At 45.6% G+C, this 144,179-nt stretch overlaps 1 long non-coding RNA gene across 1 annotated transcript; it reads left to right on the top strand.

Annotated features, from left to right (window-relative positions):
• Positions 1 to 69,498: 69,498 nt before the first annotated feature.
• On the top strand, positions 69,499 to 72,797 carry LOC311227874. Its single transcript, XR_014619641.1, has 3 exons — positions 69,499 to 69,663; positions 72,236 to 72,302; positions 72,702 to 72,797. It is a non-coding gene; the product is annotated as an uncharacterized lncRNA (long non-coding RNA).
• Positions 72,798 to 144,179: the final 71,382 nt, after the last annotated feature.

Here is a 144,179-nt window from a genome sequence, read left to right as displayed (position 1 = left end):
CCTCTGCAGTGAGCCTCATCAACAAGAACAGCTTCCTCTGCAGTGAGCCTCGTCAACAAGAACAGCTTCCTCTGCAGTGAGCCTCGTCAACAAGAACAGCTTCCTCTGCAGTGAGCCTCATCAACAAGAACAGCTTCCTCTGCAGTGAGCCTCGTCAACAAGAACAGCTTCCTCTGCAGTGAACCTCATCAACAAGAACAGCTTCCTCTGCAGTGAGCCTCATCAACAAGAACAGCTTCTACCCCTCTGCAGTGAGCTTCATCAACAAGAACAGCTTCCTCTGCAGTGAGCCTCATCAACAAGAACAGCTTCCTCTGCAGTGAGCCTCATCAACAAGAACAGCTTCTACTCGTCTGCAGTGAGCCTCATCAACAAGAACTGCCAAGAGCTGCCATTTTGGTCTTGGGGGATTTCAACAGCGCGCGTCTTAAAAAGGTGCTGCCGAATTTCTATCAGCATGTGACCTGTCCCACCAGAGGCGAGAACATATTAGACCATGTATACTCGCAATTTAAGAATGGGTACAAGTCACAGGCTCTTAGTCCATTCGGTAAAAGCGATCACGCCGCCATCTTTCTTTTGCCAAAGTATAAACAGAGTCTCAAGCGAACGCCGGTGGTCTCGCGAGAGGTTAAGCGTTGGGCCGTGACGTCAGTGGAGTCACTCCAAGCAGTGCTGGGAAGCACAGAATGGAGTGTATTCCGTGATAACACAGCCAATATTAACGAATACACCGAAACGGTGATTGACTATGTCTGTACTCAGGTAGAAGTAATAATCCCCTCCACCAAAATTAATATCTACCCAAATCAAAAGCCCTGGGTAGACAAATCCGTCCGTGAGGCTCTGAAAGTGCGCACATCAGCATACAACACCGGGCTGGTGACAGGCAACATGGAAGAACACAAGATGGCAAGATACAACGTCAGGAGAGCAGTAATAGAGGCAAAACGGCGTTACAGGGATAAAGTTGAACTTCAGTTTGAACAGGCTGACTCTAGAGGCATGTGGCAGGGCCTCAGAACAATGACAGACTACAAAGGAACCCCCCTCAAACTGAACAGTGACATCTCCTTAGCAAATGATCTCAACTCCTTCTATGCGAGGTTTGAGGCTGTGAATAACAACACCAGCCTACAAACCACGGCAATGGGGGGGGGGGGGTCTGCTGATGGAGACTCAGTGTTCAGGGTAACAGAGCATGAGGTGAGACGGATCTTTAAAAAAGTGGATATCAGGAAGGCAGCAGGACCGGACGGCATCCCCGGCCGCGTCCTAAAAGTCTGTGCCGACCAACTGGCCCCGGTATTCACTGACATCTTCAACCTGTCCTTGGAACAGGCCGTCATCCCCACCTGTCTGAAGAAGTCCACCATCATCCCTGTACCCAAAAAATCTACGCCCGCTTGCCTCAACGACTACCGCCCTGTAGCCCTCACCTCCATAGCCATGAAGTGCTTTGAGAAGCTAGTGAAGGGCTACATCTGTTCCTCCCTCCCCATCAACCTGGACCCTCTGCAATTTGCATATCGCCCCAACAGGTCCACGGAGGACGCCATAGCCCATGTGCTGCACACAGCAGCATCACATCTGGACAAGAGGCAGGGGAACTATGTGAGAATGCTGTTCATCGACTACAGCTCAGCATTCAATACCATAGTCCCCTCCAAACTCATAGCCAAGCTCAGGGACCTGGGCTTGAACTATGACCTGTGCCAGTGGGTCCTGGACTTCCTGACGGGCAGACCCCAGGTGGTAAGAGCCGGCAACTGCACCTCCTCATCCATCACGCTCAACATAGGGGCCCCCCAGGGCTGTGTTCTGAGCCCCCTCCTCTACTCCCTGTACACACATGACTGCGTAGCACAGCGGAACAACAACACCATCATCAAATTTGCTGATGACACAGTAGTGGTGGGCCTGATCTCTGCCAACGACGAAAGGGCCTACCTGGAAGAGGTAGAGAACCTGTCACAGTGGTGTCAGGAGAACTGCCTCTCCCTGAACGTCAGCAAAACAAAAGAGATGATTGTGGACTTCAGGAGGTCGGGGGTCAAGGACTACAGCCCCCTCAGCATCGACGGGGCACCAGTTGAGAGAGTGAACAGTTTCAAGTACCTCGGAGCCCACATATCCGAGGACTTGACATGGACCACACACATTGACAGTGTTGTGAAGAAGGCACGACAACGCCTCTACTTCCTCAGGCGCCTAAGGAAGTTCCAAGTCAGTCAGAAGATCCTTAGGAACTTCTACTCATGTACAATAGAGAGCATCCTGACCGGCAACATCACCTCCTGGTTTGGGAATAGCACTGCACAAGACCGTAGCAGACTACAAAGAGTGACACGTTCAGCCGAACGCACAATTAGAGGGGGGCTTCCCACCCTCCAGAACATTTACAACAAGCGGTGCAAGGGGAAGGCTAAGAGAATTATTAAGGACTCGAGCCACCCGAACAACTGCCTCTTTGAACTGCTGCCGTCAGGCAAGCGATACCGGAGTCTTATGGCGAGCACAGAAAGACTCGGAAGGAGCTTCTATCCCCAGGCCATCAGGCTGCTAAACGAACAATAATCGCTAAACGAACAATAATCACTATGCAACAACCATCAAATGCACACAGCACACACACCCACACGCACACACTCACTCAAACAAACAACACACTGCAGCACCCACTCTCCACACTTTAGATCACACAAACACACTTACACTTTATATTTATTGATAAAGGATTTGCACTACAACTCGTACACCTACTGTGAATTGTACCTAAACTGCACCTCGTCCATTTATGCCTTGCACTATATAGCATTGTATATTAGTACACTGCACAGTATTGTATATTGTATGGTAACTACGTCTACGAACATTGTACATATGTCTAAACTGAACACTGTGACCTCTTTTTTTACTTCTAATTTTTACTATGTTTTTATTTCATACTTATCTTGTCATGCACAGTCTCTGGAGCGCAACAGTAAGAAGCATTTTGTACAAAAGTATTCTGTACTTCTGTATGACAACTATTAAAGAAACTGAAACTGAAACTGAACAGCTTCCTCTGCAGTGAGCCTCATCAACAAGAACAGCTTCCTCTGCAGTGAGCCTCGTCAACAAGAACAGCTTCCTCTGCAGTGAGCCTCATCAACAAGAACAGCTTCCTCTGCAGTGAGCCTCGTCAACAAGAACAGCTTCCTCTGCAGTGAGCCTCATCAACAAGAACAGCTTCTACTCCTCTGCAGTGAGCCTCATTAACAAGAACAGCTTCCTCTGCAGTGAGCTTCATCAACAAGAACAGCTTCCTCTGCAGTGAGCCTCATCAACAAGAACAGCTTCCTCTGCAGTGAGCCTCATCAATAAGAACAGCTTCCTCTGCAGTGAGCCTCATCAACAAGAACAGCTTCCTCTGCAGTGAGCCTCATCAACAAGAACAGCTTCCTCTGCAGTGAGCCTCATCAACAAGAACAGCTTCCTCTGCAGTGAACCTCATCAACAAGAACAGCTTCCTCTGCAGTGAGCCTCATCAACAAGAACAGCTTCCTCTGCAGTGAGCCTCATCAACAAGAACAGCTTCTACCCCTCTGCAGTGAGCCTCATCAACAAGAACAGCTTCCTCTGCAGTGAGCCTCATCAACAAGAACAGCTTCTACCCCTCTGCAGTGAGCCTCATCAACAAGAACAGCTTCCTCTGCAGTGAGCCTCATCAACAAGAACAGCTTCTACCCCTCTGCAGTGAGCCTCATCAACAAGAACAGCTTCCTCTGCAGTGAGCGTGAGCCTCATCAACAAGAACAGCTTCCTCTGCAGTGAGCCTCATCAACAAGAACAGCTTCCTCTGCAGTGAGCCTCATCAACAAGAACAGCTTCCTCTGCAGTGAGCCTCATCAACAAGAACAGCTTCTACCCCTCTGCAGTGAGCCTCATCAACAAGAACAGCTTCCTCTGCAGTGAGCCTCATCAACAAGAACAGCTTCTACCCCTCTGCAGTGTGCCTCATCAACAAGAACAGCTTCTACCCCTCTGCAGTGAGCCTCATCAACAAGAACAGCTTCTACCCCTCTGCAGTGAGCCTCATCAACAAGAACAGCTTCCTCTGCAGTGAGCCTCGTCAACAAGAACAGCTTCCTCTGCAGTGAACCTCATCAACAAGAACAGCTTCCTCTGCAGTGAGCCTCATCAACAAGAACAGCTTCCTCTGCAGTGAGCCTCATCAACAAGAACAGCTTCTACCCCTCTGCAGTGAGCCTCATCAACAAGAACAGCTTCCTCTGCAGTGAGCCTCATCAACAAGAACAGCTTCTACCCCTCTGCAGTGAGCCTCATCAACAAGAACAGCTTCCTCTGCAGTGAGCCTCATCAACAAGAACAGCTTCTAACCCTCTGCAGTGAGCCTCATCAACAAGAACAGCTTCCTCTGCAGTGAGCGTGAGCCTCATCAACAAGAACAGCTTCCTCTGCAGTGAGCCTCATCAACAAGAACAGCTTCCTCTGCAGTGAGCCTCATCAACAAGAACAGCTTCTACCCCTCTGCAGTGAGCCTCATCAACAAGAACAGCTTCCTCTGCAGTGAGCCTCATCAACAAGAACAGCTTCCTCTGCAGTGAGCCTCATCAACAAGAACAGCTTCTACCCCTCTGCAGTGAGCCTCATCAACAAGAACAGCTTCCTCTGCAGTGAGCCTCATCAACAAGAACAGCTTCTACCCCTCTGCAGTGAGCCTCATCAACAAGAACAGCTTCTACCCCTCTGCAGTGAGCCTCATCAACAAGAACAGCTTCTACCCCTCTGCAGTGAGCCTCATCAACAAGAACAGCTTCCTCTGCAGTGAGCCTCGTCAACAAGAACAGCTTCTACCCCTCTGCAGTGAGCCTCATCAACAAGAACAGCTTCCTCTGCAGTGAGCCTCATCAACAAGAACAGCTTCCTCTGCAGTGAGCCTCATCAACAAGAACAGCTTCTACCCCTCTGCAGTGAGCCTCATCAACAAGAACAGCTTCTACCCCTCTGCAGTGAGCCTCATCAACAAGAACAGCTTCCTCTGCAGTGAGCCTCATCAACAAGAACAGCTTCTACCCCTCTGCAGTGAGCCTCATCAACAAGAACAGCTTCCTCTGCAGTGAGCGTGAGCCTCATCAACAAGAACAGCTTCCTCTGCAGTGAGCCTCATCAACAAGAACAGCTTCCTCTGCAGTGAGCCTCATCAACAAGAACAGCTTCCTCTGCAATGAGCCTCATCAACAAGAACAGCTTCTACCCCTCTGCAGTGAGCCTCATCAACAAGAACAGCTTCCTCTGCACTGAGCCTCATCAACAAGAACAGCTTCTACCCCTCTGCAGTGAGCCTCATCAACAAGAACAGCTTCTACCCCTCTGCAGTGAGCCTCATCAACAAGAACAGCTTCTACCCCTCTGCAGTGAGCCTCATCAACAAGAACAGCTTCCTCTGCAGTGAGCCTCGTCAACAAGAACAGCTTCCTCTGCAGTGAACCTCATCAACAAGAACAGCTTCCTCTGCAGTGAGCCTCATCAACAAGAACAGCTTCCTCTGCAGTGAGCCTCATCAACAAGAACAGCTTCTACCCCTCTGCAGTGAGCCTCATCAACAAGAACAGCTTCCTCTGCAGTGAGCCTCGTCAACAAGAACAGCTTCTACCCCTCTGCAGTGAGCCTCATCAACAAGAACAGCTTCCTCTGCAGTGAGCCTCATCAACAAGAACAGCTTCTACCCCTCTGCAGTGAGCCTCATCAACAAGAACAGCTTCCTCTGCAGTGAGCATGAGCCTCATCAACAAGAACAGCTTCCTCTGCAGTGAGCCTCATCAACAAGAACAGCTTCCTCTGCAGTGAGCCTCATCAACAAGAACAGCTTCCTCTGCAGTGAGCCTCATCAACAAGAACAGCTTCTACCCCTCTGCAGTGAGCCTCATCAACAAGAACAGCTTCTACCCCTCTGTAGTGAGCCTCATCAACACGAACAGCTTCTACCCCTCTGCAGTGAGCCTCATCAACAAGAACAGCTTCCTCTGCAGTGAGCCTCGTCAACAAGAACAGCTTCTACCCCTCTGCAGTGAGCCTCATCAACAAGAACAGCTTCCTCTGCAGTGAGCCTCATCAACAAGAACAGCTTCCTCTGCAGTGAGCCTCATCAACAAGAACAGCTTCTACCCCTCTGCAGTGAGCCTCATCAACAAGAACAGCTTCTACCCCTCTGCAGTGAGCCTCATCAACAAGAACAGCTTCTACCCCTCTGCAGTGAGCCTCATCAACAAGATAACTCTTTACATTACCCATGCCTGTACTGATATCAGTAAGTAACTCCTCCACTCTCCCTCTCCTCCTCTCCTTGGACCTCACCTCTCCTCTGTCTCTCCTCCTCCTCCTCCTCCTCTCCATGGACCTCACCTCTCCTCCCTCCTCCTCCTCTCCATGGACCTCACCTCTTCTCTGTCTCTTCTCCTCCTCCTCTCCATGGACATCACCTCTCCTCTGTCTCTCCTCCCTCCTCCTCCTCCTCCTCTCCATGGACCTCACCTCTTCTCTGTCTCTTCTCCTCCTCCTCTCCTTGGACCTCACCCCTCCTCCACTCTCCCTCTCCTTGGACCTCACCTCTCCTCCACTCTCCTCCTCCTCCTCTCCTTGGACCTCACCTCTCCTCCCAGGGGCAGACCTAGCACATTTGGCGCCCTAGGCGAGATTCACCACTTCAAATTTTTGTAATTTTATTTTTGTTTTGTATTTTTTTTCTATGGCTTTTGCCTCTTCATAGTTCTCTAACATTAGTCTTTCTTTCCTCAACGATCAATTCTATAAACACTTGACCGATACCCATCAATGCACAGCGCTCTAGCATGTTCTGACTGTGAACACCTAAAGCTGAGGCTCAGACCGACCGACCGTTTTAGATTTTTGGCTCATTTTCCCTTGTTAGAATTTTTTTTATGTAAAAATAATGGTTGCAGATATAGAGGGGGGCGCCAAAACTGCACAGAGAAAAAAAAAAAAAAAAAAAAAAGAGATAAAAAAAAAATTAAAACAAGTTTTTTTTTTTTTTTTTTTTGGCGCCCCCCTCTGGGTGGCGCTCTAGGCGACCGCCTATATCGCCTGTAGGAAGGTCCGCCCCTGAGTGACACTCCAGGTTAATCAGCAGAGATTTTGGGGTAATTCATCTTTCGTGCGACGAGCTACTGAAAGTCAAGTTCACTGGACAGGCCCTCGAAAAGTTCTGGATGTCAGTCCGGAACGAGTACCCAGTGTTGTGTAATGCTGCGCTGAGAAAGCTTGTCATCAACATACCTCTGTGAGGGCGGATTTTCACAGTAGAAGCGGATCTCCGCCAAAGCACACGAACGCATTTTCTTTTCATATTCTGGCAACATATTTTGGCTAAATAGGCCTAGTTTTATAAATGTTTATACAGAAACAATTCCGTTGCTTTTGTTGATAATATTCATTAATTTCATTGATAACATAGTGCTGCGATTGAATTTTCTAATAAATATGCATGATCAAGTTAAACAACGTGTGCTTTTATTTTGATATTCCTTATTTCCATGTTGAAATGACGCGATACATTAAAAAAAAAATCCTAAATCAAATGGGGTCGTGGTATAAAAAAGTTTGAGAACCCCTGCAATATACAATTTACAATGTTAACTCTTAATGTATAACACAGTACCTCCTTCTTTTAAAGGGGTTATGCACTGCTATTCCTAGCACAATTGGGCAACTTTACACACTTCCTGTGAGTCTATGTAACACATCTGTAATTTTTATTCCAAAAATAATCATTGTTTTATATTTCTAATCTTGTACTCAAAACCAGCATTTTTCAGCCTCATGAAAGCAGGCTATTATTGGCTTGGCTCCACCCAGACTTTGAGTGACAGCCACCCACCAAATAGCTCCGCCCATCTCCCCGTCAGAGATTAGGTTTCAGGTTACATACAAATATGGTATGTCATAAATATAGAGATGTAGCAGTACTGTCTATCTATATATATATAATATGTTACCATGAATTGAAATTGGGGGACCCTGATGTAAACAAGACGAAAGTCTTTCTCTGGTCTCCATCATAGCAGTACTGAGCAGTACTGTAGCAATACAAATATGGTATGTCATAAATATAGAGATGTAGCAGTACTGTCTATCTATATATATGTTACCACTATTTGTAAAAGCCACAACCACGTTACCATATTTGTAATAATGTAAATCATTGTGTCGTTGTACATATTGTGTATACACCGTTAGAAGCTAACATAGCTTAGCTTGGTAGCTATTGTGCTAACAACATATCCCGACGTCCGGCTCGCTGGCCGGCATGCACGCCCGACACAAAATGGTTCTCTCCTCTCTGTACACCCCCGTCCCCACGGGTACCCTGCCGGGGAGCCCATGGACGCGACAACGGCGGCAGCCGTAGGGTGCTCGAGCCCGCCGTAACGCTAGTGGTACACAATAGCTATGAGCTAACTAACGCTACGGCCGCCGCTGTTGTCGCGTCCACAAGCTCCCCGGCAGGACACCCGCGAGAACGGGGGCACACAAGGAGGAGAGAACCACCCCAAATCGAGCACTCATGCCGGCCGACAAGCCGGACACCGCGGTTGTTGTTAGCACAATAGTAGCCCACTGTGATGCACCGAGTGGGCCACCATTGATCAACATGCAGCGATGTGTAGCTTGCATGATGCGTGTGCAGTGCTTTGCCACACAGGTCTGAGAAGAGGACCTGCACATGATAGCAACCGGGAGCGTCGCGGAGCATTCAGCCTGCTGGCTACCTAGATCCACTTCAACCAGCCGAGCGTCGGGAGCTCCAGCAGCTTGTCGATGTGCTAATAGCCTGGAGCCAGCTACCGTTAGCTTGCAGAGGCTCCAGCACACCGACAAGCTGTGTAGCCAGCTAACGTTAGCTTGCAGAGGCTCCAGCACACCGACAAGCTGTGTAGCCAGCTACCGTTAGCTTGCAGAGGCTATTAGCACACCGACAAGCTGTGTAGCCAGCAGGCTGAATGCTCCGCGACGCTGGTTGAAGTGGATCTAGGTAGCCAGCAGGCTGAATGCTCAACGACGCTCCCGGTTGCTAACGCCGGCCCCGGCTGGTGCTAAGTAGCTAGCGATCGCTCCCGAGTCCCGAGAGCTAACGCCGGTCTGTCTGTCGAAGACCGAGGGAACCGCATCAGGCTTCTGCTGATTAGTGATCTTCTGGACAAACCTTCCACCCTGCAGGTAGCAAGAATGGAGGCGGGCATTACTAAAACCACAGAGCCAATCACATCACTGTGCGCTATAAACAGCGCCCTGTGACGTGCACCAGGTCGTCAAATCAACATGACCTGATTTACTAGAGGCAAAGAGGGGATGGGCTGTAGCTGAGGAATTCGCCAATATAGTATTTAGGCCCAAAAACACATTGATACGAACTCCTATTACTATAATACAATGCTAGAGACTGAAAAATGACATTTATAATGCATAGCACCTTTAAAGTGTTTCTAAAGATAATATTTTTAAAAGTGGCATTTTGTTTAAAGTGATTGTTTTAGCAGTTTAGCGGAGTTGTGTGTGTGTGTGTGTGTGTGTGTGTGTGTGTGTGTGACTGTGTGTGTGTGACTGTGTGTGTGTGCGTGCGTGCGTGCGTGCGTGCGTGTGTGTGTGTGTGTGTGTGTGTGTGCGCGTGGAGTTCAGTGTTCTGATGGCCTGGGGGAAGAACCTGAGTCGGAGTCTCTCTGTTCTTGCAGCGTGTGACCGTAGGCGCTTGCCTGACCGCAGCAGCTTAAACAGGCTGTTGTTGGGGTGGGGAGGGTCTTTCATAATTCTGCAGGCTCTGGATTTGCACCTCCTGTTATATAAGTCCTGCAGGGGTGGTAGCAGGGGAGGAAATTAGGCCATTTTACTCTCCAAATGCGAGTATTCGTTTGGCGAGTGAATCATGAAGAGCACTCGCCACACTGGCAAGTAGTAAACAAAACAAAAAAATCATTCTGCAATCTGCTGATTCGCTCACTGGCACAAGCCAAACTCTGACTCCCCTCATTTGAGCCCCATAATAATCCATAACCAGCATCTTTCATTGCCCAGTTCAGCCCAACCCAGTCCAGAATAGTTCCCTCTTTCATGTTAATATGTGATATCCTAATATTTTGAAGAGTAGAGACTGTGTGATTAATATATGTTTTATGCTAATATTGTGAAGAGTAGAGACACCAATGTTTTATGGTAATAAATATTTTAAAGAGTAGAGACACGGTGTGATTATTACTATGATTGAAAATCAATTTAGACAAAGACATACAAAGAAGTAATTATCACAATTAGCGACAATTAGTTTGGCTGGTAAAAAAAAATCATATACTCGCCAGTTGGCTGGTAAGCCAAAAAGTTAGTTTCCTTCCCTGGGTGGTAGTGCAATACCCGTAGTATGCTCAGCTGAGCGCACCACTCTCTGGAGTGCCTTCCTGTCCTGTGCCGTGCTGTTTCCAAATCAGGCAGTGATGTTTCCAGTCAGAATGCTCTCTACAGCCCCGGAGTAGAAGGAGTGGAGTACCCCCCCCCCCCCCCCGATACTCTGAACTTCCTTAGCTGTCTCAGGTGATAGAGGCACTGTTTCGCCTTCTTCACCACAGAATCTATGTGTGTAGACCATGTCAGGTCCTCTGTGATGTGGACTCCCAGGTACTTAACCCCGTTTATCCACAACGGCGTGTGTGTCCCCTGCTGTATTCTCCTAAAATCCACGATCAGCTCTTTGGTTTTACCAATGTTCAGGAGTAGGCTGTTATCCCGGCACCAGCGTGCCAGTTCATCAACCTCCTCCTGATAGGCCTTCTCATCATTGTTAGAGATCAGCCCCACCACCACTGTGTCGTCCGCAAACTTCACTATGGAGTTGGAGCTGAACCTGGCCACACAGTCGTGTGTACAGTGAGTACAGCAGGGGGCTCAGAACCAGTGTTAATTTTGGCAGCTATTTTCATTTTAGTCTTAGTCATGTGTCAAGTGCTCCTTTTTCGTTTTCATCATATTTAGTCATCTGCATTTATTTTTCGTTTAGTCAGTTTTAGTCAACTAAATGTCTGAGCATTTTAGTCTTAGTCAGTGTTAGTCTCGATTTTGTCTTTTTTGTTTTTGTCTAGATTTAGTCGCAGAAAACTGATGATTTTTGTCTAGTTTTCGCTAATGAAAAAAAGGCATTTTATATTTTTATATTGTAAATAATGCAATTCTATTTATTAAGTATAGTCTAGCCCAAACCCTATCAGCTGATTCACAATAAGTTCAGTAGACGGCTAGAAGCCCAATACAATAGTAACCAAACATTCCTTGAAATGGTCAATAGATTCAGAAATAGTCAGACATGGAATGGAACATATTGTGAGGTTTTGTCTGCTCCCCACCCACTCGCTCTGTTCCTTTAAGGTATTTTGTTAATTAATTGCATTCCGCGCCTCACGCTTCTTTCCTGTAAGATGCCGTGTTGATTGGTGCTCTCCCCACCACACGCTTCTGGAGCAATGATCAATTTCATCCCGCAGCTGTCACAGCTTGTCATTTAGCGCCCCGTGGCTTTAAATACCCTGATCTCCCTAATATCGATGTTGGATCGTTTTGAATATTCCCTGCATCTGCCTTTCTTTCCCGTCGCTGTCTGTTGCTCCCCAGGACTCTCGTGAAGTATCCCTGTTGGAGAACCTGATTCCCCGTACGAAGCTACGCCTCGTTTATCTGCCCGCTTTACGCGTTGCGCTCTGGTGAGTTTTTGGAAACAGTTCCTTTGGATCACTCGTTTTTTGTGTGTTTGTGAAACACCGAAGAGATCCCGTTTTTGTTATACTGTTCTCACCTATTTTTTGTTGTTGGATTTACACCTTGGATTACCGTATTGTTTTTTCTCTGGACTCTGCTAACTGTGTGTATCACACCGAAGATCAAGTCACTTGGATATTTGTTTGGATCAGTCACCTCTCTGTTATCTGTTGTGCGCTGAGCTAACTGGGATTTCTCTCTCTCCCTCCGTGTTCCATCTGGAGTGTATGCTGGGGGGATCTGCAGAGCGGCTCAGACGTCACAAGCAAATTCCTCACCATCACCGTCTGGGAGAATCTGCAGAGCCGCAAACATTCTTCACATGCCAGATTCCCCGTTTGTTCTGTTTTCCACCTAATTCAATCTTGTGACTCTGAGAATAAACACGCCCTTGTGTTTGGCTAACTCTGAAACAACTCTCTCTGTGCCGTTGCGCTTGGGGTCGGTTACAAACCCTAACACATATTCTGATTTAAATTGCTTATTTTTTTTTTAACCAACAAAGCAACATTAGGATAGTTTAAATACACACTACACACTGATTGCAATTCTCACTGGGACCTACTGTACAAATTTCACACACGTCACACACACATTCCCTTTTGTCCCTCGAGTCGTACCGTAGATCGCTGACGTCACTTAAAATGGTGGCCCCCATTATTAGCATTCGGCTAATAACATTCGCTTAGTGACCCTGCCACCGCACTTCTATGTGCATAAAGTGTGGTAACAAAGTATCACAGCCCCTAAGACTGGGAGCGTTCTAACTCTACTGAGCATGTACCCAACATTATATGAAAAATTAAAAATCATTACGACGTTTTAGTGCACTTCAAGCGCTAAAGGGATTCATAACATATAGCAGGGTCAATCTCAGTGTTAGTACTCGTCTGTTTCTTTTCTTTTCATACCTTTTTAAGTGAACGTGGTCTTGTCCTTGTTGTATCCATGTGTAATGTTGATAGTAGTGGGTGTACACAGATGAAAGAGAGCAAGTCTGTGTCTGGGATATAGGTCCCGACTCCCAGGCTATTAGCTCTTCTGGCAGCCTAGCCATCCTCTCAGCCTCCGTCGTCTTAAATGCTATGTTCTTTTGGTAGAACTGTTCGGCTGCCGCAGGAGTGTTGAGAGAGTAGCAGATTCCGTTCATGGTTATTGGTATAAGCTGTAGTCACGAGAGACCTGGGACACGGTTTTTAGCCTCACGTATGTTATGTAGCTTGGCTTTTAGCCATAAACGCTGCTGAGCTTAACCCGGAAACGGAAATGGGAAATGCTGAAATAATAACGTGACTTATTCTAAAAGTTATAATTATTTTGTCTCATCTTGTTTTAGTCAACATAAATTAAGAGAGAATTCGTCATGGTTTTTGTAAACTACATTTTTGTGTGCTCAGTTGTGGTCAACGATATGTAATTAACTATTTAGTCGCGTTGGCGTCACATGGTCTTCAATAACGTGACGTCACGTCTCGTTGTCGTCATGAAAAAAACCTTCGTTGACGAACATCTTTCGTCATCAATTTAGTCAACAAAATTAACACTGCTCAGAACGCAGCCCTGGGCTGGGGGCACCCGATACTCAGGGTGAATTTGCTCGAGGTATGACCCCCCACCCTAACCGCCTGGGGCCTGTCACTTAGAAAGTCCAGGATCTAGGCGCTCAGGGTGGAGTTCAGACCCAGATCGATCAACTTGTCAGCCAGTCTGGTGGGGACTATGGTATTGAAAGCTGAACTATAGTCAATGAACAGCAATCTCACATAGCCCCTCTTCTGACTGTCAAGGTGAGAAGGGGGGTTGTACAGTACCTGGGAGGCCGCGTCGTCAATGGACCTGTTTGTGTCCTGTAAGCAAACTGCAAAGGGTCCATGGTACTAGGGAGGGAGGCACAGATCCTTTACCAGCCTCTCAAAGCATTTCATGACCACAGAGGTGAGTGCCACCGTTCTGTAGGGCTGAGCCCAAACGTTTGAACGTTCGGACTTTCGTTCGTTACATTGGCATTCGAATTTTACAAATCGACATTCGAATTTAAAATGTTTAATAAAAAAGAAAAAATATATATTGTGTCTATTCAAGAAGAAAAGACTAATTTAATCAGATTAATCACTTTATTCAAATTGAGGATTTAGTTTGAGGATATTTATATATATATTTATTTAATTTTTGAATATTTTTTTTATTATTATTACGAACGTCCGTTCGAAAAACCCTGACGAAGTTCGAATCCCAAAAACGGGCTTCGGTGACAGCCCTACCGGTCTGTAGCCATTTACGCCTGCTGGGGAGGTGTTCTTTGGTACAGGGATTATAGTGGACACCTTGAAGCAGGCAGGGACCACGGTAGGGATGGGTACCGAATTAGGTACTTTTAAAGGTACCTACCGAATCACGTCGGTACTACCGAGTACCGATTCACGTGAGATCCATCGGTGCCAGATTTCGATACTGTAAAAAAAAAATTATATATATATATTTTTTTTTCCACGTCAACGTTCACACTAGTGATGTGACGATTCATCGATTTGCATCGGTGCGCCGGCATACACATTCACGATGCGAGTGCACCGGTGGAATAAGTGCGCATCGGCAAAATGTCAGGCTGAACTCGCGATGCATCTTGTTGTAGCGTCTTTGCATCGGTCAAAAACCGATGCATTCATATAATTTCCTCTCATCCACTTGTCAGCAGTGCACTGTGACTGCACACACACACAGCAGATACTATTGCTTCGCTACTACATAAGGCGAGAGCCGCGTCACAGTTATCAACAAACAGTGGAAGTCGAGGAGACATGAATAGAATTGATCAACATGCTAACGCTAGTAGCCTCTGGCTAACGCCAGTTAGCCGTTCAGCTAACGCTAAACTAGTGTCTAACTAACTAACTAACGTGACTCTGCAACACCAGTACCATTAGTGAGGAGGGGGGGGGGGGGTATATTGAAGACGCTTGACAACAGGGGTTCAAAGATAACTTCACATTTATTGGTTATTCGTTTCTTAATTATATCCTTCATGCATCCATCCAGCCTGGCTCCGTGTTGTTGACATAATGCGGCTACGGTCGGAAAGTATAGACACATCCTAGTGACCTAGTCTAGTGTGTGACATCATCAACTGTCGACGGCAACTCAGACGGGGAGGGTCTCTCTCTCTCTCTCTCTCTCTCTCTCTCTCTCTCTCTCTCTCTCTCTCTCTCTCTCTCTCTCTCTCTCTCTCGTGTTTTTAGCTAAAGTGGATAGAAAAGACAGTTTATGCAAAAGTCTTCTTAGGCACCCAAGAGTTTTTATATAAATTGTCTTACAGTAGATTATTTTATTTTTAATAATAATATAAGCTGCATATAAGGAATACAACCAAATCCTCTGTCATACCATAAAATTGTATCATTATTTTGCATCGTGTTGAATCGCATCGTATCGCCCCGAAGCGCATTATGTTGAATCAAATCGTATCGAATCGTATCGTATCTCAACAGGGGGTGAATCGTATCGCATCGCATCGCCCGGTGCTTCAAATGTATCATTAATGTATCGTATCGTTGGCACCGTATCGAGATGCGCATCGCATCGGCCTCAGTGAGGAGATGCACATCCCTAGTTCACACGCACAATATACGCTTACCTAGGATTTGACTTGATTCAACAACAAAGCAGTCGGGGCAATGGCAAGTCGAAAACTGTAAGTGTGGTTATTTGAAGTTTGGATTTATTTTTTCACAACTGAGGTAGGTAGATTACATTTTTAGAGACTAAAGTACCGAAAAAAGGTACCGGTATCGATTCACAGGTACCAGTACCGGTACCGTATCGGTTCAAATGTGAACGGTACCCATCCATAGACCACGGACTTGGCCAGGGATAGGTTAAATATAGTGGTGAACACTGGGGCTAGCTGGTTCAAGATTCAAGATTCAAGATTCAAGAGTTTTAATTGTTGGTTAGCACATTGGTTAGCACATGACTTAAGTATTTTCCCCGTTACTACTAAATGGACCCATGTCCCATTAAAATATGAGAAAGAAAAATACATGTTACAAAAGATATATGTCCCATGATGCTGAAATTCTATATATACTGTATATACAGTAATGTAAACAACTATGCAAAATCCTGATTAACTCATTGGACGCCAGACCCGAGATAAGTCGGGTTAACTCGCCAACACTTGGGCTCCAAACCCGAGAAAAGTCGGGTTTTCTATCGTTATTTCTTTTATTCTCTATTTCCATTCATAATCCATCGAGGGAGCCTGTGCTATCATTGGGAATGGGTCTGAGATCGCAAACGTCCAATACCAGGATGAATTATGAATGGAAATAGCGAATAAAATAAATAACGATCATAATAACGAGTATACTCTTTGTTGGCGGCCAACGATTGGCGGGCTATAACGAGTTAACACGTTCTTGGTGGCCATTGTGTTAAGAACTAATTCAAGATTAACAAGGGCCTTCTAAAGAGCATCAAAAGAAAGCTGCAATTTCTCAATGGCCAACTGAACATTGTGTACACTGTACACTAGGGCTGCAACGATTAGTCGACATAATCGACGATGTCGATTATAAAAAATCGTCGATGAGGAATTGTTGCGTCGATTAGTCATTAAAAAAAATTAAAATAAAATTATATATATATATATATATATATATATACATATATATTTTTTTTTTTTTGCACTACCTATCTTTGTGAAAGTGGCTTCTCAGCTCTGGTCCAGCCAGCTGAAGACTTCTTAGCTTAACATAACAGACCGACAGTAAGTTTGGGGGAACTAATGGGATAACTGGGGATGTTGTTTGGTCTCAAAGCAACTCTGAGGTCATGCTCAATGTCCAATCTGTTCCTCTGCTCTGTCTTCAGCTGGACCAGAGCTGAGAAGCCACTTTCACAAAGATAGGTAGTGCAAAAAAAAAAGAAAAAAAAATTATAATAATATATATATTTTCTTTTAATATAATTGTTTTTCGATTAGTCGACTAATCGAAAAAATAATCGACAGATTAGTCGACTACCAAAATAGTCATTAGTTGCAGCCCTACTGTACACAATGTATCATCAGAATACAAATGGAAATTACATCCGTAGAAAGAATAAACAATATGATGTAAATATATATATTTATTTATGGATATATATTGAATAGTATTTGTATATCGTTTGATATCCCTTGTATATTCCTTGTACATATACACGGAATATCCCTTTAGCCTACTATAGCCCATAATAGTTCATTCTCTTATTGGACAAAAGGACCAGGCGCCAGGGGACCAGCCCCTGGCGTCAAGTTCAAAGGTACCGACGAGACATGTCCGTACTAGCCCCGGCTCCGCTCAGGGATACGGCTACCGAAATGAGAGTGGCACTATTTGTTCACCGTGCATATAAATATGGCGCAAGTAAATGTAGAAATCCCTTAGTCCTTTACCCTTCTACCCAACTAAGTAACAGAACGTGAAGCCTCACCCACGATACCGCGTGCGGTGTAGTATGGCCTGTTTGGCCTTAGAATAGCATCGAGACTTCGTGCGAATTAATAGCTGAATTGTCAGAGTTTGGCACTGTACCGTCGAGTGCGACGTATTTCTATTAAGTAATAATAGTCTATCGTGTATGGTGCATCGTGCGGTTAGAGTTCTAAAGTGACCAGCATCTCCAACGCTTCCTCGTGTTATCTAGAGTCTTAACCAGGCTGGGCCGACCACATGGCGCCTTCATCCGAGGAGATCTAGACGAGGACCGAGGGACATGTACACTGGATTACCTACCCGACGACTGCTGAGCCCTATGCGGCTGGAATATATTTGCTTTGGTACTGTGATTTGTGGAGCGGATAATCGCCGACGCCTGTGAGTGTTGGATTTACCCCCGAGAGGAGTCAAGTTGAGTCGGCGCTCAGAGAGACTGAGGTCGCCTAGCTTCTTCTTCATTGTGGAGCTACAGCCTACAAGAGAACCAAGGTGTATTCATCTGCGGATCAAGAGTCTACTGCACTGTCTTCTGTACTTGAAGTCTCCCTAGATATCGTTGACCAGACGGTCTACTACCGACGGCTCTCCTACCCCCCCTACCGGCTTACAACCGGGAGGACCCCTTCCAGGATTATCCCGCTATATCACTAAGTGTACCATAGATCTAATTCCCTAAGAGCCAGGTGGTATACTTGCTTCCTGCGTAACCAGAGATTGGACATTCAGTGTTGATTTGCCTACGAGTACTCATTTGCCTTACAAGTGCATTCAAATCATAAATGTAATAGTAAATATCATATGTACCCTTTGCTATATTAAATATTTGATTATTACCTTTGTCTGGACCCGATTTCATTGTGGGAAAGTGTTCATCATATTTAGATATCGTGTACTGTATGGCCAGTAGTTAAAGTACATAAAGCGGTAGTGGTTTAATGATACCATACTTATCAATACAGTCAGGGAATTGTACCCCTCAGTTACAATTGGTCCTTCGAGCCGGATGGTAATTAGTGTAATATTAATATAGTGGTATTAATATTGAAATGGCCTATGATGAACACTCCACGAAACGGTCCACCTAAAGTAGAACGCCCGCAGCGTAGACGGCAGCCACCTCAGTACTTAGAGGATTACGCTGCCAGTATACTACCTAGCCTTCTACAAACGGTAAACGCGGTAAAAGTAGAAAGTAAAATTATGTCCGACCCTATCAACCAGGATACCCCGACCACAGAGGCCCTAGTGGGTTCTAATGTAACTGACCAAGCTCACGGTGGGGACCAGGAGGGAACTGACACGACTTTACCCCCCGCCAAGACTGAAGAAGTAGTCCCCGAAGAGCTCCGGGAGGAAGACAACCCTCCAGAGATGGAACTCTGCACGGAACAAGATGAGGAGAGCGCCGAGGAGATAGAGCTCCAGGACTCCCCGCAGGGGAACGCATCCCCAATGAGTACTGCCAGGAGCGGATCACCTCAACTAGCGTCTTCCCCCAGCGAGGCGGACAGGATGCTGGCACAGGCGTTCCTCGCCAGCCTAGCAGCCTCTACGGAGCGTGATCGACTCCAAGCACAGACGCTTAGCGAGCGCGAACAACTCCAAGCACAGATGCTTAGCGAGCGCGAACATTCTACCATTGAAAGAGAACGCCTCCAAGCGCAGCAACGGAGCGACGAAGAGCGCATACGTCTGGAGCTGAGACGCCTTCAGACGGAAGAGAATATGGCAAGAGACCGGGCCGACACCCAGCGTGCCGCTGCCGGTGCCCAAAGAGAAGCAGATCTCACCAAGCGCGAAGCCGAGCGCGACAGACTACAAGCGCAGCTAATGGAGCAGCTGATCACCAGGGCAACACCCCCTCCCTCCACAAGGGGTTCCAGGGCCTCGTCAAGACACGGGTCAAGGGCACCCTCCCCTAACCAATTAAGCGACCCTGAGCCCGACCACCAGAGAGAGCCTATACCCCCCTCCGAACCCCTTCCCCGACTGGTCCCAGTGAGACCCAGCTACAAGGAAGGAACGGCGTACACCGCGGAGAGGCTAAATAGACGACTACAGGATCTAGATGACCTGGCAGAGGAAGAAGAGGGAGAAGAGGAGAGTCAAGCCCGACAACAGCACCGTACTCCACAGGACCAGGAGGTCCAGTACAGCCCAGGCTATACCCCCGCGGCTCTGCGCTACAGACCCCCGACTCTATTCACGGGTGAGCATGACGCACGACCAGTCCCGAGGAATAGTACCTGGACCAGCGGGCCATGGTACCCTGCCGGTACCAGCCCACCGAGAGGCGTAAGAGGAGACTCGCCCAGGAGGCCTCTCTTCCAACGCTCACCGATGTGCCAGCCATCCACGGCGTCATACATTGGCACACCGACGTTTCCAGACTTCACCCATGAGAACCGAGCACAGTACACGGAGCTACGGATGTGCTTAGAGACAATGATGGTGGATGTAGCTGATGAACGCCACAAGTATGCTATCCTATTGAAGCACCTAAAAGTGCCCAGAGCGCACAACATAGCGCTGGCCTATGCCACCTCTACTACCCCATACACAGCGGCTCTAGCAGCACTAGACCAAAGATATGGACGTATATGGGATTACGTAATACAAGAGATAAGGCATATTGACCGCCTACCCCCAGCAACAGACAATCGCTCACTAGACGACCTGTCTATCAAAGTACAATCCCTGGTAGGGATGCTGGGGGCGCAACGAGAAAAGGGTATGCACGAACTATACGCAAACTCGAACGTCGAGAGGATTTTAGAGAAGCTGCCGCCCGCCCGACAGGAGCGCTTCAGGCGGCAAAGAGACCACCGTGATCCTAACGGCCCCGAGCCATCCCTCCTAGACCTAGCCGACTTCCTGGCGAGAGAAGTCAGCAGCCTACGGTTGGATACGTTCGTGCGGAGCACACCAAGCTCCAGAGAGGGACCTAGGAGAGCAAACGATGGCCGAAGATCGGTGACTGTCATGCACCAATCAGAATCAGTACCGAGCAGCAAGAACCACAGTACCCCCTCGACGAAAGAGAAGTGGAAGATGGTGTGCCCGTACTGCGAAAAGGAACACTGGTTGTCACAATGTGACCTGTTCAAGAAGATGACCGCTGAAGAAGTGAGTCAATGGATAAAGTCCAACAGGCGCTGTTACCGATGTGCGCGCAGTCACATGGCAGCCGAGTGCCGCCTCAAGAAGAGGTGTAGTCGGTGTGACGGAGCCCACCTAGATGTCCTACACGACAGTAACAGAAGAAAGCCTGCACCATCCAGCAGCACAAAGGCAAGTGTTATGTACATTGACCCCGCTAGCAGCAGCGGCGCCCAGGTGCTCTTAAAGGTGGTCCGCATAACACTGAGTTACCAAGATAAGGTCATGGACACTTACGCCGTCCTTGATGACGGGTCAGAGAAGACCCTTCTCCTCGCGTCCGCTGCGGCCCAGCTGGGGCTGCGGGGGAGCGAGAACCAGATGACGATTCGGACAATAAGAAGAGATCTAAAGACGATAAAGGGCGAGAATGTCTCCTTCACTATCGCAGCAAGCGGGCAGCCAGAGAGACGGTATAGGATTACTAATGCTTTCACCAGCCAAGAAATAGGACTATCGCAGTACACCTACCCCATCGCCAAGCTGATGGATAAATATGTGCACCTGCGTCAACTACCTATCCCGCTCATAGACGGTGCCACCCCGACCCTGCTGATAGGCTCCGACCATGCAGACCTCATAGTCCCGATAGACCGGGTCCATACAGGACCCAGAGGTTGTCCTGCAGCAGTCGAGACCCGCCTAGGATGGACATTACAAGGCCCCCTCGCCAAGTCTCTTAACCGAACAGCAGCCACTAGCTGCCTCCACTCCAGAGCGACAGAAGAAGACACCACACTCCTGCAGCATGTCGAGAGGCTATGGACACTAGAGACAATGCCCTTTAAGAACGAAAAGAAAGACATTCGTTCCAAGGACGACATTTACGCTATAGCCCTCCTCGAGCAAGGGACAAAGAGAGTCAATGTCAACGGAGTGATGAGATACGCAACTCCACTCCTGAGGCGAGAGGGAATGCCCACCTTTCACGCCACAAAAGAGGCGACGGAGCGGTATCTATTGAACACAGAGCGGCGCCTAGCCAAAGACCCCGCTCAAGAGGCTGTGTACCGCGCTGAGATTAACAAGCTAATCACAGCGGGACACATAAAGAAAATTGACATTAAAGAGGCCGATCAGACGACCGAATCATGGTACGTGCCGCACCACAAGGTCCACCACAACGGCAAGGATCGTATTGTGTTTAACTGCAGCTACCAGATCGGATCACAAAATCTGAATAAAGAGCTCTTGGCCGGCCCAACACTCGGCCCCTCTCTACTAGGCGTGCTACTACGCTTCCGCCAGGACAAGGTGGCTATCAGCGGCGACATCAAAGGGATGTTCCTGCAGGTGAGACTAGTGGAGGAGGACAAGCCCCTGCTGCGGTTCCTATGGAGAGAGAGGATCGGAGATGAGTACCCAACCATCTATCAATGGGAAGTCCTCCCTTTCGGAACCACATGCAGCCCATGCTGTGCTACGTTTGCACTACAAAAACACGTCGCAGAGGACCCAGCAGCAGATGAAGAGGTCCGACAAAGTGTGACAAATAGTTTCTACGTGGACAACTGTTTACAAAGCGTCTCGACGCCAGAAGAAGCCGAGGCTCTCCTACTCAAGCTCCGCGCCTCCCTGATCAAAGGCGGCTTTGATCTCAGGCAGTGGGCCAGCAGCGACCCGCAAGTACTACGCAGCCTCTCCCCCGAGGACAAGGCAGCGAGCAGCGACACCTGGATGGCGACCATCCCAGGAGAAGCCCAAGAAATGACACTAGGACTAGTCTGGCGCTTCAAAACAGACTCGCTCCATTATAGACACAAACCCCTGACCAAGGAGCAGGGAAGGTCGACGGCAATACCGACCACCAGACGGAGTGTATACAGAACACTCGCCAGACAATATGACCCGTTGGGATGTATTCTACCTTACACCACCAGGGCAAAGATGATTGTAAGAGCGCTATGGGACAAGGACCAGGGCTGGGACGATCCCATACCCGAACACCTTGCATCCACATGGAGAGAGTGGGAGACGGAACTCCGCTCACTCCCAGGTGTTAATATACGCCGCAGCTACTTCCCACCCACAGTGAGGCCAGAGACATGCAAGATCGACCTGCACGTATTCAGCTACGCCTCCGAAGTAGCCTACGGTTCGGTTGCCTACTTGCGTGCCCGAGAGGAAGGAGGAGAAATACACACTGCTTTCATCCTGGCTCGCTCAAGAATAGCCCCACAAAAGCAACAATCTATCCCACGTCTAGAGCTCTGCGCAGCCCTAGCAGGAGCGCAGCTCGCCACGTTAATCCAACGCGAACTCACCATCCCGGTGCAAAGAACAATCTTGTGGTCAGACTCCACGACCGTACTCACATGGATCCGGTCTGATTCGTGCAGATACAAGGTCTTCGTGGGAGTCAGAGTCACCGAGATTCAAGAGTTAACAGAAGTAGCGAGCTGGAGGTATGTGGACACCAAACACAACCCAGCTGACGTCATCACCCGGGGAATGTCCCTGGATGACCTCACCCGTCACAACCTCTACAGTGACGGACCAAAGTTTCTCAAGCTCCCCGAAGAGGAGTGGCCTACACCCACCCCACGGGAGGCGAGTAAAGAGGAGGCCGAAAACAAGAAACCTATGTTCTGTGGATTGAACACACTCGTCTCCACAGACCCCGACATAGACGATTGCCTCACCCTACAGAGTGCGCAGCTAAAGACATTTCTGTGGCACCACCCAGAGGTTCAGCCCACGACTGACATTTCAGCAGCTGACTACGAAGAAGCAGAACTTCTTCTACTACAACGAGCCCAGAGAGACTCGTTCCCCGATGAGCTAGCCTGTCTACAGGGAGCAAAGCCCGTCCCATAAGACAGCAGACTGCTCCACCTAGCCCCCGAGAGCGACGCCCATAATCTCATCAGAGTGGGTGGTCGTCTGCGGAGAGCCCCAGACTTACCGGATGACGTCAAGTACCCGATAGTCTTGAACAGCCGACACAAGGTCACAGAGCTGATCATAAAGAAATACGACGAGGATGTGCACCACGCAGGGGCAGAGAGAGTCTTCGCGGAGATCAGACGTCGTTATTGGATACTGCAAGGGAGAGAAGCAGTGCGGCGCTTCCAGCGAACCTGTCTAGACTGTCGTAAGTGGCGAGCCCAGCCCAGTATACCCCGGATGGCTGACCTACCTCCCTGTTGCCTCCGACTCGGCGACAAGCCTTTTCACTCCACCGGTATGGACTGTTTCGGCCCGCTGTATATAAAGAAAGGAAGAGGAACCGAGAAGCGGTGGGGTATTGTATTCAAATGCATGACCACCAGAGCGATACATATCGAACTCCTTCCAACCATGAGCACAGACTCATTCCTTATGGCCTTCCGAAGATTCACATCACGGAAAGGAAACCCGTCTACATTATTGTCTGATCACGGGACAAACTTCAAAGGCAGAGAAAGAGAGCTGAGAGAGAGCTTCCAAGCTATGGGCCCAGAACTTAAGACCCACCTCGCTCCATCTCAGATTGACTTCCAGTTTAATCCCCCGAACGCACCTCACTTCGGTGGAACCTGGGAACGAGAAGTACGTTCCATAAAGACAGCCCTGTACGCCGTGCTTGGGGCCCAGACCGTGGCGGAAGAAGTCTTAATGACAGTCCTCACGGAGATCGAGGGAGTATTGAACTCAAAGCCCCTCGGTTACGTCTCAAGTGATGTAGCAGATGTCGACCCAGTCACCCCCAACACACTCTTGATGGGCGGCTGGACCCCGCGCTACCCCAGACAATGTACAGGCCTGAAGAAGCGAACGGCCGAAGAATGTGGAGGTACAGTCAAGTACTGGCTGACAAGTTTTGGAACAGCTTCCTACTCCACTACCTACCGTCTCTACAGACCCGCCAAAAATGGGTGAAAGAGAGAGACAATTTGACAGAAGGAACAGTCGTCATGATTATCGACCAGTCACTACCCCGAGCTATGTGGCCGGCTGGCCGCGTAAGCAAAGTGATCACCGGTGCCGATGGAAAGGTCCGAGCAGCTGAAGTGCTCGTCCAAGGGCGGAACCACATGCAGCCCATGCTGTGCTACGTTTGCACTACAAAAACACGTCGCAGAGGACCCAGCAGCAGATGAAGAGGTCCGACAAAGTGTGACAAATAGTTTCTACGTGGACAACTGTTTACAAAGCGTCTCGACGCCAGAAGAAGCCGAGGCTCTCCTACTCAAGCTCCGCGCCTCCCTGATCAAAGGCGGCTTTGATCTCAGGCAGTGGGCCAGCAGCGACCCGCAAGTACTACGCAGCCTCTCCCCCGAGGACAAGGCAGCGAGCAGCGACACCTGGATGGCGACCATCCCAGGAGAAGCCCAAGAAATGACACTAGGACTAGTCTGGCGCTTCAAAACAGACTCGCTCCATTATAGACACAAACCCCTGACCAAGGAGCAGGGAAGGTCGACGGCAATACCGACCACCAGACGGAGTGTATACAGAACACTCGCCAGACAATATGACCCGTTGGGATGTATTCTACCTTACACCACCAGGGCAAAGATGATTGTAAGAGCGCTATGGGACAAGGACCAGGGCTGGGACGATCCCATACCCGAACACCTTGCATCCACATGGAGAGAGTGGGAGACGGAACTCCGCTCACTCCCAGGTGTTAATATACGCCGCAGCTACTTCCCACCCACAGTGAGGCCAGAGACATGCAAGATCGACCTGCACGTATTCAGCTACGCCTCCGAAGTAGCCTACGGTTCGGTGGCCTACTTGCGTGCCCGAGAGGAAGGAGGAGAAATACACACTGCTTTCATCCTGGCTCGCTCAAGAATAGCCCCACAAAAGCAACAATCTATCCCACGTCTAGAGCTCTGCGCAGCCCTAGCAGGAGCGCAGCTCGCCACGTTAATCCAACGCGAACTCACCATCCCGGTGCAAAGAACAATCTTGTGGTCAGACTCCACGACCGTACTCACATGGATCCGGTCTGATTCGTGCAGATACAAGGTCTTCGTGGGAGTCAGAGTCACCGAGATTCAAGAGTTAACAGAAGTAGCGAGCTGGAGGTATGTGGACACCAAACACAACCCAGCTGACGTCATCACCCGGGGAATGTCCCTGGATGACCTCACCCGTCACAACCTCTACAGTGACGGACCAAAGTTTCTCAAGCTCCCCGAAGAGGAGTGGCCTACACCCACCCCACGGGAGGCGAGTAAAGAGGAGGCCGAAAACAAGAAACCTATGTTCTGTGGATTGAACACACTCGTCTCCACAGACCCCGACATAGACGATTGCCTCACCCTACAGAGTGCGCAGCTAAAGACATTTCTGTGGCACCACCCAGAGGTTCAGCCCACGACTGACATTTCAGCAGCTGACTACGAAGAAGCAGAACTTCTTCTACTACAACGAGCCCAGAGAGACTCGTTCCCCGATGAGCTAGCCTGTCTACAGGGAGCAAAGCCCGTCCCATAAGACAGCAGACTGCTCCACCTAGCCCCCGAGAGCGACGCCCATAATCTCATCAGAGTGGGTGGTCGTCTGCGGAGAGCCCCAGACTTACCGGATGACGTCAAGTACCCGATAGTCTTGAACAGCCGACACAAGGTCACAGAGCTGATCATAAAGAAATACGACGAGGATGTGCACCACGCAGGGGCAGAGAGAGTCTTCGCGGAGATCAGACGTCGTTATTGGATACTGCAAGGGAGAGAAGCAGTGCGGCGCTTCCAGCGAACCTGTCTAGACTGTCGTAAGTGGCGAGCCCAGCCCAGTATACCCCGGATGGCTGACCTACCTCCCTGTTGCCTCCGACTCGGCGACAAGCCTTTTCACTCCACCGGTATGGACTGTTTCGGCCCGCTGTATATAAAGAAAGGAAGAGGAACCGAGAAGCGGTGGGGTATTGTATTCAAATGCATGACCACCAGAGCGATACATATCGAACTCCTTCCAACCATGAGCACAGACTCATTCCTTATGGCCTTCCGAAGATTCACATCACGGAAAGGAAACCCGTCTACATTATTGTCTGATCACGGGACAAACTTCAAAGGCAGAGAAAGAGAGCTGAGAGAGAGCTTCCAAGCTATGGGCCCAGAACTTAAGACCCACCTCGCTCCATCTCAGATTGACTTCCAGTTTAATCCCCCGAACGCACCTCACTTCGGTGGAACCTGGGAACGAGAAGTACGTTCCATAAAGACAGCCCTGTACGCCGTGCTTGGGGCCCAGACCGTGGCGGAAGAAGTCTTAATGACAGTCCTCACGGAGATCGAGGGAGTATTGAACTCAAAGCCCCTCGGTTACGTCTCAAGTGATGTAGCAGATGTCGACCCAGTCACCCCCAACACACTCTTGATGGGCGGCTGGACCCCGCGCTACCCCAGACAATGTACAGGCCTGAAGAAGCGAACGGCCGAAGAATGTGGAGGTACAGTCAAGTACTGGCTGACAAGTTTTGGAACAGCTTCCTACTCCACTACCTACCGTCTCTACAGACCCGCCAAAAATGGGTGAAAGAGAGAGACAATTTGACAGAAGGAACAGTCGTCATGATTATCGACCAGTCACTACCCCGAGCTATGTGGCCGGCTGGCCGCGTAAGCAAAGTGATCACCGGTGCCGATGGAAAGGTCCGAGCAGCTGAAGTGCTCGTCCAAGGGCGGACCTACACCCGACCCGTGGCGAGGCTAATAGAACTGCCAAGGCTCCCCGATACTATCGATGACGACCATGACCCCATGACTTTGTGAACTGACTGACCCTCACAGCGGACATTGAGTAGTGGACAGTGCGGTTAATCTGTCTCTGCTTAGCTAATTAGGTGGGACTAATTAGGGGGCGGCTGTTACGAAGGATCAGATTAAACCGAATATATATATTTATTTATGGATATATATTGAATAGTATTTGTATATCGTTTGATATCCCTTGTATATTCCTTGTACATATACACGGAATATCCCTTTAGCCTACTATAGCCCATAATAGTTCATTCTCTTATTGGACAAAAGGACCAGGCGCCAGGGGACCAGCCCCTGGCGTCAAGTTCAAAGGTACCGACGAGACATGTCCGTACTAGCCCCGGCTCCGCTCAGGGATACGGCTACCGAAATGAGAGTGGCACTATTTGTTCACCGTGCATATAAATATGGCGCAAGTAAATGTAGAAATCCCTTAGTCCTTTACCCTTCTACCCAACTAAGTAACAGAACGTGAAGCCTCACCCACGATACCGCGTGCGGTGTAGTATGGCCTGTTTGGCCTTAGAATAGCATCGAGACTTCGTGCGAATTAATAGCTGAATTGTCAGAGTTTGGCACTGTACCGTCGAGTGCGACGTATTTCTATTAAGTAATAATAGTCTATCGTGTATGGTGCATCGTGCGGTTAGAGTTCTAAAGTGACCAGCATCTCCAACGCTTCCTCGTGTTATCTAGAGTCTTAACCAGGCTGGGCCGACCACATGGCGCCTTCATCCGAGGAGATCTAGACGAGGACCGAGGGACATGTACACTGGATTACCTACCCGACGACTGCTGAGCCCTATGCGGCTGGAATATATTTGCTTTGGTACTGTGATTTGTGGAGCGGATAATCGCCGACGCCTGTGAGTGTTGGATTTACCCCCGAGAGGAGTCAAGTTGAGTCGGCGCTCAGAGAGACTGAGGTCGCCTAGCTTCTTCTTCATTGTGGAGCTACAGCCTACAAGAGAACCAAGGTGTATTCATCTGCGGATCAAGAGTCTACTGCACTGTCTTCTGTACTTGAAGTCTCCCTAGATATCGTTGACCAGACGGTCTACTACCGACGGCTCTCCTACCCCCCCTACCGGCTTACAACCGGGAGGACCCCTTCCAGGATTATCCCGCTATATCACTAAGTGTACCATAGATCTAATTCCCTAAGAGCCAGGTGGTATACTTGCTTCCTGCGTAACCAGAGATTGGACATTCAGTGTTGATTTGCCTACGAGTACTCATTTGCCTTACAAGTGCATTCAAATCATAAATGTAATAGTAAATATCATATGTACCCTTTGCTATATTAAATATTTGATTATTACCTTTGTCTGGACCCGATTTCATTGTGGGAAAGTGTTCATCATATTTAGATATCGTGTACTGTATGGCCAGTAGTTAAAGTACATAAAGCGGTAGTGGTTTAATGATACCATACTTATCAATACAGTCAGGGAATTGTACCCCTCAGTTACAATGTAGATCGTAAAAAGGACAGGACCCAAAACGGAACCTTGCGGCATACCTTTAGTTATGGACACAAATTCTGATTGGGCTTGACCCAACTTCACACATGCTGAGATCATTTGTAACCAGAGTGGTGGCTGATGTGGTACTGTGTTTGGCTCTAAAACCAGATATAAAAACATTACATTTACAATAAAATAAAGAACAAAAAATATTCATCAATATTCATCACAACTCACCGACTTCAGGGTCCATACAGGAGCAATATAAATCAGTCAAAACATCTGCAGCCAGATGTCGCTGCCTCAAAGTCATTAAGAATAACTTTAAATGCATCCAATGAGATTATTAGTAGAAGGAGCAACATACTTAAACCCCCTGTTTCCCAATCCAGTACGGCAGGGTTAAAAAAAAAAAAAAATCAAGGGCTTTTTCGGGGGCTTTTTTTTGTATTTCGGGGGCACTGAATTTTTATGATAAACGGTAGGGGTGGGACGGTTCACAAAATGGACGGTTTGGTTCGTATCACGATTTTGGGGTCACGGTTTTCAGTTCGATATACGTTAATTTTTATTAAAAAAAAATTTAACACTCAAATCTAAACATGCTTCTCATTTATTAAAAATAAAATAAAAGGTTTACAGTGTTTACAGCCTTAAATAATGTTTGGCACACAAAGACCGAACTGACTGAAAAATAAATATGCTCAGCCAGCACTAGACTTTCCTTTCTTTAATTAATATAAACACACAAAAACAATGTCAACCATGTTTAAATTCCCTGATTGTCAGTTCTTAATGGAAAGATTCGTTTTCTGCTTGAAATTATTATGTTTCTGTCTACATTTATTTAGACTAACATTATTTAAATATTGAGTGCAACTGTGGTGGATTACGTAATTCGGTGAGTTGGAACTATCTATGGGTTGGCGCCGGGTCCCCACGGACATTTTAGCGTGTGGCACCTTCAGCTCCGGTCACGTTAGGAGGAGTTCATAACATCAACAAGCAGCACGAAAGCAGCAATAGTCCCGGTTGGAGTTAGTAAAACACAGTTGTATGTTAGCCTTCTTGGATGTTGAATAAATGCCTATCATTGTCTTTAAACACCCCGCCTCTCAGACTCCCATTTCCTCCTCTGCTACAGTAGCTAGTAGCTACGGTGACATTTCATTGACTGTACAGTATTAGCTTGCGGGCTGCGTCGGGCTACCATAGTTAAAACGTGCGTTGTGTTTACAAACTGCTAACGCTATGGCAAGATGTGTGTAGGCCTATGTAATGTTAATGGCTATGTTTTTAAAGTCGTAATGAAGATTGATTTATATTGTGCGTGCCATTTTTACACAAACTGACTAGCACCTCCAGTGCTGCTGCTGCTGCTGCTGCCTGCAGCCAGTGCAGAACACCGGCTCCGCCAAATGAATTTTTTTATTTGCGCGTCATCTGAACCGTACGATACACAGACGCTCCATTACCGGATAAATATATATATATAATTAGTAAACTGTCGGGGGCATTAAGTGCCCCCCTTAACTGATTTTCGATGGCATTTTGTCCATTTTCAAGGGCATTATGCCCCAAGCCCCCGTTAATTTCGAACCCTGCAGTACGGGCTTTAGGGACAGATAGTAGGAATAAGTCCTGGGAGCAAAGACAATAACTTCCCATACCTTTTTAAAGAATGTAGATCCATAGGTATGATGGAAGCAAACCCAGAATAGCCTTATAAATAAAAATATGCCAATGGTTAAGTCTATGGGTGGACAAGGCAGACCATCCAACCCAAACATGCAAAGAGCCATGGTGAGTAAGGTGGAGCTACAATATGTTAGTTAGATCTTGCACATTTGTAAAATGCCCATCCCATGTTTGAGCTCACTAACCTGGCATATTCCCTTTAACTCATTGACTGCCACACTGTTTTTCCATCTTTGCTCCCTGGCGCCAGCATTATTGACCATTTTCATGATGTTTGCGGACCCATCGTTTTTTTTTGATAATTTTTTTTTATTATTAATTACATGAAACAAGACAACACAATAACCACAGTAACAAAACACATAACTCCACAGGAAAATAACAAACAATAATAATACAGAATAACAAATTATAAAGACAAAAAAAAGAAAAAGAAACAGCGTTCAACCTCTCAAATATAGATGGCAACTTCAATAACAAAAATGTCTTCAAACATGCCAACCTTTTACCACCTTTACAAAGTGGGATGACTGAAAAGACTGTTTACGAGAGTGTTGCCGCAGGTTTACTGTAGATAGCCTAGGTCCCTTACATATGTTGTCAAGACTGCTAAACTCGCAGAAGGTAAAGTGTAAGAAGAAAGAGGATTTTCCTCCAAGTTGGTTAACAGGTCAATCAGTCTGCCAATATTAGTCCCTTGGGGAGATGGTATGTGAATTGACAAATAGCGCAGAATAGCTAAATATCAACCCCCCCCCCTAAAATCCCCCCAGTCAAAGTTAAGAAGGACAAGACAAAAAACAAGACAGACAAGACATTTCCTCCACCCCCTCCCATGAGACCGCCGGACCCCCCCGATCAAGCACCCCAACCCCGCTCAGCCACACACGGCGGTCCTTACCTTCTCAGCTGCTGCGAACCACAGGTCAATGCCAGCTTGTCCTACCCCAATCACCCGCGCCGTGGATATCTCAAGATAAATCACATCCAACAATGTTAGGGACCAGTTCTGTATCGTTAGTGGCTTAGCTTGGCATCGCCTTCTGCACTATCTCGCGTACGTGCACGCGTACTGAATAAACCACAAATGTACCTCTAATACCAGTATTAGTCTGACCACACCCCTCATCAGCTTACCTTCATAAGCAGGTGTGTGGTCACCTGCTCTCCTCCTTCTCGCTTTCACCACAAGGAAGAGGTGCCTCGGTAGATCCCCACACTTGACACCATGATGGAAGAAATTGGATTAGGAACAGCTTGGGAAACAAGGATACGTTGACATCATATCTTTATTTTCTCTCTCACTATTTTCGAGAAAATACGGCGATATTGTCTTCGTACTGGAGTGTCTAGAAGATGATGATCATTCTACAAACCCTCCACCGGTTTTCGTATTGGGAGCACGCCGCTGCATGCTTCTCAACTGCAGTTCCTTGCTGTGTTTGTTGGGGTGAAACCTGTCAGGCCACAGCTGAACTGTCGGACATGCCGCTGTTGTGAGGAGCGGTGCGTTCCAGGTTGGGTGAGTAGTGTTTGCTGGCGGGCTCCACTTGTCTGTTAGTGCTATGGGGGCTACTAGACAAAGTTTATGGAAACCGGCCCCAGGCTAGGGTCCTTTGTTTAGCCGTCTAGGCGACAGAAGGCCTTGGTCTGGCGACCATTATAGTTTTAACTAGTGGGCCGCGACCATTGACACTGGTGATCCCTGTGTGTTCTGGACGAGTGGATTCTCTCTGTCACCGTGTTAAGACCCCATCTTTCATATCCAAATGAGAGTATTCCTTCACGAGGGGATATGTGCATGTAATGTGCGATAGCGGCAGATTCATGTTCAAAGTCAGCTATACAGGCCAGTTGGTACTGTGCTGATTCCGCCGGACGTGTTAATGTCACCGTTGTGAAGCGGTGTTGACGTCTTGTTTTCTCTTTTCTCTTAAAAAGTGAGGAGGGTTCAGAACGGCGGCCTGTCTGGGTGAGTGTTATGTCATTGTTTACATGTTCATAGCTTACGGTTAGCCGGTCGGTGGCCTGGCGCGGGGTAGCTTGGCTTCTCGCGCGCCGCCGGGAGCTCGCTCCTGATCGCGTGCGTCGTAGATCGGCGTCTCGCGAGCGGAAGCGATAGCACCCGAACGGTTGGAGCAGCCGTTAGCTTGATGCTATTCTGTTGAACGTGCTTTGATTTTTAACATGTTTTACACTCTTGACCACGACGTCATCCTTGACAGGGGATGTTCGTCAACCCTGCCTGAGCCTAGACGGGGATTGCGTCAACAAAGAGGGCTGTGTTCTACGGTGGCTTGTGACTGCACTTCGCTGATCTGCGTTCCGGGCAGGTACGGGGTTGGCCAGACCCTCATAACACGTCTTCTGGTTTTACCTTGCTAAATGTATTGTGAATGACGGTGTTTTTTCCCAAAACGTGTGTTGTTGCAATGCATTTGAGATACGTTGCGGGTTGTGTGTGAGCTGTTTTTGTCACTGGCAGTAGCTTCTCCGTGCAGGTCGTGATGTATTGATCTGGTTGTTGTGTGAGAAACATCATGGTGTTTATGTGTACCGTGTACTCACTACTAAGGCAACTAACCTATGAAGCTATGCTTGGTGACGAGTGAGTAAAAGAATGTTCTTTCTCAGACTGTAATGACAATGGACAGTGAGTTCACACATTAACAGGTTTTCCTGTTTTAACTGGCCGTATTGAGGGTAAAATAGGAGGATTGTGTTTTTCCCCCCCCGGTTCCCTGGGGACTTTATCACCTCCTATCAGACATGTTGTGCATTAATTGTGTCTTTTGTGTGGTAGGGATACGATGTAACTCTCAGCTTGATTGCTGAGGTTGTGCTAAATCTGCTGGAGAAACTTATTTCCTAAAGGGAAATTGGTTTGGTGCTGTCATGTGTGCTTAGCAAGGCCTGTGGTCGATACTAATCAAGAATGATGTATTCTCTCATTGTGATGATGATGGGTTGTGTGTGTCATGTGACCTACAACTGGGTTGTACTGGCCACAGAAGCACATGTGTATGTTGGACCGGGGTTCTTAGAGCCCTCTCTATTCTGTGTTTTTCCTTAGTAAAAATCAGATAGCAGGTTAGCTCGTGCGCTGTGTGGAGCTGTGAAACGCTTCATAGAGCTGACTATGACTGTGTCATATTCTCTTTTTGTTGTTACGTCGTATCATGGGTGTGGGGTCGTAAAGGGGTGAACTGGTAACCTTTCCTCTCCCCATTGTTCTGTCGGTCAGGGGTACACCCCCTGTCCTTCAAGGTTCCCGTCACGTGGCGGTTCGGCACGTTACGGGGGGGGGGGGGGGGGGGGGGGGGAGGGAGTTCCTGGTCCCACGGCCTGGTATATTGGGCGTGTGCACCGCAGGAATTCCCCCGCCATAGAGTACGTCACCGTGCGCGTCTCTGTTGGTAGGACTTCCGTGTGCTGTTCAGGTCCATGTGATGGATCTGTTTTCAGGGGGGGTGGTCAGGGCTCCTCCTCACCAAGCGCCTACTCAGGCCTTCTGTGAGTTCGGACTCCTTCTTCCATGTGATCCATGTGAGGAAGCCTCCATCAGAGTACAGAGCCTTCCTCCTCAGATTGTCAAAGTGAGTGGACCCTCTAGAAGGGTCCTTTTCTATTGTATGTATATTCGATTCAATTCGTTTATTGAGTGTGTATGGGTTCGGTGCCTCTTCCCCGGAGGCCCTAAAACCAGTTTTTTACATGGCTCAAGGTGCAATATATTCTTTTCAATCTGTACAGCTCGCGTGGGAAGTCTCTCTGGGGATCCCCGTCTCTTTCCTATGGGAGGGTGGTGGGATGTAAAAATGTGAACATTTTTTACCCCGGCTGTGTAGACTGGGATACATACTGTTGATGCTTCCTTCTTTCTATTCCAGAAGTGTTGGAGTTAGGGAGTGTCACACCCCTCTTGTCGTTCCCCTGGGCGCCTTGGGGATTCAATGACAGGTCTAAATAGCCTGTTCATTGATGGGGGTGTGTCCCGACGCACGTATAGTGCTAGCTCGCTGTAAACAGGCGATTGACTGGCACGCCTTAGTTGCTTGTGGTTGAAACAGCGTTTTTATAAAGCAACTGAGATGGGGGTTTTTCCTCTTCCGGCGACCACATCCCATGACCTGGGTGGGTTGTCGACGGATCCTCGTTCATGTCTGGGGGATGATGACGGGATGGATCTGAACATATGTAGTGGGGTCTCACGCCCTTGGGGTGGGCCACCAGGCGCGGTTCGTCCCGACGTCTGGGTGGCGCCTTCTTTTCATGTTAAGATCAACACGCATATCTGCCCTTCTCCTGGAGTAGGCATGTCGGCGTGGTTAGGGCACGGGACTGGTTCTGGTCACGCTGGTCCAGATCAGTTGAACCCGTTGTCCGCCGGGGATGCAGATCTGCTGTTCTGGTACCCTGAGGGACTTGGGCTTTTTTCAGGGGGAAAAATGCCAGGTCGGTCTGGGTGTCACAGGGTTAAGCGCTATGGAGACCCTGGTTGGGTATGTTTTTACTCAGCACTGTCGTCATGGCTTACAGCCATGCCATTCTGTACGCGCTCGATCTCGTCGGATCTCGGCCGCTACACAGGTTGGTCCTGGTTAGTACTTGGTTGGGAGACCGCCGGGGAATACCAGGTACGGTGTGCTTAGGGGCTGGTTCTCCATTGTTTTTCGCTCCTCTCTCACGCATGGCGGAGAGGGGCCTGTGGGGGTGGTTTTTTGACCTCCTCTGGTGACCCTGTGCTTCCCGTACCGCCAGGCCCGGTCCGAAGTGATGTTTGCGACCCGTAGGCCTGGGTTAACCCTTTTTGGAAACTGAAACACTTGTACTGCGGTATAGCCGGTGTATACCCGCAGGTGTGTTTTGGAGTTTTTTCTTGAGGGGTTATAGGAACAACCACCGCATTGGGTAACACCGAGGTGGTTGATTCCCTGGTGTGTTGGAGCAGTGTCAACTCCCGGGTTCACCGGTTGAGGGTGCCCCTGCACGTTCATGACATCTGCCAATCGTGTCAGCCTTCTCTGCCTCGACCCCTCTGGGTGGGGGTTGTTAAATGGAGGCTTGGTCATGCAACACCGCCAGCTTACGCTCCTTCCGCCGGGGCGGCTGTGTTCAGCTGTCCCCTCTGGCGCCTGTCTCGTCCGCAGTCTCCAGGCTAGGGTTAACAGCCTGTTGCCTGGTTTTTCCCCGGTGCGCTGCCTGCTTCCGTTGGTTAACCTTTTTTGTGTGCTTACGGCCATGCTGACTGCCTGTTCTGCAGGGTCAGTGTGCCAGGCGGTGTACTATTGGGGGGACGGGGCCCGCTCGGCTTACTGGCCTGGTTGGTTCCGCCTGGGAATACCAGGTGCAGTAACTGAGGGGCCTTTGTCCGAATACGCTGGCGATGTGGGGGGCGGGGCACTACGTGCCCACCTGGTGGGGTCTTGATGCTGGCATCATGGACTTCTCCGGGCCCCCATTCCAGGGAGTCCAGTCCTTTTGGTGGGTCTGGGTCTTCCTTCGTGCTCCGCTGCTACGGCCTTGCCACGGGGTTGGGTTTGCCCTTGACCCCGTGATTCTGGGGGCAGTAACGAGGTTGTTCCTCCGTTCGTTCCCGGGTGGCATGCGGGTTGTGCGTGTGTGTAGTCGTGGGTCAAGCCACGGTCTGCTCACCCTGTGCGTTGAGTTGCTTGAGTGCCTCTTCGCACGGTCGGGTCCGTCGCCCTCCCGTGACGTCCCTAATAGGGGGGCTACCCTCCATTAGGGGGGGTCGGGGGGGCTCGGCCCTCCCTGTTCTGATGGTTTTGGGGGGCTGTCAGCGGGGTGTATTTGTCAGCCAAGTGGCTCCGCTTGGCCTCCCTTGTGCAGAAGGCGATGCCAAGCTAAGCCACTAACGATACAGAACGTTAGGTTATGACTATAACCAAGTTCTGTTAGTTAGGGGCGATGCTTGGCATCGGACGCCGCTGCAGCCCTTGTCCTCACCTTGTGGTGAAAGCTTGGGAAGGAGGAGAGCAGGTGACCACACACCTGCTTATGAAGGTAAGCTGATGAGGGGTGTGGTCAGACTAATACTGGTATTAGAGGTACATTTGTGGTTTATTCAGTACGCGTGCACGTACGCGAGATAGTGCAGAAGGCGATGCCAAGCATCGCCCCTAACTAACAGAACTTGGTTATAGTCATAACCTAACGTTAATCACTGTGAGCTTCTCAGGCTCCTTCCATCTCATTGCTATTAGCTTCTTCGCTGCTGTGACACCCGCTAGGACAACCCTTTTCAGTTGTACGGACGCGGGTAGTGTCGTTATATCGTTCAGGAGTAGCGTAACAGCTGTGAATGGGATAGTTAAGCCACACAGATCTGAAAGTTTGTCCGTTATTGACCTCCAGAAACGGGCCACTGGTGGGCAATCCCATACATATGCATATAAGTGCCAGTGGCCTTTTGAGAGCACAAAGTGCACCGAGAGTCGGCTATCAGTCCCATAGAAAATAACTTCCTAGGTGTAAGATAGGTCCTATGAATATAATTCAAATTAATCTGCTGGTGATTGGGGTTGCGGGAAGACAATGCCACATTTGCCCAAACATCATCCCAATCAAACTCGGGGTCCAACTCCGGGATATCCACACGCCAGATTGTATCCAATGATACATTTTTATACGTGGATTGAATCAATAGCGTATAAAAGTCTGAGACAAACCCTCTGGAGGTCGTCCTGTCCACTATGAGCCTGAGAAAGGGGTGTGGTTGCAGAGCTTGAGCCCACGGCACGCCATGCGCCCTCAGCACTGACCTTAGTTGAAGGTAAAGAAAGAAGGACTCGCCGGGAAGATCATAAAATTCTCTTAAGTCCTGAAATGCACGGAGGCCGTTCTTATCATAAATATCCTCCAGAGTATGAACTCCCCTCCTTTGCCATTGAGGAATATTAACCGGCTTGTCCCCAATAAGTAATTGCTGGTTATTAAAAATTGGAGAGTCCAGGTGCCATGGGCATTTAACCCCACACGACTTCTGTACATTATGCCACGTCTGGATCACGTGAGTTATGATCGGTCCATACCTCAGTCAGCATTTCGAAATAGGGACAGTGGAGTACACCACATCCTGCAATCTTAGCGGTGAGACCGCCGCCGCTTCTAAGGAGTGCCAAGATACAGCATCTACAGGGTCTAGCCAGCACATCAGAGGTCTCAGTGAAAAGGACCAGAAATAAAGCTTAAAATCAGGGATTGCGAGGCCCCCATCTTGTTTCCTACGTTGAGTAGTAGCTCTTTTGATTCTCGGGCGTTTGTTATTCCAGATAAACTTAGATACCATTGATTGTACCTTGCGCCAGTGGTCTATTGGAGGGGGCAGGGGGAGCATTGAGCTAACAAAATTTATCCTAGGCAGGACGTTCATTTTGATTATGGAAGCCTGGGCTTGTAAAGAGTTAGGAAGGGACGACCACCTGTCTAGATCCTGGCGTATTTTATCATAAGTACCCGTGAAGTTGTACTTAGTAGTTTGATTCAGCGTGGGGAATATCTCTATGCCCAAGTATTTAAAATGTTCTACTATGGGGATATCAGCTGGTAGTCGTACCGTCTTGGCCAGCTCATTAAGAGGTAGGCAGGCTGATTTGTTCCAGTTAATCTTAAAGCCTGACATTTTACCAAAGTCGTCGATTATTCCCAATAATTTTGCGGCCGACCGGGAGGGGTCGTCCATGAAAATCAGCAGGTCATCCGCATAGAGAGCAATTTTGTGTGGAGTATTATTGACCATTATGGGGACGATGTCCTCCGATTGCCTAATAAATTGGGCCAATGGTTCGAGGGAAAGCGCGAACAGTCCTGGGCTCAGAGGAAAACCCTGTCTAGAAGATCTGGAGACTGGAAAAAGTGTGGAACAGTTTTTGCCTGTCAGTATCATCACAGACGGCGAGGCATACAGGACTTTAATCATATGAATAAAACTCTTTCCAAGACCCATAATCTCAAGTACCTTCCACAGGTATGACCACTCAAGTCTGTCAAACGAGAAGACTCAAGGGTCTATAGCTACCACAATCATTGGGATCTTTGTCCTTCTTGAGAAGTAAAGAAATCAACGCCATATTGACATCTCTTGAGAACTCCCCTTGTTCGATAGCGTAATTGATCATATCGAGCATCAATGGACCCAGTTGGTCCCAGAAAGCTAAATACACCTCGGGTGGAATACCATCCCAGCCTGGTGCCTTACCCCTCTGCATTTCAGCAATCGTCTCCCTCAATTCCACAAGAGTGATCGGTTTCCCCAGTTCCTTGGCCTCTTCCTCAGAAATGTGGGGTATCTCAAGCCCGCCAATGAACGATTCAAATTTAGAGTCATCGAGATTAACCTCTGAGCTATATAACTGTGAGTAAAACTCTTTAAAAGTGTCATTGATCTAGGGCGGCTAGGTGGTGTAGTGGGCAAGGCACTCGCCACCAGTGTGGAGACGCTAGGATTCGCGTGTTCGAATCCAGCTCTCCACATTGTTTTCAGTTTAGCTGGTCGTCCGCAGTAATACACATTGGCCGTATTACGGGGAGGGAAAACTGAGGGGTGGGGATCGAACGTTGTGAACAAGCGACTCCTACAGGTCGGTTGGTGCGCCTGCGCAGTAGAATCAGGAAGTGTCGGGGGCAGCGTGAGCCTCCCACGCGTTACTCCTCGACACTGAGAGATCGAGCTGCGCAGGTGAAAAGATGCGACTGCTGTTACCTCAAGTACCGGAGGGGACTTGTGCTATGTATGACTTAGTCCACATTGCAGCCGGCTTGTGGGAGGCAAGAAACAGCGTTCGTGACAGGGGAGGGTTGATTTGGATGATACGAAATTGGGATGGGAGAAAATATAGAAAAATGGGAGAAAAAGTGGATCAAAAAAAAAAAGTGTCATTGATCTTTTTCGAATCAGTAGTGACTGCACCCTGGCTCGTCTTGATCGAGGGGATATCCGAGAAATTATCATTCGAGCGTATTTGGCTAGGCCTGGAGCCGTGAAAGTAGTAATTTTGTCTTGTCCTATGTATCAAGAACTCAGACTGTTGTTTAAGTATGGAGTTTATTTCTTTCTTGACTATCTTACGTTGTGTGTTTAGTCGTTCACTATAGTTAGTTTGCAAGGATGCGTATAGGTCCGCATATAATGTTTCCAGTCCTTCTAGCTTTTTTGACCGGGATTTTCGCAAATTGGAGGCGAAAAGTGTGACATGACCCCTGATAAATCCTTTCAATGCGTTCCACAGGACCCTAGGGTCTTCGACTGTGCCAACGTTGATCTGCAAGAATTCAGCTAGTTTACTCCTGAACTCATCAGAAATCATCGTTCTTTAGCAAGGTTGAATTAAAACGCCATCTGGGAGCTCTCGCGGAGAGCCTGCCAAAGGTTGCCATAAGGAAAATCCCCTTGTGGTCTGAGAGAGCCAGGAGAACCAATGAGACATCGAAACTATCAAACATATTAGGGGACGCGAATGCATAGTCTATTCGAGAGAAGGTTTTGTGTCTGGCTGACAGGTGAGAGTATTCCTTGAGGGTGGGATTGGATAAGCGCCATAGGTCTGCGAGCCCCGTGTCCTGGGCCCACATCCTGAGGGCCTTAGAGGACCGTTTTTGGTCGCTCGTTTCAGAGGACCCGGACCTATCCATCTCCGCATCCCAGCACGCATTAAAATCGCCACCCACAATGAGAGCGTATCCAGTAAGTTCCAACATATTCTTCGTGATTGTATTATAGAACGCTGAATCAAATGTGTTAGGGGCATACAATGCTATTATTGCCATCTTCCTATGAGAGAACTCAACTTTTGCTATAGTAATCCTTCCCTCCGTGTCCGACCACACGTCCAGGACTTTGATATCAAGGTTACGTCTTGTAACTATGACGACTCCTTTCATCTTATCGGCTGAGGATGAGGAGATAACGTGATATTGTCGATTTGCCAGCCTTGACACATCACCTACCAATAAATGCGTCTCACTAAGGAGAGCAATGTCAATATTTCTTCTCTTCAATAACCAAAGGACACTGGCACGCTTGTGAGAGGCGTTAAGACCCCCTGCGTTCCAAATTAAAATATTCAATTTAGCCATGGTCGAATTTGTCTAAATGCGTAGGGAACATACCAGTGCAGCTAGGCTGAGGCTCGAGGCGCTGATCCAGGCGGGCCCAGATGGTCAATCTCAGGAGTTCAGAGGAGGAACAATCACACACATATAAGACAACAGTACATAAAACACAGAACAATACCACCCCAGTTACAACCCACCCTCCTTCTACTCTAAACCCTAACCCACCCGTCCTATTATTAACCCTCCTATACCCACTCTCCGTTTGCGGACCCATCGTATATTCTATATTATAGCTATGGAGACAATAGTACGGCTCATTTGACAGGCACTATTTATACTCCAACAGGGACAAAACTGTTTATTTCTACATACCTTCGTTTGTGCGATATACCACGCAAAAAATCGCCCCGTTTCACAATAACGGCTGGTTTTCTAGATGGTGAGATAGTGTTTTGTGCGCAAATCTTGCGGCTGCTCTCGCCTGAAACCCATATTATTGCCAGGTCAAAGGTAAACACGACCATATGTTTCTTCACAAAGCCATCGGAAGGGGGGGGGGGTCATTTTCCGACGCTGTGATCCTTACAAAAGCATGTTTTATGATGGGGTTCGGTAAAATAGACGTTACCTTTGTCAGCAGGTACTCTACTCTCGCCCCAAGTGTCTTGGATCAGAACAGGATCAATACATATAACATTAGGTGGCCCTCATCCGTTGTCTTCTTCTTCATCATCTCCAATAGTTTGCTCGCCATTGCATTGCAGGCTACTATTGTGTGCTCGGGCCAGACTATACCACAGAGCCGAATGGGTTTCCTCATCGGCCTGTTTGACTATAGTATTTTTATGATTTACCAGAAGTGTTGAGTCCAACATAGTCTGGTGAAAAACGCACCTTATCATCCATAATCATCATCCGTTTTGTCTACTTCTTTATAATATCCAATAGTTCGCCCTAGGCGATCGCCCTAGGCGATCGCCATTGTCGAACGTTAGTTGGCTGTAGTTTGCTCACTGCTGCTCGCTCCCTAGTGCTTTGGGTGCTGCCCCACACTAAACTGGCCCATGCAGTTCAAAAGGTAGGAGATACTGCCACCTGTCGGGATTCGATCGTCATTGCAATTATAACCTAGCGAGAGGTCCCAGGCACACTGACAAAGGCCTGCATGAGTCTTTAGAATAATAATAATGAGAAAAAGGAACGGAAAACGAGATATCTCGTTATTGGCGCTCAAGCGTTTGCTGTCAGAAACGACATATCTCATTTTTGGCGCTCAATGAGTTTAAGAGGGTACAGTACATTATACAAAAATAATATAGAAACAGAAAAGTTAAGCATTTAAACAATTTGGTTGGCTATTATAGATTTAAACTGACCAATGGATACTCAAGTATTGAGTTTAAAGTGCTTTGCACAAAATTCCATGTGTCGGGGGCACAAGCTAAAAGCAGATTTTCCTAATTCAGTGCAAACTCTGGGGACCTTAAGTGGCTTTATAGTAGAAGCAGCAGCATGTCTATAAACTGTGTCCATAATCCAAAACAGAAATAGCTTCAACAACCCTCCTTCTGCTAAGCATAGGAAAATAGGTTTTGTTTCTGTACAAAAGCCAACCTTCATGCAACGTTATTTACATGGCATTTAATTGTACATTTCTGAGCAAGCCAGATGCCAAGTTATTTATATTCTTTAACTCTCAATAATAGACCCATTCACAGTAGATACAGTAAATGCAAATGATCACAGACAGTACCTTAAAGTGAGCCGCACACGGCGGGCGATTTTTTAAGTGAGGCGACCGACAGAATTGTATCGCTTCCATTGTTATGAATGAGACAACTAGGGGTGCACCGATGTATCGGTCGGGTATCGGTATCAGCCGATAAGTGCCTTGTTGACTGCAATCGGCCTATCGGCCGATAAGCTCGAATGTGCCGATGGCAGTAGCCGATAAATTCAGTCGCGTCCTGCCAACGCCGCCGCCCCCTGTCCACTGTCCCCCACACACACACACAAGCTACTGCATCAAAGTTACTACTAAATATTCAACATTCTCTTTTGAGACTCCGCTTCAGACTCTTATAATTTGGCACTAAAAGCTAAACATTGTCACCGATATGGCTGTCCGCAACATGTCATTAATTGTGTACGCGAGGTGGTCGCTCAGTGACGACGCTAACATGAGCTAGGTTAGCTAGCATGAGCTACCGGGAGGCAGAAGACTAATGTTACTGGTGAAAATGTGATTTACGTTGGAATACTCCTTTGCCAACTTGCTGTACTTTGCTTGCAGGTCTGCAGCCATTATTGCTGGATTATGAATAGCCCCAACTTTAGCCAACGTAACGTTATGGCTAAACCTTTAACGCTAGCTTTCGGTTAGCTGTTCAATGCTAATAACACAACCAAGGGAACCCATCATAGCTCCCCATCAACACCGCTCTGTCGGGAGGATGGCATTTAAGAAAGTATCTGCTGTTAAAATGACACAAACATTCGTTTTGTGGCATTAACGTTATATAGTTAGTGTTACACGTTCAATTACATCAGCATAGTATTTACCCGAAGATAGCAAGCAAGCAAGCAAGGCATTACTCCGTTCATAGCTCAGTTCCATTCCGTTGCTAATTCCGTACCCAACTACCCATTCTGCAATCTGTTAATAAGGTTTTCAACCAGACAAATGTATAGAAAGGCTTTGTTTTATTATAACATTTGTTGCAGTAAAATCATAGTGTCTCGTTTGGTCATCCTGTGGAGCGCGCTGGTCGGCGGGCACTGCCGGGCAGCTAACGTATTAGCTTGTTGTGGTTCTGACTCGCAAGCAGATCAATGGCGGCATGCCCCGAAGTAGAAAATGAATAAACGCTGGCCGATTGGTGGTAAGAACAGCAGGAGATGGGTGCTAGCTAATTGGCCGAATCGACTGCCAATCAAAATGGTTCTATTGCATTGGTTGAAAGCTCTGGTTGAGAGAATAGTATCCCTCTGCAGGCCGCCAGACGATACTGGGAGAGGGATAGTGAGCTCTGGTTGAGAGAATAGTATCCCTCTGCAGGCCGCCAGACGATACTGGGAGAGGGATAGTGATACATGGCATGGTGGAATTAATACCATAAACATATTTCTTGATGTTTCCTTTTTTTAAGTAAGTAAAGAGGCCTACAAATACAAACATACACATACAAATATACAGTAGTTTCATAAAAAAAAAAAAGATATTAAAAAAAATTACAAATACTTATTTTTTGCCACAAGTATCGGTATCGGCCGATTGTGTTAGTTGAACAATCGGTATCGGTGGCCAATTTTCATATCGGTGCATCCCTAGAGACAACCCACACGGCAGGAGATTTGTGAGCGACGATTGCGCAGCAACTTCTGTTTCGTTGGCTAAATATCGCCTCAATCCTATTTTGGATTGCAGGCGACACAGCAAGGACAATGAGGAAATAATATGACTTCTACTGGTGTATCATTTGTACACCATTAATTTATCAATACATTTTGATTTGATTAGATTTGAAGTCTTTATTTCGAACATGCAATGAATACAACAAACAATAACAAAAAGCAAAACAACTCAATCTGCATGTTCGAAAAGGAGTAGGAGGAAGTATACTCTTATTAAATCCTACCCCTTTTCCACTACTCAAATGAGTGTACTATTTTAAACATAAAAAAGAAAAAAAAAAATATATATATATATATGCAAAACAAAAAACAAAAACTATATATGTATAAAATAAAATAAAATAGAAAACAAAATAAAAATGTAAACACCCGTGAATATCAAGTCCCTTCCTCATCCCTGTACCTTGTGAACATAATTTCCTTATACATCAGTTTGAATTGTCTCATGTTTGGACATTCATTGATCAATAACCTACGTATTAGACAAGTCTGTCCACTGTCTCTGGTTTTAAAACTGCCTTGTTGCAGGTCGATTTTTTTTTTTATATATATATTTTTATTTCGATATCGATTATTAAAATATATCGCTATAATTATCGTTATATCGCCCAGCCCTAGTTGAGAACAGAACAGTTAGCGTCTTCTGTGAAAAAACATTCTCTCTCAGCAGGTGCATAACAATACTTGTCCAATCGGTGGTAGTGAACGTATTGTAGCGATCAGTCATGCAGTATGTCGGGAAGAATGAGGAGAGGTTGTATTCGTATATGTTTTTTTTTTAAACTTTGACCAGTCAGCTGGTTCTTTTCGCGTTTATCGCTTTTTCTGGTCAAGTATGACCGACAGAAACAGGTTGAATGGGGTATAGATGGGGGGAAAGACACTCTGAGAAAATACGGCGAGTCCGGGAGTCGAACTCGTGTACCCCAGATCCGTGACGCGCACGGTTGTCCCCGACGCCGAAATAGCGTTCGAGGTACGCAGTGAGCTACTGGAGCTCTCCCTCGTATATGGTTTTTACAGGTTTATATAGGGCTGGGCGATATAACGATAACGATAAATATCGCGATATATTTTAATAATCGATATCGAATGGTTTTATTTATTTTTTTGGCCTGCAACAGGGCAGTTTTAAAACCAGAGACAGTGGACAGACTTGTCTTTCTTGCCTGCAACTTAAAGTAATGGCTTTGCTTGTCCAAATTACAATACTGACCAAATTGAGATTTCTTTTTCTCTTGTCCATTTATTTTGTTTGCTTTCTAATTTAAAATACAGTTTGAAACCGTCTGTCCACCAAAAAAGCGCCAAAAGATCGAAAATAAACTAGCAGAGCCAGAACTGTTCAACTCCCCTGGAGCCACAGCCAGCAAAGAAGCCGGTTTACTTTCGCTTTTAAACCAGCTGCAGCCTGAGAACTGGAGTGTGAGGGGATGTAACACTAAAGATGGCGGCAACGACAAAGAATTGCTGCAAAATAAACATACATCTGTTGTTTAAAATATATATTATTTTTATATACGTATAACAATTTCGATAATTATCGACATCGAGAAATATGATAACATTATCATATCGTTATCGCAATGTGATTTTTTGCCATATCGCCCAGCCCTAGGTTTATACTTCCCTCGTAATGCACAACACAGCTACCTGCTAATACGCTCGCTTCACGACAACCTAGCGTCCGGTCCGTCCTCTCATATCTCCCGGGGGGAAACAACACCCCCAGCTAAACAGAGCGACACATATAACTTATTATACCTGAACGGTCGGGTCTGGTGTGGGGTGCTAAGCAATTGTCGTTGATCGACAGCCGATCGCATCGCCAGGCAACATCGCTCGCCCGCCATGTGCTTTTGACTTTAGAGAACTTGAACTTTGTTTGGATTAACAAAAGCATCCTGCAAAGTATTAACCCTTGTGTACCCCTGGTCCCTTTTTCTACTTTTTTGAAATATTTGAGTGTGTGTGTGAGCACAGCGGTGTCTGTGTTTATTATTATTTCATGAAATTGGGTAAATATCTTAATTTTACATAATTGACCCAGTCTGGTGATGTAGCCTACAAGTCGCCAGGGTGAAATGACAGATAGACACAATAAAAAAAGATTTTTTTTTTTTTTTTTTTTTTTTGTGTTTTTTTTTTTTTTTATATATAACTACAGTTCGAGAGTTGAAGAACATATTTAGTACAACAGCGAACAGATATAATAACTCTAATTGTAAGAATTCTGTGTTTAAAAAAGGCCATTTTGAAACACAGTTTGTGCTCTCCACAGAAGAGAGGTGGGGGCTGGGTTTATTTTTGCATCTGAATAGAGCTGCGTGTTGGGATTCAGATTCACTGAGCCAGGTAAAGGCATTCACACAGAGAGAGTCATTAACGTTAACGATGGACACATTCAGGTGAGGGTAGTTGTCCACGCCCCCCCCCCCCCCCCCCAAACTAGCTGAAGTGTGAACATCTTTGAGAGACGTTTTCTCCCCTTGAGTGTTTTAGACAACAGACTGAGTTACAAGATTTAAATGAATGTATGATATTCAAAACATTCTCATATTTCAAAGTATGACACATCATTTGAAAGCTTACATTCTGTACTTTCACAATCTGGAAAAATCTGGAAAATGAAAATGGAGACATGTGGGCTAAAGCACTGGTCGTGGTCATTATGTTCATTGTGTGAAAAGCTTATAACATGAAACACTCTAGAAAAATAGTTACAGTATTTACTGCCTTCTTTACCCTTGGTCCCTTTTTCTACTCTCCGTCCGCGCCAATGTTAAAACGGCATTTTTAACCATTTTTAAATATGCTCTTATTCGTTCAATTCTCGATATATCTTCCAAACCTTTGCATATTCCACGAGCTAAGGACCTTGTCTAGGCCGGGATGTGCTGTTACCGATGTAAAAACGCATGGTGGCGTAATCGCTCCACAGATAACTTTGCCACAATTCAAGGGAGGTGAGATATGCTGTACCGGGCTGATAGTGATTGAAATCGTTTGGGGTGGTGGGGGGGGGGGCGAGTGGATTTTCTGAGACAGAACCAGATACGAACCGGGCCGCGCAGTCGACAGCGCGCCATACACCGAAATACAAGCCCCCCATCGCCGGCGCGCGCCAACGAGGAAGTGGCAGGCACGGAGCAAGTCTGGTTCTCTTCCCAACAGCGAGGCGTGTCCAATATTTCTGCCGCATAACAACATGGAACAGCCCGTAACAGATTTGGGTAAGTTGAGCGCTTAGTAACGTTTCGCCTCAACGCCGTTTCTGGCCGAACTAGTCATCGAATCTTTAATATTTTTTTTGATTCGTATTCAGAGGTAATTCGTCGAGATATTTCTAAATGTTATTTATCAAAAAAAAATATGGGAAATATGGTCAAAAACAACATTTATCCGTTTTTTTCGATGAAAAAACACGTTCTATCAAACAAACACAGGTTTGAGTGGTTATAATTCATAAATATGAGTAATCTGTTGAGAGATATATTGAGATTATGCTATTACTGTTAATCATGGGTAGAAATTGTTTTTTTAAATAGTAAACAGTTAAAATTATATGGCTTTAAACATGAGCCATGATTTCATGACCAAGCCCAGGGTGTGTCAGCAGTCCCAGGGAAGAGTTGTACATTTTTAATGGCTAGTTGTACAGAGTCAACAACACAATAGATGATAGTGTCATCCGCATAGAGATGATCCTGACGATATCGGAGACAATATCATTAATATAAATAATAGGCGTCTAAGGAGGTTCAAAGTGAGTCAGAAGATCTTAACACATCCACAGCCGGAAACGCTTTAAAGCGTTATTCCCTGCCATGCTTTGACCGCCAGACCTCGCTGTACAGCGTTATTGAGATCAATATAAAAAAATTTCGCCATGGCATTCATAATTCATATATACACCCGCAACGCTCCAGCTGGACCCTAAAGGTGAAGGCAATGACGGCTCAATACCGCCGCCTGGTGGATGGTCGGGCGAGTTACACTGGTAAATAGGATATTTTGCGACTTATTGCGACATACAAACCGGAAATGGACCTAGGCGATCGACGTCCTATACTTGGGATCTTTCACCGCCAGTCTCTTTGACGCACGGTAAGAGGACACTAATGTTATTTTCAGCCCAATTGTACATTTCTTTATTTACAAACCATCTGATCAATAAATCAACCCATACTACATAAAGCAGTTAGTGACGATCAAGGAATTATAAACGACCCCTCCCCCCTTTCCTTCACGCATGATGAAGCATAACTATACCGATCATATACAGTTGATTTTTTTTATATAGCGTGTCTAGGGAAGAAACGGCAATCGATAATCTATATATGCGTTTAGGCCTATAACTCACGTTCTAGGAATTACTGCAGAAAACGATAAAAACATACTTATATTCTAGACGGTATTTTTGTATGAATGTATGAATGAAAAAGTATAACGTTCCCACATCCTGAACGATAGATAATCGATGTTGAATGGGCCATAGTAATGTCAATATAGCAATCAAATTTAAAAAGTTATAGCCCTGCAAAGAAGGTGAGCCACTCCATAGGGTTTTTTACTTTTAAAGGTACTTACCGAAACACGTCGGTACTACCGAGTATCGATTCACGTGAGATACTGTTTAAAAAATATATATATCTTTTTTTACACTTGTTTTTTTAATTTTTTAAATTTTTTTTTGTCAACGTTCACACGCACAACCTAGGATTTGACTTGATTCAACAACAAAGCAGTCGGGGCAATGGCAAGCCGAAAACGGTCGAAAGTGTGGTTATTTGAAGTTTGGATTTATTTCTTTACAACTGAGGTAGGTAGATTACATTTTTAGAGACTAAAGTACAGAAAAAAGGTACCGTTGGGTACCGGTATCTATTCACAGGTACCGGTACCGTATCGGTTCAAATGTGAAAGGTACCCATCCCTACTGGTAACATAACCATCTGGTTTGGGAATAGCACCGCACACGACCGCAGCAGACCGCAGAGAGTGGCTCGATCAGCCAAACACACAACTGGACGTGGGCTTCCCACTCTCCAGGACATTTACACCAGGTGTTACAGGGCCAAGGCTAAGAGAATAGTCAAAGACTCTAGCCACCCAAACAACTGCCGCTATCGGAGTCTCATGGCCAGTAAGAGAGACTCAAAAGGAGCTTCTATCCCCAGGCCATCACAGTGGCGGCGCCAGAGAATTGGCATTGGGGGAGCTCTGGGGGGGCTGGATTGTTTATAGCAGGTGCTAATGAATTTTAATGCAACAAACAATAACAAACAAAATAACGGCTAATATAGGCTACATCATTGAAAATGCACGTTACTAAATGTTTAGCGTTATACACCAATGCAAGCACCCAATAACCCAATAAAGCTTGATGTGTGTGTGTGTGTGTGTGCGTGTGTGTGCATGGCAGGGTTTCCGTTAGCCGGTAATTACCGGTTTTTGACCGGCAAAATCTGTTGAAGTCCGACATATTAAAGCTCTCCGGTCATGTCCAGTGAAAATAATTCCCTCTAAGCACAATTTGATTATTTGAATTGTATTAAAATAGGCTAAAATTTTATTAAATTTATTTTGTTTCATCGTTGCTTCACCAAGCAGGTCTAATAATGACAACGATGTTGTCAGCGGGAGCTTCTGGATTTGCGAGAAGCATGCAGCTGCAGAGCCACAGAACCCACCAGCTGTGTCAGCACAGTGCAATACTCCAAATCAGCCATTGGCAATTCAGCTGTTGGGTGGGGGGCGCTGTTGAGCGGTCCCCAGACCGGACCTGAAAACACAGCTGGTCTGCGGCTCTGCAGCTGCATGCTCTCGCAAATAAGTCGTTGGGAGGTGGAGATACCCATCACGCAAACCCACGATAATGTTGCCGTCTCTCTCTGCCAAATTTCTCAGTTCTTCGCTTGATATAATTAATACAAATGTAACGGAATTCGTAATGTATTTTATATATAAATAAAATAAAAAACATAACTGGGAGGGGGGGGCTTAGAGGGGGCTAAGCCTTTTTCAGAGGGAGCTTAAGCCCCTGCTAGCCCCTCCCCCCCGCCGCCACTGGGCCATCATGATGCTCAATGACTCTATGCAACACTAATCCATCCATCTACATTCATTGCACACACATCCACATGCACACACTCACTTTAAAACAAACACTCACCTTTAGCATTCACTTTAAACACATTTAACACCATATTTTTATCTATTTATTACTAAAAGATTTGAATTTTCATACCTCATTTGTGCATTTTGTATTTTTAAAAGTTAGCATTTTGTACTTTAGTTTGTATATTGTATATTTTGTATAGTGTTTGGATCCTATTCTTTTAACTTTTTTTTAGTCTTCCTGGGGTCCACACCAGAGCATGTGAGCGGAGCAGAGCGCTCGAGAAATCCGCTCTTAGCTCTAGACGTCTGGTTCCGCTCTCATTCGCTCATGTTGGCCCGCCCCCCCAAGTCGTTCACCGCTCGCTCACCGCTCACCTTCATTTACGAATCAAGCGCTCCCCGCTCCACAGCTCGCTCAGCAGAATATTGTTTTTTGGACCATGATGTAAATTAGCTTGATTTGACCAAACTACAACAGTCTGCACCCCCTGGGCCCCTTAACAATTGTTTGTATTGAGCCGTATTGTATTGTACCCATTCTGCAATGTTAAATAACGTTTATCCATTCAACTAGCTTTACTATGCTAACGTAGCTAGCCTAGCCGCAATGCTATGGCAGATCCCATTCACGTTAGCATGTAAGCTAACAACAGTGGTAGCTTTAGTCTCTCGCTTTTTGTGAGATTAAACTCTGCTCTTGGTGGTACATTGTGTTGATGACTCTGCACCTCCCTTAACAACTGTTAGTATTGAGCCGTATTGTATTGTACCTAGGGCTGCAACTAATGACTAATTTGGTAGTCGACTAATCTGTCGATTATTTTTTCGATTAGTCGACTAATCGAAAACCAATTATGTAAAAAAAAAATATATATATATATATATATATATATATTTTTTTTTAAACTACCTATCTTTGTAAAAGTGGCTTCTCAGCTCTGGTCCAGCTGAAGACAGAGCAGAGGAACAGATTGGACATTGAGCATGACCTCAGAGTTGCTTGTCTACCATCACCCCAGACTTTGAGACTCTTGTCAGGACCAAACAACAACATCATAACATGATGATCCCATAGCAAATTAAAATAATGACTCATGAAACGTTTGAATTTGGATCTTAAGCCACTTTAAATGAAAATGTATTTGAAGAACAATACAGCAATCACTCATAACAAGATAAATAAATTAAATAATACAAATTAAAGTGGAAGTGTACTTTAAATAACTAAAAAAATAATAATAAAAAAGAAATAACTAGCAGCATCTGCCCCCAGCACCGCGGCTGATGGGGCTGTAACTTGGTCCAGGACCAGGAGGGTGACGTAGAACAGCTGTAAGGGGAGAGGGGGATGAGTCAGATCAGACAGACTTCTAGGTCTTTTGTTTGCTGTGTGTGAGAGGAGTCCGTGTGTGTGTGTATGTGTGTGTGTCTTACTCTGATCGCTGTGTGAGTGAGAGGAGTGTGTGTACTGTGTAATTTGTGTGTGTGTCTTACTCTGATCGCTGTGTGAGTGAGAGGTGTGTACTGTGTAATTTGTGTATGTGTGTGTGTCTTACTCTGATCGCTGTGTGTGAGTGAGAGGAGTGTGAATGTGTGTGTGTCTTACTCTGATCGCTGTGTGTGAGAGAGAGGAGTGTGTATGTGTGTGTGTCTTACTCTGATCGCTGTGTGTGAGTGAGAGGAGTGTGTATGTGTGTGTGTCTTACTCTGATCGCTGTGTGTGAGAGAGAGGAGTGTGTATGTGTGTGTGTCTTACTCTGATCGCTGTGTGTGAGTGAGAGGAGTGTGTATGTGTGTGTCTTACTCTGATCGCTGTGTGTGAGTGAGAGGAGTGCGTGTGTAATGTATTGTGTGTCTAGTCTGATCATCATCTCCTGCAGGGGAACAATGTTTTCAATGTCCAAAATTTGCTATGGGATCATCATGTTATGATGTTGTCTGGAACCCTGAGAAGCCACTCTCACAAAGATAGGTAGTGCAAAAAAAAAAAAAAAAAAAAATTAAATAACGTTTTTTTTTTTTTTTATGACTAATCGACGCAACAATTTCTCGTCGACGATTTTCTATAATCATGTCGACTAATCGTTGCAGCCCTAATTGTACCCATTCTGCAATGTTAAATAACGTTTATCCATTCAACTACACAGGAAAAACTGGGGAGTCATTTTCCCAGAGTAATTATTACGGAGTTATTATTTTCCTCTCAAGTAGTCATATTTACTCCATTTGGGGCATAATCATTGCCTGTGGCCAATAGAGTGAGAGTAAAGTTCCAGAAGAGTTTCTATTGGAGTAATACAGCATTGGTCACGCCTACTATCCATATAATTCCCAAAGGTGCCGACGCCATCTTTCTCTCTCGCCAAGTCCTCGCTTCAAGCTCAGGTGCAGCAAGAGCGCAATACAGCGATATTTTCCTTCTCTTGGATGCCAAATACAAGGTAAGATTATTATTATTATTTGTTAATTTATTAAACAGCAATGTGTGTAACTAATTTGCAACATTACAGCTAAGCCACAGAGCCATCTATCACGATGTTCGCATGTTAGCTGCTATACGTTTGCACGCACGCTATTAAATAAACGTTTTACAGTTGTATGGACAAGTATTCAATTATCAACAGTATTGCTATCAGGGACAGTGCACATTAATCAACATGTCGGTTTTCATGTAAAATGTATATGAGCTAGTGTATAGCCAGAAGCTAATTTCCACCTGTATAGGCCTGAGACCATACCTGTAGACCATGCCTGTAGGCTGTTGTTAAAAGTAGTGATATAACTATATCCATACAAAAACTGACTTATTAAGAACATACAAGACAAGTAGACATAGTACAGGAGATGGAACAATTATATGTTACATGTTGGCGGTTTTTGCTGAAACGGTGGCAGAGACAACGTGTGTTTTACTCTAAATAGAGTCACCGTACATTACAGCTAAGCCACAGAGCCATCTATCACGATGTTAGCATGTTAGCTGCTAGCACGCACGCTATTAAATAAACGTTTTACAGTTTTATGGACAATAACTTAAGAACAGGTACGTCGGTGCAACACGAGTATTCAATTATCAACAGTATTGCTATCAGGGACAGTGCACATTAATCAACATGTCGGTTTTCATGTAAAATGTATATGAGCTAGTGTTAGCCAGAAGCTAATTTTCACCTGCATGCGGCTATACCTGTATAGGCCTGAGACCATACCTGTAGACCATGCCTGTAGGCTGTTGTTAAAAGTAGTGATATAACTATATCCATACAAAAACTGACGTATTAAGAACATACAAGACAAGTAGACATAGTACAGGAGATGGAACAATTATATGTTACATGTTGGCGGATTTTGCTGAAGAGACAACGTGTGTTTTACTCTAAATAGAGTCACGTAAATTTGCCGCAATGTGCTGTAGGTTGACTGTTTTACTAGTGGTAAATGGACATAACAAGTTAATTTGACGCACTGTTCGGTTCAACAAGTGTTTATTTGAACCATTGTACTGGGTTGACTAATTTGTGTGTTCTGCCTCCATGTATAATATAATGGAAACTTGTGGAACTATCCTCACAGTAAATTTCACAGAGTAAATTTTACTCAAACTGAGTCAATTTGAGCCCAAGACGTGAGTAAAGTTTTACTCAGTTTGAGTAAAATGTACTCAGCGAAATTTACTGTATGGTGCTTTTGTAATATTTTCTAATTGTAACACTCCTCATAATGCATGAGTTGTTGTGCCCTATATGTATCATCTTAGTAACTGTTATTATTTATTTGCCATCAGATGCAGGCTGTACGTGTTAAACACGTTGACCGGCAGAAATTCATCTGTTTTGAGGGCCAATTGACCTTCACAACTTTTTTGGAGTGTGGTGAGTGAAACATTTTGCACAGCGTGCCGTTGGTTCTCAAAATGGCGTCCGCCTTGATAGTTAGGAACCAAATGGACCCTTATTGGTCTGTAACTCTGACTGTGTACAAATGGACCCCAACGTCCATTGTACACCGTCAAGAGTTAAATTAACATTGATTTTACAATATAAATTGGGGTCCCAAAGATACAAATGCCATTAAATGGGTGCCCTTGGAATTAAAATGGTTGAGAATCACTGCTAGAGCCGTACAAATATTGTCTTATGGGGGTCCATGGCACATCTTTTCAAATGGGGGGTCTGTGGGCTAATTGTCAATTTGGGGGGTCCTTGACATGAAATGTTTGAGAACCACTGCCCTATGCAACAACATACTGGGTATCAGTTTAGGCTTTCCCTGCATGTTAATTTAAGCTGTAGGCCTACAGTACAAAGCACAATCCATTTTATTTAGGATAGAGTGAACCAATCAATGTCTTACACCCCTTCCTGACAGGCAGTGACGCGAGCGAGCGTGATTGCGAAAATGATTAAAATGTATTCGTTTCAATCAGACTATCCTGACCTGCCGCGAGCGACAGCAAACTGAGCGGCGATGTCGTTCCCCCCTCAAATATTCGCTCGCTGTGTCTCTAGTTGAGCGATTACGCGGCCGAGTCACGCCCCTAAACACTTTTTATTGGTCAAGAATCGCAGGCTGCTTTGCCCCTGTGTGCTTCCAGGTAACACACACACAGACACACCCGGACACGCGCCGCCTCATATCAGGACAGTGTCGCGCACGATTTCGTCTCCAGTTCGCACGCTCGCTGCCTGTCAGGAACCGGTGTTAAGTATGTCAATTAAGGCTGTCAATCTTCCTCATATGATCACATTTTCAGTGGCTATTTTAATATCCCATTTTATGACATTTTAATTAATACAAATTAAATAAATTGCACAACAGATTTATCAATAAGCTTGTGCAATCTTGTTTTGTCTATAGTTGCCAAGAAATTTGAAATTCCTAGTACCTTGGACTTAAAGGTCTATGATGACTCAAACACTGAAGTCGACGACGAGGCGTTTCAATTTCTTCTAAAAAAACCAGACCTGGGTGTGTTGGAGATTTGTTCACCCCAAGACTCAAATCCTGAAGGTGAGTTGCTAACATGGAGCCTTATAGCCTCATCCATACAGTCCTGGCTGCTTGAAGCCTTTTTACAACATTTCCGGGTTCCCGTTTTTTTCGCTCTGATTGGCCAGGTTATGTGACATGAGCGGCAATCGTGGGACGGCAAGTTTCTACACTGGTTAAGGGCACTCTTCGAAGTTGGTTAAGGTTAGAGTTTGTCTTAGAGCATGGCGATAGAACGCCAGGTAGTTTGCAGGCTGTTCGACGCGGAAATGGGCAAACACGCTATTGGGCGCACATGTCACATGACCTGGCCAATCAGAGCGCCGGAAACGCGGATGCGTTGTAAAAAGGCTACACGTGTCCTGGCTAACCTAAAATGTCACACAGGTACTGTGTATTTTTGTACTTTGAAATGATCTTTGTATATATGCCCAATGTAACGTGTGGATCCTTCCTAATCTAATGTGGTCTTTTTACATTACACTTGTCACAAACATTCCTATCTAATCACACTTATATGTCTACATGATTGTTAGATTCAGTGAGGACCTCTGCAAGCAACTCCAGCAGCCAAAGCTCCGTTCTCAGCTCTGGTGCAGACAATGAGGGGGAGTCTGATGACACCATCATTTTGCAGTCTAGTCCTGCTCCAAGAAACGGTGCTGACCTGACTCGTATCACTCTGGTAAGCTTTGCATATGACTGTTTGAAATGGAGATGGTGACTCTGATAAAGGGGTAGCATGGGCATTGGGGATGGCCAAGTACAATTGGGGAGAAAATGGGGGTGGGGGGGGGGTCATGGTTTACATTTGTCACCTTAACCCTTTCACTGCCGCACAACAGCAGGTTAACCCTTTCACTGCCGCACTACAGAAGGTTAACCCTTTCACTGCCGCACTACAGAAGGTTAACCCTTTACTATCACATACTGTACCACATACTGTATACCACATACTGGTACTAGTGTGGCAGTGAAAGGGTTAAATATACTTGGCCACCAAATGACTGTCTATCCATGTGTGTCCCCCCCCCCCCCCCCCTTTTTACTCCCGCTTAGATGACTGAAAAGATTCTGAGGGACACAGCTGGAGGAGAGAGGATCATTGCCGATTATGCTCGGACGAAAACCCTAACGGATACCAGAAGACGCGACATGGTGAAGATATTGGTTGCGCACATGGCAAAAGAGCATGGGTAATTATGTTATCTAAACATTACGCACCCAATACACATTTTTGGTTTTTACTAAGATCCTCCTTTTTGCAGAATTGGTAAATGATAAATGGTTATCCAAAGCGCTTTACATAGATTGTGCAGAAGGCATTGGCACAGCAATACTTTTGTTTGGATCTCATACTTGTGTATGTGTGCACTGTAGGACGAGTCCTTCAAGGCGTGTTAAAGAAGACTACGCAAAGGGCATCACTGCCTTATTCCCATACCTGGCCGATCCCCAGGGCAATTTGGGATATGTAAGTACATCAGGGAAAAGTGCAGAGAGACATTTCATCGGCGACTCAGTGCATGTGTGTTCCTGTGGGTCGCCCATCTTGCGTGTGTGTTAAAACTGCATGACAAATAAAGACTTCTAGTCTAACAATTATTATGTTTATAGGTCATTCTTGTTATATAATTTCTAGGGATGTTCGATATTGGCTTTTTTTTACCGATATCCGATATACCGATATTGTCCAACTCTTTAATTTCCAATACCGATATCAACCGATACCGATATATGCAGGGTTTCTCCCCCCCCCCCCCCCCCCAAAAGGAATAATTTCAGGTAATTAACATTAGGCTACATATCTCTTGTCGTGGAATTAACACAACATTATGCATAACATTATCCAATCACATGCATGGTACATAAAACACCAACCCCATTACTCCTCACTTCTCTGGAATTGCTTAAAAGGGCTGTGCGGAGTACGATTTCAACTAAATATTTGTTAACATTTCTGTATGCTGACCATTTCTCCTAACCTCAACAATTTAAGAACCACAGATGTCCTACCTGTTGACCTTGATTTTAGCAATTCTTCAGAGAAGGGCATGTGTTAAGTTTTAAGGAGAGAAATAAACACATTTACACATGCCCATTTAAACCAAATAACTTTTTTTTTTCCTCTTTACTTCTTGTGTTTTAGGAGCAGTATTACAATCCAGTAGATGGGAGTGGGTTTCTGGCATGGAGGGTGAAATCACTTCAAAAGATAGCATCAGAGGGACAAAAGAAGAGCCGTAATGTTCAGCCACTGATCGGTATGTAATTTTGATTGTCCCAGTCCACTGTTTATCTAGCAACTGTGAAGATGGATCATTATAGTAAATGCATATCACTGGAAAGTATTGCAGCAGTATGTGTGGTTTCTACACTGTTACAGGTGGTCCAAGTTCTGGCGACAGAGCCCCCTTCTCTGAGGAAAACCAGCTAACCACAGACACCCAGTTTCGTGAGGCCAGTGCACTGATGAAGCATACAACTGATGAAGCAATCATCAAGGAGAAGATGAAACAGACCTTCACCCATCGCCAAGAAATGATGCACGACCCAATCAAGTCCTCTGAAATATTCACCACCTTTCCAAGATTCCTAGACATCACAGGAATGGTATGTGGCTTGCATTAAAGTCTAACTGAAATAAAAAATGACCTTTTTAAACAATTTAGATCACATCCCTGGTCATAGGGTGAACCTATTTAATAGGGCTGTCCCTGACTAAGGATTTGGATGGTTGACTAGGATTGTTAAAAAAAAAAAAAAAAAAAAAATGTATCATTCCATTTGGGCTGTGGGGGGTGCTTAATGTCTGAAGGAGTCAACTGAAGGCTTCTTGTCCTCTGCAAAAGCATACAATTGGTCCACTGATGAAATCCTCTTTCAGTGCCTCTGTGCCTGTTTTCGTAGGCAGTTAGCCTCTGGTATGCCTGCCATTAGCGTTAGCCACGCTTCTATGCCTCTTTTCTTTTGAAAAAAATTATAATATATATATATTTTTTTTTTTTTTTTTTTTATAATATTATATTCGACTAAGAGGTTGGCCAGTCGACTACGGCCCCTTTCGACCGATTAGTCGACTAATCGATTAATAGGGGTCAGCCCTACTATTTAACAATGTATGACAAAAAAATTTCAACCATGTTTTATTCCATCTTGTCTGCAGATTGAGCAGGATTTCAGTCTGATGTTTGGTGATGACATCTCTGCAAAGTTCCTGGAGAAGTGGCCTACTTTCTGCAGGCAGAAAGTCCTTGAACAAAGCCGTGGCCTCACCCAGACCGGCGACCTTCAAGACCTGCTTCAGAATGCTGAATCCACAACAGACACAATAGAACTGAACAATGGTATGCTTGAATTAAAGGAATATAATAATGGAAGGGTGAATTGTTTTTTAAACAAATGGAAACACAGCTTTTAGTCAAATGTATTTCTGATTTTTTTTATTTAATTTTTTGTATTTTTAGCATGGGACAGTGAAATGTCCTCCCTCTTGCTTCTTGTCCACCTCCTGCCACCATCACCTCAGGGACGCAACAAGAGACCGGGAAAGCTCTCAGCCAGAGAAGCCATTGACTCCCTTGTGAAGTTCATAAAGGTAAGGTTACAGTTGCCTATATTATCGGCCGATATTGGCATTCAAATGTGATATAGGAAAATATCGGTAAAAAAAAAATGAATTATTCTTTTTACATTTCTATAACCAACTTTTATTTACCCAGGCAAGTAAGAACAAATTCTGATTTTATTTATTGTCAAAAGTATGCATAATGTTATGTTAATTCCACAACAAGACATATGTAATGTTAATTACCTGAAATTATTCAGTTTTTTGGGGGGGAAACCCTGCATATATCGGTATCGGTTGATATTGGTATTGGAAATTAAGAGTTGGACAATATCGGTATATCGGTAAAAAAGCCAATATCGAGCATCCCTAGTTACAGTTGAATTAAAGTATAAGAAGGATCACTGTTCTGTCTAGGGGTGCACGATATTGATTTGTTGACCCCGATATCGATACCAATAACTTTCTGCTCCTCAAGGTCGATACCGATAACCGATATATATATTTATTGTACTATAATTATAAATTTTTTTATGTATATTCCTGTAGTTTTGACCTAACCAGATTTATCATGACATGAGCGTTACTATATGAACAAAACAAAGCCAAGAGAACAGTTTTGACTCTTCAAATAAAGTGACTATTTATTTTTCCAAATAAATATAATTTGAGTCGATCACAAAATTCACAATCCGTCAATGTCATTAACAATGTGTTTCCCTGAACAACTAAAAACCAACAGGTATTGTGCTTTGTCAGTAGGGATGCTGTTCACATTTGAACCGATACGGTACCGGTACCTGTGAATCGATACCGGTACCCAACGGTACCTTTTTCGGTACTTTAGTCTCTAAAAATGTAATCTACCTACCTCAGTTGTGAGAAGAAAAAAATCCAAACTTCAAATAACCACATTTTCGACCGTTTTTGGCTTGCCTTTGCCCCGACTGCTTTGTTGTTGAATCAAGTCAAATCCTAAATAAGCATATATAGTGCGTGTGAATGTTGACATGAAAAGAAAAAAGTAAAAAAAATATATATATTTTTTTTATTATCAGAGCTGTCAATACTTTTATCGGGATGACGTCATAATTGCTGATATCGGCCTGATAATTATCGTGCATCCCTGATATTGACCTGCATGATTGAAATCATGCAAAGACCACGGTTTGCAAACCGTGACTAATTTTAATAGCAAGACTAATGAAGTTCTCTTGTCACAGACTGGGACCAGTATCCAGGGGCATTTGGACAGCATCACGGAGAGCCTTCAACCCTATCTGCTTGCTGTGGGGACCCAGAGGAGTGTGATTCACAAGTACTTCATTGTGATTGACAAACATGCAATCCCTTGTAAGTCACCAGACTCTCTTGCCTCTTTTGATGAGCTTTTCAAAGCTCATTTTGTCTTTGGTACCTCATACAACCGGGATCTGGCCAATATGTACAACTTCTTGCAAACCGCCATTTACAAGATCGATGCTGCTACAACTAATGTCAACCCCAGGGTTAAAGAGATGAGGGCTCGGATGCTGCACTGATTTCTTTTTTATACTGAGAGGATATTTTATCTCGGGCCTCTGATGCTGCACAGACTTTTGATACTGAGAAGATATTTTATCTTGAGGCCTCTGATGCTGCACAGACTTTTGATACTGAGAAGATATTTTATCTTGAGGCCTCTGATGCTCCAGTGTTTTTTGATAAGATGTTGTGTTTCATTTGCAAAAACTCTCAGGCAAATGCCAATTCACTGATGAGGCACTTAAGGATGATCCACGGACTTTGTTCAGGAAGGACACTTCGTCTTAAATGTGGTCAGCCTGGTTGTTTACATGTCTTTTGCACTTTTTCTGGGTTTCGAAAGCATCTTAAAGCACGTCATCAACCATGTGATGATCCTGGTGAAGGCCGCTCTACAGCTGAACATTTAGCTGAAAGTTATGTTGATGACTTTCCATCAGGCAGTGCCCCTTCTGACCCAGTCCTTCCAGTCCTTCTTAATAATAGTCTTGTAGACAGCTGTGCTGCAACAGTAGCTGAACTTAAAGTGGCAGGTGTAGGTGAAACAATAATCAACTCTTTGGTAACTTCAATGGAAGTGATTGTTGATGATATCCATAATCAAGCAAAACAATATGTGAAGCAGTGTCTATCTTTACAGGAACCTATCAAAAGTGAGGTTGAGTGTAAAATTGATCAGTGTTATGAAGAAATTGAAAATCCCTTTTGTATCTTAAATTCTGAAACTAAGAGAAGGCAATATTTTACAGAGAAGTGGGGAAGGGTAGACCCAGTTGAATATGTCCTTGGTACAAGATTTGATACCCTGCGCAATCGGACTACTGGAACTTATGATCAGGCTGTTGTTACTGATAAATGTGTTTATATCCCAATTTTGAAAACATTAGACTTTATTTACAAACACCCTAATATAAAAGAGATGATGCAGAGTGATTCCAGTTTAAGAGAAGATCTTCTTAATGACTTGTGTGATGGAGAGTATTTCAAGAGTCATCCTCTATTTTCAAAACAGAAGCATGCAATTCAGGTGCAGCTTTTCTATGATGATTTTGAATGCGCGAATCCGTTGGGGAGTAAAAAGGGAATACATAAATTAGGAGCAATCTATTTCACCTTGCGTAATTTTTCTCCAAAGTACAACTCAATTCTGCTTAATATTCATTTGGTCGCTTTATTCCATGCCCAAGACATTAAAACACATGGCTTTTCTAAAATACTTGCTCCACTTGTGGAAGATATTAAAATACTGGAGAAGGATGGAATTAAGGTCCCATTGTATGATCAGCCAGTGTATGGAACTATTGTCCAAGTTACAGGTGACAACCTTGGTATTCACGGTTTGTTTGGTTTCGTAGAATCATTCAGTGCCAGATATTGTTGCCGCTTTTGTCTTGCTGAGAAAGAGGACTTTCAGACGGAATTCAAAGAAGATTCACCCAAGATAGTTATGCGAACTCGAGCACTTCATGCAGAACACTGCCACACAATGGAGACTACTATTGGTCTTCCCTATGTGATGGGAGTTAAACGTTCTTGCATTCTAAATTCCTTGCAGTACTTCAATACATGTGACAATTTCTCTGTCGATATTATGCATGATATCTTGGAGGGCGTGGCACAATATGAAATGAAACTGCTAATACTACACTTGATTAAAAACTACACAACATCAAAGGAAATAGACTTGAGAATTAAGAGCTTTAACTATGGTTACCTGGAACAAAACAACAAGCCACCTGCATTGAAGTTAGTAGAGACCTCAAATGACTTGGGGTTAAATGCAATCCAATCTTGGTGTTTACTTCGCAATCTACCACTTATCTTTGGAGACTTGGTTTGTCCAAATGATCAACACTGGTATTTGCTTCTGCTGTTGCTTCAAATAGCAGATATTGTATTTTCTCCCAGGTTATCAACTGGCATTACTATTTATTTAAAACACTTGATTGCAGAGCACCACGGGTTATTCAAGCATTTGTTTCCCAACAGGAGGCTACTACCAAAGCATCATTTTATGGTGCACTATCCTACATGTATTCGTAAAATTGGACCACTTTTGCATGTCTGGTGCATGCGCTATGAAGCGAAGCATAATTTCTTTAAAAAACAACTAAAAAGCTTCAAAAATATAACTAAAACGTTGGCAAAGAAACACCAAAGTCAAGTAGCATACAATTGGCAGACATTTGATCCCAACAGACTGGTGCTTGGTCCAAGTAAAATGGTAGCATTAAATGTGATGGACAGAGGCTGTGAGATAGCGGAGACTCTTCAGGTACCAAGTGACACCAAGGTGTTAAATGTTAGATGGGCCAAACACCATGGAAATATGTATCGTCCAGGTTTAGTTGTTTGCCTTAAAGTTCTTAGTGAGGTTCCAGTTTTTCACAAAATCCACCGTGTTGTTCTTAAAGATGAGAGGTTACTGTTGTTTACATTTGCACTACAAACTGTGTCTCTGGATGACCATTTTTATGCATTTAAAGTTGTGTGTACTACAGATGGACCTCATGTAGTTGATGTCAAAGAGCTTTTGTTTTACAAAGCATTCGATATACAGATGTCATACAGTGATGACGATTCAAGCTCATTTATTGTTCCATACTGTTTCCTGTGATTTAAAAAAGGAAAAGAGAAAATCACTAAGCTCTTGAACTATTGCACTGGGGATGAACACTATTAGTTTTCTTTTATTTCTTTGGGGTGAACAGATGCTGCTGTCACTTTATATAGAGGCCAAAATGTAATTGATCGATTACTCTCCCCATGAAGCCTTAATTGAAGTCATGGTGATTTCTTTTTGTTGCATTCCTGAGCCAATAATTTGATGACTGGCTTGAATTATTGGCTCAGGAATGCGACAAACAAACAAATCTCCATGAATTCAAGGATTCATGGGGTGTGTAATTGGTAGATTTCTTTTTTTGGGTGAGCTATCCCTTTTTAAAAGGGTGTACAGATGCTGCTGTCACTTTACAGAGGCCAAAATGTAATTGATCGATTACTCTCCCCATGAAGCCTTAATTGAAGTCATGGTGATTTCTTTTTGTTGCATTCCTGAGCCAATAATTTGATGACTGGCTTGAATTATTGGCTCAGGAATGCGACAAACAAACAAATCTCCATGAATTCAAGGATTCATGGGGTGTGTAATTGGTAGATTTCTTTTTTTGGGTGAGCTATCCCTTTTTAAAAGGGTGTACAGATGCTGCTGTCACTTTACAGAGGCCAAAATGTAATTGATCGATTACTCTCCCCATGAAGCCTTAATTGAAGTCATGGTGATTTCTTTTTGTTGCATTCCTGAGCCAATAATTTGATGACTGGCTTGAATTATTGGCTCAGGAATGCGACAAACAAACAAATCTCCATGAATTCAAGGATTCATGGGGTGTGTAATTGGTAGATTTCTTTTTTTGGGTGAGCTATCCCTTTTTAAAAGGGTGCAGATGCTGCTGTCACTTTACAGAGGCCAAAATGTAATTGTCTTTTATTTATGACCTTTTTTCTATCGATTACTCTCCCCATGAAGCCTTGAAGTCATGGTGATTTTTGTATATAATGGAGTTGTTTGCAGAGGGGCTCACTGAATCTAACAATCACGTAGACATATACCAAGTGTGATTAGCAAGAGAGGAATGTTTGACAAGTGTAATGTAAAAAGATTAGGAAGGATCCACACCAAGCAAGTTCTTCCTCAGACGTGTTTTTTTTTTTTTTTTTTACTATGTTACATTACATTGGGCGTATAGAAACAAAGATCATTTCAAAGTACAAACATATACAGTACCTGTGTGACATTTTGGATGAGGCTAGGCTCCATGTTAATAAGCAACTTGGGGTGAACAAATCTCCAACACACCCATGTCTGGTTTCTTTAACTGAAACGCCTCCTTGTCGACTTCAGTGTTTTAAGTCATCATAGACCTTTAAGTCCAAGGTACTAGGAATTTCAAATTTCTTGGCAACTGAAAACAAAGATTGCACAAGCTTATTGATGAATCTTATTTTATTAATGACCTTTTTTTCTTTCTATCGATCGCCCCTTGAAGTCATGATTCTCACACGCTGTTGTAAAACTGTTTGCATCCCAACTGAAACGCCTCCTTGTCGACTTCAGTGTTTTAAGTCATCATAGACCTTTAAGTCCAAGGTACTAGGAATTTCAAATTTCTTGGCAACTGAAAACAAAGATTGCACAAGCTTATTGATGAATCTTATTTTATTAATTTTTTTTTCTATCGATTGCCCCTTGAAGTCATGATTCTCACACGCTGTTGTAAAACTGTTTGCATCCCAAAGGATATGCCTGCATGTTGCAAATAAAAGTGCATTGTTAAATACTGATTTCTGCTTTGCCCCCGTTTATTTTAAATGTATTATTCCAGAGTAAATTATTATTTAATTCTATATTGAGTGAAATATGATATTCTATATCGAGTGAAATCTATTCTATATTGAGTGAACTACAACTCCATATTGAGGGAATTACAACTCTATATTGATTAAAATACCACTCTATATTGAGTGAAATATGATATTCTATATCGAGTGAAATCTATTCTATATTGAGTGAACTACAACTCCATATTGAGGGAATTACAACTCTATATTGATTAAAATACCACTCTATATTGAGTGAAATATAACTTTAAGTATCTCTATATTGAGTGAAATATAACTTAAAATATCTCTATATTGAGTGAAATATAACTCTATTGAGTGAAAATATAACTCTATATTGATTAAAATACCACTCTATATTGAGTGAAATATAACTTAAAATATCTCTATATTGAGTGAAAAATAACTCTATAGATGTTAGAGTTGTTTTTACTTTATGCTAAATGGAGTAAGTTGGTATTTTGTAGAGTTAAATGTTAACACTAAATGGAGTAGAAATAACTCTGAAGATTTAACTCTGTGACAAGAGTCATTTTCACTCTATCTGGAGTCGGAGCCAATACTGTCTTTTTGGGAGTAAAATTTTACTCAATTTGAGTAAATTTGACTCTGCGAATTTTCCTGTGTAGCTGTACAGTACTAAGCTATGGGCTAGCCTAGCCGCAATGCTATGGACGACCCCATTCACGTTAGCATGTAAGCTAACAACAACAGTCTCTCGCTTTTTGAGAGACATAAACTCTCAGCTCTTGGTGGTACATTCAGACCCGGCGCCATGGGCGGGCATTGGGGGGCCTGGCCCGCCCACTGAGTCAGCTGTGCCCACCCTGAATTTTTTTTTTTTTTTTTTTTTTTTTGTCAATCAAAGTCGACTATCCACATCCTTAGTCGGGGACAGCCCTAGTGGGCACTGATGTCAACAACAACACTACTGAAGCTAGCACGGCACTCTGTGAGAATTCGTTTTCTACCCTCAAGAACATCTTTACAGAACATCGCCTTAGTATGCTTCATCGACGCAAGGCCAATTTAATTCAGTTGGCATTTGAGAAGGACTTAACAAAAAAGTTCAGGAATGAGTGGAGGGGCAGTGTTTTAAGAAGATTTCACTCTGTCCCCAAACGCCGCTTGCCGCTCTACTAATGATGGTGAGTAGCCTGTGGAGGAATTTTGTTTGCTTTTTTATGCACCTTATTTTTGTCAGTTCAGTTCAGTTTGTCAGTGAATTCAGAAGTGTTGAATAAATGGAGACTTTTCAAAGATATAGAATAGAATAGAATAGAAATGTATTATCCTGAGGGAAATTTGACACTCCAAATCACTCAACATTAAACATTTAGACAGAACAAGTCACGAATAAGAATAACAAAACAAATGGCCTAAGAATAGAATAAAATGAAATAGAATAAAAATAGAATAAAAGATACAGTAAATAAATACAGTAAAAATATACTGAAGTCTACAGTAGGTGTAATATTGCACAGTGCTGTTTAAAAAGTAAAAGTCCAGGAAGATGGTAACTGTCACTCTGTGCTCAGTGATGCAGTGAGGCACAGTGATGCATTGTATAGTCTGATGGCTGTCGGAATGAAGGACTTCCTGTGCCGTTCAGTGCTGCATTTAGGTAGTGTGAGCCTATAACAATACATGCTCCTCCTGTCAGCCAAGTCTGTGTATAGTGGGTGGGAGGGGTTTTCCCTGATGGCCTGGAGCTTAGCAAGGCTCTTCCTCTCCGCCACCCTCGCTAGGGCGTTCAGCTACACCCTAACCACGCTACTGGCCTTCCTGACCATCTTATCCAGCCTGTCTGTGTCCCCTGCTCTCAGTCCGCTGCCCCAGCAGGTCTGTTATATATATCCGTTCAGTCTGTTTTTGTATAAGTGAATGTTCTTAAGATAGAGAAATTTGATTTTTCAATTGCCTCTCTGCTGTTTAGTTCAGCACCGTGGGCAGCGCCAAGCAAGCCACAGCGCCGTTGTCCCAGCTGAAACGTATAAAAGGGAACCTGTGTTGAAAAACCATTGTGCCCCCCCGAGAACATTTTATGCCCCCCCACTAATTTGTTTCTGCAGCCTGGTCTGGGTACATTGTGTTGATGTTGGTTTCGTTTCATCAATAAATGAGGCAGAACACAGTGAATGTATCCTTTTTTTTTTATTGTACTTAGTTTCTCACTGAAAATAAATGTTGCGTTCAGTCACCCGTGATTTAAAGATGGCGGATTCTACTTTGGACTTAGCAGGATGTGAGTGACAGTTCACCCTTCTCATTGGTTGAAAATGGCCTTCATGTTTGTACATTGCCACCTGTTGCTTTGGCATTGTACTACATTACATCAGTTTCTGTGTGATCGTGTGCACTCAGCACTGAGTGGCCCGGAGCGGCTTGGAGCGGAGGAGAGCTCTCGCTCCGGAAGTCGCGCCGACTCATTTTAAAACCCACTCAGTCGCTCACTTCAAAACCACCCGCTCCACTCCCCGCTCCGCTCCCGTGCCGCGCCGCTCACATGCTCTGTTCCAAAACATACAAAAAACTATTATTATTGCAAAAACTAAATGATTAAAAGTCAGTACACACAATGCATCATGAAACTAACAATTAAGATAGCTAAAATTACATTACAGTGTAAAACAAAAAATACTTTTAATACTACAATTTAAGATTATTTTTAAAAGTGAATCTACTGTAAATGCAGCAGAGGTTTTGAGGCAGGTTATTCCAAAGAGTTAAGGCTCTAAAAATAAAAGATCTCCTTAAAGCGTTGGTTTTAGGACCTGGCAATTCAAGCTGCCCACTACTGGAACCTCTAGTGTAATGCTCATGCACAGTATTACTAAAAACAATCTTATGTATAAAAACAGGAGTTTTACTGCTCATGACCAACTTGAACAGCACAAGTATATTAAAAGACAATCTATTTTCATTCAACATTAAGCCGAGAGAGGCGGGCATGCATACGGCTCACATTAGACCAGTGGTGGTCCAGTACCAACCGTGCTGCCCTGTTCTGGACCACCTGGAGCTTCCTGAGGTCACCACTGGCAGCAGATGACCACATCGCAGAGCAATAGTCAAGATGACGCAAAAGGGGACGGGCAACAAAAGAAGCACATTTCCTGGAAATACCAATTGCTCTTCCCATTTTTAAAACAATATAATTAATATGCTGAGACCAAGACAGAGTGCAATCCAGCATCACAGTTTAGTACTTTCAACTTGTTGAACTGCCGAATTACACAAGTTTAAATGAAGCTTTGGATTTGTAGATAACCTGTGCCTTGTTCCCAGCACAATACATTTACCGTACTTTTCGGCCTATAAGCCGCGGCTTTTTTCCCCATTTTTCGACCCTGTGGCTTATATAACGGTGCGGCTTATATGTGGACAAAACCCGAAAATCGAAATATTGCTTTTTTTACTGCATTGAAATGCTATTTATCTGTTCCCTTATTTGCTAAACTTAATACAACTTGTAAATGAGTTAATGTTATTTGTCCGACAGTATTGTGTCCCAATGGGAGTCATTCTCTGTAGAGGTGGGAACTTAAAGCTCAATATAAGAACGGCCATGCACCACCACTCACAGAATCGAGAAAGAGCAATCCCGTGTTGAGTCAAATTAAGCCGCAGGCTCCACTCCTTACATATGGTAATTAAACATTAAAACACATGCGGCTTATAGTCCAGCGCGGCTTATATATGTACACATCATTCAATTTAGCTGCTGCGGCTTATAGTCAGGTGCGGCTTATAGTGCGAAAAGTACGGTAGTCTTAGCAATAGAAGAGAGTGATGAACTGTGTCAAATGCTTTTGACAGATCTACAAAAAAGGCAGCACAGTGTTTACTTCTGTCAAGGTCAGATACTATACCATTTACAACTAGAGTAGTGGCTGTTGCTCTAAACTCACATTGATGTGGGCTTAATATAGAGTGATCTGAGAGAAGCAGATCTTTGCAAGACAGGATAGCTTGGATATTGGTCGATAGCTATTAAGATTACTTCTATCTCCACCTTTATGTAATGGAACAACATGAGCTATTTTCCAGATACTAGGAACTATACATGATGGCAATGAAAAAATAAATATATGTTAGTTCTGTAATTACTGGAGCAGCTATCCTGCGGAGAAAAGTCTAAAAAAGAGTCTAAAAAAGAGTCCTCTCCAGTTGATTTCCTGGTATCAATGGTCTGTAATACTTCAAAAACAACACAGGGAGAGAAGGGCTGCAAGGTAAACTGCATGCCTCATAGCGTGCACCAGCTCATGATCACCAAGAGGTGGCTCCATATAATTATTATCAAACAAATGATGGCTTCAGAAAATGTGCCTATTAAAGGCCAGACAAATCTCTTTCTGCTCAGATATTAGACAATTAAATTGTATTTGGCATTCACTACCTCAGATGCACATTTATTTCAAAATGTCCTAAATAATAACAGATGGGAAGGGCAGGGGCGTATCTAGACCCAGCACTCTACTGGGGCACAGGGGCACAGAAGTATCTGAATTTTTTTTGCCGGTTTTGGCCGGTTTTTGGGCGAAATGGGTGGATTTTGTAATTTTTTTTTTTTTTTTACTTTATTTCGGTTTTAGGGTTATCTTATTTAATTATTTTGGGGAGCCAGCCCCCCCAAACTCCTGAAATGCATAGAAATCTATGAAATAAATAAAACAATCTGACATTTATATTAAAAAGAGCTAGCCCCCCAAACCCCTAAAATACATAGAAATCTATGCATTTTGGAACAGTTACTATATATATAGTCAAGAAAGCATTTAGTCATACTTAAAGTTTAAAGTGCTTTACTTGCATTGGACATTGCATTGAACATTGAACATTGAGGAGACATCATTAGAAAGCACAATGTATGTTTCCATAGTTACGCAGATGACACACAATAGACCTTTCCCCGCTGTCAATCACGCAGAGAATAATAACCAATAAGATTGCCCGATTTCTTAAGGCCGCGCCCCTTGAAATAGAGCCGCCATGATGTCTCACAGATAGCCAGCCAGACGAGCCAGTCCTGCATTGTTGTCGAGAAAATGGTTCTTAGATGTGCTTGGGGAACGTGCAATAATGACCAGAGATATCCAGAAAGACTAAAGGGAGCGCGTTTTATAAATTTTCCAAAGCCTAAAACACAGTTGGAAAAATGTTTAAAGTGGATTAAGGCTTGTGGACGGCCCCATTCACAGCTGAATGTGGACAAGATCAACAAGAACAAGGCTGTATGCTCAACGGTAAGCCCGAAAAATATGCTTCAGTAATATATGCTTCAACATTTGAGTTAAACAGAAGTCATCACTTGTTATCTTATATATACTATATATAGATAGATAGATGGCTAGCCGATCGTTAGGTAGCCAGCTAATCATGTCTCCTCTCCAGACCTCAATCAATGTTGCTAATGCTAAGCTAGCTAATGCTAACGGATGGTTTAACCTAACGTTGCCAAAAAGAGTCTCCGAAAACATTCCGATCAGTTCATGAGCTGAAGGAAAACTACATATAGCTACAGCTACTTAGTCAACACCCTTGGAAATTATGAATTGGAAGTTGTCCAGTTGATTCTAACAACCGAACTAACGTTAGCTAAATGTTAGTGTACTGTAAATGTCCAAACCCCCCCCTCCTAATGTACAGTTTCCTCCCCCTCGTATGTATATATTTCCTGTTAGGATATCTTTTTAACAGTACTGTATATTTGCATATCTTGTATGTCACAAATGTAACAGTACTGTATCTGTGTCATAAATGTCATGCTATATACCAGCTATCACAACCAGTCAGGTCAGTAGGCAGCTCTCCAGAATTAACGTAAACAAGGCCAGAGGACCGGACAACACCAATCCCAGGGTGCTCAAGGTATGTGCAGAGCAGCTGGCAGCACCGCTCCAGCATCTTTTCAACCTCTCCCTGAGGCTGGAGAGGGTGCCCCAGCTCTGGAAGACCTCCTGCATTGTCCCGGTGCCCAAGAAGGGACGTCCCAGCACCCCCAACGACTACAGGCCAGTCGCTCTGATGTCACACGTCATGAAGACGTTTGAGAGACTGGTCCTGCAACACCTCAAGCCCCTGGTGCGTGACTCCCTCGACCCCCTGCAGTTTGCATACCAGGCAAACATCGGGGTGGAGGATGCCATCATCTACATGCTCCACAGAGCGTACACGCACCTGGAGAAGCCGCGCAGCTCAGTGAGGATTATCTTCTTTGATTTCTCCAGCGCCTTCAACACCATCCAGCCGTCACTGCTAGCGGAGAAGCTCTCTGCGATGCAGCTGGAGCACGGCTTGGTGGCCTGGATCAAGGACTACCTCACTGAGAGGCCACAGTACGTCAGACTAAAGGACAGTCAGTCTGACGTACTGGTGAGCAACACCGGCGCCCCCCAGGGAACTGTGCTGTCACCCTTCCTCTTCACCCTCTACACCTCAGACTTCTGCCGCAACTCCAGCGGGTGCCACCTGCAGAAGTTCTCAGACGACTCCTCCATCGTAAGCTACATCACCGACGATGATGAGGAGGAGTACAGAGCCCTGGTGGAGAGCTTCGTGGGGTGGAGCGACAGCAACCACCTCCAACTCAACACCAGTAAGACCAAGGAGCTGGTGGTGGACTTCCGGAGGGGCAAGAAGAGGCCCCCCCCGATTCCCATCTCCATCCGAGGGGTGGATGTGGAGATGGTGGACTCATACAAGTTCCTTGGGGTACACCTGAACAATAAACTGGACTGGTCGGACAACACAGAGGCCCTCTACAGGAAGGGACAGAGCAGGCTGTTCTTCCTGAGGAGACTCAGGTCCTTCAATGTGTGCAACAAACTGCTGCAGTCTTTTTACCAGTCTGTTGTGGCCAGCATCCTCTTCTATGCTGTGGCATGCTGGGGAGGCTACATCAACTCAAGGGACACCAACAAGCTCAACAAGCTGGTGAGGAAGGCTAGCTCCGTGGTGGGAGTCGAGCTACCTAGACTTGAGGTGATGGTAGAGAGGGGGATGATAAGGAAGCTGGATGCCATCATGGAGAACCCCTACCACCCCCTCTACGACGAGCTAGTCAAGATGAGAAGCACGTTCAGCCACAGACTCATCCCCCCCCGACACTCAACTAACCGCCTCGGACAGTCCTTCATACCAGCGGCCATCAGGCTCCACAACAGTGGGCAGCGACTAGCAGCCTCCAGGCCCCACAACAGGGGGCAGCGACAGCGACTGCTACCAGACATTGACCTGGGACTTATAGGAACCCAAGGGGGACAAAGTAGACTACCCTGGTACTTTGATTAATGTATACTCAGTAGATAGTAAATTATAACACTACCTCATGCATACTGCACCTTATGTGACACTGTGAATAATGTGAATATTCCTCAGCTAGTCAGATAGTAAATTATATTGACCATATTGATCAAATTGTTTACACTGCCTGTGTTGTCTTTTACTACCTGTATACTGTGTTGTTTTACTACCTGTACCCCTCCCCCCCTCCCCCCCATGCTGCTATGATGCCTGAATTTCCCCAAGGGGATCAATAAAGGAATATCTTATCTTATCTTATCTTATATCTGTTGTGTATGTCATAACACATAAATGTCATTATGAATTGAAAATGGGGGACCCTGATGTAAACAAGACTAAAGTCTTTCTCTGGTCTGCATCCCCTTAACTATTGTGTGTATTGAGCTGTACTGTACTGTACCCATTCTGCAATCTGTTAATACAGTTTTCAATCAGCTAGCATGAGTAACCTGAATGCCTTACAATATCTGTGATCCACTTTCTCTTCTCTGTCATGCCTATCTCACCTTATAGCATTTTGTTGGCGGGGATGGACCTACTGTGCAATATCCAGACCCTATAAAAGCTGATGGGACCACATGTAAGTCGGTGCGTCCATTGCCAAAGAAAAGACGCCTGCTTGATCCTGACAACCCACCATCTAAAAAAGAACTACTGCAGGAAAATTCTAACTTGTAAATCCTGAAGACTGGGTATTGTCAAAGTCCTTATAGGCGGTATTGTCTGAATATTGTGATGCGTTAGTGAAGATGTGAATCACTAACTAAAAACACCATTTGCATGTGTGAATCAGATGTCATTTAATAATTTGTTATAAATGCTCATATCTAGTATTAATTTGTGAACCAAAGATACTGCAAGTTCTTGTTACAATCAAACAATACATAAATAATACTGAGACCAAATGTTATGATTAATGAACAACATGGATTTATTAATTAAAGTGCATTTATTTGATTATGATTTTGATACTTCACAGGAACATCAATCCCTCTCTGGATGTCATCAACCACCAATCGGAGCTCAGTTATACAGCTACACAGACGTGCACAGCTACTCAGACTGAAGGAGAATGTAAGGGTCTACCTTTCTTTTAGGAACTGAGAAGCATGATCTTTAAAAAATGCAGAAAGTCTGTGCAGTAATCTTTCCATAAATTGTATGTCTGGGAATATTCTTTCCACAAAGATATCTTTCTGCGTAAAAACTATGAATTCACAGAATTGGCAGCCTGTCACCATAAGTTGTCCTTGTATTTGCACATAATAGTCATGCGTCTTCTTCAATGAAATACTGCCCCCCTCATCTTTGTGTAAACAGAAATCTGGGAAGTTGTCGCAAGCCTCCAATATCAAACAGTTTCTTGCCTTATAAGGACATTTCACTTCGACTATCCCACTCTCGCCATTGTCGCACAACTTCCCGTCAGGTGTGGCTCCTAAAAAATCAAACTCTGAATTGACAACAAGACCACACTCGTGAAAATGTCTGGCGGGATAAACCTCCAGATATTTGGCCTTGGCCTTTGCCTCATTCCTTTTCCCATACTCCAAAGCGGGGGCACAAATGGATGTCAACCGGAAAACACTCTCCAGAAATTTTGTTGTTGGGGCAGATTTTCTGTTTACCGCTTTCGCAAAGTTTGAAGCAGTCAGTCGTGACCTCCGCTCTTCAAACCAGTCATTTGAGAGAGCCTGGGCCCGAGTGCGTTCTTCCAGTGCTACCAGGTTTGTGTCTGCAGTATTCAGATCTTTGTAGATCGCTGGAAGCTTCACTGGAGATGGCTTTTCTTCTTGAGATTTCTTGTCTGTAGAATAAAAGCAAAATGTTATTATTGTGATGTCATGTATATGTGGAAACTCCCTAACAATAATTGTAATATTTCTGTTTCCAGGGGTTTGCCCTTTAGAAGTATTGGGCACTGCTGTGGAAGGTGCAAGATTGAAGTCAGAGCTGGAGAAGAAGGAGAGGACGATAACCTGGTTGAAAGTCATTCTGTACTGTACAAAGTGTTGTCCAAAAAGAAACAAAAATCAAAGGGATTTTTAAGTACTACACTGGGATCACATATGTTAGATTCATGTTATTGTTAGATTTTCTTGTGCCTGCTGGCTGTGATGCACCTTATGCAAAGGGCCGTAAAGACATGACGTCACTAGGAAAATCCAATGGCCTATTTTTGACATTGTGTAGGTTAAGACACAACTTTGGACTTCAAGATTTGTCTCAAAGATTTGGAGTATCCATGCAGTCTGCAGGACTTGTTTTTAATACATGCATAGAACTTATGTATTTTAAATTTGGACAAATTAGCATATGGCCTCATAGAGACATTATTATTGAAAACATGCCTGAAAACTTTAGAAAATAATTTCCTTCTACTTTAGTCATTATTGATGGTACTGAATTTAAGACCCAGGTGCCATCTGCACTGGCTTTACAAAGTCAGCTTTATAGTGACTATAAGTCAAGCACAACCCTCAAAGCATTGATTGGATGTGATCCAAGTGGGTCTGTCATTTTTGTGTCAGAGTTATTTACAGGTGCTGTATCCGATAAGGCGATTACTGAAAGCAGTGGTTTTTATGATTTACTTAAAACACTGAAAGTTCATGGTTACATCAAGGATGGTGATGCTGTTATGGCTGACAAGGGTTTTACAATACACGACGAGTTGAAAGAGCTTGGATTACGTTTGAATATCCCTCCTTTTGCTGCTGGTCATTCTCATATGTCTCAGTCAAATGTGGCATTGACTAACAAAATTGCTCGTCACAGGGTTCATATTGAGCGTCTTATATGTAAAGTTAAGACGTACAAAATCCTTTCAGATCGCATACCAACAACCCTTTTCAAAACGATAAACCAGATATGGTCAGTTTGTTGTTTTATGACCCTACAACAGGATGTGTTTGTAACTGATAAATGAAATTGTAGACCTGCATTACCTGATAAGAAAGTACAGAACCAATCTGGACTTCTCCAAAAGGGGTTGTGATCTTTGGCACACTGGTAGACAGGATAGTTGCCAAAGGTGTTCCAGTCATCCGTTGTAGATGGGCAATATCTTCCTCTGTTACAGCTGGAAGTCTGTAAATATTTAAAATATTGTATTAAATGTATTGCATATATTAATAATAACTTGGTCGTACTTTTGCTATATTTCTGAGATGGAAGAACGATGTTTTGGTCACTTTGTTAATATGAAAATTGAAGTTCAGTTCTGAATCTATGATAACCCAGAGACTTGTGACCTCAGATTTGATCCAAGGGGTTAGTCCTCCCAGGTTCTTTATTAACGTTTATTTTTTTGTTTTGGGGCCGATAATTAGAATTATAGATAGAAAACCTACATTATGTCCTCTGATGATATCACCCAGCAGTAACATGTAAAGCACCTAAGCAACTCCCTTGTGCAACTCCATAGTTGTTGTCATATATCTCAGACATGTGGCCTCCTAGTTTAACATAGAATTTCCTCCCTCTGATGTATGTTTTAACCCTTCTGCCTTATTAGGTAACTGACAGAGTTGGCACATCAGTGCATGAAAAGATTGCATCACGTTCAAGGTCATAAAAAACTTAATTTGTAATATTTCGTTCCAATTCTTTTTTTTATGAATACCACTATAAGGATGGAGACCTTATTCTCATCAGAGTTTAGTCTGAGGTCACTGATTATTTTGGTGAGGGCAGTTTCAGTGCTATGCTATTTTATGAATCCTGAATTCTTCTAAGATTGTGTTCTCTTCATTGACATTGATGTCTCATGAGCTAATTTTATATGTACATCAACTTATAAAGAGTATTACTAATAAAATTCATTTTTGATATTGTAACTCATGGACTTTGTTCACTTTATTATATCTGTTGGGTGTATTACTACCACTTTACCTGTAAGAAGTGTCAACATGGCACACCACTGGCCGTCTCTTTCTCTTATCAGAGGGTTTTGCAACCACGACATGGTTAATAGGTACTGGCTGTATTTGATCACCTCTGGGGACATGCCATTGCTGTGGTATGCTGGTGCAACTTTGTTGTTCTGGTATGTGGGTAAAGTTGTGCCATTTGAATCCTTGAAGAGACTTGACAATCAGGGGCGGATTTAGGATTATAGGAGATCCGGGGCTTAGCCCAGATAGGTGCCCCCTTTTTATTTGTATAATTTTTTTCTTTTTTTTTTTTTTTTTTTTTATATAATTATCTTTTTTTTTGCAGGCAATGGGTGGTTTGGAGGGGGTCAGGCACGACCCCCTCCACGGCAGATTTTTTTTTTATTTAATTAACCTGTACGTGCAATTTCCTGCAATATAGAGCCTTCAATCTTGACCAATAAAGCTGATCTTTTCACTATAAAACTCAGTTAACCATAACGTAGTTATGGTTAGATTTATATATTGGGGGGGGGATATATCATATTTTTCATATGATCAAAAAGTGGTGGAGCAAGAGCATACCTTTGCTCCCCCAAGTTCAATAGTGGGAGAGCAGAGATGCTCCGAATGCTCTTATGGCCAGGCGTCTATGATTCACTGATACAAAGTAAAATAGTGCAGTGCAATAAAATAGTTAGTAAAATAGAATAAAATAATGCAATAGTGCATTGCAATAAAATAGTTGTCATCGTATTTTTTCGGGAGGCCGGTAAGGAGTGCATTACAGTAGTCGAGTTGGCTTGAGATAAAGGCATGGATCTGGTTTTCAGCGTCCTTTTGATTTATAAATGGCCGTACTTTAGCTATGTTTCTAAGGTGGAAGAATTAAGTTTTTGTCAACTTGTTGATTGTGATTTAAAGCTTAGGTCTGAGTCTACCATGACACCAAGACTTAACTCACTCAAATACAGTTAGCAGCTGGATAGACCACAGATGGAAATTAGCTTCTGCTAAATCTGGTGCAAACATCATAATTTTTTAATTTTTTTTTATTTTTTTTTATTTTTTTTAAATAGATTCGGGGCTTTTCAGAAAACATTCGGGGCTTGAGCCCCAGTAGCCACCCCCTAGCTCCGCCCCTGCCAACGACATGGGAACAGTGTCCATTTATCCTGAAAATACACATGCAACAATCAAATGGTTGATAGCTACTCCACACATCAATATACAGCTGCGCCAACACTAAAAGGTAAGCTAGCTAATTACAGTAGTTCAAATTCAAAGGTTTATTTGTCACCTAAATTGCATAACGTTAGATGATTAGCCCATTGTAGCTAGCAGTTAGCAGATACTAGGCTTAAATCTTCATTCACTCTAACAATTTTATAATAAGGGACCACTGACATACGCACTCTGCTTTACATGTGCACAGTAGGACTCCACAATTGTATCCTGACGAATTACAATGTGGAGTTTGTGAGGCGTTTGTGTCTTCCGCATAGACCGCCAACACTTGGCATCAACTTTGACGTTGTCATCTCCTTCTCCGTCCGAAATCCTAATTTCATGGATATATCCTTGAGTAAAATAATTCAGGCCTTTCTGGAGAACTCTCTTCGATAGAGTAGCGGCAGGGCCGCCTCAGGGGGGGTGCGAGCAGTGCGGTCGCACAGGGCCTCGCGGGAAGGGGGGCCTCGCAAAAAAAATAAAAAATTAAAATAAAAAAAAATAAAATTTTATTTATTATTTTTTTTATTTTATTTTTTATTTATTTTATTTTTTTTGCGAGGCCCCCCTTCCCGCGAGGCCCTTTTTCATCACAGACCTAAAATCTAGTTTTGCTTATATGCTTATATATTTCACATTAGACACGTTTGTAGAATGTGTCTGACTTGTTCCTGGGTCTGCAGACTGTCAGACATACTCACTATTGGAGCTCTGGGGCTCTGCAGCAGACATACTATTGGTTTCAACGAAGGGAGTGGTTACTTACATCATGTGTAGTACGCCGGCGTGTACGTCAGCTGCGTTTGACTATTTCGCGCGTGCAGCTTTTGACTATTATGCTTAGTTATGCCAGCCAAGACGAAGAGGTCGGTCATTATCAGTCGGTCGGTCACCAAGGAACGTTGACGAAAGGCCTCTCGCTGGCGGGACAAATGGCCGGAGCCTTGTCATGGTGCAGTCGGGATATAGCCATGATGATGTCGGCTAGTAGCTAGCTTAGCTAAAGGCTAACTAGCGTTAGCTAACCTAGAGACAGCGCATGCAGCCAAGATGAAGAGGATGGTCGTTTGGCAGATGAACTTCGTCAACTCCACGCGGTTGTCTCCATCCTCTTGGACGTTTGGTGAGTTTTTAAAGGGGAACTATTTTACTATTTCTTTCACTATTTGGGCACTTTTACACAATTCCTGTGAGTCTATGGAACACCTCTGTAATATATATATATTTTTTTATTCATTGTTTTGTATTTCTAATCAAGTCCTCAAAAACAGCATTTTTCTACCTCAAGATCTCGAGCTGTTTTGAGCCTGGGCTCCTAAACCACTGCGCAGCGTCGTCTTCGCCTGAACATTAACATGCAGCGGTGTCTTTATGACATCACATATAGGGCACATTTTCAAATGACTCAGTTCAGTGAGGGTGAATATTGTGAGAGGAGAATTGAAAGAATGCGCCAATATGAGAATTTTGAGACATAGATCATATTAATATAAGTTCACATAGCTAGGAAACAATGCTAAACACTCAAAAAGGCCATTTATACGATAGTTCCCCTTTAACCTATTCTATTAACTCTATTCTATTCCCGCCGTGGACATCTCTCTCTCTCTCTCTCTCTCTCTGGAGCTAAACTGGCCGACTAGCTGTTGTAGTACTACTAGTAGCTAACGGTGTGTGGCCTGGTGTCAGCACCTGTATTGCTTTTATCACATTGTACAGTTTTTCAGTGGTAGCCGCATAGCTTGCTTCTGCGTTAGCTAATGGTTAGCGATAGCCGGGTTGAGCTAACTGTTAGCCAGTTAGCTGTTTAGCTACGACGTTAGCTGCCGGCTGCGCTCGGCTGGGAACGTTCGTTTGATGCTATCAGTTAGCCTTGAGTTAGCTGTTAGCTTGTGCTACGACCATTGACATTAGCCGTGAGAATAGCAGGGGGTTCTGGCACTCTGACTACGACATCATCTTTGACAGAAGATGTAGTCGGGCCTGCACCATGACAAGGCTCTGGCCATAGCTTATTTTTGTCCCGCCAGCGAGAGACCTTTCGTCAACGTGGAGACCTGTGTTGCGGCCTTTCGCCCTGCGTTCCTTGGTGCAGGTAAGATTAATGAAAATGTCATGACATTACCCCACTCTTCCTTCCTTCCCCTCCCGAATGTTTTGTTAATAACAATGTTTTTTTCCAGGCAAAACATATGTTACTTCACAACATTTGGAGATACGACATGTGCTGTGTGTGAATTCATTGTCTTGGTCGTTTGTGTAGCTTAGGTAGCGTTGGGCCGTTGGCCAAAGCTGTGTGTGGCCTGGTGTCAGTAGCCTACCTGGCTAGCCTTTAGCTGTCGGCCATTGGCTCCTTGCTGCTTTGTTTTCTCTGGTATAGACCCTCTTCTCTTTGGATTTAAGTGTTGATCTTTGTCCTTTTGGATCTATGTATATTCATGTTGCCTTTGTGAAGTTATCTTTTCCTTCTGTTTTGTTCTTTCATTAAAAGTTGAATATCCTTTAGGGCAGTGTTTCTCAACTGGTGGGTCCAGCTGAAGACAAAGCGGGGGAACAGATTGGACATTGAGCATGACCTCAGAGTTGCTTTGTCTACCATCACCCCAGACTTTGAGACTCTTGTCAGGAGCAAACATCATCCCCAGTTATCCCATTAGTTCCCTGCATGTTAAGCTAAGAAGTCTGCTAAGAAGGATATATTATTTATTATTATTATTTTATTTCATTGTGTTTTTAGCCCTTAGTTGCACTTTTGTTGCAACCCCAGTTATCCCATTAGTTCCCCCAAACGTAGGTCTGTTATGTTAAGCTAAGAAATCTGCTAAGAAGCATATTATTTATTATTATTTTATTTCATTGGGTTTTTAGCCCTAGTTGCACTTTTATTGCAATCCCAGTTATCCCATTAGTTCCCCCAAACTTAGGTCTGTTATGTTAAGCTAAGAAGTCTGCTAAGAAGCATAATTATTTATTATTATTATTTAATTTCATTGGGTTTTTAGCCCTAGTTGCACTTTTGTAGCAACCCCAGTTATCCCATTAGGGGCGACAGTGGCTCAGGAGGTAGAGCAGTCGTCTGGCAATCCGGAGGTTCCCGGTTCGATTCCTGCTCCTCCCAGGCAGCGTGTCGATGTGTCCTTGAGCAAGACACTTAACCCCTAATTGCTCCCGATGAGCAGGTTGGCACCTTGCATGGTTGCCTCCGCCATCGGTGTGTGAATGGGTAAAATGTGAGTAACAAATTGTAAAGCGCTTTGGATAAAAGCGCTATATAAAAAAGCAGCCATTTACCATTAGTTCCCCCAAACTTAGGTCTGTTATGATAAGCTAAGAAATCTGCTAAGAAGCATATTATTTATTATTATTTTATTTCATTGGGTTTTAGCCCTAGTTGCACTTTTGTTGCAAACTCAGTTATCCCATTAGTTTCCCCAAATTTAGGTCTGTTATGTTAAGCTAAGAAATCTGCTAAGAAGCATATATTATTTATTATTCTTTTATTTCATTGGGTTTTTAGCAATAGTTGCACTTTTGTTGCACTTTTTTGTGTTTATTTCATGTTTTGAAAGATTGTGTATTACTACATTTTTTTTTTACATAAATCATAGTGGTTCAAAATTTTGGGTCGCGACTTAATGACTAAGGAAAATGTTGGGTCCCGAGGCTAGACCAGTTGAGAACCACTGCTTTAGGGGGTCATCTTTGCTTATCTCTCTCATACATGCTCTCTCTCTAACACACACACACGACAAACACACATGCTCTCTCTCTTTCTAACACACACAGTCTGCCTATGGCGGCCTTTCTCGATGGCTAGGCTGTGCTCGCTGAGTCTGTACCTAGTCAAGGATCTTCAGTCACAGTGCTCAGGTATTCTGCCACTGTGTACTCTCTGTTTAGGGCCAAATAGCATTTCAATTTCTTTCCAATGTGTCTCTCTCTCTGTACACTGTATATTGACTGTAGAACGGGAGCTCTCTCTCGCTCTCTCTCTTGCTATATGTTGACTGTATCATGCCCAGCCTCGGGCAGCGCTATTATTTACGAATATGTTGACTGTATGAAAAAAAAAATATATATATATATATATATTTTTTTTTTTTTACCTTTTGGGGGGGGGGGGGGGGGGGGGCCTCGCACAGGGCCTCGCATTTCTCCCAGGCGGCCCTGAGTAGCGGCATTGGGCAAATAACTGATAGCAATAGTTTCAGGAATCCTTAAGAGAGAATCCATGTTGTTCGATTGACATGTGGTTGTTTCAGTGTGCCTGTGAGAACATTTGGGAGAGCTTGGGAGACCATAGCAACAGTAACATGGGGGGGCGGGACTTCCTGTCAGCGCGGAAAGGTGTATTGTACATCTCCGCTGAACCAAATGATCACACAGCTATAAACTCCATTTCCGCCTGTCTCTTAGCAATAAACAAATGGATTGATTGATTGATTGAAAAGTTTATTAACAGATTGCAGAATGGGTACAGTACAGTACAGCTCAATACATACAATTGTTAAGGGGATGCAGACCAGAGAAAGACTTTCGACTTGTTTACATCAGGGTCCCCCATTTTCAATTCATCATAACATATATGACATACATGACATACAGATAGACAGTACTGCTACATCTATACATTTATGACATATCAGATTTGCAAATACAGTACTGACGAACAACTTCCTAAAATTAAATGAAATCCTACTAGTCGGTCCTATAACATAAAGAGAAATGTTACAGAGCAATATGGGGCAACTTACTCCTTGGATCAAACCCGAAGTTACAAGTAAGTAACCTACACTGGCTTCCGGTAACATTTAAAATTTATTTCAAGGTTCTCCTCCTTATATACAAAGTATAAACATTGCGATCATCTACTACTGGTCTATTGAAGGTTCCAAGCCACAGTCTAAAGAAAATCGGGGATGCAGCCTTTGCTAACTATGCACCAAAGTTATGGAACACACTACCTATGGACATTAGGGAAGCTAGATCTCTTAATATTTTCAGAAATAAGCTAAAAACGTACCTCTTCACCATAGCCTTCTAATACACCCCGCTGTTGATTGTACTGTAGCACTATTTTACTCTGGCCATTCTATTGCATAATTTTACTATCTATTCCACTATTCTATTATTGCACTGTAGTATTGGTGTGCAAACCAGTCAACTTACAAAAAAGAGCCTGTTGGAGGATTTCAACAAGATAAATGCGACAACAGTGCAAAATATTTCACTATAATATTTCAAAGTGAAGTAAAAAATATTATAATAATTATTTGATCATGTTAAATTATCATTTGATCATGTTAAAAAAGGGAAAATAAAAAAAATTTGTTAAAAAATTATCAGTGGGGCACAGATGATCATCAGTAGGGCACATGCCCTACTGATAGTGGTCTAAATACGCCGATGGGGAAGGGTCTCCAGAGTGTCTGTGTGTTCCTTTCTCTAAATAAATCACATAGCTCAGGTGAGAACCACAGGGTTAATCTATCTTTTATCCTAATTTATTTAAAAGGAGCATGTTTATTGATGACTGAGAGAGAGAACAACATTAGGGGTGTCTTTTGGAAATAGTGTGAGATTTAGTTTTCTGTAGTCAGGAGTTTTTTATACATACTGTGGGGCAGTGATCTCTGATTCCCAACTCAAATACTCTGCAAGCTGAATTATTATTACATCTATTTTAGAAAATCGAATCAATTGAGGTGGATTTAGCCATGTTTTTCAGGTTTGGCCTGGTGGGTTCAGTAACCAGCTGGGGAAGATATAAATGACCACTAACCTCCTTAAAGTAGCTAATTAGAGACATTACTTAACCAATTAACATTAAAATCACCAAAGACAATCATCTCAACGTCTGAATAATGGGAGAGTAACTCTGCTAGTTTATCAATGGAGCTGATGTCACGTGATTCAGTTAACACTAAAATATCAGAATCAATCTGAGAGACCAGAATTTTCAGATGATCCATATGTTTGTTATTTTACCAGACTCCTTACATTTAAATGAATTAGTCCCAGGCCTTTTCTATGTTTAAAAGAGTGTGGACTAATGAGGCTGATTCAGGGGGTGATAACAGTGGTATGAAGGAGGGGGAGGGGTCTGCGAGTAGGGTGTGGGATGTAAACAGTCAATCGCGTGACTGGACAGCATGCTGTAAATTAGCCACTAGCATACGGCTGCTGTTGCGTTTATCTGATAATCTTCAATAATAAAAGGTAGAATTCATCTTTCAGAGGTGTATTCAAATGAACAACAAACAGGAAAATAATACGTTGCAATCAGTGGCGAATCCTTATGGAAGCCAACGGAAGCCATGCCTCCCTATAAATTCATATCAAATATGAAATATGAAATATGAAAGAAAAAAAATATATATATAATTTTTTTTTAATATAGTTTACATTCTTTTTCATCTGTGCATCTGTGTTATATATATATATTTTTTTTTAAATGTCTCCCTCTTCTCCTTCTCACTCCCTCTAACACACTGTCAGACTGTGCTCACTGCAGCTAGTATAGGAGAGAGGCAGTGGGTAGGTCTCTTTCTCCAGGCTTCCAGCATTATAGAGTCCAAATCCGATCCTAGCCAATCAGATTCGAGCTGACTGCCACACCCTAAAAGTTTAAAACGGAGCTGGGAGGAAAACACTCAGCATATTTTCCCCCCTGGAGGCGGGGCACTCAGAAGTTCACGTTTCCACCTGACTACCTAACGTGACATCCCATTAGTAGTATAAAACTGTCACTCAGTCTAGTAGTCTACTACAAACATGTCTGAACATCATCCCCTCGCGGAATTGATTGAAAATGTTATTAACAGAGCGGGCACGTTCGAATCCTCTATTAGTGTATCTAACATTTAGCACTTTAATAGCAACTTATTTTCGCCGGCGGGACATTTACTGAGGACCAGCAGAGCACACCACTGTGGATATTATGATTTAACAAATCTATCTGGCAAGAGGAGGACCACATTATTGACCAGGTAAGCACTGAGCAGCCTGACTGACTAACTAACGTTATCAGGCAAGCTTGTATACCCTTTCATGACTGCAATGCAAGCCAGGGGCTGGAATACGCAGTCACTTATTCCTCCGTAGTAGCCAGGTTAATGTGCACCATCAAGCACTGCTTAAAAGCTAGCGGTGGGTCCAAAATATATCGGATATGAATGTCAAAGGTACCCAGCGTTCCATTAGGGTTTCACACACAGATGCGGCGGGGTTTGAAAGCTCGGCGTTGCTAATAAACATTTGAAATCATTTTTATAAACGAGCTGAGGCTAAAATGGCTGCTTCCGCATTTTACAGTAGGAGCGCTCTGATGGCTGGGCGCGCCGCGCAACAGACACGTGAATGAATGAATGAATGAATGAATGAGAACTTTATTTAACAGATTGCAGAATGGGTACAATACAGTACGGCTCAATACACACAATTGTTAAGGGGATGCAGACCAGAGAAATACGTTTGTCTTGTCACGTTTGTCTAATAGACAGTCATATTCTCTCCCGGCCATATGTATATTTCTCTCCCACCCACCCACCCCCTCCTAATGTACAGTCCCCTCCCCATCATATGTATATACTCTGTCAGGATCTATGGGTAACAGTACTGTATATTTGATGTCATGATGTCTTGTATGTCATAAATGTCACTATGAATTGAAAATGGGGGACCCTGATGTAAACAAGATGTGAGGTTTTGCCCGCTGCTCACTACCTTTTCTCTGTTTCTTTAAGCCTATACTGTTTATTTCCCTTCTATACTGTTTATTTTCCCTTCTCACTCACTCTCTCTAGCCCCCACCCTCTCGTTCCTTACCCTTAGTGGCCACACCTGTTCGATATTCTATTATCTCTCGCACCTGTGGTGGCAGGCTAATTAGTCCCCCTGTGGGCTTTAAATACCAGGGCGCTTCCCCTCGTTTTGGCGTGGGGTCGTGTTGTATACTTGCCGAGTCATATTCTCTAAACATCTAGACTCTTTCGGGAGATCCTCTGTCTGCCTATGCTGTTCCATTCTCCGGCGTCGAGATGTTTGCTCCAGCCTTCGCCAGCTGTCGCCGTTGCCTGTGGGGGAGACTGGTCTGCGCTCCCTGTACTTCCACGGGAGGCACCCCAGCGTTCCACTGCAGACCCCCGCGCAGCTGTTCGTCCTGACGCACATCCAGACCAGCGCAGACGCTCTCCAGTCCTCAGCGCGCAACGCGCATCTTCCAAGGACGCTCGAGCTTGGCACGCTCTCCAGACCAGCGCGCAACGCGCATCTTCCAAGGACGCTCGAGCTTGGCACGCTCTCCAGACCAGCGCGCAACGCGCATCTTCCAAGAACCCTCGAGCTTGGCACGCTCTCCAGACCAGCGCGCAACGCGCATCTTCCAAGGACGCTCGAGCTTGGCACGCTCTCCAGACCAGCGCGCAACGCGCATCTTCCAAGAACCCTCGAGCTTGGCACGCTCTCCAGACCAGCGCGCAACGCGCATCTTCTAGACCTTCGTGCTTGGCACACTCCTCCTCGCAGACGCACCCCGACGCGTCCCTCGGTTCCGGTGCGCACTCAAGCAGTGGCGCACCACTCTGTTCCTCGGCTCCGACTGTCGGCTACCCGGTGACGACACCTTCGCCACCGCCGCCTGTTCCAGCACCACTCTGTCCTCGGCTCGGACTGCCGGCTCCCCGGTGGCGATACCCTCGCCACCGCCGCCTGTTCCAGCACCACTCTGTCCTCGGCTCGGACAGCCGGCACCCCGCCGCTGCTGTTCCTGTACCATTACGCATACGCTGGGTGAGTTTTGATTGTGATGTCACTCTCCCAGCGTATTGCCTCTGTTAGTTAGTTTGGACATTTCATCTCCCAGCGTATTGCCTCTGTTTTTGGTTCTCACTTAGAATAGTATTTTTGGACTTTACATCTCCCCCTGTGTGTTTGTCACACGAAGATAGTATTACTTTGTTCACTTTGTTATTTGGACTGTTCTGCACCTGCTCTGTTTTTTCCCTTTGTGCATTAACTATCTCCTCTGTCCTGCAGAGCGGCCCAGATGATTTCCACCAGTCCTCCCAGTTCCTCCCTGTTCCCCAGCCCGCCTCCGCGGGCCTCAGTCCCCTAGTCCCTAGTCCTCTCTCCCTAGTTCTCCTAGTCCCTAGTCCTCTATCCCTAGCTCTCCTAGTCCCTAGTCCTCTCTCCCTAGTTCTCCTCTTCCCTTGTTTACCTAGTCTCTAGTTCCTCTGTCCCAAGGCGTTCCCTTAACCTTCCCTTAGGCGTTCCCTTACCTTCCCATAGTGTTCCCTTTTTCCTGCCCGCCTCTTAAAGGCACCCTTCCTTCCCCTCATATTATATTCCTGTATTTGTGATTCTCCCTTAAAGGGACAGTGCCCTTTTCCCTGTTTTTCCCTGTGTTTCAATAAATATCTGTTTCTTGGCAAACCATCATACCTGTCTTGTGTTGTGCGATTGGGGTCGGTTACAAACCATAACAGTACGACCCCACCAAGTCTACGACCCCAGCCAGCACAGACTGTGTATGTTGAGTTTGCCTTTTTTTTTCTTGTTCCCTCTAGCTCCCCTGTTAGCCCTGTTAGCTCCCCTGTTAGCTTGTTAGTCTCCCCTCTAGCTTCCCTGTTAGCCCAGTTTAGCTTCCTTGTTAGTCCTGTTTAGCTCCCTTGTTAGCCTGTTACTCCCCTGTTTAGCTTGTTAGTCTCCCCGGTTAGCTCCCCTGTTTGCTTCCCGTTTGCCCTGTTTGACCCCCCTGTAGCTAGCCATGCCCTGGCAGCTAACCCAGTCCCTCAGCAGAGCCCCTGTCTGCTAGCTTAGCCCCGGCTGCTAGCACAGCCTCTATGTTTATGCAGCCCTTGCTGCTGGCATAGGCCCTGTAGCTAGCCGTGCCCTGGCGGCTAACCCAGTTTTCCCTCTGCATGGCCCCGGTCTGCTAGCTTGGCCCCGGCTGTTAGCACAGCCTCTATGTTAATGCAGCCTTGCAGCTGGCATAGGCCCTGTAGCTAGCCAGGCCCAAGCAGCTAACCCGGTCCCTCTGCATGGCCTCCACTTTTTTGTGTAGTTTATCCCACTGCTAGGACTGCCCTTTTCAGCTAGCAAGGTCAGTTTTTCTCCCACTGCTAGGACTGCCCTTCAGCTAGCAAGGTCAGTATTCCCACAGCTAGGACTGTCCTTCCAGCTAGCTTGTTCTCTCATGCTGGTCCAGCCCTGTCTGCCAGCCTAGCTCCGGCAGCTAGCGCAGCCTCTATGTAGATGTAGCAGTACAGCTAGCATAGGCCCTGTAGCTATCAGTGCCTTGGCAGCTACCCTTTCCCTCTGCTAGCCTAGCTCGGCAGCTAGCGCAGCCTCTATGTTGATGTAGCAGTACAGCTAGCATAGGCCCTGTAGCTATCAGTGCCCTGGCAGCTACCTTCCCTCTGCTAGCCCTTTCCCGGTGCTACCATGGTTACCCCTTTGCTACCCTGCTTGCCCCTCAGTTCCTCTAGACCAGTTGCTCTAGACCAGTTCTCTAGACCCAGTTCCTCTAGACCAGTTCCCCCAGTTACCCCTCGGCGACCCTGTTTCTTTTGCTAGCCCCACTCTTGTGGTGGCTTCCCCTGCTGGCTTGGCCAGTACCTCTTGTTTTGCCCCCTGCCACTCTGTCTGTATTTGTTTTGGGTCGCCGGGTGGCTCCCGTTGGAGGGGGGGATACTGTGAGGTTTTGCCCGCTGCTCACTACCTTTTCTCTGTTTCTTTAAGCCTATACTGTTTATTTCCCTTCTATACTGTTTATTTTCCCTTCTCACTCACTCTCTCTAGCCCCCACCCTCTCGTTCCTTACCCTTAGTGGCCACACCTGTTCGATATTCTATTATCTCTCGCACCTGTGGTGGCAGGCTAATTAGTCCCCCTGTGGGCTTTAAATACCAGGGCGCTTCCCCTCGTTTTGGCGTGGGGTCGTGTTGTATACTTGCCGAGTCATATTCTCTAAACATCTAGACTCTTTCGGGAGATCCTCTGTCTGCCTATGCTGTTCCATTCTCCGGCGTCGAGATGTTTGCTCCAGCCTTCGCCAGCTGTCGCCGTTGCCTGTGGGGGAGACTGGTCTGCGCTCCCTGTACTTCCACGGGAGGCACCCCAGCGTTCCACTGCAGACCCCCGCGCAGCTGTTCGTCCTGACGCACATCCAGACCAGCGCAGACGCTCTCCAGTCCTCAGCGCGCAACGCGCATCTTCCAAGGACGCTCGAGCTTGGCACGCTCTCCAGACCAGCGCGCAACGCGCATCTTCCAAGGACGCTCGAGCTTGGCACGCTCTCCAGACCAGCGCGCAACGCGCATCTTCCAAGAACCCTCGAGCTTGGCACGCTCTCCAGACCAGCGCGCAACGCGCATCTTCCAAGGACGCTCGAGCTTGGCACGCTCTCCAGACCAGCGCGCAACGCGCATCTTCCAAGAACCCTCGAGCTTGGCACGCTCTCCAGACCAGCGCGCAACGCGCATCTTCTAGACCTTCGTGCTTGGCACACTCCTCCTCGCAGACGCACCCCGACGCGTCCCTCGGTTCCGGTGCGCACTCAAGCAGTGGCGCACCACTCTGTTCCTCGGCTCCGACTGTCGGCTACCCGGTGACGACACCTTCGCCACCGCCGCCTGTTCCAGCACCACTCTGTCCTCGGCTCGGACTGCCGGCTCCCCGGTGGCGATACCCTCGCCACCGCCGCCTGTTCCAGCACCACTCTGTCCTCGGCTCGGACAGCCGGCACCCCGCCGCTGCTGTTCCTGTACCATTACGCATACGCTGGGTGAGTTTTGATTGTGATGTCACTCTCCCAGCGTATTGCCTCTGTTAGTTAGTTTGGACATTTCATCTCCCAGCGTATTGCCTCTGTTTTTGGTTCTCACTTAGAATAGTATTTTTGGACTTTACATCTCCCCCTGTGTGTTTGTCACACGAAGATAGTATTACTTTGTTCACTTTGTTATTTGGACTGTTCTGCACCTGCTCTGTTTTTTCCCTTTGTGCATTAACTATCTCCTCTGTCCTGCAGAGCGGCCCAGATGATTTCCACCAGTCCTCCCAGTTCCTCCCTGTTCCCCAGCCCGCCTCCGCGGGCCTCAGTCCCCTAGTCCCTAGTCCTCTCTCCCTAGTTCTCCTAGTCCCTAGTCCTCTATCCCTAGCTCTCCTAGTCCCTAGTCCTCTCTCCCTAGTTCTCCTCTTCCCTTGTTTACCTAGTCTCTAGTTCCTCTGTCCCAAGGCGTTCCCTTAACCTTCCCTTAGGCGTTCCCTTACCTTCCCATAGTGTTCCCTTTTTCCTGCCCGCCTCTTAAAGGCACCCTTCCTTCCCCTCATATTATATTCCTGTATTTGTGATTCTCCCTTAAAGGGACAGTGCCCTTTTCCCTGTTTTTCCCTGTGTTTCAATAAATATCTGTTTCTTGGCAAACCATCATACCTGTCTTGTGTTGTGCGATTGGGGTCGGTTACAAACCATAACACAAGACAAACGTCTTTCTCTGGTCTGCATCCCCTTATACAATTGTGTGTATTGAGCCGTACTGTATTGTACCCATTCTGCAATCTGTTAAGAAAGTTTGACTGGCCGCCGAGCCATACTGTAGTGTACATGGTGACTGCTTGACTTAAAAAAAAAAAATAAAAAATTAATAAAAATATTTAATAATTTTTTTTTAATAATTTTTTTTGGCTTCCCCTGTTATTTTACCCACGCGACGCCACTGGTTGCAATGGGAACATTATACATTGCAACGGGGCAGAATATACAGTAGCGTGGAGACGCCAAGACATTCTGCCCAGAACAGAGAAAACAAGCGTCTTATCGTCACTAAGCCAATGAAATGGCTTTTCAGAAAATAGTATCAGACCAAACAAGGACAGGCTTTCTTTAATTTTCTTTTGAATATCAGACTTAAAAGAAGGTCTAGAGAATTTCAACAGTTCTTCAGTTTAGAACACGGACTCATCAATCAATCAATCAATTAATCAGATTTATTTATATAGCACATTTAGTTCAAGTTTCTTTAATAGTTGTCATACAGAAGTACAGAATACTTTTATACTTTTGATGGAATATCAAAGACGCAAGCTGAATATTCGTATAGTCGGTCGACTCGGTCTGGATGAGTCGGTGAGCTGCGCACACCCTGAAGAGTTTGCGACAGAATTACAGAAAATCTTGGGACCAGCGATCCTTCCTAAAGTACCCGAGGTGGAGCAGTGCTACAGATTGGGGACCCGATCCAGTGACAATAACGTTAGACCCAGAGTGATATTGGTTACCCTGCGCCAAGTCAGAATAAAAGAAATTATTATTCGTGAAACTCGCAGGATGAAAGGCAATCTGAAATACAAGGATATATCAATACACTGTTTTGAAGATTATTGTCGGGAGGTGGTGGACCTGCGAGCCAAGTTCAAGAAGGTGATGTCTCAACTCTATCTGGAGAAATACAGACCCCTATTAATATACCCTGCAATACTTTGCATCGTCGATAAACAAGGAGCAAGGGTTTTCCTCAACTCGCCTGAAGATGCAGCCAAATACATGGCAGCACAACACGCAGGATAGTGTATAAATGGCCTTTTAATCTCTGTTATGCATGGACACCATATAGTATAAACTTTAATGAACCGATGATTTGGGACAGAGAGACCTACGAGCTCAGAGTTATTGAATGTTTTCCCCGTTGGGCTTCTATTATTGCGGACATATTGGATTCAAAATTGGAACGATACAGAGAAGATGAACATGGCGTTGAAGTGATCCTTATTTTAAGAGTATGGAATTCTAACAACACTCCAGAACATACTGGAACATTCGATCACTGTAAAAACGACATATTGGAATAATCTAGAACATCTAAAACATTCTTTGATATAGGGAACATTCTGGAATAACAGCAATACGTGGCCAGACATACTACCAGAAGCCATTCGGGGGAATAACCAACAGCATCTAGCTGCAGAACCACAGAACCATCACAGCAGCGGCCGGCTGGAATAACATTCTTCACAACGGATCATCGCCCACCCCTGGCCAGGGGAAATGCTGCTTATACGTATTTAAAAACTGCTTTTTATTAATTGGAAGTATTTCCACTACTTCTCCAATTTATACTTTAGATGTTTAAGCATAGCAAAGCTCTTTTAAGATCTAAGTTAATGTTCTCTTCCTTTTTACTTGTTTTTTTTTCTTCTGTTTTCTCTGATTTATTGAGGTTCTCTTTTCAGTTCAATACCTCCATAGTATTCATGGGTTATTATAAATTACACAAGTTCATATAAAATATAAGTGATTATGGCATGGTAATTGAAGCTTATTTTTGGTCTTTATTTTTAGTTTTATCTTATTTAAATTTTTATTTAACGGGAAAGTGGCCAAGCCACAGTTGACATTCTACTTATGGTAAAATTTAGAGTGTTAGATCCTATGGGATACATAGGAATGTTAAGGATAATTGGATAATTCTGGGATATCCGGTGGTTTAAGGGAGGGAGTCATACGCGAAGGTTGTGTTCATGGAACACAATCCTGTACGAAGAAGTGAAGAAGGCACGACAACGCCTCTACTTCCTCAGGCGCCTAAGGAAGTTCCAAGTCAGTCAGAAGATCCTTAAGAACTTCTACTCATGTACAATAGAGAGCATCCTGACTGGCAACATCACCTCCTGGTTTGGGAATAGCACTGCACAAGACCGAAGCAGACTACAAAGAGTGACACGTTCAGCCGAACGCACAATCGGAGGGGGGCTCCCCACCCTCCAGAACATTTACAACAAGCGGTGCAGGGGCAAGGCTAAGAGAATCATTAAAGACTCCAGTCACCCGAACAACTGCCTCTTTGAACTGCTGCGGTCAGGCAAGCGATACCGGAGTCTCAAGGCGAGCACAGAAAGACTCAGAAGAAGCTTCTATCCCCAGGCCATCAGGCTGCTTAACGAACAATGAACACTACACAACAACAACCATCAAACGCACATAGCACACACATCCACACACACACACTCACTTTAAACAAACACACTGTAGCACCCACTCCCCACACTTTATAGCACACACTCACTTTAAACAAACACACTGTAGCACCCACTCCCCACACTTTATATTTATTGATGAAGGATTGCACTACAACTTGTACACCTTACTGTAAATTGTACCTAAATTGTACCTCATCCCATTTCTGCTTTGCACTATATAATATTGTACATTAGTACACTGCATAGTATTGTATATTATATGGTAACTCAGTTACGTCTATTCTGCATCGAACATTGTACATATGTCTATACTGAACACTGTGACCTCATTTTCTACTTCTAATTTACATGCTATACTATGTTATTTGATACTATCTTGTCTAGCACAGTCTCTGGAGCGTAACAGTAAGAAGCATTTTGTATGAAAGTATTCTGTACTTCTGTATGACAACTATTAAAGAAACTTGAAACTTGAAACTTGACTCTCGGTGGGAGGGGAGGGAAGGGGATTTTTATTTGTATATATGTATGTTTTTAAGCTTGGCTCTCAACGGGACCTCACTAGTTGGATGTATATCTATTGTTGCCTCGCACTCCAGAAGCATTACCAAAAACTACACTACAACATGTATAGATTATGGCTAGTTTGAATATAATGATCTGGAACACTGGGGGAATAAATAACCAACTCAAACGCAAAAGCGTGCTCACACTGATGAAAAAAGAACATTGCTTTGCTAAGCGAAACGCACATTCTAGAGAAAGACATAGATAAGTTAGCGGACAACACATATCATAATATTAGTCACTCTTCTATTGGTACGAGAACTCGGGGTGTAGCCATAGTCGTTAAACGTAAGTTGAATATTGAATTAAAGGGAGTATGGTCTGATGTAGAAGGTCGGATAACTATAGCTAAGATTGTACACAAGAACAGGAAAATAGCGTTGGTAGCGGTATACGCCCCAAATTTGTACGAAGAGGGTTTCTTCACTACACTAACCAATGCAATGTTAGACATTCCCGATTACTCATTTATAATAGGTGCGGATTTTAATGCCATTTGGAATCCAAGGATGGACAAATCTTACCTCGCCTTTTCCAGCGAACAAAATAATTCATCTAATGCATTAAAGGATTGGTCGAAGATTACAGGTGTAAATGACTTATGGCGATCACTTAATCCCACGACCCGAAAGTACTCTTGTCGATCTGCGAGACATAACACATTATCCAGAATAGATTATGTCTTTGCATCCCCGAGACTATTTGATAATTATGAAGTGGAAATGATACCCAACGCACTATCAGATCACTGTTATTTACTCCTAAAAGGAACATTTGGTATACTATCTTCCCGAGCCCCAAGATGGCGATTTAACTCGATGCTGCTTAATAACAAGGAATTCATTACACAACTCAAAGAAGCTCTTATAGTATTCCTACGGGAGAATGCAAACTCGGTGCAAGACCCCAGAATAATATGGATGTCGGTAAAGGGAATGATCAAAGATTTCACTGATAGCTTTTCCTCCAAAATGCGCAAGAATCAATGCACAAAACTGGCTGAGCTGGAAACGCTTTACTCAACGTTATTTAATTCTTTAAAATACAACAACTCAACTCGACTAGAAAATCAAGTTAAGGTACTAAAAAAAGAGATCAATGCCATATACAGACAACAATCGGAAATACAAATACGTAGCACAAGACAACAGCAGTACTCCCAAGGTTCTAAACCTAGTCACCTATTAGCCATGCGATTAAGAATTAATGCAACATTTGCAGATATAACTACCATTAGAGCACAACAAGTACTTGAAACAGACCCTGAAAAAATAAATGATACATTCAAAGAATTCTACTCCGACTTATATAAATCAGAAACTACCTTCAATCAAAACAAAATGGACACATATCTTAATCAAATTATTCTCCCTAAACTTTCAGAGGATGACGCTAAACAGTTAGAAACACCGATCACACTAGATGAACTTAGGGATGCCATATCTGAAATGCAAAGTGGTAGGGCTCCTGGAAGAGACGGTATCCCACCAGAAATGTACCTCTCTTGTTGGGACATAATTGGACCCTTATTACTAAATATGATTTTATACTCAGTTAAGGAGGGGAACTTCCATAAGAATGACAATATTGCACTCATAACAGTCCTCCTTAAAAAAGACAAAGACCCCACCGAGTGCGGTAGTTATAGACCTTTAAGCCTCCTCGGAACCGATATCAAACTGTACTCTAAGGTATTAGCCATCAGACTACAAAAGCATATGACATCTTTAATTCACCCGGACCAAACTGGATTCATAAGAGGTCGCTTGATCACCGATAACATAAGACGATTACTACACGTACTAGATGCCAATAAGGAAGACAACACACCTAAGGCGATACTGTCCCTGGATGCAATGAAAGCTTTTGACAGGTTGGAATGGTCGTATCTATGGGCAGTATTAGAAAGGATGGGGTTAGGAAAAGGATTCATCGATATGATTAAAGTATTATACAAAGACCCATCGGCCATGATTACAACAGGTACAATCATCTCCAAAATCTTTCCGGTATCACGCTCAGCCAGACAGGGTTGCCCTCTTAGTCCAGGACTATTCGATCTATCATTAGAGCCTTTAGCACAATATATAAGACAATCCCAATCCATAGAACCAATCATAATCAAGGGCAACCAACACAAAATTAGTTTATATGCGGACGACGTAATACTGTTCATGCAAAACCCCAACACAGCATTGCCTCATCTTCTCAAGCTGATTGAGGACTTTGGAGATCTATCGGGATTTAGGATAAATTGGCCGAAGTCGGCCTTCCTCCCACTTAACGCCCCTGCAAAAAGAAACATAACCCTCCCAAAAGAGATACAGATGGTAAAACAATTTAGATGTTTGGGAGTTGAGATATTCCCCACCATAAGCCAAACGGTGAAGCACAATTACATAAAAATCCAAAACAAAATCGAATACGACCTTGTCAGGTGGTCGAAACTTAAAAACTCATTACAGGCACGTATATCAATAATCAAGATGGACGTCCTACCTAGAATCAATTTCTTCAGTTCAATGCTACCGTTACCCCCTCCAAAGGGTTACTGGAAAGAATTACACTCCTCCACATACAAATTTATTTGGAATAACAAACCACCACGTATAAAAAGATCCACCGCACAGAGAAACAAAGCAGACGGAGGTATGGCATTTCCAGATTTCTACCACTACTTTAAGGCGTACACTTTAAGACCACTAACAACATGGTTTGATCCCCAAGCATTAGTATCCTGGAGAAATTTAGAAGAAAATATAGTAGCTCCACATAAGCTGAAGGGCATAGTATACACCAAATGACCAATTAAGCAATGCGAACGGAAATTTGGCCCCATAATCACTCATGCGATCCGGATATGGCGCGAAACACACAAAAAAAATTCTACCCTACATAAATGGCATAATCATACTCCCTTATTCAATAACAATGCACTCTGGATAGAAAAACAACCTATAAGATTCCCTAGATGGGAAAAGCAAGGCATACACTCATTAGGAGACGTCTTCAATAAACAGGGTTTTTGTAGTTTCAATGAAATACGCAAAAAATGTAATCTCGCCAAGTCCACATATTACTTTTACGTACAGTTATTGGCATGTTTGAAGGCCCACGGTGTTCCATTAAATATACCAATTGTACACCACAGATACCACAAATTCTTCTATGAAAGAGAGACATCAAGAGGTTTTGTTTCAGATTTTTATCATCAATTACTAACGTCCTCATATGAAACCCTCCACCTAGACTCTGTCTGGAGGAGGGATATACCATACCTGGAAAGTGATTTTGATTGGCAAGAAGCCTGGGCAAATATTCGATTCACATCAAGGAACCCGGACCATCAACAAATCAATCTTAACTATATTCACAGGACATACTTGACTCCTATAAGACTGAAAAAATGGGTCTTATACAAGACTCCAAATGCTCCTTATGTACAAATGGGGACGAGGGGACATTTATGCACATGTACTGGGACTGCCCACCAGTTAAGATATTCTGGAAAGAGGTGACCCAGCAACTATCAAACCTCTTAAATTGGAATATACCTGTACACCCCTCTGTACTACTGCTGAATGATGTTTTTGAGTGTGCAGTACATCCACAGCTAAAGAGATTGGTTTTATCGGGTATCACAGTGGCTAAAAAGCTGATAGCATCACGATGGTTCCAACCGGAAAAAAATTGCCGAAAGGTCTGGATTATTACATATCTCGATGTGATCTATCAAGAAATATCTACAGCAAGAATTTTGGGTCTCAATGAATCCAAAATGACATTGTGGTTAGAAGTGGTGGAGAAAATAAAAGCTAGCATATAATGGTAATGTCTGGTTAGGAGCGAGGGAAAATGGATGGATTATCCAATGGGGGGTCCGGAAGGGGGGGGTACGAGCTGGAGCTTATGTGTGTAGGTTTTTAGATAACAGGTATTAGGGGTATATCCTATATAAGACAATTCACTAAAATGTGATTTCATTGGATGTGCACTGACAACTAATGCTTGTATATCTTATCGTGTGTTGTCATGTTTGTTTATGTGTTTGTTTAAAAAATAATACAAAAATAAAATACAAAAAAAAATAATACTTTTATACAAAATGCTTCTTACTGTTACGCTCCAGAGACTGTGCAAGACAAGATAAGTATGAAATAAAATAACATAGTATAGCATGTAAATTAGAAGTAAAAAATGAGGTCACAGTGTTCAGTATAGACATATGTACAATGTTCGATGCATAATAGACGTAACTGAGTTACCATATAACAATATACTATGCAGTGTACTAATATACAATACTATATAGTGCAAAGCAGAAATGGGATGAGGTACAATTTAGGTACAATTTACAGTAGGTGTACGAGTTGTAGTGCAAATCCTTTATCAATCAATATAAAGTGTGTTTGTGTGATCTAAAGTGTGGAGAGTGGGTGCTGCAGTGTGTTGTTTGTTTAAGTGAGTGTGTGCGTGTGGGTGTGTGTGCTATGTGCAATTGATGGTTGTTGCATAGTGTTTATTGTTCGTTTAGCAGCCTGATGGCCTGGGGATAGAAGCTTCTTCTGAGTCTTTCTGTGCTCGCCTTAAGACTCCGGTATCGCTTGCCTGACCGCAGCAGTTCAAAGAGGCAGTTGTTCGGGTGACACTTGTCAACATGACACTTGTCAACCAAAGTGCTGTACAGAGGGTAGATACATATAGACAACAATCACAACTCCGTTTTATGGGAGGGCAGACAGGCAAGCACACAGGAAAACAGGGCATGAGTCAGTGAACGGGAAAGGCTAGTAGGTAGAAGTGGGTTTTGAGCCTAGATTTGAAGGCATCTATCGAGGGGGCAAGCCTAATGGAGGTGGGGATGCTGTTCCACAGTGCAGGGGCTGCGACAGCAAAGGCACGGCCCCCCCTGAGCTTGAGGTTATATCTCCGGACTGTCGGGAGCCTCTGATCGGCTGACCTGAGGGACCTGGTGTTGGAATAGGGGGATAGGAGGTCTGAGATGTAGGAGGGGGGCTGACCATTAAGGGCTTTAAAAACAAATTGGAGAACCTTAAAATGTATCCTGTAGTGTACTGGAAGCCAATGAACAGGTGGCTGTTGTGAATCCATATGAATTTGATGACATTCCCTATGTGAGCACACTACCCAGTCTCACACTAGTCTCACACTACCCAGTCTGTTTGGATGGACTCTGTCAGTTCTAAAAAGCGAGGAACATTCCCAAAACAGATTCAAATTGTCAATGAAAGCCATGTTCTGAGCACTGGAGCCAGGTTTGAAGTCTGAGGATTCTACTCAACAGGCCAGTGTGGGAATGGGACCAGAGATAAAAACAGACTTTCCACATTAACTTAAAAAGTTAAGAAGAAGAAGAAGAATCTGCTCAGACTGCTGGCGAGCTATCATAGACTGTAAACATAACAAGCATAGATTGTAAAATATGAGATACTCATGTACTGTACATGTCTTACTTTATAGCCTAATGTAATAGAAAGGTCAAACATTTGGCCAATATCTCATCAGGTGGAATCAGATCCATTCTGGAGGAAAGCTGGGAACCTTTTCCTTCTCCTCTGATGTTTATGTTTATTTAGGATCCCCATTAGCTTTTGCACTTGACAAAAGCTATTCTTCCTTGGGTCCGGCACACACAACGATACAACAATATTCAATACATTACATCATTATCAACATCAATTACATCATCATCAACATCAGTTAGGATGATATTGTACAAGATATTTATTAGTAAAAAGTATTAAAATCAAATAAATAGTGCTTCCTGAGCAGCACTCGCTGCCATCAACATAAATACAATTAACAGTCAATTGGTTTTCACCGCTATGCCATAAGAGTTCAGTGCATGCTCGTTAGTAGATGGTATTTCAATTTTTTCTTGAAAGTGGTTTTGGATTCTATTTCAGCGAAGTAGCTTGGCAATGAGTTCCATTCCATGATAGCTCTGTAAGTCACAGAAGATTTTAGTAGATTTGTTCTGGGTTTAGGTTAGGGCTGGGCGATATGGCCTCTAAATGATATCGCGATATTTTTTGGCCATATCGCGATACACGATATATATCGCGATATTTTGACATTTCCTCTAAAGCACTTAAAAATAACCCTTTGATGCATACAGTCACGCCAATATGATGATTATAATAAGTCCCTGCAACATATGTTTGCATTATTAAACCATGAAGATGCTTTAAAAAATAATTTAATGAAAATGTACTAAGAGTAGTCTACTGACACACTAATAAAAAAGTGTATTTACATCTAAGACAATTTATATAAAAACTCTTGGGTACCTAAGACTTTTACACAGTACTGTGTTTTCTATCCACTTTAGCCAAACACACACATATATATATATATATATATATATATATATATATATATATATACACACACTACTGTGAGAAAATAATAATCACACAAAGGTATAATGGCTTATAGCAGACTTAATGATTTTAGAATATTTCAGATAATGAAATTAAATGTTTACATTTACATTTACATTTACATTTAGTCATTTAGCTGACGCTTTTATCCAAAGCGACTTACAAGTTCTGTGCGACAAGACAGCAAGAAGGGTACAACTCTATCAGCTGAGTAACAATGTTCATCAAAGTGTTTCGTGTTACAGTGTAGGTTAGTTTATTAGGACAATTGCATGACAGTAAGGTTAGTCAGGGTTAGTAGTTTTTTTTTTTTTTTTTTTTTTCCTTTTTTTTATATAAATCATTTCAGATAATGGTTGAAGAAGTGAGTCTTTAGTCGACGGCGAAAGATTGGACGGGATTCGGCTGTCCTAACTGGGATGGGTAGTTCATTCCACCATTGTGGGGCAAGGACTGAGAATAGGCGGCTTCTCTTTGATGACCCTCCGGGAGCTTGGATAGGAGTAGGTCTGAGGCGGCCAGAAGATGCAGAGCGTAGGGGTCTTGAGGGTGTGTAGTTAGAGACCATTGACCGGAGGTAGGCGGGAGCGGTTCCCTTTGCCGCACGGTATGCTAGGTCGAGGGCCTTGAAGCGGATACGTACAGCAATGGGGAGCCAGTGCAGGTCCCTAAGAAGTGGGGTGACATGGGCCGACTTCGGTAGGTTTGAGATCAGGCGGGCCGCTGTGTTTTGAATGAGTTGAAGAGGCTTGGTGGCAGTGGCCGGGAGGCCAGCTAGCAGTGCGTTGCAGTAGTCGAGGCGGGAGATGACTGTTGATTGGACGAGGAGTTGGGTGGCTTCTTTTGTCAGGAAGGGGCGTATCCTTCTGACGTTGCTCAGGAGGAATCTGCAGGTTCTGGTTGTCGCTGCGATGTGAGCAGAGAAGTTCAGCTGGTCGTCGAGGACAACACCAAGGTTCTTGGCGGTCGGGGACGCGGTCACAGCTGCATTCTCGACTGTGATGGAGAGGTCGGTCAGGGGGGAGGATTTGGCCGGCAGGTGGAGCAATTCTGTTTTGCTTAGGTTCAGTTTGAGGTGGTTGGTCGTCATCCAGGCGGAGATGTCGGACAGACAGGCCGAGATCCGCTCAGAGACGTGGATATCTGAGGGAGGGAAGGAGAGGAAGAGTTGAGTATCATCGGCATAACAATGATACGAGAAGCCATGAGACGTGATAATGTTACCCAGTGATTTAGTGTAGAGGGAGAAGAGAAGGGGTCCTAGGACCGAGCCCTGGGGGACACCCGTCCGGAGGGGGCGGGTGGCCGACAGAGTCCCTCTCCATGACACTTGGTAGGAGCGGTCGTTGAGGTATGATGTCAGCCATGTCAGCGCAGATCCAGCCACTCCCATTCCTGCGAGGGCCGCGAGGAGGATCTGATGGTTGACTGTGTCGAAGGCTGCAGATAGATCTAGGAGAATCAGGACAGAGGAGAGGCCTTTCGCTTTTGCTAAGTGAAGTGCCTCTGTGACCGCAATGAGGGCCGTTTCTGTGGAGTGGCCAGTCCGGAAGCCAGACTGATTGGGGTCTAGGAGGTCATTCTGTAAGAGATAAGCAGTAAGTTGGTTGGATACAGCACGTTCAAGTGTTTTAGAAAGAAAGGAGAGAAGAGAGACAGGACGATAGTTGGCTATGACGGTGGGGTTCAGGGTTGGTTTTTTTATGAGGGGCGTGACTCTGGCTTGTTTTAGGGAGGTGGGGACCACTCCCGAGTTGAGTGAGGAGTTGATGGTTGCAGTTAGGAATGAGAGGATGTCCGGTGCTATGGTCTGGAGGAGTGGGGAGGGTAGCTGGTCCAGCTGCCATGTAGTCGGACGGTTCGACGTTACCAGTGTCAGGGTCTCGGCTTCTGTAATGGGAGAGAAAGATGACAGAGTGAAGGATGAGGTTCTCGATTCAGCGTTTGGAATGGGTGGGGGTTGATATCATGTTTATATCATCAACTATCCAGTTAGTATTTATACTGTCTGTAACGTTTGGCTACTGAATGTAGAGAGAGAGCGAGAGAGAGAGAGAGAGAGAGAGAGAGAGAGAGAGAGGGGGCGAGAATGAACAAGAGAGCCAGCCCCCCCCCCCCCCCCCCCCCAGTCGGGTTTTGTTCTAGGTTCGTGTTTTGATCGTCTAAGCTGCCGTAGGTGATGACGTCACACTCTAATGTAAACAGGAAGAGATGGAGATGGAGACACACAGAGATTGAAATTGGATGATATACAGAAACGAATAACCAATAAATATGAAATTATGTTTTAAACTTCTGTTGTCAAGCGTTGTCAATATAACCCACCCCCTTTCCTCACGAATGAAACTAGTCTTGTGGAGTCCGCTTTGACTGTTTTCCAGGGTTAGCAGCTATCGCTAGTTAGCTTAGCATAATCCTAATGGATACCTTGGTTAGCAGCTACCGTTAGCTCATTGCTTGTGTCAATTAAATTGCATGTTATTAAAGGTCCGCGCTGGTCTGTCTAATGAAATTACAACCGCAACATTATATCGCACTGTACAGCCCTGACTACACTAACGTTAGCCTATAGCTCCGCCGTCCCTGCTACACTCGGGACCAGTACACTAACGTTAGCCTATAGCTCCGCCGTCCCTTCTCGAGGAAAGCACTGCGGGTGTCTCTCGGCCGCGGGCGGCGCCATATAAACTAATACTCGATGTTTGCGATATAGTACAGTACTACATCTCGGGTAGAACAATCCGCGATACATCGAGTATACTCGATATATCGCCCACCCCTAGTTTAGGTGCCATTAGATGGCCTGATAGGGATACACCGAAATTTCGGCCACGAAAGTTTTCGGCCGAAAATGGCCAAAAATGGCTTTTCGGCTTTCGGCCGAAAGAGTTTTTTCACCGAAAATATATCACCGAAACAGAAACAACCTGTAACCTACCTAACGTGTTGTTGTGATGACGTAATCAAAACTCGGCTTCAGTCATTACATGCGCAACATGAGCTCTTCAGTCCTGCGTTCTGCAGCCTGTGATAACTCCTCTTGGGACTCGGGAGTTGTTGTGAAGGATCAGATTAAACCGAATATATATATTTATTTATATATATATATTTAAATAGTGTTTGTATATCGTTTGATATCCCCTGTATATTCCTTGTACAATATGCACTGAATATCCCTTTAGTCTACTAAACAGCCCATAATAGTTTCATTCTACCATTGGACGAGAACCTGGCGCCAGGTTGCCATACCCCTAGGTTCAAGTTCAATCGTGCCGCCCAACATGTCGTGGCAAGCCCCGGTTCCGCGCAGGAATACGTCTGGCGAAATATGAATGGTACTATTTGTTCATAGCGCATATATATATGGCGCAAGTAAAGTAGAACTTTCTTTTAGTCCAGTTCTTTACCCTCCAACAGAGTGACAGACGCGAAGCCTCACCCACGACGCACGTGTGGTGTAGTAAGGCCTACTTGGCCTCAGAATAGGCATTGAGATATCGTGTAGATTAATAGTTGAATAGTCATAGTTTGGCACTATACCGTCGAGTCGGACGTATTCTATTAAGCTAATAATAGTCTATTTATGTATGGTGCATCGTTCGGTTAGAGTTATAAAGTTATCAGTACCCCCATCGTTCCTGACGTTATCTGGACGCTTAACCAGGCTGGGCAGACCCCTAGTGGTGCTTGCATCCGAGGAGCTCCGGGCCAGGGCGACTGGACCTGTATATTGGATTACTCTACCCGGACGACGGCGAGCCTTCCGCGGCTTGGATTATGCTTTGGGTGCTTTGATTATTCCATGGATAACGGCCAACACTGCGGAGTGTTGGAACTACCCCCCGGAGAGGACTCCAGGTGAGACGGCGCTCTACACCAGTGAGGTCGCCTCACGTCTCTCCGTTGTGGACCGGCAGCTACCGTCCACCAGAGGGTCCAGCTGTATGCGGACCGAGGTTCTGTGGGCACCGTGTTCAAGACTTTGAATTCTCCCAAGAAACCGTCGGCCAGATGGGATACCGCCAGCGGCTTCTCTAACCCCCCCCTCCTACTGTCTTACAACCAGCGGGACCCCCCCCCCCCCTTAGTGTATCCAGCTATAATCATTTAAGTACCATCGCTATCGTTCCTAAATATCCAGGTTGTATACTTACTCCCTGCGTAACCAGAGATTGGACATTCAATGTTGATTTACCTACGAATACTCATTTGCCATACAAGTGCATATTTCAAATCATAAGTGTAAACAAGTGAACGTTGTATATACCTTTTGCTATATTAAATATTCGATTTGTACATTTGTGTGGATTCGTTTCATCAGGTGGGAAAGTGTTCATCATACTTATATCATGTACTGGATGGCCAGAAGTTAAAGTACAAGAGGTAGTGGTATTAAATATCATATCTAACAATACAGTCAGGGAATTGTACCCCTCAGTTACAATTGGTCCTTCGAGCCGGAGGGTAACTAGTGTAATATTAATATAGTGTTATTAATATTGAAATGGCCTATGATGAACACTCCACGAAACGGTCCTCCTAACCTAGAACGCCCGCGGCGCAGACGACAGCCACCTCAGTACTTAGAGGATTACACTGTCAGTCAACTACCTAGCCTTCGACAAACGGTAAACGCGGTAAAAGTAGAAAGTAAAATTATGTCTGACCTTAACGACCAGGTTTCCCCGACCACAGAGGCCCTAGTAGGTCCTAATGTAACTGACCAAGCTCACGGTGGGGACCAGGAGGGAGCGGACATGCCTTTACCCCCCGCCACTACCCAAGAAGTAGTCCCCGACCCGCCCCGGGAGGAAGACAACCCTACAGAGAGAGAACTCTGCACGGAAGAAGAGGAGGAGAGCGCAGAGGAAATAGAGCTCCAGGACTCCCCAACGAGTACCCCCAGGAGCGGCTCACGCAGGAGCGGCTCACCTCCACAACCGCCTTCCCCCAGCGAAGCGGAGAGGATGCTACAACAGGCGTTCCTCGTCAGCCTGACAGCCTCTACCGAACGCGATCGACTTCAGGGTGAACGCGACCGTCTCCAAGCACAACAACGGAGCGAGGAAGAGCGCACACGCCTAGAGATGAGACGCCTTCAGACCAAAGAGAATATGGCAAGAGACCGGGCCGACGCCCAGCGCGCCGCTGCCGGTGCCCAAAGAGAAGCAGATCTCACCAAGCGCGAAGTCGAGCGCGACAAGTTACAAGCGCAGCTAATGGAGCAGCTGATCCGCAAGGCAACACCCTCTCCCTCCGCCAGGGGTTCAAGGAACTCGTCGAGACAACAGTCAAGGGCAGCGTCTCCTCAACGAGCAAGCGACCCTGAACTTGACCAACAGACCGAGCCTAGACCCCCCGCAGACCCCCTTCCCAGACCGGTCCAAGCGAGACCCAGCTACAAGGAAGGAGCGGCATACACTGCGGAGAAGCTAAATAAACGATTACAGGATCTGGAAGATCTGATAGAGGAAGAAGAGGGAGAGGAGGAGAACCAAGCCCGACGACAGCACAGTACTCCACCGGACCAGGAGGTCCAGTACAGTCCAGGCTGTACCCCCGCGGCGCTGCGCTACAGACCCCCGACTCTATTCACGGGTGAGCACGACGCACGACCAGCCCCGAGGAATAGCACCTGGACCAGCGGGCCATGGTACCCTGTCAGTACCAGCCCACAGCGAGGCGCAAGAGGGGACTCGCCCAGGAGGTCTCTCCCCCAACGCTCGCCGATGTATCAGCCATCCACGGCGTCATACATTGCCACGCCGTCATTTCCAGACTTCGCCTATGAGAGTCGAGCACAGTACACGGAGCTCCGGATGTGCTTAGAGACAATGATGGTGGATGTCGCTGATGAACGCCACAAGTATGCAATATTACTGAAGCACCTGAAAGTACCGCGAGCGCACAATATAGCGCTAGCCTATGCCACCTCTTCGACACCATACACAGCGGCCCTAGCGGCGCTGGACCAGAGATATGGACGTATATGGGATTACGTAATCCAAGAGATAAGGCATATTGATCGCCTACCCCCAGCCACAGACAATCGCTCACTAGACGACCTGTCAATCAAAGTGCAGTCCCTGGTGGGGATGCTGGGAGCGCAACGGGAAAAGGGCATGCATGAGCTATACGCCCACTCTAACGTCGAGAGGATTTTGGAGAAGCTGCCACCCGCAAGACAAGAGCGTTTTAGGCGGCAGAGAGACTCCCGGGATCCCAACGGCCCCGAACCATCCCTCCTTGATCTAGCCGACTTCCTGGCGAGAGAAGTCAGCAGCTTACGACTGGATACATTCGGGCGGAGCACGCCAAGCTCCAGAGAGGGACCCAGGAGAATAAATGATGGAAGAAGATCGGTGACTGTCATGCACCAATCAGAGTCAGTACCGAGCAGTAAGAGTCACAGCACCCCCTCGAGAAAAGAGAAGTGGAAGATAGCGTGTCCCTACTGTGAGAAAGAACACTGGCTGTCACAATGTGACCTATTCACAAAGATGAATGCAGAAGAAGTGAGTCAATGGATAAAGTCCAACAGGCGATGTTACCGATGTGCGCGGCCACACATGGCAGCCGAATGCCGCCTAAAGAAAAGGTGCAGTCGGTGCGATGGAGCCCATCTAGATATACTACACGACAGTAACAGAAGACAGCCTCCACCTGCACCATCGCGCGGCACCAAGGCAAGTGTCATGAACATTGACCCCGCCAGCAGCAGCGGCGCCCAAGTGCTCTTAAAGGTAGTCCGTGTGACATTGAGCTACCAAGATAAAGTCATGGACACTTACGCCGTCCTTGATGACGGGTCAGAGAAGACCCTTCTGCTCGCGTCCGCTGCGGCCCAGCTGGGACTGCGGGGGAGCAAGAACGAAATGACGATTCGGACAATAAGAAGAGATTTAAAGACGATAAAGGGCGAGAACGTCTCCTTCACTATCGCAGCAAACGGGCAGCCAGAGCGACGGTACAAGATTACAAATGCTTTCACCAGCCAAGAAATAGGACTATCGCAGTACACCTACCCTGTCGCCAAGTTGATGGATAAATATGTGCACCTGCGCCAATTACCTATCCCGCTCATAGACGGCGCTACCCCGACCCTGCTGATAGGCTCCGACCATGCAGAACTCATAGTCCCGATTGACCGGGTCCATACAGGACCCCGAGGCTGTCCTGCAGCAGTCGAGACCCGCCTAGGGTGGACCCTACAAGGCCCCCTCGCTAAATCTCTCAACCGAACAGCAGCCACTAGCTGCCTCCACTCCAGAACGACAGAAGAAGACACCACTCTCCTGCAGCATGTCGAGAGGCTATGGACACTAGAGACAATGCCCTTTAAGAACGAAAGGAAAGATATTCGTTCTAAAGAAGACATTTACGCCATCAACCTACTCGAGCAGGGGACAAAGAGAGTCACAGTCGGCGGAGTGATGAGATACGCAACTCCACTCCTGAGGCGAGAGGGAATGCCCACCTTTCACGCAAAGAAAGACGCCACGGAGCGCTATCTATTGAACACGGAGCGGCGCCTAGCCAAAGACCCCGCTCAAGAGAGTGTGTACCGCGCTGAGATTGAGAAGCTAATCACAGCGGGACACGTAACAAAGATTGACATTAAAGAGGCCGATCAGACGACCGAATCATGGTACGTGCCGCATCACAAGGTCCATCACAACGGCAAGGATCGCATTGTGTTTAACTGCAGCTACCAGATCGGATCCCAAAATCTGAATAAAGAGCTCTTGCCCGGCCCCACACTCGGCCCCTCCCTACTAGGCGTGCTACTGCGCTTCCGCCAGGACAAGGTGGCTATCAGCGGGGATATCAAAGGGATGTTCTTGCAGGTGAGACTAGTAGAGGAGTACTTCAGTACTTAGAGAGCCGCTCACGCAGGAGCGGCTCACCTCCACAACCGCCTTCCCCCAGCGAAGCGGAGAGGATGCTACAACAGGCGTTCCTCGTCAGCCTGACAGCCTCTACCGAACGCGATCGACTTCAGGGTGAACGCGACCGTCTCCAAGCACAACAACGGAGCGAGGAAGAGCGCACACGCCTAGAGATGAGACGCCTTCAGACCGAAGAGAATATGGCAAGAGACCGGGCCGACGCCCAGCGCGCCGCTGCCGGTGCCCAAAGAGAAGCAGATCTCACCAAGCGCGAAGTCGAGCGCGACAAGTTACAAGCGCAGCTAATGGAGCAGCTGATCCGCAAGGCAACACCCTCTCCCTCCGCCAGGGGTTCAAGGAACTCGTCGAGACAACAGTCAAGGGCAGCGTCTCCTCAACGAGCAAGCGACCCTGAACTTGACCAACAGACCGAGCCTAGACCCCCCGCAGACCCCCTTCCCAGACCGGTCCAAGCGAGACCCAGCTACAAGGAAGGAGCGGCATACACTGCGGAGAAGCTAAATAAACGATTACAGGATCTGGAAGATCTGATAGAGGAAGAAGAGGGAGAGGAGGAGAACCAAGCCCGACGACAGCACAGTACTCCACCGGACCAGGAGGTCCAGTACAGTCCAGGCTGTACCCCCGCGGCGCTGCGCTACAGACCCCCGACTCTATTCACGGGTGAGCACGACGCACGACCAGCCCCGAGGAATAGCACCTGGACCAGCGGGCCATGGTACCCTGTCAGTACCAGCCCACAGCGAGGCGCAAGAGGGGACTCGCCCAGGAGGTCTCTCCCCCAACGCTCGCCGATGTATCAGCCATCCACGGCGTCATACATTGCCACGCCGTCATTTCCAGACTTCGCCTATGAGAGTCGAGCACAGTACACGGAGCTCCGGATGTGCTTAGAGACAATGATGGTGGATGTCGCTGATGAACGCCACAAGTATGCAATATTACTGAAGCACCTGAAAGTACCGCGAGCGCACAATATAGCGCTAGCCTATGCCACCTCTTCGACACCATACACAGCGGCCCTAGCGGCGCTGGACCAGAGATATGGACGTATATGGGATTACGTAATCCAAGAGATAAGGCATATTGATCGCCTACCCCCAGCCACAGACAATCGCTCACTAGACGACCTGTCAATCAAAGTGCAGTCCCTGGTGGGGATGCTGGGAGCGCAATGGGAAAAGGGCATGCATGAGCTATACGCCCACTCTAACGTCGAGAGGATTTTGGAGAAGCTGCCACCCGCAAGACAAGAGCGTTTTAGGCGGCAGAGAGACTCCCGGGATCCCAACGGCCCCGAACCATCCCTCCTTGATCTAGCCGACTTCCTGGCGAGAGAAGTCAGCAGCTTACGACTGGATACATTCGGGCGGAGCACGCCAAGCTCCAGAGAGGGACCCAGGAGAATAAATGATGGAAGAAGATCGGTGACTGTCATGCACCAATCAGAGTCAGTACCGAGCAGTAAGAGTCACAGCACCCCCTCGAGAAAAGAGAAGTGGAAGATAGCGTGTCCCTACTGTGAGAAAGAACACTGGCTGTCACAATGTGACCTATTCACAAAGATGAATGCAGAAGAAGTGAGTCAATGGATAAAGTCCAACAGGCGATGTTACCGATGTGCGCGGCCACACATGGCAGCCGAATGCCGCCTAAAGAAAAGGTGCAGTCGGTGCGATGGAGCCCATCTAGATATACTACACGACAGTAACAGAAGACAGCCTCCACCTGCACCATCGCGCGGCACCAAGGCAAGTGTCATGTACATTGACCCCGCCAGCAGCAGCGCCGCCCAAGTGCTCTTAAAGGTAGTCCGTGTGACATTGAGCTACCAAGATAAAGTCATGGACACTTACGCCGTCCTTGATGACGGGTCAGAGAAGACCCTTCTGCTCGCGTCCGCTGCGGCCCAGCTGGGACTGCGGGGGAGCAAGAACGAAATGACGATTCGGACAATAAGAAGAGATTTAAAGACGATAAAGGGCGAGAACGTCTCCTTCACTATCGCAGCAAACGGGCAGCCAGAGCGACGGTACAAGATTACAAATGCTTTCACCAGCCAAGAAATAGGACTATCGCAGTACACCTACCCTGTCGCCAAGTTGATGGATAAATATGTGCACCTGCGCCAATTACCTATCCCGCTCATAGACGGCGCTACCCCGACCCTGCTGATAGGCTCCGACCATGCAGAACTCATAGTCCCGATTGACCGGGTCCATACAGGACCCCGAGGCTGTCCTGCAGCAGTCGAGACCCGCCTAGGGTGGACCCTACAAGGCCCCCTCGCTAAATCTCTCAACCGAACAGCAGCCACTAGCTGCCTCCACTCCAGAACGACAGAAGAAGACACCACTCTCCTGCAGCATGTCGAGAGGCTATGGACACTAGAGACAATGCCCTTTAAGAACGAAAGGAAAGATATTCGTTCTAAAGAAGACATTTACGCCATCAACCTACTCGAGCAGGGGACAAAGAGAGTCACAGTCGGCGGAGTGATGAGATACGCAACTCCACTCCTGAGGCGAGAGGGAATGCCCACCTTTCACGCAAAGAAAGACGCCACGGAGCGCTATCTATTGAACACGGAGCGGCGCCTAGCCAAAGACCCCGCTCAAGAGAGTGTGTACCGCGCTGAGATTGAGAAGCTAATCACAGCGGGACACGTAACAAAGATTGACATTAAAGAGGCCGATCAGACGACCGAATCATGGTACGTGCCGCATCACAAGGTCCATCACAACGGCAAGGATCGCATTGTGTTTAACTGCAGCTACCAGATCGGATCCCAAAATCTGAATAAAGAGCTCTTGCCCGGCCCCACACTCGGCCCCTCCCTACTAGGCGTGCTACTGCGCTTCCGCCAGGACAAGGTGGCTATCAGCGGGGATATCAAAGGGATGTTCTTGCAGGTGAGACTAGTAGAGGAGGACAAGCCCCTGCTGCGGTTCCTATGGAGAGAGAGGATCGGAGATGAGAACCCAGCCATCTACCAGTGGGAAGTACTCCCCTTCGGAACCACATGCAGCCCGTGCTGTGCTACATTTGCACTACAGAAACACGTCGCAGAGGACCCAACAGCAGATGAAGAGGTCCAACACAGTGTGAAGAACAGTTTCTACGTGGACAACTGTTTACAAAGCGTTTCGACTCAAGAAGAAGCCGAGGCTCTCCTAATCAAGTTACGCGCCTCCCTGATCAAAGGCGGCTTTGATCTCAGGCAGTGGGCCAGCAGTGACCCGCACGTATTGCGCAGCCTCTCCCCCGCGGACAAGGCTGCCAGCAGCGAGACCTGGATGGCGACCATCCCAGGAGAAGCCCAAGAAATGACACTAGGACTAGTCTGGCGCTTCAAAACAGACTCGATCCACTATAGACACAAACCCTTGGCTCCAGAGCAGGGAAGGTCGACGGCGATACCGACAACCAGACGGAGTGTGTACAGAACACTCGCCAGACAATATGACCCGTTGGGATGTATTCTACCTTACACCACCAGGGCAAAGATGATTGTACGAGCACTATGGGACAAGGACCAGGGCTGGGACGACCCAATACCCGCACACCTTGCCTCAACATGGAGAGAGTGGGAGACGGAACTCCGCTCACTCCCAGGCGTCAATATACGCCGCAGCTACTTCCCATCCACAGTGAGGCCAGAGACATGCGAGATTGATCTACACGTCTTCAGCGACGCCTCCGAAGTAGCCTATGGATCGGTGGCCTACTTGCGTGCCCAAGAGGAGGGAGGAAAGATACACACTGCTTTCATCCTGGCCCGCTCAAGAATAGCCCCACGTAAGCAACAATCTATCCCACGTCTAGAGCTCTGCGCAGCCCTAGCAGGAGCGCATCTAGCCACGTTAATCCAACGTGAACTCACCATTCCGGTGCACAGAACAATCTTGTGGTCAGATTCCACGACAGTACTCACATGGATCAAGTCTGATTCATGCAGATACAAAGTCTTCGTGGGAGTCAGAGTCACCGAGATTCAAGAGTTAACAGAAGCAGCGAGCTGGCGGTATGTGGACACCAAACACAACCCAGCTGACGTCATCACCCGGGGAATGTCTCTGGATGACCTAACCCGTCGCAACATCTACAGTGACGGATTTTGAATGAATGAATGAATGAATTTTTATTCACACACACACACACGATACATTTTACATGCGAGTATCCTCATGTGATAACATGTCGCAAATTGTGTGCATGTGCCAGGTCTCCCAAGAAGCTATTTAAAGCTTTTGGAGGGAGCCTGAACACAGATACAAACAGAATATGAACTACAAAACAATAACAAAATAAACAAAACAAAACAAACAAACAAAAACAAAACAAAGAACTACAACGTGGGTAGGTTTATACACCTACCTACTAACTGACATATAACAGAGATACATAATACAGACAATTTTATTCCTAAGTTATAATTTTAATTAGAGATATGATTTGAGCAGTTCCTCTTTCAATGATTTTTTAAAGGTTTTAAAGGTATTAGTCATTTTTAGATTTTCATCAAGCTTGTTCCAGATCTGTGGACCCCTGCATGCTATGCTTAGGCTAGCACAATTTAGCCTTCTCCTCTTGCCAGATATAAGATGCTTGTTTCTTGTGTTGTGGATGTGCAGTGGTTGGCAGACTGGGATAAGCTCAGACAGTCTGTGATTCATGTTGTTGACAACTTGATACATAATTGATGCGTTTTGATGAATGTTAAATTCAGCGAGCCTCAGGAGACCAAAGCGATGGAAAAGAGGCTTTGAGGGCGCTCGATACCCGGACCATGACAGCACTCGTAGTACCCTCTTTTGTAGGCTTTCTAGTTTTTTGAGATGGCTGGGGTATGTGTTGCACCATATGACGTTACAGTAATTAATGAGGGGTTCAAACAGGGTTTTGTATAAAGTGAGAAGGGCAGGCAAGGGAAGAAAATGACGTATTTTGCAGAATAAGCCAACATATTTGGACAGTTTTGTTTGTAGGTATTTTATGTGGCATTTGAAGTTGAGTGACTCATCGATGATGACCCCCAGGAATTTTGTGGACGCCACTCTTGACAGCTCCTTTTCATTTATTTTTATGCACATGTGATGTGTGTGCATCCGATTTGAGTGGAAGACAATAAAGTTTGTTTTGCTGAGATTTAGTGATAACTTAATAATATAGTTGCTGCAGGGTTCTGTCATTTATTACTTTAATTGTTGTCTTACAAGGAGGGGGTGCAAGTTCACTGGCAAGATTTAGAGACAACATGACAGGGAAGTGATCAGTTATGTCAGTTAGGATCACTCCCGACTCCAGCTTGGTGTTTTGGATGTTGGTGATGATGTTATCAATGATAGACTTGGATGAGTGTGTTATTCTAGTGAATATGTTTATAGTTGTGAAGAAGGAGGAAGAGTGCAGTGTATTAATGAAAGAATTTTTTATGGAATCATCCTTGGATTCAGATTCAGATTCAGATTCCTCTAACTTGTTCCTAAAGACATCCAGGTTTGTGTCTGGGGGGCGATATATTACTCCAACAGTGAAGTTTTTCCCATTTTTTCCATTTATATCAATGAAGAGAGAATCAGAGCCGTCGTCAAAGTCAACCATGTCACAAACATTTGCTTGTATACTGGTATTCACGTAAAGACACACTCCTCCACCTATTTTCCCAATTCTGTTTTTATGGAAGAAAGTATAGCCATCAAGATTGAGGATATCGGTGAACGACCTGTCATTTAGCCAAGTTTCACTGCAACCAATTATATCAAATTTACAGCCAGAAATAGAAAGTAATGATACAAGGTCAGTATGGTGTTTACAGAGGCTTCTAATATTGAGGTGCAATAGTGAAAGGGTGTTTTCGTTATTGAAACAATCGAGATGCTCAGGGTCATATTGCTTGCAGGTGATATTTCCACCATCAAGACAGCAGCGATGGACATTATCTCCATCATCATCATCACTCAAGCCAAAGAAGCCCATAAAAAAGGGACATTTTTTCACAAATCATTGAGTAAAAAAGACCTATGGTATTTAGAAAAGTAACAGTATAAGAACCAGGCGTTCTATAATTGTAACACAAGAATATTCTTCCCTGCCACGCACTCATGCTCTCCCTCCCGCATCTAGTCGCCCTTTCGAGGTGCCCAAGTGATATTATGATGTTCCTCTTTTCCATAAAAAAGTCAAGATTCCACGCAAGAGTCATTTTGGTTATTTCAGAGAAAAGAAGGATGTTGAGAAAAACAAGTCTGCAGTACGCAAGAAACATTTTTGGCATTCCAGAGGATAGAAGGACGTTGAGAAAGTTAAATCTGCAGCACGCAAGAAACATTTTAGTCATTTCAAAGAAAATAAGGACGTTGATCCTACCATTTTCACGGTTGTATGGTGTCATTAGAATTTGTCAAGCTCTTCCATATTTCTGATGACCAAAACTTTTGCGTCTGGCGTGCCGTTTAATTTGATGAAGATCTTGCAGTTTGAGGTCCACGTTGATTGGATCTTCTTTTGGTAGCGGAGTAGACGGGCCTTTCTTGCGATGTCACCATTCTTTTTTGTGAGGTGTTCATTTAGATACACGCTCGTTTCACGTAGTTTGGGTCTTTGTTTTAGCAGGGCTATTTTAGCTTTTCGGTTGATGAAACGGATTATTACTGCAGGTGTATTCGTTTTGCTGCTGCGAGGTAATGGGTGGCAAGCCTCCACACCATTGGTATCCAGAGTGATTCTTTTAGTTAGGAGGAATTCCGCCACCTGTTCCTCGGCAGAAACGTACTCCTGAGTGTTGAGATCCCTTCCTTCCCCACCTTTCACCGCCTGCGAGTACGACCGGGGTTTAATGTCCAGGCCGGAGATAATGATGTCATTCATTCTCGAGTATTGCTCGAGGTCGGCAACTCGGTTTTCCAGCTGGTCGATTACTTTATCCTTTTCAGCGTTTTGCGTTTTTAGGGCCTTCACTTCCTCAACCAAACCCAGGATTTCTTTCTGCTGTTGCTTAATTTCGGCAATGTCTTTTGCGAGGAATTCGAGAGTGTTTTTGAGTTCCTCGATGTCGTCGGCCCCCATGTTTTTTTTAGGAGGCATTTTCCCAAATTCAAGTTGCCCCTGTCACTGTCACTCGTCCTCTGACAGGAACTCGTCACTCTCTCGTCACTCCTCTCAAGAAGACGGTACGCTAATTTCCCAAAATGTTGGCATAGGAACCAGAATAGGGACCAGAATTCCTCAAGCTCCCGGAAGGAGAGTGGCCTACGCCCACCCCACGGGAAGCAAGTAACGAGGAGGCTGAGAACAAGAAACCTATGTTCTGTGGACTGAGCACAGTCGCCTCCACAGACCCCAACATAGATGACTGCATTACCCTAGCGAGTGCGCAGCAAAGAACATTCCTGCGGCACCACCCAGAGATTCAGTCCACCACTGACATGTCAGCAGCTGACTACGAAGAAGCAGAACTTCTTCTACTACAACGAGCCCAGAGAGACTCGTTCCCCGATGAGCTAGACTGTCTACAGGGAGGAAACCCCGTCCCATCAGACAGCAGACTGCTCCACCTGGCACCAGAGAGTGACGCCCATAATCTCATCAGAGTGGGTGGTCGCCTGCGGAGAGCCCCCGATCTACCGGATGATATTAAGTACCCGATCGTCTTGAACAGCCGACACAAGGTCACAGAGCTGATCATAAAGAAATACGTCTCCAGTGATGTAGCAGATGTCGACCCAGTCACCCCCAACACACTCCTAATGGGGCGGCTGGACCCCGCGCTACCCCAGACAATGTACAGGCCTGAAGAAGCGAACGGCCGAAGAATGTGGAGGTACAGTCAAGTACTAGCTGACAAGTTTTGGAGCAGCTTCCTACTCCACTACCTACCGTCTCTACAGACCCGCCAGAAGTGGGTAAAAGAGAGAGACAATTTGACAGAAGGAACAGTCGTCATGATTATTGACCAGTCACTACCCAGAGCTATGTGGCCGGCTGGCCGCGTAAGCAAAGTGATCACCGGTGCTGATGGCAAGGTCCGAGCAGCTGAAGTACTCGTCCAAGGGCGCACTTACACACGTCCCGTGGCGAGGCTCATAGAACTGCCCCGACTCCCAGATACTATCGATGATGACCATGACCCCATGACTTTGTGAGTTGACTGACCCTTACAGCGGACCTTGAGTGGTAGACAGTGCGGTTAATCTGTCTCTGCTTAGCTAATTAGGTGGGACTAATTAGGGGGCGGCTGTTGTGAAGGATCAGATTAAACCGAATATATATATTTATTTATATATATATATTTAAATAGTGTTTGTATATCGTTTGATATCCCCTGTATATTCCTTGTACAATATGCACTGAATATCCCTTTAGTCTACTAAACAGCCCATAATAGTTTCATTCTACCATTGGACGAGAACCTGGCGCCAGGTTGCCATACCCCTAGGTTCAAGTTCAATCGTGCCGCCCAACATGTCGTGGCAAGCCCCGGTTCCGCGCAGGAATACGTCTGGCGAAATACGAATGGTACTATTTGTTCATAGCGCATATATATATGGCGCAAGTAAAGTAGAACTTTCTTTTAGTCCAGTTCTTTACCCTCCAACAGAGTGACAGACGCGAAGCCTCACCCACGACGCACGTGTGGTGTAGTAAGGCCTACTTGGCCTCAGAATAGGCATTGAGATATCGTGTAGATTAATAGTTGAATAGTCATAGTTTGGCACTATACCGTCGAGTCGGACGTATTCTATTAAGCTAATAATAGTCTATTTATGTATGGTGCATCGTTCGGTTAGAGTTATAAAGTTATCAGTACCCCCATCATTCCTGACGTTATCTGGACGCTTAACCAGGCTGGGCAGACCCCTAGTGGTGCTTGCATCCGAGGAGCTCCGGGCCAGGGCGACTGGACCTGTATATTGGATTACTCTACCCGGACGACGGCGAGCCTTCCGCGGCTTGGATTATGCTTTGGGTGCTTTGATTATTCCATGGATAACGGCCAACACTGCGGAGTGTTGGAACTACCCCCCGGAGAGGACTCCAGGTGAGACGGCGCTCTACACCAGTGAGGTCGCCTCACGTCTCTCCGTTGTGGACCGGCAGCTACCGTCCACCAGAGGGTCCAGCTGTATTCGTCTGCGGACCGAGGTTCTGTGGGCACCGTGTTCAAGACTTTGAATTCTCCCAAGAAACCGTCGGCCAGATGGGATACCGCCAGCGGCTTCTCTAACCCCCCCCCTCCTACTGTCTTACAACCAGCGGGACCCCCCCCCCCCCTTAGTGTATCCAGCTATAATCATTTAAGTACCATCGCTATCGTTCCTAAATATCCAGGTTGTATACTTACTCCCTGCGTAACCAGAGATTGGACATTCAATGTTGATTTACCTACGAATACTCATTTGCCATACAAGTGCATATTTCAAATCATAAGTGTAAACAAGTGAACGTTGTATATACCTTTTGCTATATTAAATATTCGATTTGTACATTTGTGTGGATTCGTTTCATCAGGTGGGAAAGTGTTCATCATACTTATATCATGTACTGGATGGCCAGAAGTTAAAGTACAAGAGGTAGTGGTATTAAATATCATATCTAACAATACAGTCAGGGAATTGTACCCCTCAGTTACAGGAGTCGCGCTGTTTCTAGTAAACTCCGCGCGCAACGCATCCAATAAATGCGTCTTTAACATGCTTTATATCCTTATTTACCCGTTGCGGTTAATCACTGAGTGATCTAATATGCATATTCTTCAGAGCGAGAGGGGGAGGGATTCTGTTTCTCACATTGACGCTGTCTGTCGTTGATAATATAATCTGAAGAGCATTATTATTATTATCATTCTCGAGCATACACGTCGCGCGTCTACTGTGCACATTCATCTGGGGACTAGAAAGGTGCGCTCAGTAGAGCACAGATGTCTTCTCTCTCTCTATCTATCTATCTACCTCTCTCTCTCTCTCTCTCTCTCTCTCTCTGATTGATTGATTGATTGATTGATTGATTGAAAACTTTATTAACAGATTGCAGAATGGGTACAATACAGTACAGCTCAATACACACAATTGTTAAGGGGATGCAGACCAGAGAAAGGCTTTCGTCTTGTTTACATCAGGGTCCCCCATTTTCAATTCATCAGGACATATATGACATACAGATAGACAGTACTGCTACATCTATACATTTATGACATACCAGATTTGCAAATACAGTACTGTTTGTGGTACAAAAAGAGTCCAGAAAAGGGAGTATATACATTTGACGTAGAAACTGTACATTGGAGGGGGGGGGGTTGGGTAGGAGGGGTTGGGGGGGGGACACTGTACAACTGTACAAGCAAAGCTGTACATTGGAATATTGACAACAATACTAGGTAATTTACTTAAAAAAATTCTATTCTATGAATCATTTTCGGCCTTTCGGCATTCAGTTTTCGGCCAACTGTTTCCTATTTTCAGGTATCGGTTTCGGCCAAGAATTTCCCATTCGGTGCATCCCTACTGACGTAGCTTGTCTGGTCATATGGTCATGTTACTGGAGGAGGAAGCTTCATGACAACTTGGTAATAGATCTGACCAACTGTAGTCGATATAGATCAATCAAATGTAGCTAGTATCACCCTGATAGCGATATTGGGTATATGATCTGTGCATCCCTATATAGGCCTATTCGTTCAACATTTTACTTTCCTGGCAAGAGTGTAGTGTTTGTTACTTTCAAAAGTAATGGTTACAACAAATTACATTTCAATTCTTCTTCTTTCTAGACTCCCTTGCCTTACAACTGTCTATCTGTGAAGAGGAGGTTCCCCCTGAGCAGCAGGAGAGGAGCCCCAGTCTGGACCAGGAGGAGCCAGAGCCCCTACAGATTAAAGAGCCCCTACAGATTAAAGAGGAACAGGAGGAACTCTGGACCAGTCAGCAGGGAGAGCACCTCCAAGGTCTGCAGGAGGCTGATATCATGAAGGTCACATTCAACCCTGTCTCTGTGAAGAGTGAACATGATGAAGAGAAACCTCAGTCCTTGTGGTTTAACCAAATCAAGGACCCAGAGCCCCTACAGATTAAAGAGGAACAGGAGGAACTATGTCAATATCTAGAGTCTGATGGGTGCAAGATGATCTTACATCCTGTGAAATATGAAAACTATAGTGAGAATACTCTGTCCTCACAACTCAGCCAAACCCAGGACCCAGAGCTCCTACAGATTAAAGTTGAACTACATCAAGGGCTGGAAGAAGCGGATCGCTCCAAGATCACAGTAGACCCAGTGAAATGTGAAGATGGTGAAAAGAATGATCAGCCTCTTCAACACCAAAGGGAGAGAAACCGAGAAGCATATTCTTTACCCAGCACTTCAACTGAACAGATGGAGTATCAGAACCAGCCAGTAACCTAGATCCAGCTGGTGATTTAGAACCAACTAGAGATGGCCAGCTCCTCTCTTCAGACTGTTCGGGAAATGAGACTGATGGCGGTGATGACGGTTCTGAAACTGAGACCAATGATGGTTGTTCTGAAGGATCAGATTAAACCGAATATATATATTTATTTATATATATATATTTAATTGTATTTGTATATCCCCTGATATCCCTTGTATATTCCTTGTACAATATGCATTGAATATCCCTTCTAGTCTACTGAACATCCCATAATAGTCTCCATTCTACCATTGGACGAGACCTTGGTGCCAGGTCGCCATACCCCTCAGACCAGGTTCAATCGTACCGCTCAACATGTATGGACAAGTCCTAGTTCCGCGTAGGAATATGTCTACCGCACCACTAATGGTACTATTTGTTCATAGTGCGTATATATACTGCGCTATTAAAGTAGAGCTTTCTTTTAGTCCAGTTCCTTACCCTCCAACAGAGTGACAGACGCAAAAGCCTCCCCGCGAACCACGTGTGGGCAGTAAGGCCAATTCGGCCCAGTATCGGCATTGAGACATCGTGTATATTAATATTTGAATAGTCATATTTGGCACTATATCGTCGAGTTGGACGTATTCTATTAAGCTAATAATAGTCTATTCATATGTAGTGCCTCGTGCGGTAAGAGTTCTATAGTAATCAGCACCCCCATCGTTTCGGGCATCAGCTGGACGCTTATCCAGGGTGGTTGACCCCACGTGAAGCTGCACCCGAGGAGCTCCAGGCCAAAGAGCGAGTGGACCTGTATATTGGATTATTCTACCGACGACGGCTAGCCTTCCCCGGCTTGGATTATGCTTTGAGTACTTTGATTATTCTATGGATAAAGGCCAACACTGCGGTGTGTTGGAAATACCCCCCCCGGAGAGGACGACAGGTGAGAAGACGCTCTACACGACGAGGTCGCCTCACGTCTCTCCATCGTGGACCGGAGGACGCCGGCCACAGAGAGTCCAACTGCTTTCATCTGTGGATCGAGGATCGCTGGGCACCGGGTCGCACGACTGTGGGCTCTCCCAGGATACCCTCGGCCAGACGGGATACAGCCAGACTCTACCCCCCCCCCCCTCCAGCTGTCCTACAAGCAGTCGGAACCTTCCCCTAGTGTATCCAGCTATATAATCATTCAAGTATCATTGCTATTGTTCCCTAAATATTCCAGGTTGTATATTTGCTTCCTGCGCAATCAGAGATTGGACATTCGATATTGATCTACCTACGAATACTCATTTGCCATAAAAGTGCATACTATTTCAAATCATAAATGTAATTAAGTGATCGTTGTACATACCTTTTGCTATGTATTATTAATAAACGCAGACTTTCGACTTGGTACATTTGTGTTGGATCCGTTTCATCAGGTGGGAGTGTTTATCATAATTATTTATACCTAGTACTGGGTGGCCAGAGTCTAAAGTACAAGAGGTAGTGGTAGTAAGTATCATATCTAACAATACAGTCAGGGAATTGTACCCCTCAGTTACAATTGGTCCTTCGAGCCGGATGGTAATCAGTGTAATATTAATATAGTGTTATTAATATTAAAATGGCCTATGATGAACACTCCACGAAACGATCCTCCTAACCAACAACGCACGCGGCGCAAACGACAGCTCCCTCAGTACCTAGAGGCTTACGCTGTCAGTCAACAACCTAGTCTTCTACCAACAGTAAACGCGGTAAAACTAGAAAGTAAAATTATGTCTAACCCTAACGACCAGGCTACCCCGACCATAGAGGCCCCTATGGGTTCTAACGTAACTGACCCAGCTCACGGTGGGGACCAGGGGGAACCAGACATGACTTTACACCCCGCCAATACCGAAGAAGTAGTCCCCGACGAGTCCCGGGAGGAAGACAACACTACCGAGAGAGAACTCGGCACGGAAGAAGATGAGGAGAGCACCGTGGAGATAGAGCTCCAAGACTCCGCACGGAGTACCCCAAGGGACGGCTCCCCTATACAACCGTCTTCTCCCAGCGAGGCAGAGAGGACACTACAGCAGGCATTCCTCGTCAGCCTGAAAGCCTCTACTGAACGCGATAGACTCCAGGGTGAACGCAATCGATTGCAGATACAGCAACGGAGCGAAGAAGAGCACATACGCCTGGAAATAAGACGCATTCAGATGGAAGAGAATATGGCAAGAGACCGGGCCGACGCCCAGCGCGCCGCCACCGGTGCCCAGAGAGAATCGGATCTCACCAAGCGCGAAGCCGAGCGCGACAGAGCACAAGCGCAACTAATAGAACAGCTGATCAGAAGGACAACACCCCCTCCCTCCACCAGAGGCTCCAGGAACTCGTCTAGACATCACTCCAGGGCGGCATCCCCTAGCCGAGTAAGCGACCCTGAACTTGACCAACAGACGAGGTTTATACCCCCCGCAGACCCCCTTCCCCAACCGGTCCAAGCGAGACCCAGCCACCGGGAAGGAGCAGCATACACTGCGGAGAGGCTAAATCAGAGACTACAAGCCCTGGATGACCTAACGGAAGACGAAGAGGAAGAGGAGGAGAACCACGCCCGACGACAGCACAGTACTCTACCGGACCAGGAGGTCCAGTACAGCCCAGGCTATACCCCCGCGGAGCTGCGCTACAGACCCCCGACGCTATTCACGGGTGAGCACGACGCACGACCCGCACCGAGGAACAGCACCTGGACCAGCGGGCCATGGTACACAGCCGGTACCAGCCCACGCCAAGGAGCAGGAGGAGACTCGCCTAGGAGGCCTCTCCCCCAACGCTCGCCGATGTATCAACAATCCGCGTCATACATTGGCACACCTATGGTACCAGACTTCACCCAGGAGAACCGGGCCCAATATACGGAGCTCCGCATGTGTCTGGAGACAATGTTGGTGGATGTCATTGATGAACGCCATAAATACGCGATACTACTGAAGCATTTAAAGGTACCCCGCGCGCACAACATAGCGCTCGCCTACGCCACTTCCACGACCCCATACACCGCAGCGCTGGTAGCGTTGGACCAGAGATATGGACATATATGGGATTACGTGATCCAGGAGATCAGGCACATCGACCGCCTACCCCCAGCAACAGACAATCGAGCACTGGACGACCTGTCCATCAGAGTGCAGTCCCTGGTAGGGATGCTGGGAGCGCAGAGGGAAAAGGGTAGGCATGAACTATACGCCAACTCAAATGTAGAGAGGATCTTGGAGAAGCTACCGCCCGCCCGACAGGAGCGCTTTAGGCGGCAGAGAGACCACCGAGACCCTAATGGCCCCGAACCGAACCTCCTCGATCTAGCCGACTTCCTGGCGAGAGAAGTCAGCAGCTTACGGCTAGATACATTCGGACGGAGCACCCCTGGCTCCAGAGAAGGAACCAGGAGACTAAATGATGGAAGAAGATCGGTGACTGTCATGCACCAATCGGAGTCAGTGCCAAGCAGTAGGAGCCACAGTACCCCCTCAAGAAAGGAGAAGTGGAAGATAGTGTGCCCCTACTGTGAGAAAGAACACTGGCTGTCACAATGTGACTCATTCCCCAAGATGAATGCGGAGGAAGCGAGTCAATGGATAAAGTCCAACAGACGCTGTTTTCGCTGTGCGCGATCACACATGGCAGCCGAATGCCGCTTAAAGAAAAAGTGCAGTCGGTGCGATGGAGCCCATCTGGACATACTCCACGACAGTAACAGACGGCGGCCTCCACCCGCACCATCAAGCAGCAAAGCAAGCGTCATGTACATCGACCCCGCCAGCAGCAGCGGAGCCAGAGTGCTCCTAAAGGTAGTCCGTGTGACATTGAGCTACCAGAATAAAGTCATGGACACTTACGCCGTCCTTGATGACGGGTCAGAGAAGACCCTTCTGCTCGCGTCCGCTGCGGCCCAGCTAGGGCTGCGGGGGAGCGAAAACCAAATGACAATTCGGACAATAAGAAGAGATTTGAAAACGATAAAGGGCGAGAATGTCTCATTCTCTATCGCAGCAAGCGGCCAGCCCGAGCGACGGTACAGGATTACAGACGCTTTCACCAGCCAAGAAATAGGACTGTCGCGGTACACATACCCCGTAGCCAAGCTGATGGAGAAATATGTACATCTACGCAAGCTACCGATCCCACTCATAGACGGTGCTACCCCGACACTGTTGATAGGCTCCGACCATGCAGACCTCATTGTCCCGATAGACCGGGTTCATACCGGACCCAGAGGTTGTCCTGCAGCAGTCGAGACCCGCCTAGGATGGACTCTCCAAGGCCCACTCGCCAAATCTCTCAACCGAACCACAGCCACTAGCTGTCTCCACTCCCGAGTCACAGAGGGAGACACCGCACTCCTGCAGCATGTAGAGAGGCTATGGACCTTAGAACAAATGCCATTTAAGAACGAAAAGAAAGACATTCGCTCTAAAGACGACATCTACGCCATTAACCTCCTCGAGACGGGAACAAAGAGAGTCCCAGTCAGCGGCGTGTTGAGATACGCCACGCCACTCCTGCGGCGGGAAGGGATGCCTACCTTTCACGCAAAGAAAGACGCCACAGAGCGGTACCTACTAAACACAGAGCGGCGCTTAGCCAAGGACCCCGCCCAAGAAAGTGTATACCGCGCTGAGATTGAGAAGCTCATCACAGCGGGACACGTCACAAAGATTAACATTAAAGAGGCCGACCAGACGACTGAATCGTGGTACGTGCCCCACCACAAGGTTCATCACAACGGCAAAGACCGCATCGTGTTTAATTGCAGCTACCAGATCGGATCCCAAAATCTGAATAAAGAGCTATTGCCCGGTCCTACACTCGGCCCCTCCCTACTAGGCGTACTACTCCGCTTCCGCCAGGACAAGGTGGCTATCAGCGGGGATATCAAAGGGATGTTCCTGCAGGTGAGATTAGTAGAGGAGGACAAGCCCCTGTTGCGGTTCCTATGGAGAGAGAGGCCAGGAGATGAGCACCCAGCCATCTACCAATGGGAAGTCCTCCCTTTCGGAACTACATGCAGCCCATGCTGTGCTACATTTGCACTACAGAGACATGTCGCAGAGGACCCAGCAGCGGACGAAGAGGTCCGACACAGTGTGAAGAACAGCTTCTACGTAGATAACTGTCTACAAAGCGTTTCGACCCAGGAAGAAGCCGAGGCTCTCCTACTTAAACTCCGCGCCTCTCTGATCAAAGGCGGCTTTGATCTCAGGCAGTGGGCCAGCAGCGATCCGCACGTACTGCGCAGCCTCTCCTCCGAGGACAAGGCAGCGAGCAGCGAGACCTGGATGGCCACAATCCCAGGAGAAGCCCAAGAGATGACACTAGGACTAGTGTGGCGCTTCAAAACAGATTCGCTCCACTATAGACACAAACCCCTGACCACGGAGCAGGGAAGGTCGACGGCAATACCGACCACCAGACGGAGTGTGTACAGAACACTCGCCCGACAATATGACCCGTTGGGATGTATACTACCGTACACCACCAGGGCAAAGATGATTGTACGAGCATTGTGGGACAAGGACCAGGGCTGGGACGACCCCATTCCCGCACACCTTGAATCCACCTGGAGAGAGTGGGAGATGGAACTCCACTCACTCCCAGGCGTTAATATACGCCGAAGCTACTTCCCACCCACGGTGAGGCCAGAGACATGTAGAATGGATTTACACGTCTTCAGTGACGCCTCCGAGGTCGCCTACGGATCAGTAGCCTACTTGCGGGCCCAAGAAGAGGGGGGAGAGATCTACACAGCATTCATCCTCGCCCGCTCGAGAATAGCCCCACGCAAGCAACAGTCTATCCCACGTCTAGAGCTCTGCGCAGCCCTCGCAGGAGCGCATCTAGCCACGCTCATCCAACGTGAGCTCACCATTCCGGTGCATAGAACAATCCTGTGGTCAGATTCCACGACAGTACTCGCCTGGATCAAATCGGATTCATGCAAATACAAAGTCTTCGTGGGAGTCAGAGTCACTGAGATTCAAGAGTTAACCGGAGAGTTAACCGGAGAAGCAAACTGGCGCTATGTTGATACAAAACACAACCCAGCTGACGTCATCACCCGGGGAATGTCCCTAGATGACTTAACCCGTCATAACATCTACAGTGACGGACCAGCATTCCTCAAGCTCCCGGAAGGAGATTGGCCCACGCCCACCCGGAGGGAAGCAAGTGACGAGGAGGCTGAGAATAAGAAACCCATGTTCTGTGGATTGAGCACTGTTGTCTCCGCAGACCCCAACATAGACGATTGCATTACCATAGAGAGTGCGCAGCAACGGACATTCCTGCGGCACCACCCAGAGATTAAGTCCCCCGCTGATATGTCAGCAGCTGACTACGAGGAAGCAGAACTGCTTCTACTGCAACGAGCCCAGAGAGACTCGTTCCCCGATGAACTAGACTGTCTACAGGGAGGAAAGCCCGTCCCATCAGACAGCAGATTGATTCATCTGGCCCCCGAGAGTGACACACATACCCTCATCAGAGTGGGTGGTCGCCTGCGGAGAGCCCCCAATTTACCGGATGACATTAAGTACCCGATCGTATTGAACAGCCGACACAAGGTCACAGAGCTGATTATAAAGAAATACGACGAGGATGTACACCACGCAGGAGCAGAGAGAGTCTTCGCGGAAATCAGACGTCGTTACTGGATACTTCAAGGAAGAGAGGCGGTGCGACGCTTCCAGCGAACCTGTCTAGACTGCCGAAAGTGGCGCGCGCAGCCCAGCATACCACGGATGGCTGACCTACCTCCATGTCGCCTCCGACTCGGCGACAAGCCATTCCACTCAACAGGCATGGACTGTTTTGGCCCACATAAAGAAAGGAAGAGGCACGAGAAGCGGTGGGGTATTGTATTCAAATGCATGACCACCAGAGCGATACATATCGAGCTCCTTCCGACCATGAGCGCAGACTCATTCCTTATGGCCTTCCGAAGATTCACATCACGGAAAGGAAAACCGTCTACATTATTGTCCGATCACGGGACAAACTTCAAAGGCGGAGAAGGAGAGCTGAGGGAGAGCTTCCAAGCTATGGGCCCAGAACTTAAGACCCACCTCGCTCCAGCCCAGATTGACTTCCAATTCAACCCCCCAAACGCACCCCACTTCGGTGGAACTTGGGAACGAGAAGTACGTTCTATAAAGACAGCCCTGTACGCAGTACTTGGGGCCCAGACTGTGGCGGAAGAAGTCCTAATGACAGTCCTCACGGAGATTGAGGGAGTATTGAACTCAAAGCCCCTCGGTTACGTCTCCAGTGATGTAGCAGATGTCGACCCAGTCACCCCCAACACCCTCCTGATGGGGCGGCTAGATCCCGCGTTACCCCAGACAATGTACCGGCCTGAAGAAGCGAACGGCCGAGGAATGTGGAGGTACAGCCAAGTACTAGCCGACAAGTTTTGGAGCAGTTTCCTACTGCACTACCTACCGTCTCTACAGACCCGCCAGAAGTGGGTAAAAGAGAGAGACAATTTGACGGAAGGAACAGTCGTCATGATTATTGACCAGTCACTACCCAGAGCTATGTGGCCGGCTGGCCGCGTAAGCAAAGTGATCACCGGTGCCGATGGCAAGGTCCGAGCAGCTGAAGTACTCGTCCAGGGGCGCATTTACACCCGTCCTGTGGCGAGGCTCATAGAACTGCCCCGACTCCCAGACACAATCGATGATGACCATGACCCTATGACTTTGTGAGTTGACTGACCCTTACAGCGAACCCTTGAGTGGTAGACAGTGCAGTTAATCTGTCTCTGCTTAACTAATTGGGTTGGGACCAATTAGGGGGCGGCTGTTCTGAAGGATCAGATTAAACCGAATATATATATTTATTTATATATATATATTTAATTGTATTTGTATATCCCCTGATATCCCTTGTATATTCCTTGTACAATATGCATTGAATATCCCTTCTAGTCTACTGAACATCCCATAATAGTCTCCATTCTACCATTGGACGAGACCTTGGTGCCAGGTCGCCATACCCCTCAGACCAGGTTCAATCGTACCGCTCAACATGTATGGACAAGTCCTAGTTCCGCGTAGGAATATGTCTACCGCACCACTAATGGTACTATTTGTTCATAGTGCGTATATATACTGCGCTATTAAAGTAGAGCTTTCTTTTAGTCCAGTTCCTTACCCTCCAACAGAGTGACAGACGCAAAAGCCTCCCCGCGAACCACGTGTGGGCAGTAAGGCCAATTCGGCCCAGTATCGGCATTGAGACATCGTGTATATTAATATTTGAATAGTCATATTTGGCACTATATCGTCGAGTTGGACGTATTCTATTAAGCTAATAATAGTCTATTCATATGTAGTGCCTCGTGCGGTAAGAGTTCTATAGTAATCAGCACCCCCATCGTTTCGGGCATCAGCTGGACGCTTATCCAGGGTGGTTGACCCCACGTGAAGCTGCACCCGAGGAGCTCCAGGCCAAAGAGCGAGTGGACCTGTATATTGGATTATTCTACCGACGACGGCTAGCCTTCCCCGGCTTGGATTATGCTTTGAGTACTTTGATTATTCTATGGATAAAGGCCAACACTGCGGTGTGTTGGAAATACCCCCCCCCGGAGAGGACGACAGGTGAGAAGACGCTCTACACGACGAGGTCGCCTCACGTCTCTCCATCGTGGACCGGAGGACGCCGGCCACAGAGAGTCCAACTGCTTTCATCTGTGGATCGAGGATCGCTGGGCACCGGGTCGCACGACTGTGGGCTCTCCCAGGATACCCTCGGCCAGACGGGATACAGCCAGACTCTACCCCCCCCCCCCCTCCAGCTGTCCTACAAGCAGTCGGAACCTTCCCCTAGTGTATCCAGCTATATAATCATTCAAGTATCATTGCTATTGTTCCCTAAATATTCCAGGTTGTATATTTGCTTCCTGCGCAATCAGAGATTGGACATTCGATATTGATCTACCTACGAATACTCATTTGCCATAAAAGTGCATACTATTTCAAATCATAAATGTAATTAAGTGATCGTTGTACATACCTTTTGCTATGTATTATTAATAAACGCAGACTTTCGACTTGGTACATTTGTGTTGGATCCGTTTTATCAGGTGGGAGTGTTTATCATAATTATTTATACCTAGTACTGGGTGGCCAGAGTCTAAAGTACAAGAGGTAGTGGTAGTAAGTATCATATCTAACAATACAGTCAGGGAATTGTACCCCTCAGTTACAATGGTGATGAATGGAAGGAGAGTGGAGGACCAGGTTCGATGACTCTGAAACCAAAGAAGACACATCAAATACAAAGTTTGTCTAACAGCAGTCCTGGGTTCAGAAAGAAGGGAAATCTGAAGATACACATAAATAAGCATATTGGAGAGAAACCATTTAGTTGTTCAGTTTGTGGGAAAGTGTTCAGTATGAAGGGAAATCTGAAGAAACACATGATAACTCACACAGGAGAGAAACCATTTAGTTGTTCAGTTTGTGGGAACGGGTTCAGTATGAAGAGAGATCTGAAGAGACACATAATGACTCATACAGGAGAGAAACCATTTAGTTGTTCAGTTTGTGGGAAAGGGTTCAGTATGAAGGGAAATCTAAATAAACACATGATAACTCATACAGGAGAGAAACCATTTAGTTGTTCAGTTTGTGGGAAAGTGTTCAGTATGAAGGGAGGTCTGAAGATACACACAATAACTCATACTGCAGAGAAACCGTTGTTTGGTTTGTGGGAAAGGGTTCAGTATGAAGAGCGATCTGAAGATACACGCAATAACTCATACTGGAGATAAACCATTTAGTTGTTCAGTTTGTGGAAAGGGGTTCAATAGGAAAGAAAATCTGAAGAGACACATGAGAACTCATACAGGAGAGAAACCATTTAGTTGTTCATTTTGTGGGAAAGGGTTCAGTATGAAGGGAGATCTGAAGATACACGCAATAACTCATACAGGAGATAAACCATGTAGTTGTTCACTTTGTGGAAAGGGGTTCAATAGGAAAGAAAATCTGAAGAGACACATGAGAACTCATACAGGAGAGAAACCATTTAGTTGTTCAGTTTGTGGAAAAGGGTTCAGTATGAATGGAGATCTGAAGAGACACATGATAGCTCATACAGGAGAGAAACCATTTAGTTGTTCAGTTTGTGGGAAAGGGTTCAGTATGAAGGGAGATCTGAAGAAACACATGATGACTCATACAGGAGAGAAACCATTTAGTTGTTCAGTTTGTGGAAAAGAGTTCAATAGGAAAGAAAATCTTAAGATACACATGAGAACTCATACTGGGTTAAAAAACATTTAGTTCAGTTTAAGCTGGGTGTAGACTTGAAAAGAAGAGAGAACAGCCCTGTTCCTAGTACCTGGCTAACTGAGTTAGCCGGATACTTTTCAGCATAGCTTGACTTAAGCCAGACATTTCCGTTCCCCGACGTCGGATTTTCTAAGTCGCTATGGCAACAGATCAGAAAGTTTGAACCTGCTCCAGAGCAGGTTTAAGTTCAGTTAGCTCGATAACCTGCATGGCCACACCCTCGCAAAGAAATCCCAGCTCGCTTCCTGAAATAATTCTCAGTCTAGATCCCATTATACCATTCTGAATTATGTTTTTGTGCTTCGTTTTTCTAGAGGGGGCTTTTTAAATGTAAAATAATAGACCTAAAATTGTGAGGTTCTCCTCTCCCTGGACCTTTAATTCCTGTTCCCTGTACTTTAATTCCCTGTCTCCTCACTTCACTAGCCCCCACCCTCGCGTTCGTTTGCTCTTCAGCAGCCACACCCTTGGACTACCTGTCATGATGTGTTTGATTGGTCTGGTGCCGAACACACACTTCTAGTTAAAGTATCAATTACCTTCACGCACCTGATGTGTATTCTAATTAGCACCCCTTTGGGCTTTAAGTACCTCGCTCTTCCCCTCCGGCCTTGTCGGGTCGTTCCGTATCATATCTCTATCACCAAGACTCCTTCGGGAGGTTCTCTGTCTAAGGGCTCCTACGGGAGTTTCGGTTTCTGTCTGTTATGCTGTTTTCATCTCCGGCGTGAGATGCGCTCAAGCCTTCGCCTCCTGTCGCCGTTTGCCTGGAAGGAGACACTGGACTGCGCTCTCTAAACTTCCACGGGAGGTATTCCAGTGTTCCACTTCAGACCTCCGCGCAGCAGACGCGCTCTTCACTCCAGACGCGCATCCAGACGCGCATCCAGACCTCCGCGCAGCAGACGCGCTCTTCAATCCAGACACGCATCCAGACGCGCATCCAGACCTCCGCGCAGCAGACGCGCTCTTCACTCCAGACGCGCATCCAGACGCGCATCCAGACCTCCGCGCAGCAGACGCGCTCTTCACTCCAGACGCGCATCCAGACGCGCATCCAGACCTCCGCGCAGCAGACGCGCATCCAGACGCACTCCAGACGCGCATCCAGACCTCCGAGCCTGACGGGCTCTTCACCCCAGACGCGCATCCAGACGCACTCCAGACGCGCATCCTGACTCCGCGCCAGATGCGTTCTCCGTACCGGCGCGTACTCCAAACAGACGCGCACCACTCAGACCTCCGCTTGGACAACCCGTTCCCGGTAACGACGCGCTCGCCCTGTTTGATTCTGCTCTCTTTACGCACAGCGCCTGGGTGAGTTTTGCAAGACTGTCTTTTGACCCTATCATTTTTCGTGTGTGTAAACACTGAAGAGATCCTGTTTTTTGTTCAGTCTGTCACTCACCCTGTGCCTGCTTTTTGGATTGTTCATTGGGATGATATTTGTTTGAACTTTGCTCACCGTGTGTATTCACACCGAAGATAATATCACTTGGATTATTATTGGGACATCGCTCTCTGTGTGTTTTCACACCGAAGATATTATCACTTTGATTATTATTGGGACTTCGCTCACTGTGTGTATTCGCACCGAAGATCTTACCATTTGGATTGTTGTTGGGACATTGCTAACAGTGTTTATTTACACCTAAGATTCAGTCACTAGGATTATCTGTTTGGGACAAGTCACTTCTCCTGTCACCTTTCTGTTCCCAACTGTACTCTGAGCTAACCCGCTCTCTCTCTCTCTCGGTCCCGTTACCACCTCGGAGAGCTGCCGAGAGGTTTCTGCAGAGCGGCTCTGACGTCACTGTCAGATTCCTCAGACGAACCTTCCCGGGAGAAGCTGCAGAGTAGCAACATTCTTCTAATGCTTGTATCCCAGGCTTTGTCTGTTTTCTCTGTCCCTGTAAGCAGCTCCAGCCTTCGCCCTGTTCAGTCCTCCCTGTCCAGTCCTTCTAGTCCTCCTAGTCTTCCCTGTCCCCAGCCCGCCTCCGCGGGCCTCTGTTCCTGTTTCCCCTCTCTAGTCCTCCTAGTCCTCCCTGTCCAGTCCTCTAGTCCTCCTAGTCCTCCCTGTCCAGTCCTTCTAGTCCTCCTAGTCCTCCCTGTCCCCAGCCCGCCTCCGCGGGCCTCTGTCCCTGTTTCCCCTCTCTAGTCCTCCTAGTCCTCCCTGTCCAGTCCTCCTAGTCATCCTAGTCCTCCCTGTCCAGTCCTCCTAGTCCTCCTAGTCATCCCTGTCCAGTCCTCCTAGTCCTCCCAGTTCCTGCCCTTGTCCCTTGCCCTGTCCTGTTTCCCTTAGCCTTCCCCTTAGCCAGCTCGCCTCTTAAAGGCACTGTGCCTTTTTCCCATTTCTTGTTTTCCAGTAATTTGTGTTCTCCCTTAAAGGGACAGTGCCGTTTTCTGTGTGTTTCAATAAATGCCCAGTTCTTGGCTTACTCTCATACCTGTCTTGTGTTGTGCGATTGGGGTCGGTTACAAACCATAACAGTACGACCCGACCAATCGACGACCCCAGCCAGCACAGACGGTGTATGTTGAGTTTGCCTTTTTTTTTTTTTTTCTATAGTAGCCCTGTTAGCTCCCCTGTTAGCTTGTTTGTCTCCCCTGTTAGCCTGTTGACTCCCCTGTTTGCTTCCCTGTTAGCCTCGTTAGCTCCCCTGCAGCTTGTTAGGCCTCTACTACCAGCATGGCCCCAGTCTGCTAGCTTTGCCCCGACTGCTAGGACTGCCCTTTCAGCTAGCAAGGTCAGTTTTCTCCCACTGCTAGGACTGCCCTTTCAGCTAGCAAGGTCAGTTTTCCCACTGCTAGGACTGCCCTTTCAGCTAGCAAGGTCAGTTTTTTCCCACTGCTAGGACTGCCCTTTCAGCTAGCAAGGTCAGTTTTCTCCCACTTCTAGGACTGCCCTTTTAGCTAGCAAGGTCAGTTTTTCCCACTGCTAGGACTGCCCTTTCAGCTAGCAAGGTCAGTTTTCTCCCACTGCTAGGACTGCCCCTTCAGCTAGCAAGGTCAGTTTTCTCCCACTGCTAGGACTGCCCCTTCAGCTAGCAAGGTCAGTTTGCTCCCACTGCTAGGACTGCCCCTTCAGCTAGCAAGGTCAGTTTTCTCTCTCAGCTAGGACTGTCCTTCCAGCTAGCTTGTTCTCTCATGCTGGTCCAGCCCTGTCTGCCAGTCTAGCTCCGGCAGCTAGCGCAGCCTCTATGTTAATGTAGCAGTACAGCTAGCATAGGCCCTGTAGCTATCAGTGCCCTGGCAGCTACCCTTTCCCTCTGCTAGCCCCTTCCCTGTTCCCCTCTCCAGTGCCCCTGTTCCAGCCCTGTCTGCTAGCCTAGCTCCGGCAGCTAGCGCAGCCTCTTTGTTAATGTAGCAGTACAGCTAGCATAGGCCCTGTAGCTATCAGTGCCCTGGCAGCTACCCTTTCCCTCTGCTAGCCCCTTCCCTGTTCCCCTCTCCAGTGCCCCTGTTCCAGCCCTGTCTGCTAGCCTAGCTCCGGCAGCTAGCGCAGCCTCTATGTTAATGTAGCGGTACAGCTAGCATAGGCCCTGTGGCTATCAGTGCCCTGGCTGTTACCCCTCAGCTCCTCTAGTTACCCCTCAGCTCCTCTAGTTACCCCTCGGCTCCTCTAGTTACCCCTCAGCTCCTCTAGTTACCCCTCAGCTACCATGGTTACCCCTCTGCTCCTCTAGTTACCCCTCAGCTCCTCTAGTTACCCCTCAGCTACCATGGTGACCCCTCTGCTCCTCTGGTTACCCCTCAGCTACTCTAGTTGCCCCTCGGCTTCCCTAGTTACCCCTCGGCTGCCCTGTTCCTTTGCTAGCCCCACTTTTGTTGTAGCTTCCCCTGCTAGCATGGCCCAGTACTTTTTGTTTTGTTGCCTTGTTTTTTCCCCTGCCCCTCTGTCTGTGTTTTTGGGTCGCCCGGTGGCTCCCGTGGAGGGGGGAGTACTGTGAGGTTCTCCTCTCCCTGGACCTTTAATTCCTGTTCCCTGTACTTTAATTCCCTGTCTCCTCACTTCACTAGCCCCCACCCTCGCGTTCGTTTGCTCTTCAGCAGCCACACCCTTGGACTACCTGTCATGATGTGTTTGATTGGTCTGGTGCCGAACACACACTTCTAGTTAAAGTATCAATTACCTTCACGCACCTGATGTGTATTCTAATTAGCACCCCTTTGGGCTTTAAGTACCTCGCTCTTCCCCTCCGGCCTTGTCGGGTCGTTCCGTATCATATCTCTATCACCAAGACTCCTTCGGGAGGTTCTCTGTCTAAGGGCTCCTACGGGAGTTTCGGTTTCTGTCTGTTATGCTGTTTTCATCTCCGGCGTGAGATGCGCTCAAGCCTTCGCCTCCTGTCGCCGTTTGCCTGGAAGGAGACACTGGACTGCGCTCTCTAAACTTCCACGGGAGGTATTCCAGTGTTCCACTTCAGACCTCCGCGCAGCAGACGCGCTCTTCACTCCAGACGCGCATCCAGACGCGCATCCAGACCTCCGCGCAGCAGACGCGTTCTTCACTCCAGACGCGCATCCAGACGCGCATCCAGACCTCCGCGCAGCAGACGCGCTCTTCACTCCAGACGCGCATCCAGACGCGCATCCAGACCTCCGCGCAGCAGACGCGCTCTTCACTCCAGACGTGCATCCAGACGCGCATCCAGACCTCCGCGCAGCAGACGCGCATCCAGACGCACTCCAGACGCGCATCCAGACCTCCGAGCCTGACGGGCTCTTCACCCCAGACGCGCATCCAGACGCACTCCAGACGCGCATCCTGACTCCGCGCCAGATGCGTTCTCCGTACCGGCGCGTACTCCAAACAGACGCGCACCACTCAGACCTCCGCTTGGACAACCCGTTCCCGGTAACGACGCGCTCGCCCTGTTTGATTCTGCTCTCTTTACGCACAGCGCCTGGGTGAGTTTTGCAAGACTGTCTTTTGACCCTATCATTTTTCGTGTGTGTAAACACTGAAGAGATCCTGTTTTTTGTTCAGTCTGTCACTCACCCTGTGCCTGCTTTTTGGATTGTTCATTGGGATGATATTTGTTTGAACTTTGCTCACCGTGTGTATTCACACCGAAGATAATATCACTTGGATTATTATTGGGACATCGCTCTCTGTGTGTTTTCACACCGAAGATATTATCACTTTGATTATTATTGGGACTTCGCTCACTGTGTGTATTCGCACCGAAGATCTTACCATTTGGATTGTTGTTGGGACATTGCTAACAGTGTTTATTTACACCTAAGATTCAGTCACTAGGATTATCTGTTTGGGACAAGTCACTTCTCCTGTCACCTTTCTGTTCCCAACTGTACTCTGAGCTAACCCGCTCTCTCTCTCTCTCGGTCCCGTTACCACCTCGGAGAGCTGCCGAGAGGTTTCTGCAGAGCGGCTCTGACGTCACTGTCAGATTCCTCAGACGAACCTTCCTGGGAGAAGCTGCAGAGCAGCAACATTCTTCTAATGCTTGTATCCCAGGCTTTGTCTGTTTTCTCTGTCCCTGTAAGCAGCTCCAGCCTTCGCCCTGTTCAGTCCTCCCTGTCCAGTCCTTCTAGTCCTCCTAGTCTTCCCTGTCCCCAGCCCGCCTCCGCGGGCCTCTGTTCCTGTTTCCCCTCTCTAGTCCTCCTAGTCCTCCCTGTCCAGTCCTCTAGTCCTCCTAGTCCTCCCTGTCCTTCTAGTCCTCCTAGTCCTCCCTGTCCCCAGCCCGCCTCCGCGGGCCTCTGTCCCTGTTTCCCCTCTCTAGTCCTCCTAGTCCTCCCTGTCCAGTCCTCCTAGTCATCCTAGTCCTCCCTGTCCAGTCCTCCTAGTCCTCCTAGTCATCCCTGTCCAGTCCTCCTAGTCCTCCCAGTTCCTGCCCTTGTCCCTTGCCCTGTCCTGTTTCCCTTAGCCTTCCCCTTAGCCAGCTCGCCTCTTAAAGGCACTGTGCCTTTTTCCCATTTCTTGTTTTCCAGTAATTTGTGTTCTCCCTTAAAGGGACAGTGCCGTTTTCTGTGTGTTTCAATAAATGCCCAGTTCTTGGCTTACTCTCATACCTGTCTTGTGTTGTGCGATTGGGGTCGGTTACAAACCATAACAAAAATGCTGATAATAAATCATATTCAGCCTATGAATTTACTTTGTCCTAAATAATGCACGTCATAGTTATACGGATACGACGCTCGCGATCGCGACACACAGTTATTTTAATAACGGACTAAACGGATCATTGCAAATGTGAATCCCGCGGGGATATTTTTAATGAATGAAACCGGGCGTTTGGCTCTGATTAGTTTAATATTCTTTGCTGTGTATTTGCTTAACGGAGCGCCCGGATTGTGTTTCATTCAAGCATGCATACATTGAAGCGTCTATGCGTGGATCGTGGATATGAATTATGAGGAATCTGAATCTGGATTGTTTAATTGTATCACTGTGTGACAGTGTCACACGATATTGTAACTGGGTTTAAAATATATGAGGAGATGCACTGTTTGATGGATTTGATGACGTGACGTGACTTGATAAATTGAATGAGCCTTTGACGTTTTTGATGAATGAATTTGAGAAAATGCATTTATTTGTTCAAGCACCGTTATCTGATGATGAACATGAGGTGTCACTGGTATAAACCAAAGGTTAATCAATTCAATGCATGTAGGGATGATATCCGAAACAGATTAATAGTGAAACTGTAGCCTCCCTCCAAGCCTCTCTTTGGGAACCATGTATTTATATAGTACATAATACCTAAGCACATACAGTACAGATATCCTCATAATATAATTCATATCAATTAGATATACTATTTGGGCTTGTTTTTATCCTTATTCTGAAAGAGTTGAACTAATTATTTTCGCTAGCAAGATCTCATTTGATCATTCATTCCAGCCTACTGCCAGCAGGCACATTTAAAGAAATATAATCTGATTGATTGGGGTAATGAGGGATTTAAAATTAGCCTATAGATCATTTAACTTGTCGGCGAGGCTATTGAGCCGTACTGTATTGTACCCATTCTGCAATCTTGTTAATAAAGTTTTAAATCAATCAATCAATCAAGAAAATCAGGATTTCTGCGATCGACACCTGCTGTCTTTTCAGGTGAGGCGGCCGCGCGCAATTATCCTGAGTATCAAGTCTGGTTCGAATTAACGAGACTGAATCAGCGTTTGAGGAACAGGGAAAGCCCGGATTCAAACATCGGGTTAATTGAATCTGGATAATGGGACTTTTGATCGACTTAGTTGAACCAGGTACAGGGAATAGGGCCCAGGTCCCAAAACACAGTTTGCCGTTTACATAATAGGATCCCTATGTACTCATACTAAACAGTATGTAGTTTCCAAAACACGTTGATACCATAAGCTTTGGACGCTCTCAAACTTTGATTCTCCCGTTCCACATCCACGTACAAGAAAGCCACTGACCACGACGTAATATTCACTGTTTAATGTCCAATTCGGGTGTTCAATACACTTTCACGTTTCCTTATATCATAGAGCGAGATGAATACAATTATCCAGGGAGAGAGAGAGGTCTAAAAACTGTCTTGCTCCACTCTCTCATCACTTGGCCTGACTGCCGGTACAATCTGCGTTGTTTTCCTTCTAAACAATTCCGCTACCTGACAGTAAAATAAAGTTATCGCATTTTAACTTCTGTACTGTACTGTAAATACTATCAATCTATTTATTAAGTACCTGGAAAACATGCAATTATTTTTTTTCATTTTCCAGGTATGGAAAAGGCATGGAAACTGAGCAAAAGTGAACACTTACATGGAAATAGAAACAGTTGTCCTGGAAAATTTTATTGGATGATGTGTAAAATAGTAATAAACTATTGAGCACAAAATTAAGATGAGTTTATAAAAACCCTTTACATGTGAACAGCTTTTACTGTAGATAGAAATGGATGGCATCCTATATGGTATATTGGATGTTGGAATTTGATGCAGGCAACTTGGTGATATGGACTTTAAAAGTATAGTTTCGGATTGGTGGACTTCAGGAATAATAACGTTACTCGAATAGAAGGGTCAAATACATGCATTTCCCAGCCAACACGGGAGCCTTGACAAGTTGACATTTACAGTGAAACTTCTTATGCAAGTTTATCCTCAAATGTAAGTACTGTTGGGGCGCCCCAGTGGCGAACCACATAGCGCGCTCAGCCGCGACACGGCCGACCCGGGTTCGATTCCCGAACCCGTCGTTATTTGCCGAATGTCTTCCCCCCCACTCTGTCTCCCATTCCTCCGCTGTCTCTCTACTGGACTGCCCAGTAGAAATAAAGCGATAAAATGCCACGCGGATGGGGGCGGAAAGCTTCAGGGGCCTATAGATCATCACTTAATATGGTACCTGGAAAATCAGGAGGTAGCATGGAAAAAAATTTCAAGGCAAGCGTGGGAACCCTGAAACACCATGAAATAAATGTCAAATACTTTCTATGAACTGAAATTATTCTTATTTATCAAACTACGCTTTATTTATCAAACCTACACCGTATACTCAATATGATCCCCATGTACTTTGTTTTAAGTCGCTCCACGCCACTGCGGGGCACAGGACGATTATGAGGTAACTATCACCAGAGCCAGACTCAGAGGATTTGGAGCAGCTGTCTTGTATTAAGCCAGGGGTTCTTAAACCAGGAGTCCTTCCGGTAGTTCCAGAGGGTCCCCAGAAAAATGGGTCCAATGAGAGAATACAGTATATTCTGATTATCCTGATCATTCACTTTCTACTGTTAGCTATAGAAGCTAATCTCTGGACTAAATCACATCCAACAACAAAGATTTTTTGGGTCCCTGAGACAAAGTCTAATCAAATAGAGCAATACGCTTGATTTAATCCTTTAATCCCACTGGATACAATGTTGCCTACTGTTTTGTATAATGTGAACATGTACAATAAAAATACCTTGATCAAAAACAAATAGTTGGCTACCTAACTAGCCACTTTGTTGTTTCTAAAGTGTCTCATACATTTTGGCCTAAGCAGTTGAATGTACTACAGTGGGCTGTGGGGAAATGTATCAATACACTTTTCACACTCACATTCACGCAGTGGTGGACTCAGGCTGTTTGACGGGCAGGGGCACCTAGCAATTGGTTGGTCAATTTAAATGTTTAAGACACATCTTCTGTCCAAAATGAGTATTCTTGACCATGTTAGCACCGGATTCTCAGTGATAATCCAAACTATGGCTCTGCGAGACAAGCTAGTACATAGCTAGCAGTGAGGACTTACAAATCCATACCTTTATTCTTATCTCCTCCCTGACTGTAGTTGCTTTGGACCCAATCTTTCAAGGAGAAGCTGCCTCTCAGCATTTTCAGCTGCTTTTTAATGTTCTTCAGTTTTCTTTCTCTCCTTGGCATTCTGTAATCATAGTATATAGGCTGATGCGAACCCCCCTTTTAAGTTTACTACCACTCTTAAGTTCGCTTTAAAAAAAACAATTCACACTAAACTTTAAAGTCCTATGGGTATATTTTGTGCTAATTATCCCTTAGGGATTTTTACACTTCTGCTTTATTTCCAAATTGAGAACACATGTTAGCATAGAATCGACTAAGCCACGGGTCAGCAACCTGCGGCTCTTTAGCCAATCAGCTGCGGCTCCCTGGCCCAACATTATTATTATTTAATATTTTTTATAAAAAAATAAAAATAAAATCTCTTATTTTGGAGATCGGTGTCATACTGTGACACTGAAATGAAAAAAATATTTCATCAACTAAAATATTTAGTCAACAAAAATATTTCATCAACTAAAATATACAGTACGTCACACCCGCGCCTCTCCCTGCCGTCTGCAAGTGGCTAATCTTGAGTTTCCGACCCCCCAGTAAGCTAACCATGGATACAGTGTACATCCAAAAAAAGGAAAGTCTGAGGAAAATAGAGGGTGTAATTCAGCGTGGACAGATTAATTTGCTTTCACGACTAACGATGCAGGCTTACCTGTAGCCTATGCCTGATATGTGGTGCGAAATTTGCGAACAACGAAACATTTTCTTTTTATTTCATAGATTTTACACAAATAAGGGAAGGACTCAAATAGAGCTGCATAGTTCAGGGTTTTATTTCAAAGTAGGTCTACAGATGCCAGTGTTTTTTCTCCTTTTCTGTGTTTTATTTCAAAGTAGGTCTACACATGGTAGTCTTTTTTCAAAGTGGACTACTTTTTATTTTATAAATGTTCCACAAATAAGGGAAGGACTCAAATATACCTGAATAGTTCAGGGTGTGCTTCTGATCAAAACTCACAAGGTCACAAAAGAAAGCTAAAGCTTTAATGTTTCATTAATCAAGCATTGCATGAAGAAATTGTGTACAACATTAATAATTTACATGAAATGTATTGCTCATGAACAAGCGTATAAAAATACATTGTTTGAATGAGTGATTATAAAAAGACACATTTTTACAAAAAAGTCACTCAAGGATTACAATTATGAGTCCATCATTTCTGCAGTGTCCTGTTTGTTGTGAGTCAGTCTGTGTGGTGCTGCCCTCTGTCTCTGAGCTGAAAGACTGCGGTGGTGGTGTCTTCTCCAGCCTCCATCTGATGCCGGGGAGCAGGTAACAGCCTCAGGATCCACTGAGTAGGAGCTTTTCCCCCTCCTCCTGCTTCTTCTCTGACTCCCACTGACTCTCAGCTTCCTGCCCACCTGCTTGACAGACAGCTCCTCTGGGGAGAAGTCTTTAGTGTCCAGGGTCAGGAGGGCAAAGCTCCAGTTTGTATGAGACTGGCTGGATGGCCACAGAGACTGGGACACACTCTATCTGCAGAACTCTACTAAGTGTGTCCGACTCTTAATTAACCACCAACGTGCACAGACTACAACGTATGACGTATATCATGCCAGTTAGGGTACCTTGTGTATACTGTTTACTTTTTTTCTTACTCGGAGTATATATTCTTAATTTCTTATATTTTTTGTAACGTATAATATGACCCAAAGAGCATAGAGACTTGTGGAAATGCAGGCATCATAGCAGCATGGTGGAGGGGAGGTACAGGTAGCGTGTACCGCTTCCGCAACGGATTCTATTTCCGGGGTTTCCCTGATTGGCCGTGACACGCCGCGGCCACGCCCCGCGGCAGCAGACGCGGTAGCGAGAGAGGCCGCCGCTGTGTTGTACTTGAACGCGGACTAACTCTGTGTTGAAAACCAGCCTATTCTCTACCGTTAACCATGAGAGTTGTATACATTGTATAGTATATTGTATAGCGTATGGTGTATGGTAACTCAGTGGGGAAAGTGATTAAACAGCTCTGCACTCGGGAGATGTGGCGCGACAATGAGAAGCATTTTGGATAAAAGTATTCTGTACTTCTGTATACAACAATGTATGCCTTTCAAATGTTAAATGATTAAGCGTGGCGCGATGTGAAAGGCAGTGGGGCACAGCTCTGCACTTGGGAGATGTGGCGCGACAATGAGAAGCATTTTGGATAAAAGTATTCTGTACTTCTGTATGACAACAATGTATGCCTTTCAAATGTTAAATGATAAATGATTAAGCGTGGCGCGATGTAAAAGGCAGTGGGGCAAGTGATTAAACAGCTCTGCACTCAGAAAAAAAATGTGGTGCGACAATTGCTGCTGCGGCGTTGAAGTGGGGAAGCGGCAGTGAAACACAGCAGCCTCTGCGTTTTGCCGCGGGGCGTGGCCGCGGCGTGTCACGTGGCCGTCACGGCCAATCAGGGCAACCCCGGAAATAGAATCCGTTGCGGAAGCGGTACACACGTACAGCTATGGGCAGGGTAATAGTAGAAAGACATAAATATAGGTAATACAATTTGAACAAATAAACAGTGTAAACAATATAATTAACTGAATATAAAAATAGGAGAAAAATAAACAGTGTAGTGGCGGCTGGTGAAAAATATTCTAGGTGGGGCTGTGCCATATTCACTCAGACAAGTGTTCAATATATACATATATACAATGCAGAGTAGAAAAGTAACTGAGTTACAATACAATGCAGAAATGGGATAAGGTACAATTTACGAGTTGTAGTGCAAATTCTTTACCAATAAATATAAAATGTGTTAAGTGTCTAAAGTGGGTGCTGCAGTCAGTTGTTTGTTTAAAGTGAGTGTGTGCGTGTGGATGTGTGTGCTGTGAGTGTATTTGATGGTTGTTACATAGTGTTATTGTCATTTAGCATCCTGATGGCCTGAGAATAGAAGCTTCTTCTGAGTCTCTCTGTGCTTGCCATGAGACTCCGGTATCGCTTGCCTGACCGCAGCAGTTCAAAGAGGCAGTTGTTTGGGTGGCTGGAGTCTTTGATTATTCTCTTAGCCTTACCCATGCACCGCTTGTTGTAAATGTCTTGGAGAGTGGGAAGCCCACCTCCAATTGTGCGTTCGGCTGAACGGGCCACTCTCTGTAGTCTGCTACGGTCTTGTGTGGTGCTATTCCCAAAACAGGAGGTGATATTGCCAGTCAGGATGCTCTCTATTGTACATGAGTAGAAGTTCTTAAGGATCTTCTGACTCACTTGGAACTTCCTTAGGCGCCTAAGGAAGTAGAGGCGTTGCCGTGCCTTCTTAGACTAATGTTACAGCTACTTGGGTTCCAGAGCCCATTTCTTATAAGACTGCGTGCCACGAAGGGTTGTCTAACATTATTGCAGTGTGTGTAAATTTACAATTGTATGTATACCGTTGGTCATCATAGCTAACCGGTGTGGTGTTATGTTCATGTGTGTGTGTTGTTAATACGACACAGAGTAGGCCTACAGACAACCGTACTGGGGGTCACGGACAGGTACCGGGGTCAGCAGAGTAGTAGACCTGTGTTGTTGAAGCTACGGAGCTAACGAAATAAATATACCGGTAGACCCTCCTCTATATTATGGCCAGTCCTGTCTTACACTAGCAGACATCTTACACTACCCTTCAGTGTAATGCAGCGCACGTTGGGCTAATGCTTAGAATTAGGTATTTAGCTAACATTAGTTGTTGTAATATTAGATGGCTAGCTAAGATCATTGGGCCTCATTCAACAATAGTCTCTTATTATTTTTCTTATATTCTTGCTTACCTGTCTGTTAAGAGAACAATAAGAAAAGCCACCACCACATTCATCAAGCCGTTCTTAACAATTGTGTGTATTGAGCCGTACTGTATTGTACCCATTCTGCAATATGTTAATAAAGTTTTCATTCATTCAGGTGTGCCGGGCAATTTGGAGTTGTCTGCAGCTGGAGTTCGTCGCCTTCCCGTCTCAGACACAGTGGGTGAACATTGCCCAGGATTTCTGGAGAATATGGAACTTCCCACTGTGTCTGGGTGCCATAGATGGGAAGCATGTCCAGATAAAGGCCCCTCCGAACTCCGGCAGCGACTTCTTCAGTTACAAGGGGACACATTCGATTGTCCTGATGGCTGCATGTGATGCCCACTATCGATTCACGATGGTGGACATAGGGGCATATGGCCGTGAATGTGATGGAAAGGTTCTGAGCAAGAGTGCCTTTGGTTCCATGCTGTTCGAGGGCACTCTGGGACTCCCACCACCAGCCACCCCGCCAGGCACGGATGTGACAAATCCATACGTGCTTGTGGGAGATGCTGCATTCCCGCTCCATACAAATCTGATGCGTCCATTCCCTGGTGAGTTGATGCTTTTATCACAATTTATTACATGTCTGAATCAGCAGGAGTTATTATATAATTTATATTCTAATTCAATGTTTAGACCCTGAATGCAATTCACTAGATGATTATATTCACATGTTTACAGTCATGTGTCATACAGTGAAATATTAAGTGTTTATCAACCAGTTTATACAATTTCAAGCATTGATAATCATAACCTGGTTTCAAGCAGGTGCACTCAAACTTCCGACTGGTACTGTACATATATATACACACACCTGTATGCATGCTTGTTTCAACAAGCCCTTACATTATAAATTGAACTTGTGTGCATATTATAGTTGGATGGGTGAAAATGATGGTACCTACATACAGCATTTATAGATTCCTCTCACTTTTATCTTTCCACAGGCTCCACCCTCACTGTAGCACAACAGACATACAACTACCACCATTGCCGGGCACGGCGCATCATCGAGAATGCATTTGGCATCATGGCGTCCCGGTGGAGGATACTTGGCTGGCCAATCGACTGCAGCCCTGAGAACACTGTTCACATTGTGAAGGTACATTATGAATTGAAAATGGGGGACCCTGATGTAAACAAGACGAAAGTCTTTCTCTGGTCTGCATCCCCTAACAATTGTGTGTATTGAGCTGTAGTGTACTGTACCCATTCTGCAATCTGTTCATTAAAATGTTCATTCATTCATTAATTCATTCAAGGCCTGTGTAGCTCTGCACAACTTCCTGGCTTGCACGGATGCTGCCAAATCCATTGTTTATAAAGTCTCATATTATGAAATTTAATGATTTGGTTTATTATAAAACTATGCAAATAATGTACAGAGCTAAAGCAAAGTTACTCCCAGATGGGGTGCAAAGGTTTTTTTCAGTATACATGAAAGAAAATATGACATGCTCTGACAAGAGAGGGCTGGATTGACTTTTCAATTGCAAATCTATCATGAGGTGGATTGGATTTACTTGCTTTGGCTGGGTTGATGAGGTTCAATAGTACGCTGTTTGCAAATCTTCCAGATGTATCCTGAGGTTTCATTGCCTGTATCAGAGCCAGCTGTCAGTGTTTCACATTTTGTAAGACTCTCCTTGACCTTCTTCCGACTGTGACTTTCTGTGAAATATTTCTCACGTCTGCATATTATTATACATTGGACTGGAAGGAGATGTGGTTTTTCTTTGTTGGTGGTGGTAGTAGTTGTCGTTGAGCGGAGGAGTCTACTCTTTGGTGGTGGTGCTGTATCGTGTTCTGCTGTGTGTCCCTCTGCGTCTTCTACATTTAATTTTTTTATATTTGATATTTCTATTCGTTTTTTTTTTAGACATTACAGTAGACATTACGAACATACACGTATTTAAACAAAACAAAAAACAAACAAACAAAATTATAATAATAATAAAAGAAACTGAACAAGACACCAAAAAATATATAGAAAAAAATAGTAATAATAATAATAATAAAAAAATAAAAAGAAAATAAATTATTAAAAAAGCCAAATAAAAAGTTGTCAGAGCACTTCATGTTACAGAGTCGTTCCTATACAGTGTCCTTGTTTCAGGAGGTGAGAGATGTAGTCAATCGTTCCACATAGGAGATAAAGGGTTGCCACACCACATCAAATTTTCCACTTGTTCCCTGCAGAGTATATTTTATCTTTTCAACTTTTAGATGGTACATTACATCGCAAATCCACCTGCCAAATGAGGGAGGATGTTCGTTTTTCCAGTTCATAAGAATGAGACGTCTTGCTAAAAGGGAGGAATAAGCGATAGAGATCAGTTGTGCTTTTGGTAGATGTAAATCCTCGGAAAGAACACCAAAGAAATCCAGGAAATGACGTGGTTCCAGTACCCGACCTGCCAGGTCTGAGTAGAGCTTAAATATGGATGGACAGAAGTCTGCTAGGCTAGGACATGACCAAAATATGTGATACAGACCGGCCGGGGCTTGTTTGCATCTGTTACAAGTAGGACTAACCTCAGGAAATTCTTTTGACAGTTTGAGTTTGGACATATGTAGCCGATGTACGATCTTAAATCGGATAAGCCTGTGTCTCGCACAGATAGATTAAGCGTGACATTTTTTTAGTATTCTTGACCACACCTCTTCTGATATGTCTGTTTCAAAGTCCTTTTCCCAGTGCCCCTTTATAA

This window comes from Notolepis coatsorum (genome assembly GCF_963971535.1).
Source record: "Notolepis coatsorum genome assembly, chromosome: 4".
Lineage (NCBI taxonomy): Eukaryota > Metazoa > Chordata > Actinopteri > Aulopiformes > Paralepididae > Notolepis > Notolepis coatsorum.
The sequence above is the reverse complement of the archived record's forward strand: the minus strand, read 5'-3'. Positions and strand labels throughout refer to the sequence as shown.